This window comes from Pseudochaenichthys georgianus, chromosome 5 (assembly GCF_902827115.2).
Source record: "Pseudochaenichthys georgianus chromosome 5, fPseGeo1.2, whole genome shotgun sequence".
NCBI classification, from domain to species: Eukaryota; Metazoa; Chordata; class Actinopteri; order Perciformes; family Channichthyidae; genus Pseudochaenichthys; species Pseudochaenichthys georgianus.
The window spans coordinates 19,753,241-19,891,213 of record NC_047507.1 but is presented as its reverse complement, the minus strand read 5'-3'; the positions used below and the strand labels follow the sequence as shown (position 1 = coordinate 19,891,213).

At 40.1% G+C, this 137,973-nt stretch overlaps 17 protein-coding genes across 29 annotated transcripts in view; 8 read left to right on the top strand and 9 right to left on the bottom strand.

Annotated features, from left to right (window-relative positions):
* Nucleotides 1-11,063, top strand: part of LOC117446308 (msx2-interacting protein) — an 18,413-nt gene extending 7,350 nt beyond the window's left edge. For all 4 annotated transcript variants that reach the window (XM_034082459.2, XM_034082460.2, XM_034082458.2 and 1 more), the window contains exons 10-15: nt 28-128; nt 389-7,712; nt 8,042-8,110; nt 8,211-8,405; nt 8,937-9,095; nt 10,045-11,063. In XM_034082459.2, the coding sequence (XP_033938350.1) occupies nt 28-128; nt 389-7,712; nt 8,042-8,110; nt 8,211-8,405; nt 8,937-9,095; nt 10,045-10,176 (7,980 nt within the window). In that variant the 3' untranslated portion in view covers nt 10,177-11,063. The remainder of the gene's footprint in view (nt 1-27; nt 129-388; nt 7,713-8,041; nt 8,111-8,210; nt 8,406-8,936; nt 9,096-10,044) is intronic.
* Nucleotides 11,064-11,145: 82 nt separating this feature from the next.
* prkar2ab (protein kinase, cAMP-dependent, regulatory, type II, alpha, B) lies at nt 11,146-15,858 on the bottom strand. Its single transcript, XM_034082502.1, has 10 exons — nt 15,622-15,858; nt 14,680-14,713; nt 14,449-14,588; nt 13,992-14,098; nt 13,738-13,891; nt 13,544-13,645; nt 13,358-13,432; nt 12,886-12,951; nt 12,601-12,739; nt 11,146-11,633 (listed from the first exon to the last, which is right to left on the bottom strand). Exons 1-10 carry the CDS (start codon nt 15,856-15,858, stop codon nt 11,509-11,511), a joined length of 1,179 nt encoding a protein of 392 aa, XP_033938393.1. The 3' UTR covers nt 11,146-11,508.
* Nucleotides 15,859-17,476: 1,618 nt separating this feature from the next.
* On the bottom strand, nt 17,477-30,653 carry slc25a20 (solute carrier family 25 member 20). Its single transcript, XM_034082463.2, has 10 exons — nt 30,546-30,653; nt 30,339-30,451; nt 27,821-27,913; nt 27,595-27,722; nt 27,409-27,499; nt 26,942-27,059; nt 26,268-26,340; nt 26,075-26,184; nt 25,175-25,299; nt 17,477-18,300 (listed from the first exon to the last, which is right to left on the bottom strand). Exons 2-10 carry the CDS (start codon nt 30,444-30,446, stop codon nt 18,238-18,240), a joined length of 909 nt encoding a protein of 302 aa, XP_033938354.1. The 5' UTR covers nt 30,447-30,451; nt 30,546-30,653; the 3' UTR covers nt 17,477-18,237.
* Nucleotides 30,654-31,715: 1,062 nt separating this feature from the next.
* nckipsd (NCK interacting protein with SH3 domain) lies at nt 31,716-40,828 on the bottom strand. 2 transcript variants are annotated; one of them, XM_034082605.1, is made up of 13 exons: nt 40,461-40,828; nt 39,501-39,613; nt 39,142-39,349; nt 38,137-38,212; nt 37,413-37,960; nt 36,577-36,747; nt 35,959-36,045; nt 35,235-35,373; nt 35,053-35,133; nt 34,721-34,849; nt 34,194-34,283; nt 33,926-34,098; nt 31,716-33,429 (listed from the first exon to the last, which is right to left on the bottom strand). In XM_034082605.1, the coding sequence occupies exons 1-13, from the start codon at nt 40,629-40,631 to the stop codon at nt 33,205-33,207; spliced, it is 2,211 nt and encodes a 736-aa protein (XP_033938496.1). In that variant the 5' UTR covers nt 40,632-40,828; the 3' UTR covers nt 31,716-33,204. The 2 variants fall into 2 exon arrangements, with proteins under 2 accessions (XP_033938496.1, XP_033938497.1); XM_034082606.1 differs by having other exon boundaries at nt 37,413-37,957.
* A 397-nt stretch (nt 40,829-41,225) lies between these two features.
* ndufaf3 (NADH:ubiquinone oxidoreductase complex assembly factor) lies at nt 41,226-44,358 on the top strand. Its single transcript, XM_034082607.2, has 5 exons — nt 41,226-41,367; nt 42,680-42,875; nt 42,969-43,035; nt 43,292-43,392; nt 43,510-44,358. The coding sequence occupies exons 1-5, from the start codon at nt 41,279-41,281 to the stop codon at nt 43,615-43,617; spliced, it is 561 nt and encodes a 186-aa protein (XP_033938498.1). The 5' UTR covers nt 41,226-41,278; the 3' UTR covers nt 43,618-44,358.
* Nucleotides 44,359-45,110: 752 nt separating this feature from the next.
* Nucleotides 45,111-47,742, bottom strand: LOC117446338 (rab GDP dissociation inhibitor beta). Its single transcript, XM_071203298.1, is given in 9 exon segments — nt 45,111-45,244; nt 45,247-45,256; nt 45,361-45,415; nt 45,817-45,934; nt 45,937-45,960; nt 46,074-46,245; nt 46,353-46,452; nt 47,097-47,224; nt 47,665-47,742. Coding segments are annotated over 9 exon segments (819 nt in total).
* A 6,468-nt stretch (nt 47,743-54,210) lies between these two features.
* On the top strand, nt 54,211-59,668 carry LOC117446602 (transmembrane protein 43). Its single transcript, XM_034082887.2, has 12 exons — nt 54,211-54,367; nt 55,078-55,218; nt 55,347-55,481; nt 56,124-56,218; nt 56,335-56,384; nt 56,637-56,706; nt 56,786-56,856; nt 56,980-57,107; nt 57,207-57,281; nt 58,014-58,115; nt 58,372-58,489; nt 58,572-59,668. Exons 1-12 carry the CDS (start codon nt 54,350-54,352, stop codon nt 58,775-58,777), a joined length of 1,209 nt encoding a protein of 402 aa, XP_033938778.1. The 5' UTR covers nt 54,211-54,349; the 3' UTR covers nt 58,778-59,668.
* Nucleotides 59,669-60,349: 681 nt separating this feature from the next.
* Nucleotides 60,350-66,356, bottom strand: LOC117446482 (rho-related GTP-binding protein RhoA-B). The gene is made up of 5 exons (XM_034082673.1): nt 66,248-66,356; nt 65,141-65,298; nt 64,646-64,766; nt 61,174-61,304; nt 60,350-61,094 (listed from the first exon to the last, which is right to left on the bottom strand). The coding sequence occupies exons 2-5, from the start codon at nt 65,294-65,296 to the stop codon at nt 60,921-60,923; spliced, it is 582 nt and encodes a 193-aa protein (XP_033938564.1). The 5' UTR covers nt 65,297-65,298; nt 66,248-66,356; the 3' UTR covers nt 60,350-60,920.
* A 2,728-nt stretch (nt 66,357-69,084) lies between these two features.
* LOC117446481 (cytokine-inducible SH2-containing protein-like) lies at nt 69,085-71,474 on the bottom strand. Its single transcript, XM_034082672.2, has 3 exons — nt 71,185-71,474; nt 70,202-70,358; nt 69,085-69,921 (listed from the first exon to the last, which is right to left on the bottom strand). The coding sequence occupies exons 2-3, from the start codon at nt 70,338-70,340 to the stop codon at nt 69,416-69,418; spliced, it is 645 nt and encodes a 214-aa protein (XP_033938563.1). The 5' UTR covers nt 70,341-70,358; nt 71,185-71,474; the 3' UTR covers nt 69,085-69,415.
* A 2,578-nt stretch (nt 71,475-74,052) lies between these two features.
* On the bottom strand, nt 74,053-85,023 carry LOC117446479 (WD repeat-containing protein 82-like). 4 transcript variants are annotated; one of them, XM_034082668.1, is made up of 16 exons: nt 84,962-85,023; nt 84,151-84,319; nt 83,703-83,803; nt 83,515-83,581; nt 83,161-83,260; nt 82,421-82,537; nt 82,136-82,291; nt 81,964-82,033; nt 81,149-81,291; nt 77,524-77,697; nt 76,589-76,684; nt 76,389-76,504; nt 75,600-75,663; nt 75,335-75,485; nt 74,379-74,500; nt 74,053-74,220 (listed from the first exon to the last, which is right to left on the bottom strand). In XM_034082668.1, exons 1-16 carry the CDS (start codon nt 84,981-84,983, stop codon nt 74,053-74,055), a joined length of 1,836 nt encoding a protein of 611 aa, XP_033938559.1. In that variant the 5' UTR covers nt 84,984-85,023. The 4 variants fall into 4 exon arrangements, with proteins under 4 accessions (XP_033938559.1, XP_033938561.1, XP_071059239.1 ...); XM_071203138.1 differs by lacking the exons at nt 74,053-74,220; nt 74,379-74,500; nt 75,335-75,485; ... (3 more) ...; nt 77,524-77,697; nt 84,962-85,023 and adding exons at nt 80,734-81,057; nt 84,575-84,653 and having other exon boundaries at nt 81,144-81,291; nt 83,158-83,260; XM_034082669.2 differs by lacking the exons at nt 74,053-74,220; nt 74,379-74,500; nt 75,335-75,485; ... (3 more) ...; nt 77,524-77,697; nt 84,962-85,023 and adding exons at nt 80,734-81,057; nt 84,575-84,652 and having other exon boundaries at nt 83,158-83,260.
* Nucleotides 84,896-88,889, top strand: LOC117446480 (pseudouridylate synthase RPUSD4, mitochondrial-like). The gene is made up of 6 exons (XM_034082671.1): nt 84,896-85,412; nt 86,198-86,405; nt 86,946-87,039; nt 87,321-87,471; nt 87,581-87,678; nt 88,468-88,889. Exons 1-6 carry the CDS (start codon nt 84,989-84,991, stop codon nt 88,666-88,668), a joined length of 1,176 nt encoding a protein of 391 aa, XP_033938562.1. The 5' UTR covers nt 84,896-84,988; the 3' UTR covers nt 88,669-88,889.
* A 592-nt stretch (nt 88,890-89,481) lies between these two features.
* On the bottom strand, nt 89,482-95,616 carry LOC117446478 (transcriptional regulator QRICH1-like). Of its 2 annotated transcripts, none has more exons than XM_034082667.2 (11): nt 95,105-95,616; nt 94,178-94,435; nt 93,512-93,646; nt 92,226-93,428; nt 91,713-91,872; nt 91,305-91,459; nt 91,101-91,215; nt 90,914-91,022; nt 90,664-90,815; nt 90,472-90,562; nt 89,482-90,060 (listed from the first exon to the last, which is right to left on the bottom strand). In XM_034082667.2, the coding sequence occupies exons 2-11, from the start codon at nt 94,424-94,426 to the stop codon at nt 89,871-89,873; spliced, it is 2,559 nt and encodes an 852-aa protein (XP_033938558.1). In that variant the 5' UTR covers nt 94,427-94,435; nt 95,105-95,616; the 3' UTR covers nt 89,482-89,870. The 2 variants fall into 2 exon arrangements, with proteins under 2 accessions (XP_033938558.1, XP_033938557.1); XM_034082666.2 differs by having other exon boundaries at nt 90,652-90,815; nt 95,105-95,614.
* Nucleotides 95,617-101,715: 6,099 nt separating this feature from the next.
* Nucleotides 101,716-102,894, top strand: LOC117447305 (protein enabled homolog). Its single transcript, XM_034084004.2, has 2 exons — nt 101,716-102,339; nt 102,558-102,894. Exons 1-2 carry the CDS (start codon nt 101,820-101,822, stop codon nt 102,770-102,772), a joined length of 735 nt encoding a protein of 244 aa, XP_033939895.1. The 5' UTR covers nt 101,716-101,819; the 3' UTR covers nt 102,773-102,894.
* A 3,511-nt stretch (nt 102,895-106,405) lies between these two features.
* tmcc1b (transmembrane and coiled-coil domain family 1b) lies at nt 106,406-121,058 on the top strand. 4 transcript variants are annotated; one of them, XR_004552177.2, is made up of 9 exons: nt 106,410-106,523; nt 110,738-110,897; nt 112,723-112,766; nt 113,553-114,329; nt 116,838-117,257; nt 118,037-118,521; nt 118,615-118,750; nt 118,832-119,305; nt 121,020-121,058. XR_004552177.2 is itself a non-coding variant. In XM_034083414.2 (8 exons), the coding sequence occupies exons 4-8, from the start codon at nt 113,727-113,729 to the stop codon at nt 119,144-119,146; spliced, it is 1,878 nt and encodes a 625-aa protein (XP_033939305.1). In that variant the 5' UTR covers nt 106,406-106,523; nt 110,738-110,897; nt 112,723-112,766; nt 113,553-113,726; the 3' UTR covers nt 119,147-120,170. The 4 variants fall into 4 exon arrangements, 3 of the variants coding, with proteins under 3 accessions (XP_033939305.1, XP_033939306.1, XP_033939304.1); XM_034083414.2 differs by lacking the exon at nt 121,020-121,058 and having other exon boundaries at nt 106,406-106,523; nt 116,838-117,176; nt 118,832-120,170; XM_034083415.2 differs by lacking the exon at nt 121,020-121,058 and having other exon boundaries at nt 114,064-114,329; nt 118,832-120,170.
* Nucleotides 121,059-121,829: 771 nt separating this feature from the next.
* LOC117446908 (transmembrane and coiled-coil domains protein 1-like) lies at nt 121,830-123,258 on the top strand. The gene is made up of 3 exons (XM_034083416.2): nt 121,830-122,116; nt 122,195-122,330; nt 122,922-123,258. The coding sequence occupies exons 1-3, from the start codon at nt 121,842-121,844 to the stop codon at nt 123,225-123,227; spliced, it is 717 nt and encodes a 238-aa protein (XP_033939307.1). The 5' UTR covers nt 121,830-121,841; the 3' UTR covers nt 123,228-123,258.
* Nucleotides 123,259-123,595: 337 nt separating this feature from the next.
* Nucleotides 123,596-125,536, bottom strand: h1m (linker histone H1M). Its single transcript, XM_034083958.1, has 5 exons — nt 125,369-125,536; nt 125,016-125,272; nt 124,834-124,942; nt 124,700-124,755; nt 123,596-123,981 (listed from the first exon to the last, which is right to left on the bottom strand). The coding sequence occupies exons 1-5, from the start codon at nt 125,448-125,450 to the stop codon at nt 123,655-123,657; spliced, it is 831 nt and encodes a 276-aa protein (XP_033939849.1). The 5' UTR covers nt 125,451-125,536; the 3' UTR covers nt 123,596-123,654.
* An 11,025-nt stretch (nt 125,537-136,561) lies between these two features.
* Nucleotides 136,562-137,973, top strand: part of LOC139433862 (uncharacterized) — a 3,591-nt gene continuing 2,179 nt past the window's right edge. The window contains exons 1-5 of one of the 2 annotated variants that reach the window (XM_071203293.1): nt 136,562-136,612; nt 136,700-136,771; nt 136,889-136,957; nt 137,431-137,523; nt 137,893-137,911. In XM_071203293.1, the coding sequence (XP_071059394.1) occupies nt 136,591-136,612; nt 136,700-136,771; nt 136,889-136,957; nt 137,431-137,523; nt 137,893-137,911 (275 nt within the window). In that variant the 5' untranslated portion in view covers nt 136,562-136,590. The remainder of the gene's footprint in view (nt 136,613-136,699; nt 136,772-136,888; nt 136,958-137,430; nt 137,524-137,892; nt 137,912-137,973) is intronic. The other variant, XM_071203294.1, reaches the window with a different exon arrangement.

Here is a 137,973-nt window from a genome sequence, read left to right as displayed (position 1 = left end):
CTAACAACTTTTGTGTATCTATTAAAGGTGGATTTTGCAAGTCAAGAGAGTCAGATGGCCTTCTACCGAACTATGCAGACATCTGGTCAAGACATTAGAGACTTCTACGAAATTCCTACTGAACGACGGTAAATAGCTTGTATTTTTTTATTGCATGCACAATTTAAGTTTTTTCTTTAAATTCAGCAAATGGAATTGCTTTTCTTTCAAATTATGTTAACCCTGATTTAAATATGTCTGATGTTGGGTGTACTCATAATCACAGTTCTATTGCAAAATATTTAAGCACTTTTAAGTCTTAAAAGTGAACATGTTTGAGATGATACATTATTTAGGACCATGGCATTAATAATTTTTCTCTTGCTATTGTTTATTTTTTCTTCCACAGAGAGGAACGGAGACCTCCATACCATGAATTTACAGCAGAAAGGGCTTACTTTGAGAATATACGGACACCTGGCATCTATCCTGAAGAAGCTCGAAGAGACTACGCTGCTCGCAGCAGGGAACGTTTTCCTGAACTGGAACACTTTCAGGGGGAACACTTTGACCCACGTTTTCATGAAGACCCAAGAGACTTCCGGGACTTCAGAGACCCCTTTGAGCAAGACATTCGAAAATACACATATATTCAAAGAGAGCGAGAAAGAGAGCGAGAGCGGTTTGAGGCTGATCGTAGCAGGTGGAGCCCTTCCCATCCAAGGCGACCTATTACTCCTACAGTATCACCATCACCCTCTGAGCGAGCTCCCAGAGACTCAGAAAGACGCGTTTACAGTCAATCTTCAGAGAGAAGTGGTAGTGTGAGCTCAATGTCACCACCACACTTTGATAAATCTGAAAAGGCCCTGCTTGAACATGCCTCCAAGAGTGACAAGAGTGACAAAAGCAGCCAACCAGAGCTTGTGGCAAGTGCAGAGAAAACTAAACGTACAAAACGAAAAGAGAAAGGAGACAAAGCTGAGAAAGTTAAATCCAGGAAAACAAAGGGGCAATCCCCATCCAACCTACTACCGGAAACAGAGCTTGAGACTGGTTTTGATGGAGCGTCTGGAAGAGGAAGGGGATCAGACCAGGATGCTCATGAGAGGAATAAATGCAAGGGGGAAGCTGAACCCTTACCTGGCAATCAGTTGTCAACTGCTCTTGACTCTGTAAAAAGTGAAAGATCTGAAAATAGTAAAGTTGAGAACTCAGACTTGGATGGAAAAAATCGACTCAAGAAACATCTAAAGCCTGATATTGGAAATGATGGGAAAGATGTATCCGTTGACTCGGATCGCCTTGAGGCAAGAAAAAGGCGCTTTGCTGATTCAGGTGGCAGGACCATTCGTCAGAAAAGAAGCAGGCATGAAGAGGACGACGCCATTCCATCTTCAGATTTTGGTGGTGCTGGTGCTCTTATGAAAGAGATTGACACTGACAAAAACAAAGATTCACAACGGAGAGATTCAAGACTCAAAAGTGATAAAAGTAGCACTCAGAAAGATGGTCAAGAGGACCTTAGAGGACAAAGGGAGAAGTCTGAGTCTCTGGACCCACGACATCCAGGGCACATTTCATCTAGAAGGTTTTCACACGAGGGGATTACAGATCAAAGCAGTATAAGAGAACACGAACACCATGCTGCTTTCACATGTGTTGCTCAGAATGCTGACGCTGAGAAAAGTGTTAAGAACAAGGAAGACCATGTTGACATTGACCTCTCTCAGAGTTATCGCAAGCAAATGGAGCAAAACAGGCGACTGCACCAGCAGCAACAGCAGCGTGAATCTGACAAGTCTGACAAACCAGGAAGTCCTCAAGAAGCAGAGGACTTGGAACATCGCAGTCTTGTGCATGAAGTTGGCAAACCACCTGAGGATGTAACGGATACTTTTCCATCTCACAAATTAAAGAAAATAGACCTTTTAGAGACTGACTCCGGAATTAAGAGGGAGCGTGTCTACAGGAGAATTAGACAAAAAAGTGAAGATCGTGACTGGAACAACATCTCTCCTCCAGGACATCAGCACTTCTCTCACCATGCAGATGAACAGTTTTCGGACCCTTCTCAGAAAGAGTTGAGTAGAAATGAGGAAAAACTTCACCCAGATCTGGAGCTGTTGGTCAAAAGGACACATAGCACACAGGTAAACAAGCCAAACACTCCTTTACTTAGTGTGGAAGAAGAGCAACAGAAGAGATGGGAGAGCAGAGTTAAACAAGACTTGTTACCTGACCTAAACTTTTCTAGAGGTCTTGGTAAGAATATTCACAATCGCAAGCGTTTGGAATATGGTATGTGGCATGACCTTGAGCCTGGGGAAGTTCGATCTGACTCTGAAGAGGACAGAGAAGCCAAACCCCACTCTCCAGTGCCCTCCACATCAGTGCCTTTTTCTGAAAGGCCAAGGGTTGATCGATTTTCAGACCCCAAGCTAGCAAGTCTTGAAAGGAACAAATTCTACTCCTTTGCACTTGATCAAACCATCACACCAGATACAAAGGCTCTGCTCGAACGTGCAAAATCTCTCTCCTCTTCAAGAGAAGATAACTGGTCCTTTTTGGATTATGATTCTCACTTTGCAGGTTTACGCAACAGAAAGGATACTGAGAAGGTGGAATCAGCACCACGTCCTACACCCTCCTGGTACATGAAAAAGAAAAAGATTCGCAGTGGATCTGAAGACAAACTTGATGAGCGCAAGGAGGAGCCCAAGCCGGAAGAACAGGAACGTAGGGAGCTTTTTGCCTCCCGCTTTCTTCACAGCCCCGTGTTTGAGCTGGACACTCGGCGACTTCAACACTTGGAACGCAAACATGAAGAACCTGAGCATGTAAACCTGCAACCTGGACAGCAAGGTGATGGTGAACTTGAAACTGGGCCAGTTGTCCTTTTCCGTAGTCGTTTTTTGGAACTTACACGACTTCAACAACAGAAGAATAAACCCCATCCGTTACCAGAGGCAAAAGAAGTCTCAATAATCACTAGTGAGAAAGTGGAAAAAACACCTGTTCAAGAGCAACAAGCAGTGCCGTCTCCTGAAACAACAGAATCCATCATGGAGCCAGAAATCAAACCAATCAGTCCTGCTGAAGAGACCATTCCTGAACCCCGACTCACACTTACTTCTGTCACCCAATCTGTGGTCAAGGACCTTCCTCCACCGGAAGAGACATTTGTTGCATTAAATCCAACCCCCGATCCATATACCCCCGTGTCTGTCATAAAGGAAGAGATGAAAGTAGAGATCAAAGAGATTGTACCTATGCACCATCAATTAACTGAGGGCTTATCTGATGCTGAACCTGCACCAGTTGGAGCACCTGAACCCATTTACTCAATGGATAAATGTAAAGCTTCTCAATCTGTAGAGAAATGTGATAATATCAGTGATTTAAAACCTCTCTGTATAGAAAAACCAAGCCGTCAGGATTCTAATGATGAGCTTGTTAGCATTTCAGAAGCAGAGCTAGATCCTCAGACAACACAACCAGAAGCAACTAGTCCCATTCCACATAGTCTTGTAGAGGAAGAGAAGGAGACCAATGCTATTTGGAAAACAGAAGCAGAGCCTGAGGGAGAGGAGGAAAATCCTCAAGTTATTAAACTGCAGATGCCCATTGATGAGACAAACGACGAGCCCGTTTCACCTCAGAAGGAGCATAAAACAAAAGAAATGAAAAATAAAAAGCTCAAACACTCCCCTGCTCAAGTGGCTCCAGTTCCTGTGGTATCTAACTCTGGTCTGGAGAAACCATTAACACGCAAGAGTGAGCGCATTGACAAAGAGAAGCTAAAACGAGGATCATCCCCAAGGGCTGAATCAAAGTCAACAGGCAAGTCTCCGATTCACGGATCAGAATCCGATATGTCCGAGCCTGGCATATCAGCAGGCAGAGCAAGACGAAGAAATGTTAAATCTGTGTATGCCACTCCAGTTGAAGATGATGGGCCAGTTCGTCCTGGAAAGGAAATTCCAGACTCGCCACGCTCTGCCAGAAAGCGAGGTTCAGACAAAGATGCAACACAACAACAAAATATGGAACAGGATCCACCTGCTCCAGCCCCTACGAAACGGGGCCGTCCGCCCAAGAATCGCAAGCAAGTGGACGAGAGTTCAGCATGTAAAGTAGAAAAATCTAAATTGGACAATAAAGACACGGATTCAAATGAATCAGAAGGTGGGGAACGAATACCAAGAGTGTCAAAAGGTAAAACCTCTCCTCATGGCACCAAGGATTCATGGAATCCAATGTCGACAGTTCAAGGATCTGGATTACCACGGAAAGTGAAGAAAAGTGACGCGACTGAAGATGATCAGGAAATGGATTTCACAGATGAAGATTCCTTGGCTTTGCAAGATTCATCAAGTTCATTTAAAGAAGATCCACCCATTCAAGTTGAAAAGAAAGAGGAGAAAGACAAACAAGGGAGAGAATTAGGCAGAGATAAAGATGATTTTCTTGATGAGGCTTCTGAAGGTAAATCAAATGGGAAAGAGTCAGATTCCCCCGTTTTAGAAGAGAAATCTGCTTCAGAGAAGATTGTTAGAGGAAAAACCAAGTTGATGAGAACTCCCAAGTCTCCTGTTCTCAAGAACCTCAAAATCAGACTAAATGTCACGGAGGTCAAGGATCTTCTTCAGTTAGGGGATGATGAACTTGGGAGTCAAGAGGATTCTTCAAAAAAGCTCAGACCAGGTGACCACAGTGATCCTGTTTCAAAATGTACTAGTGCCGACCAAGAGGGCCCTAACGATGAGGAAAAGGACATTTCCGCTGAGGAAAGACAAGAGCTCCTTGAATCACCAAAACATGTCATTTCACAGGAGCTGGAATTGGAGCAAGCTGTTGAGAACATTGCTAAACTTACAGATCCAACTTTTCCAACAGAACCACCAACAACACCTATTCCACCGACAGAAGTCAAAAGTGAGCCAGAGGAACAAAAACCTTATCCTGCTAGTGAGACAGAACTTATGGCTGCTATTGATTCGATAACTGCAGAGGATGGAAGTGTTATCTCATCCCAAGCGCCTCCTCCTAGTGCTGATGTCGTTTCAGAACCTGAGATACAAAACGTGATGCCCTCTGCCAAGGACGATGAACCTGCAACAACAAATACACCTGCCATTAAGGAGGAGCCTGTCTTTCCTACAACACCGAAAAAGGGTCCCAAGGGAAGACCTAAAACACCTAAACGTTATAAAGGACAAAAGCAAGTAAGAAGAGATTTTAAGGAAGGCCCTTCAATAAGTGAGGAGTTGACAACTCCTTTAGCAGAAAGCCCACCATCCAGTGTAAAGACTGTTCTTACATCAACTCCATCAGCAGCAACCACAACGGTTATCACTCCTACTACTTGGAAGCCAGAACCTGAGCCAGAGCCAGAGCCTTTGGCAGTCAAAGCCACAGATGTAAACAAAGATATAGAGGCACCTTCTGAAGAACAGATTCAACATCTCAAATCTGTTAACCCCCAATCGAAGAGTCCAATACTTCCAAAGCCCCAACAGGTGCCAGCCGAGTGCACCACCCCTTCCCTGTCTCCACTAGCTAACAGGCCACATATACGACCCATTCAAACAAATAGAATTCCTGTTTCTCCACCAGATTGGCGCCACCAGTCTAAAGATACAGTCTCCGTCTCACCCTTCATGCCGTTATCATCGAAGGAAAACCAGTCTTTACCCTCAGACTCTGACAACATGATTACTGATCATGGCACAAGTGATTTGAGACAGATTCTTATGAAACACAAAAATCTTTCATTGCCAGGCAGTAGTTCTATTCCTTGTAATCTACCCACCCTGCGAGACCAGAATCCTTCTGAGAGTAATACTCCATCGGCTGTTGTGCCAAATAAGTCACCACTACCTAGCAGTTTAATGGTAGCTCATCCCGCGCCCCCTATAGTTCGACCTCCAGCCTTACTACCATCTCCTGAGTCGAAGTCTGTGATCTCTGTTATTGCATCCACTGCAACCTCTGTTATCAGTCGCGTCTGCAACCCTCCTGAGTCCGATGACAAAGTTAACATAAACATTGGAAATCCCTGTGTGGATATGACTTTACCCAAGCCAACTTATAGGCCTAACAAGGACGATTCTGGATCATACCACGGGCCTGTGGCGGATGAGGTGGGAAGTGCCACACGATTCATTGTCGAGAGCCCCACTCTTGGTGCAGGATCTTGCCCAGGTCTAAGAGTTAATACATCTGAAGGAGTGGTAGTTTTGAGCCACTCGGGCCAAAAAATAGAGGGACCACAGAGGATAAGTGCAAAAATAAGTCAGATCCCACAAGCAACAGCAGGTGACATGGAATCTCAGCAGTTGGTATCCATGCCCCAGATAAAACAAGAAATGTATGGTCATTCTCATCTAGGACTTCAAAAGGGGCCTTCATCGCAGACAGATCATGGGCATCCTGGTAAAATGCAGTCGACTTCTATTAAACAAGAAAGCACGGGTTTGGAAAAGATGGAATCTTCTTACCAACCTGGACCTCAAGGAGTAGTGAAGCGTCTCCCACAAGGTAACCAACAAGTAATGAGTTACCATCAAGAATACATGCCAATAAAACATCAGAAGAAAATGGACAGTGCTGATCCTCACAGTACGGATGGAGCCAAACCATCTTGGACCTCTGCTATAAGTCCTGCAATAAGCCCTCATTTGCCCTCTCCGCCTGGTAACCATGTAGGCTTTGTTCCTGCAACTGGTGAAAGAGCTCCCTCTCATATCAGTGGAGTCAAACAAGAACCACGATCCCCTCGAAAGTCAGGTCATCCCCACTCTCCGTTTACTAAAGTGTCCTCACCCATTGGCTCCTCCTCACCCAAGGGCATACCAGGGATGTTATCCACTGGCCTTCCTGCCATGCAACAGTTTATCTCGGGTGTACATCATCAAGAGCAGTCGGTTATCATGCAACCTCACAGTGTGCAAGGAGGCTTGGGACGGATGTCTCCTCACCGTGTTGCCCAGTCAATTCCAGTGGGGCATCTTGTCCAAGGAGATGTTCGGGTTAATACTCCACCTCTCTCTGTGATGAGCTATGGGATGCATAGTGAGCCGCTTGCCTCTCCTTGGTCTGGATCCATGCAGCCACGGCCAACGTCACCACAGACTGTTGGCAGAGACAAGGTTCTCAAGGTAAATCCAGCTTCGTTGAGGGGTCATGAGGGGGAACAAGAAGAAGCCAGGCGCTTCCACCAGGCTCAAGCAAGACAGTCTGCTGCACAATTAAAACCAGAGACTATGCAGTCAGATCCTCGTGGGCGTAGTGTCCAGTTAGAAACATACATGGCACAACGAGATATGCGAGTGCTCTTGCACCAACAGGGAGAGCGTTTGGCCACAGATCCTCATTCTGGACACATTCAAGAGATTCTTCCCCCCTCCTCGGCGCCCTCCAATCTGTCCTTATCCTTGTCTCCAAGAGCACATGTTTTGTCTAAAGGTGTGTCTGAGAAGGATATAACAAAGCAATTAGAGGCAAAGAGGCCACACTCTCCTCTTCCTAAAGATGGATTGATGGGGATCAGACAATCTGGGCAAGCAATGGCATCTCCCCAGAGAGCTCAGCTAATGCCACCAGGACCTAGTGGCTCATTCCCCGAGTACTCAGGGATGTACTCAAACCGAGGAGGCACCCACTCTCAAATACCAGAGACGTCACCTGTTGGACTTAACCAGCCACCTCTGAATGTCACACCAACCATGGTGAGTTCACTGCAATAAACTATCCAGTAGGTTAACCTAGTTAAATATCATTGCAAATGTCCCCTCTGTGGGACTAATAAAAGTATTCCGATGGAGTCCACATTCCTGCAATAAATCATACGATCTTGAAATGTTCCGTTTTTTTAAAACAATTTTTTTTTTAAAAAGCTGTTGATTTAACTTTATGGTCATTTTGAAAGCTGTTGTATGTGGCGGTAAGCGGGACTGGCAATATAACACTGGTCAACTGAGTGAATATGCAAGATCGTGTCTTCATGTTTCAGAAACTACTTTTCATGACACATAACACTATTGTCTGTAATCCATAGGGTGCAGACCTCCAGACGAAACCAGATGGCAAGATGACGCAGCCTGTTAATATGTTGCAGTTGCTCACGGTAAGACAAAACGATCAGTTTGAATTGTGTTCATGGTTGTTAGGCTGAACAAGAAGCGGCTTTGTCTGACATGTCTCTGTTTTGTCTCACATTTAAACAGAAATACCCTATTGTTTGGCAAGGCCTGCTGGCACTGAAAAACGACACAGCTGCAGTCCAGTTGCATTTTGTCTGTGGCAACAAAGCTTTGGCTCATCGATCACTGCCCCTACAAGAAGGAGGCGCATTGCTTAGGATTGTCCAGAGAATGAGACTCGAGGCTTCACAATTGGAGAGTGTAGCCCGAAGAATGACGGTACGTGTCTTTTTGTTTTAGTCATACTATGGGTGTGCGGATTAATGCTTGAATGACTTTCACATTCTGCCAATACATGTGATAAACAAGCATACAGAGACCCTAACCCTTAAACAATAAAAAAAAAAGTGTTTACGGTTAACAGCTTACTCAGTTGCCTGTTCTCACTGACGACTCAAAGTTAGTTACTACTAACGCTGAGATTGAATCCCATAAAATTGACTAATTTACTGTCATGACACCGAATACTACTTCCTTAACAGATGTTGACATGTTATTTTCCTTTTGAATCCAATAAATGCATCTATTTAAATAAATCCTTCTTAACATATGTTACTTCACATGGCCTTTGAAAAGAGATGGAATCATGTTTAAGGTCAATTACCCATCTACATTTTGTTATAACTGATAAAACAGCTAAAACCTAAAACACACTGTGACATACATGTCAGTTCATATCCGAAACCCTAACTCCCTACGAGAAAGTTCTGTTTCCTTTGCTGAACAACATTTACATGTGTATTTGTACAGGGGGACAGCGACTTCTGTCTGCTCCTTGCACTGCCATGCGGGCGAGACCAAGACGACGTCCTGAACCAAACTCAAGCTCTTAAGGCTGCGTTCATCAACTACCTGCAGGCAAAGTTGGCTGCTGGTATCATCAATATCCCCAACCCAGGCTCCAATCAGGTGAGACATGAAGGATTGTTTCACGCCGTCTTGTGTTTTAACATGTTTTTTTTATGGAAGGTTAATCATTATTTGATAAAAGGATTTAGTCCTAGTACTTGTGGAAAAAATAAGTTATTAGTTTAGTCACATTGGAGTCATTTATATCTTTTATAGTTTTAGTCGGTATGATTTGTCAGCTGTATATTTTATTGAGCCTTACTCATGTATCAAATGTATTTATATTAGCATTTCAATCTATTCTAGGGAAACCAAATATTTTAGTTCTAAGGATCAGGATCTGGGACAAAGTCAGAGAGCAAACTGAACTGTGTGTTTGAAAGTTAAAGAGAAAATGACTGGGATTACGTTTTATTTGTTTTAACTATCTTTTTTTTCTTTACTTAAATGAACTCTGGTGTGACCTCTTGTGGCGAAGGTGGCTTCGTCACTATGGACTGACGGCTTCAGGCCGGGTGATATGGCACTTTGTTAGCGTGATTGCACAGTATAGGTTGTCTGTGGCTGATGATTGTGTGCACCTGGTGTCCTGTGGTGTCTCCTCCCCCCTCACCTGTGTCTTGTTGTGATGATTGGAGGGTGGGTATTTAGGCTCTGTTGCCCTGTCTGTTGAGAGGGGTGTGTGTGTGAGATCCTTGTGGCTGCAGGATGGGTGAAAGGAGAACCGCAGATTGAGGCGGTGAACTTTGTGCCCATGTTTTTAATAAATGCCCACGCCGGGTTATATTTTTGGACGTTCTGTCTCCGCCTCCTTGCTTGGTCGGGCCGCTCAATTGTCAGCTTCACACCTCTAAAGTCTCCTTTCAAGATATTGTCTGTGTTCTGTGCGGAGTGTATTTTATTATTTCTCTGTCATTGCACAAACACTGAGCATGTTCAGAAGTATAACCCTGCTTTATGAAACACCTTTCCGTAAATACCTATTTGTAATAGACGTTTCTTTTTTCAGCCTGCCTATGTGCTGCAGATTTTCCCACCATGTGAATTCTCCGAGAGCCACCTGTCGCAGCTCGCCCCCGACCTTCTCAACAGGATCTCCAGCATCTCACCACACCTCATGATTGTCATCACCTCTGTGTAACCTTCACTGCTGGGAGCCGTACCATCAACGGATGTTCTTGCTGATGAGCCTCAGGAAACCAGAGGAATATGAGACTTTGTTTTTGCCCGGACACAATGGGAATGTATAGGATACACCCTATCAACGCTTTTTTTTTCGCTGTCTTTTTTCCTTTTGTCACTCCTGTCTGGTATTTTTTTGTCCTTCTCAAAAGAACTCAGGGATGGACCGAACCAGAATCAGTCTTATTTGACCATTTCTCTGCTGTATTTCTATTTATTGGAGTTTTATTTTAATGTTCGGAGATGCTCTGAAAAAGAATCAGGATGTTTGATGAACATTGAGTGACTATCTGGGTGGCCTTTTTTTCTTTACTCTGTCTTTTATTGATTGTCATTAATTTCTTCACAAGTGTGGATCATAGAGGCTGTTGCTCCGCGATGGCAAAAGAGACATTTCAAAAATGTAATTTTAAATAATTGTGTACAGACTTCCTCGCCCGGCTTTCTTTGAGAGGAACTATTGACTTATGGAGACCCTGTAGGACCACGTTCGTTTAACAGCTCCTCTAATTCAACCAGCTCATTTCTCACCATCGTCGCAGTTTCACTTCTGGCGCCGGCCTTTGCATCGAACAAGCTACCTTATCATTTGGGAGTTTTTGAATACAGGACTTTGTAAATATTTTAAATATTTAAACTTTGACAATGGAACTTGGACAACTTAACAGAGACTTGAAACTCTGGGACAAACCTGAAAGCAAAGTGTGGAAATGTAGATGGATATCCTTGATTTTTGGGTGTAAATACTTGTAACACAAGAAGGTTGGCAAACTCTCCTGTAGAGTCTGCTGATGGCACTTCATATTTTGTAACTCAAATAAAACAAACTCCAAAAAACTTGAAAAATTAAGATGTAATCCTTTATTTTTTTACATCATGTTTGTCATTTTGCAATTTCACTCCTTACTCAAATTAGGTTACAAATGTCATCCAACACAACAAAGGTTTGAGTAGGGGTTGTGAATAGTTTGCTAATTCCTATTGTAAAATGCACTTTTTATTGTCTTTAAATGAATTGGGGATCGACGAGCACTAACACTAGGTGAACAATTCTCACATTTTTGATACTAAAGTGGTAATAAAAGTGTGCCTCAATTTCATATATGAAAAATGTATTTATATTGCTTAGTTAAAATGTATTTAATGTTATGGATCTGTAGCTTATCTTATAAAACCTTGACCTTTTAGATGGATTTTCACATTTAAGTGTGTCGGACAATGTTAAAGGAGTACTGTACATTTACCCCAAGCAGGAGTTCACTAAGTTCTTATACACTACTTTATGATTGTCTTAGTGTTTCAAATCTACACGTGACCCCAAAAGTGCCACACGCTGTTCTTCATACTGGGAAATGTTCCTCTTCATGATGTCCATGCAGGGTCCCAGCAAACGCTCAAAAGCCTGGATGTCAATTACTGAAAGAAATGGAAAGTCAATTAAATGAATGTCATCATATTGCAGGCTCCTTGTCTGACACATGGAGTTTAAAAAAAGGAGTGAACCTGTCTAAGAGGAGTTGGATTAAACACATTTCTTCATGGATAACTTTCGCTTTAAAGAAGTGTTTGTTTGCAGTCGAGTGCCATTATTGGAGTCCATTACAAGCTCAGCAGATGGAGTGAGTTTCAATTAAATAAATATCAATATGATGTCAAACTAGAGGTTAAAAAGAAAACTAATTGTATAATTAGACATTTAAATCAAGAGGCTCAGTGGATATAATAGATGTAATAACAGTAGGGATGCAGATACGATATGTTCAGTGTCTTCCACAGCAAACTACAGCTTTAGTCTTTGCCTACTGCTTAATGGAAAGGGACTCAGCTGAACTCCAGTGGGGTGAGATATAGATGCCAGGTCTGTTGGCCCAAAATAACTCTGGTTTATAAATGAGTGACTGCGTTCACTTTTGTCTCTACACAGTTCTCCCACCTTCTCAAACATCACATTGAAAGACTGCAGGCCTTATTCCCTCAAAGTCATGCACATATCGTGGCATAGTTTGAGACATTTTTCAATGTTAACACATAGTAACAAAAAACAGCAGGCTTTAAAGAAGCTCATATTGAACAATTCGGAGAGAAAGACTTAAATGTGAGAGCACTCCACAACTATGCTGCTGTGTTACAGTAAAAGCAGAGCATATAAACAGACATATTTACAAGTTGAAAAGCGAAGTAAGAAAACTTACATTTCTTTGATGATGCCTATTCATGACCATTTCTAAACTTCATTTTGTTCATCAAATTCACAAACTTTCAAGGACTTGTGGAAACAATCCCTCCTACACTTTCCAGCCACTCTCTTTTACTAAAAATAAATGTGCAGAGGCCTAAAATGAATTTCTCCCTACACAAAGAGGGATAAACACTCGGGTCTTACCTAAACATTTGGTTTCTCCCACAGCGTAAACTGACGCTGCGCGGGGTTTGTTGGTGACCAGTGCCAACTCCCCAAAGTACTGTCCTTTAGAGCAGCGCGCCACCTCCACCTCTGTGTTATCCGGCTGGCCCGCCTTTGTCTGTAACACAAACAGCAGCCTGTGAGTCAATCAGTACATTAACATCACAGAAAAAAAGATTCCATATATAATAGTTAATGGCAAAAACCAGCAATCAAATTCATAGATAAAAGAGGTAGATTAACTCATTTATTGTTCAGACTCACTTTGCTTTTTATCATTATCTTCACCTCTCCTGATTCCACAATGTAGAAACAGTCGGCCTCGTCCCCCTGCAGGAAGAAAACGGCACATTTATAGAATAGAATTGGAGGGATGAACCCCTCTTTAATGGTCACACATGCACAGCACACACAGTGAAATGTGTTCTCTGCTTTTAACCCATCCTAGTACCAGGAGTCTAGTACTAGGAGCAGTGGGCAGCGCCCGGGGAGCAATGGGAGTGGGGGGGGGGTTGTCCGGTGCCTTGCTCAAGGGCACCACGGCAGGGCAGGAGGTGAACTGGGACCTCTCCAAGTAGAAGTCCACACTCCATATTTAGGTCTGGTCGGGGACTTGAACCGGCGACCCTACGGCTCACAGTTCAAGCCCCTACTGACTGAGCCACTGCCGGAATTTAGTATTCAGTCCAACACAAAGACCGACAAAGATAGAGTGACAAATGTCCTAACACTTTACCTGCATTAATACGCACTCTCCATCTTTGAACACTCGCACCCCCAAAACATCCACAATCTGCATCCTCTCAGAGAGCTTGTGGAGGTAAAATAAATCATGATGTCACAACAAATGAATCGCTGACCAACCTGAATCACAAGATGATGATGATTTTGCTTGTAAAGAGTTTGTGTTTTTTTTACAAACCTCAAGAGACTTGAGAAGAGGAACGCACTCGATGAAGGCCTCGTACACCCTCCTCTTCTTCGCATTATTTCTGAGAATCAGCCTATGGAATGTGGCTCGATCCTGAAATTGCACACAAAAAGATAAAACGTTGTGTGTTTCATTTTAGCGTTTGCTTTGATTGTAGGCTACATTTGAATTGTTTCTGGACTCACCAGGCCCCACAGGGCTCCTTCCTGAGTTGCAGTGATGGTGGCAGCTCGCGGCGTGTTGTACATGAGAGCCAGCTCACCGAAACTGCCCTTATTGTCATACTTTCCAACACAAATGCTCACTCCGGCCTTCTGCACGAAAATATCATACACACCCCTGGAGAGGATAAGACACACAGAAGTCAGTAGTCATTATAAAGCTGACCAAATGCCACCTAGTTTAACATTGGAAAGACACTTTGAGATCTGTCGCTCACTTCTCTATGACATAGAAGTTGTCTCCATCGTCTCCCTGGTCTATGATGTGATCCTGAGGTTTGACCAACACCTCGAACATGCCGTCCAAAACCTCAGAGAACTGCTCCTGCAGGACATCAACCAGGAATGTGTATGTATTGAGGAGGAGGAGGAGGAGGAGGAGGAGGAGGAGGAGGAGGAGGAGGAGGAGGAGGAGGAGGAGATGCAGGAGATGCACATACTCAGGTGATAAAACATGGATAAAGTTGAAGCTTCAAAAATGAAATGGGGTCTCACGTTTTGTGCTCTTACAGTAACATCATGTGTGCGCGCGTGTGTGTGTGTGTGTGTGTGTGTGTGTGTGTGTGTGTGTGTGTGTGTGTGTGTGTGTGTGTGTGTGTGTGTGTGTGTGTGTGTATAAAACCTGAATTTAATTAAAAAACTAAACACAAACCAGCCATCATCACAGTGTTGTACCTGCTCCAGGGTTTTGAACAGTAAGATGTCTCTGCAGGCGTCCTGGAGTCTGTGCCGCTGCTCGTCTGTTTTGGGATGCACGACCCGTGGCTCAGCATCATCGTCCTCATCGTCGTCAGGGTTGTACGCTTCTGCACAGACTGCAGCAGGACCAACAAACAAAAACACTGTCAATCGTAACCCTGGCAACCTGATTTAATATTCGTCACAAGTATTGTAACAGTTACTGACCTGAAACTCTGCGGTTGTATTTAGCGGTGGTGGACTCTGCCGAGAGGAAGACAGAGGCGGATGAATCACACTAGATTTGAGTGACCAAAATGTTACAAAATGTCATAGAATATTGAATACAAATGTCATTGTTTAGCATGTGATACAAATGTCATGAAAAAGGCACAGAAAGTAATTTAAAATATAGTATAGTATGTCATTACATCATTACAAGCTTGTAAAAAAACAAAAAACATAGTCTTGTATGTTACAACATTTGAAAAGCTTTGAAAAGTCATGGGACATCTATACAAAAGTCATTAAAAAGTTTCAATAGAGTAACGTCATAGTTGAAGTGACCCGAGTGTTCGGATCGATACCACGAGTGAAAATGCCCTGAGCAGTCTGCTTTGATTCATGGCCCGCTGACCGTGTCACTCCACTATCACTGTGTGTTCTCTATAGTCGGCACGTTTTAATTGTGTTGTACTACATAGTGCATGTGTAGTAGGCTATTATCCTTCATGAACATATCTTTGTAATTGAAATGTGTTTATGGCAATCTTCTTTGTTTTATCTCGTATAATTTTTAATTGCTTTGGCATTTTTTAGCCGCTGTGACAATATCGATGTACGGGATATTAGAGCTCATTTTTGGATTACTTGAGGTAATGATTGTTATTTTTGCATAATCATATCTGCTCGGTGTAGGGGGAGCAAACCTTTTTTAGCCAGTTTTTTTTAACACATATGTGTAAGCCTTACTGTGAACTTGTAGGTCAAAACTTTGCATCAATGAAACTTTAAAAAAAAATTGCACATTTCCGACACTGGACCATTTCTCCATGTCCTTTGTGTCATTTTGACAATATGAAGATTTTGAGGTTAAAGACATCAACAAAAATGTTTAGAGTTACATTTTCCATTTGAAAAACATGAAGTAGAAATGAAATACTTACTGACAGGCTCTTTCTCCTCCTCCTTTTTGGGCTTATTGGACTTTGTTTCAAAGGTCACTCCTTTCAGTGAAGATCTGTTGCTACGTTTCTTGTTTTTTAGGTCGTTTTTCTGACCCTCTAGAATTTGTGTAAAATGCTGCACGGCAAATTCCACCAAGTTTGCCGGCCTGCGTCGAAGCACCTCCACGGTGTAGCCCTGCAGCAGCTTCTTCAGGCCAGACGGTATCTCTGTGTTACTCATCGCACAGGGTCAAAGGTCACCCGCTGGACTCTGATAGTTCACAATCAACCCCAAAATATCAAATTCTCGGATTAGAAAAATGTAATCTAAGCATCAATTTGTCCCAGAGATTTGAGAGACATATTGGAGCATCATGCAGGGGCAGACTGACCCTCCTCCTCCTCCTCTCGGCCCACTCTCTAACATTTCAGCAGTTTATCGATTTCTTTATTTAGCACGGCCTGTCGGAAAGTATTGACCAGGACATGAGATGTAATTAAAGGCTGTCCGATGGATTAGCACCCACAACGTGATGATTTGGCAAAGAAACAACAGAGAGGGAGAGAGGCCATTGTAACCGTTTACACTGGAAGCCAGGCTGGAACAGACAACATGGCATAGATGGGTCATTCTACAGAAAAGGTGGAATCTGGGTGATACAAATCTGCTGAAATATATTCCTTCTAAAAACATCTAAAACCTGTTAAATATCAATAACTAACTCTTAACTTGATGAATCCACAACAAGTAGAGCTTAAGGTATTTTTATTTTTTTAATTATTTTTATACTTTATACAAAGCTTATTTGTATAGGAATGTCACTGGTGTTACGTGTTACCAGGAAGAAGAGTAACACCAGTGACAATTTGGAGAAAACACTACCATTTTAACAAAATGGCTGCAATGTGTCAGACACATACAATACATTGTCCCATTCAAATGTTCACCCCTAGGGCTATGCAATGAGTAACACTAATGACAGACTTGAAAGACGCATGTACAATTTGAAGATAAAATGACACCTTTAACAAACAAAGTAAGAAGTATCTGACTTTCCTTATGTCTTTGTCCACTGCACTGCCTCAAATGATCTCTTGTTACAGGAGGCACTTCAGAGACAGTACATTATTTCAAAATAAAAGCATTTTGTGTAGCAATAACACCAATGATGTAATTTTGGGTGACTGACATTTATTTGATATTATTAATAATAATTAGCGTTTTTTTTACCATTTCAGTGTTATATTTAATGCTTGTAATGTTATGTAAATATAAATTAGATTTATTTATTGAAAAAAATATCTTTTAAATTAAAACTATAGGCTCCACTTCCATGTATGATCAAAGTGACAAGGCAGTTCCTTGAACTTGGCATTTTAAATAAATTGCAATTTACGTATCAAACCATTTTGTATTTATTTTTTATTTAGTACCATTGCAAAGACAATCTCTATTTATTCAACATACATAATGAATGTGAGTATTAGGTCAACGTCATGTATTTTGGTGTCTGCAAAAGTAAGTGACAGCACTTCCACCTTTTCTGTAGAATGACCCAGATACGTTTATATAAAGTTCAAGTGGTTTCAAAAAATCACAATTGGAACATTAATTTCTGCATATAGAAAAAGCAAATACTTGTAATTATCATATTTTATTAGATCTTGCTATACTTATACTGTATATTTTAATAATTGAATATACCTTTTTTTAAACTTATTTAATGTCTTTTATTTAGGCTATCATCACTCAATTCATTATTATTGTTTTAATAAGCCCGGACAGTCAAGGCTTTCACATTTTAACACAATAAATCCAATTTAAAAAGAGAATTCAGAAAAAATGCAAAAACAGTCTGTTTTCTAAATATGGATTCTGCTTTAATATTTTTTACATGACATTCATAAACTGCAATCAATCTCAGTATGATTACTCTGATATTTCACATTAAAACAAACAGAAAGTGTAACTAGCGTCGGTGTCGCTGAGTGGAGGCGGAGCTCACAGGAAGTGTTGTATTGCTGAGAGACTGAACACACACAGAACAACGCAGAGCACCTTTTCCCTGATATTCACACCTGCTCACAGATAACGGAAAGGTAAGGCACGACATGTTCACTTCACTCCTTTTCTGATATAAAAAATAACACCACTTAAAGAAAACAAGTAAAGCAAAAAGGAGTGAGAACAATCGGCTGTCTGTCTCTGTGTGTGTGTGTGTGTGTGTGTGTGTGTGTGTGTGTGTGTGTGTGTGTGTGTGTGTGTGTGTGTGTGTGTGTGTGTGTGTGTGTGTGTGTGTGTGTGTGTGTGTGTGTGTGTGTGTGTGTGCGTATTGGTACCGAGCCAACATCTCTGCTCTGAATCCACCGCAGGTCTGAATGATCCAAGTGCCCTGCATAGCTTGAGGTTTCAAAGATAAAAAGCACATTATAGGAAAAATCTCTCTGTGATTCATTGAGTGTGTGTGTGTGTGTGTGTGTGTGTGTGTGTGTGTGTGTGTGTGTGTGTGTGTGTGTGTGTGTGTGTGTGTGTGTGTGTGTGTGTTTGTATGTGTGTGTGCTGCTAATAACTACGTTGTGTTTCTTCGGTTTCACAAACGAAGGCGATGCAGAGTCTTCATCACAGATCCGGTGCTAACCAGTTAAAGAACTTCATCGCCATCTCAAACCCTAAGAAACAAGCCTGAAAAAAATACACAAAGACACACATTTTAGTTTGTTTATCATAGTGATGTAATACACAACAGATGTTTAACATAGCCCTTAGTTATCCATCTTCTCCCGCTTATCCGTGGTCGGGTCGCGGGGGTAGCAGTTCCAGCAGAGAGCCCCAAACTTTCTTTTCCCTGGCTACATCAACCAGCTCTGACTGGGGGATCCCAAGGCGCTCCCAGGCCAGCGAAGAGATATAATCCCTCCACCTGGTCCTAGGTCTACCCCTTGGTCTCTTCCCAGCTGGACGTGCCTGGAACACCTCCGAGGCGCCCAGGTGGCATCCTAACTAGGTGCCCGAACCACCTCAACTGGCTCCTTTCGACGCGAAGGAGGAGCGGTTCAACTCCGAGTCCCTCCCTGATGACCGAACTTCTCACCTTATCCCTAAGGGAGACACCAGCCACCCTGCGGAGAAAACCCATCTCGGCCGCTTGTATCCGCGATCTCGTTCTTTCGGTCATGACCCATCCTTCATGACCATAGGTGAGGGTAGGAACGAAAATGGCCCGGTAGACAGAGAGCTTTGCCTTCTGGCTCAGCTCTCTTTTCGTCACAACGGTGCGGTAAAGCGACTGCAGTACCGCTCCCGCTGCTCCGATTCTCCGGCCCATCTCACGCTCCATTGTTCCCTCACTTGAGAACAAGACCCAGAGATCATAGGCGGTGCGTGAGGCTCAGGTTTGGGAAGGCTAAATAACTTTTTTTACCTGACGCTGCCCGCCTCCGGCTTCAGAAAAGAGATCGACTCAGTGAAAGCACCGCCTGCTGACCAATCAGAGCTCAGTGTGCGAAGTTTAAATCTATCAAGTCATATTACAGGATAAAGGAAATACAGTTTAAACTGCAGTATGCAGGGAAGACGCCGACGTGTCGCACTTCATATCACATCATCAATCAGATCATCGATCATATAATATATCATATATATTTCCTTATCTTAGTCAGCTTCTCGTGCCGTATCTGGCCATGCAACACTTATATTGTCACATACTGTATGCAGAAGTATTATTTTAAGTAACACATTAGGTTGACGAAACCCTCAACTCAAATGTCAGATCCACTCGTGTCTAGATGGGGCAGTGATATCATAAAACTGTTGTACGCTTTCAAACACTTTAGAGTAGTTTATTTATTTTTTAACCAGTTGTTCTGTATTCACCTTGCAGGTGCAACTATGTGGCTTGTATCCTGGATTATATGTTTAAATCATGGATGTTTAAAGTTCATATTTGTCTAATATTAGTTTACTTTTCATTAATTGTAGTATATAGTGCCGCGCACATATACCATCAGGACGTTACTGATGGGGTGCGGCTGCGGAGTGATACTGTGTGTATGCAAGCCCGCATCTAGGACGCATGTATGTATCATGGCTGAGTGGCGAAGTCACGCCCATATACTTCCGGTCCATGGGACCTTATTTCGGAAAAATTATGTATTGAAGTCAATGGAGAGAGAAAAGGTATCTTTCGATCCCGTTTGAATTGTGCCAGAAATTACACATATGATGTTTGTCAATCTTAAAAAATCATTTCCATGTCAAAAAAGTCACAGTTTGTCGTAAAACTGTTGAAATATAAGACTATGAAAAATACGCAACTAGAAAGACTACAAATCCCAGAGTAAGTGATGTCATAACTGATGTCACAATTGCTTTCCTCCGCTAAATATAAGAGATAGCTAAGATAAGATAACTTTAACAAGATGCCTGTGTGCTTAGTACCAGGCTGTAATCATACCAGCAATGGGTCTTGCTCGTTCTTTCGCTTCCCGTCTGATGAAAGGACCAGGAGTGGCTGGCTGGATCAAATTAGCTACCTAGCTAGTAGCAAGCGCGTTAGTTAGCATTACAGTCTTAGCCTTGTCATGTGTATTAGCTTTAACATCAAGTAACATCAAGTAACCCACAATGTTAAACAATAAGAGTAGTCGTCATATTTCGTGAACCCTTTGAAGAGTACTGTCACACCGGGGTGATCATTCTATCTCTTCTACCATTTAAGCCCGAGGGAGATATGCTAACGCTAATGCTACATTAGCACCGGCGATCTGTTCTACTTCATGCTGTCTGCACAAATTGTTGACATTAAACATTAAAAAGATCAGGCAGTTCAGAGAGAATCGAAGGCAGGCAGGCAGGCAGGCAGGCAGACCGATCTGATCGGAGCAACTGTGAAAAATAATCCAACTGAAGCCGGCATGGACAATGACTATATTTTAAAAATGCGCTTATCCAGACAAGCCCGGTTTGGACATTTAACGCACAGAAGAAACATTTATATTAAAGAAAAAATTATACATTTCTGTCTTTTTATGCTTATAATATACTAACTTGAATTTGTATTCAAATTAATTAATCAATTATTTGTTATTGTAATGTATAGACAAGGCTTTTAGTGACAATCATGGATTGTGTTACAATTATATGTAAAAAATAAAATCTAAATATTATATTTCATCTGAGGCCTGGCGCCCCCCCTGCGAACTTTGGCGCGCCCCCCAGGTTGGGAACCACTGGCATAAAGGACTATTACAAATGAAGTATGACGCTGCACTGTCAGTACACTTGTCCCAGATACGGCTCTGACTTGTCCCCGTTTGTGATTGGTCAAATGTTGCTAACCCCACCCCTTTCACGTGAACGCGCTCTCAGCTGGAGAGAGAAACCCTGGCTTGATTTACCGAGTTGATAACCAGCGTCGTAGGACCGCTTAGCGATATCTCGTTTGTTGGGGTTAGTTAAGATAACTCAAACATATCCAGGGTATGTTGAACTGGCTTCGTAGAACAGGGCACAGGTGGCTGCATGGCAGCGCTAATGTCAAAGACACAAACATTATAGGCTACATTATATTTTGATTTTACCAGGATGCAGTGACAAAATCCGATCCATGTCTATTACACACAGGATTGGTGACAAAGCGCAGCCCTGGCGGAGGCCAACCCTCACCGGAAATAGGTCCGACTTACTGCCGAGGACCCGGACACAGCTCTCGCTTTGGGAGTACAGAGGTTGGATGGCCCTGAGTAGAGACCCCCTCACCCCATACTCCCGCAGCACCTCCCACAGTAACTCTGGGAACTCGGTCATACGCCTTCTCCAAGTCTACAAAACACATGTAGACCGGATAAGCATACTCCCAGGCCCCCTCCAGGATCCTTGCGAGAGTAAAAAGCTGATCCGTCGTTCCACGACCAGGACGGAATCCGCATTGTTCCTCCTCAATCTGAGGTTCGACAATCGGCCTGACCCTCCTTTCGAGTACCTTAGAGTAAACTTTCCCGGGGAGGCTGAGTAGTGTGATGCCTCTGTAATTGGCACACACCCTCTGATCCCCCTTTTTAAAAAGGGGAACCACAACCCCGGTCTGCCACTCCTTCGGTACTGTTTCCGACTTCCACGCAACGTTGATGAGACATGTCAACCATGACAGTCCCTCAACACCCAGAGCCTTCAGCATTTCTCAGCGGATCTCATCCACCCCCGGGGCTTTGCCACTGTGGAGTTGTTTGACGACCTCAGTGACCTCCCCCCGGGAGATTGGTGTTGATCCCCCGTCATACTCCAGCTCTGCCTCTAACATAGAGGGCGGAGTTGTCGGGTTCAGGAGTTCCTCAAAGTGTTCCTTCCAACGCCCTAACACTCCATCAGTTGAGGTCAACAACGTCCCATCCTTACTGTTCACAGCTTGGATGGTTCCCTGCTTCCCACTCCTGAGGTGTCGGACAGTTTCGGCAATAGAGGCTTTGAACACCGCCCACTCTGGTTCAATGTCCCCAACCTCCCCAGGAATGCCCGAAAAGCTCAGCCGGAGGTGTGAGTTGAAGGCCTCCTGAACTTGGGCCTCCTCTAGACGTTCCCAGTTCACCCGAACTACACGTTTGGGCTTACCAGGTCTGTCCAGAGGCTTCCCCCGCCACTCGACCCAACTCACCACCAGATGGTGATCAGTTGACAACTCCGCCCCTCTCTTTACCCGAGTGTCCAAAACATACGGCCTCAGGTCCGATAACGAAATCGATCATGGACCTTCTGCCTAGGGTGCTCTGGTACCACGTACACTTATGAGCATCCTTATGTTCGATGTGTTTGTTATGACCAATCCATGACTAGTACAGAAGTCCAGTAACAAACCACCACTCCGGTTCAGATCAGGGGGGCCGTTCCTCCCAATCATGCCCCTCCAAGTGTCTCCATCATTGCCCACATGTGCGTTGAAGTCTCCCAGCAAGATTAAAGAGTCCCCTTCAGGAGCCCCATACAGGACTCTTTCCAGGGTCTCCAAGAAGGCTGTATACTCTGAACTGCTGTTGGGTGCATAAGCACACACACACAACAGTCAGAGTTTTCCCCCCATAACCCGCAGGCGTAGGGAGGCGACCCTCTCGTCCACTGGGGTAAACTCCAACAACGAAGCACCCAACCCGGCGCCTCACACCTTGAGCAACTCCGGAGAAGAATAGAGTCCAACCCCTATCCAGAAGTAAGGTTCCAGAGCCAACGCTGTGCGTAGAGGTGAGCCCAACCAGATCCAACTGGTAACGCTCCACCTCCCGCACAAGCTCCGGCTCCTTCCCCCCCAGAGAGGTGACGTTCCACGTCCCCAAAGCCAGCTTCTGTCGCCCGGGTCTGGTCTGTCGAGACCCTCTGCTTTCACTGCCACCCTTCTGGCAGCGCACCCGACCCCATCGCTGTTTCCCGTAGGTGGTGGGCCCGCGGGACGGAGAAGCGGAGGTGTTGCCCACGTTGCCTTTTTGGGCTGTGCCTGGCCGGGCTCCGTGGGAAGCCCGGCCACCAGACGCTTGACGACGAGTCCTCCATCTGGGCCTGGCTCCAGAAGGGGACCCCGGGCTTCCTCCGGGCCGGGTATCCTCACTTCCTGTGTCGTCTTTCATGAGGTCTTTTGAACCAATCTTAGTCTGGCCCCTTGCCTGAGACCAATTTGCCATGGGAGACCCTACCAGGAACACAAGGTTCCAGACAACACAGCCCCCAGGTTCTTCAGGGCACACAAACCTCTCTACCACGGTAAGGTGCTGGTTCTTCAGAGAGGAAGGACCTTAGTTATATGTGACTAAATATGCAATAATTGTATTATTTTTCTCACTGCAAAGTTACAGTAAATCTAGAACATTGTGCCCTTAATTTCAGCTCACATCCTTAATAGTTTTTGTTGAGGAATCCATATCATGTAGAAACTTTACGTCTTAACTTGACCTGTAACTTTTAGCTTTATGAGGCGGTTCAAATGACAGCTTTTCCTTATTGATTCATCTTCTAGTTATTTGAGTCATGCTTTCCTTTTTCTTGTTTTTGGTCTTAATCTTAAATTGTTGTCTTTGATTTGAGTGATAGGAGTCCATCTGATCTATTTCCTTTTCTTTTACTATACATTAGATCAGGGGTAGCCAACACGGTGCCCGCGGGCACTTAAAGTCGCCCGCGGGGCATGTTCTAAAAATAGCTCGCCAAGCAAATCCAAAATGTATAAAATACACAAAACAAAAAAGGAAATGTAATCAAAAGAATCAACCCTATGCATAAACGAAACCTAAATCATAGCGAACTCTATCTACTTACTACAACTCTATATATATATATATATATATATATATCTAACACCCCTCCTCCCCCCACCCCCACAATGAATATCGACCAATCACGTTCTTGCTTGATTTGCGGGACCAGCGTTGCAGTAGGGAAGAAAAGCAATGTGGCACCTCCCTGCTGATTTTCCTTCTGGCAGAATCTACACAACACATCAGCCCCATTGAACAGTCTATCATGCCAGCCTATACAACACATGAGGGGCAGAGTTTTACTCTGTGTGTTGCAACTTGCATATATATTTATTGCACTTGACGCACACACACGCATGGCGTAATTTCCACCTGGGACAGGGTGGACATGTACCCCGCTCTTTTCGAAATCCCGTTTGTGTCCCCCCACTTTACAAATATGTTTATTATTATTTTTTAACGCAAGCCGTCATCGCCACGGAGGAGCACACAGCCTCTGTGAGCGAGCGAGACAGAGGGAGGGAGAGAGCGAGCGAGCAAGAGCTAGGCACACCTTTTTCTATTTAAGATAAAGTAAGAAATCATTCCAATGTGTATAGGACAATAAAAAAAACTAAAAACATTTTAAAAAGGGGAGTGATTAGTAAAATATGCATAAATAAAAAGAAAGAATGCTAACTAGGTAACATAAGATAAGAATACACCAGTTTAAATGATTTGTTATTGGTTGTGATCATATTCTAAAGATGTTTGGATTATTGAAAAGTATACAGCTCCCTTTCATAGAGTGTTGAGAGCTGTATCCATTAATTCATTTTGTGCTCAAAGTGCAACAGATTGATGCATTTCACTTCAACATTTAAAAAAACATCTTCCCGGGGGAGCATGCCCCCGGACCCCCCTAGAGGAGGAGAGGCCTGTCCACCCCCAAATAAAGCAGGTTAAAAATAATTATATTGCATACATGTTCTTTTAGTAAACACTGAAAACGGGTGCCACAGACCCAAACAGCACACAAAGGTTAAAGGTAAGCATATAATAATGTTAAAATGTGCTAAATATATACACTGCAAAAAACAAAACAAAAGAGGAGTAAAAGTAGCCCCCCCGACTTGTTTTTTGAAAGGAGCCCTCACCCTAAAAAAGGTTGGTGACCCCTGCATTAGATCCTGCTGCCAATACAAGATTTATTCTTAATGGACGACTATTATTTTTTCTTTTACTCCTCAAACTGAACCCTGCTTTGTGTCATAATGTACTGTATAGCTCCTCTGAGACCTTCCCAATGTTACGGAAACCAAGGATAATTGAAGGGCACTCACAGCGTTTGCAGGGAAAGCTCTAAGCATTACTGCGTTGAAGCCTTTATACAGAGAGCCCACACCCTCCTCTCTGATCAGCTCCCGCAGAACGTCCCGGAACCCATTGGGATATTTTCCATCAGGAGCTAAAGGAGAGACACATGTTTTAAACTTCGTAGAAGAAAAATGTATCTTCAGCAATACGAAAAAAGTGAAGACAGAAACACAGCTAGTACACATGTAAAAGCAGCCCTCGTTTGACTGCACTTATCGACACACTTTACTTTAACCTCAACAAATTATGGAATCTAAAAATAAACGGCCCTTAAATAATAAAGGCATTTAATAATAATAAAGCTTTATTTATATAGCACTTTTCATTCAACACATGCAGCTCAAAGTGCTTTACAAAATGACACATCACAAGTTAAAAACAAACAAGAAATTCCCATCAGATTCTTTGTTAAGAACTTACATGCAGCTAAATGTAACATTTTATCAGATAGACACAAGGAGGTCAAATGTATGATAATAAAAATAAAATAAATAATGGTTTCTCTCTGACAGATAAGACACAAGACAACGGAGTCGATGCAACAATATCAAATATAATATAAAACCCCATAAAACAAAGTGAACATATAGGTACAACAGAAATAAAAAGATTAAAGACATATACAATAAATAAAACAATATAAAAGGTAGGTAAATAATAAAGACTAAAAGAACATTTAAAGTGGGGGGTTACTAATAAAAAGCTAATCTAAAAAGATGTGTCTTTAGCTGTCGTTTAAACGTTTAACTACATCCTTGCCCCAGAGACTTCCCTTTTTCTAAAGTGAACCTATTTGACTTGGAGCATAGTGCGTTACATAAAGTTGACTGAATCACAACTGAGAGCAGCGGCTATTTTCTCCTCACCTGTTTGGTAACGTGACTTCAGAACGTCAGCTGGGATGGCGACGGCCCAGTTGAAGATGCCGGCCATGCCCCCGGCGAACAGCACACTGGGAATGCTGAGCTCATTGTGGCTGCAGGGAGAACACACAGGGTTGCATACTCAGAGATCTGTTAAACCATGTTGTTAATGCTGCATTTTAGAACAAATATTTACCTTTTTCCCTCTGGTGTGAGGACATTCTTCAACCACTCGTAGGACGTGAAGTACATCCCACTGGCTGGAACATCTACAAAACAGATAAAAGAGTGACTTTAGCGGGAATATTATGGACATAAGAAATCAAAGTGAATTGTTATTAATAAAAAAAAAACATTATCATTAACATACACACCCGACAGGAGGGTAGACAAGACGCCATGAAAATGACCCTGAACTCTGACGTTGATTAATCACTGTTATGAAAGAGGGTAATTGGGTTTCACGACAAAAAGCTGATGCTACGAGCCAGGTGCTACGTCTTCAAAAGCACCTGAGAAAAATAGCAACGCTCTTTAAGTCCAGATCACAACGACAAAAGCTGTACGTCTAATTCAAAATGTCTCAAGAAAGAGTAACAGCGGCCACAAGTGAACGTTGGATGACAATGAGAAGTGAAACAATTAAACTCAATTGTCAAGCAAGTTAACATTGCACTGTTATAAAAATGTTTGACTCGTGTGTTAGACTAATTCAACACCAGCAAATGCATTGGATTTAAAATATCCAAACAGTATCTCAGTATGTTTACACAAAAAACTCCACAGGGCATTTTTAAGTGACGTGTTCTCGTTGTTTGTCCAACTGACAGCAAACTATGACTCCTAGGAAGTATCAGAGGAAAGCTTCACCTCTCATGAGAGTCAGAGCGGTGCCTCTGTAGATCCCTCTGATCCCAGACTGTTTGTAGAGCTGTTTCACACAGTCCATGGGTCCCGAATACTTCACCTCTCCTGTCGCTGCCTGGATCTGCACACCAGGGAGAAACATGTTTTTAAACTTGCTGCCATTTCATTTTTTTATAAAAAAAATCTACTATTAAGTTAAGTGATTAGATCCTTGGTGTTTTTCATTATGCTAACATATTCTTCCTCTCATCCTGTCTGAAATGGAAATGGAGGATTCAAATCAAATCCTCAGTCACAGACATTTACATCCTTGTACTGCAGAGGGCAGTATCTTTACTGACGCTATTTCATCACGTCTCATTCTCACGTTTCTCTCACACACCTTCGCTGAGAGGAACTAAGACACGAGGCAAGGAAGCGAGGAGACACGTTAGCAAAATGAAAAGCACCGCCCTGTATTTCTGTCTGACCTGTAGGAGGCATTTGATTCGCTCTCCAGGAGCCATGATGGCCGTGGTGAACACACCAGACAACATCCCTGCGGCAAACAGCTGAGGATACCTTCAGAAGACAGGAAGCGTACATATTAACACTCTTAGAGAGTTTGAAACAGTGGAATGAAGAGTACCACAGTCTAAATCCGAGCCATCACCTACGTAAGGATATCATCGGGGGTTTTCTGTTGGAATTTCTTGCCCATTCCAAATCCAAAGAAACAGACAGCAAACATGGGTGTGACCCCGATGATCGGGGCTGCCATGCCTTTATAGAGTCCTTTGAAACCCTGGGATGGAAGAAGATGACAAGGTTACAGCATGACAGGGGAAATACATTTAGCATGATATTCTTTATTTGATTAGTGAAGGCAGCAAGCATCCTCACCTCTTTGGCTAAGGTCTTTTTAAAGCAGTCGATGGTTCCAGCATAGATGAGCTTCTCTCCAGGTTTGGGTTTGGCTTGTGTCTGTAAACGCACCTGAAGGAGGAAGAGGATGCACTCCGTTTGTACGACTTCATACACAGAGACTTATCACAGTGGCAGCAGTTTGAACCTCACATTGTGTGTATCTTTGTGTGGTGACCGCAACTATAGATCTTTAGGCTGAGTTTGAACTCCAACCACAAGCCTGTTTTAGATTTAGAGGAAAATGTTTGAGTTAATTCGCCTGGTGGCAAGAAAATGACTCCTACTGTTGCTCGGTGTTTGCTTTATGTGTTAATAAGCAACTGTAACTACAAACCTGTTAAATATTTTGCCTATCAGTTTTAAAAAAAAAGTGGTAATACACTCTACAAGAAACATCTTTTTAAATGCTTGTTAAGGCCAATACCTAATAGCAGCATCTCAATGCATATAGACACGGTAAACACAATAAGTGTTATAAAGTCTGCATTACAGTAAAGAGATGTCGTTTTCTGTATTTAACGGACTGTTCTAGCCGGTAAATAATTTGCCTTTAACAACTTAGTTATTATGTCAACATTACTGATGATTATTTGACAACATTTTCAATGTGTAAATAATCTGTGAAAGCATCAATGGCAGACCGGGCGCCAGAACAAATCTACAGAGAGGGCATATGATTTTCATGGGAGGGCAAAACCGTCATGTGCCGCGGCCAGAGATTTTCTTCGCATGCTCCCCAGGGAAGCATCAAGCATCAATCTGGTGCACTTTGAGAGCAACTTTAAGAGATCTATGGATACATGTCTCAACACCCATATGAAACAGAACTGTAAGCAGATTTTCTTTTTATTTATGGATATTTTACAAATCACTCCCTTTTAAACTTTATTCTTGTTTTACTGTCATTTTAATGTAATCGTTTATTTGAATAGGGACAATGCACATTAATGAACACTTTAGACAAATAATTCTTCAAGTGTAAAAATGCCGGATTTTAGCTTTGAGCTCATTTCCATCCGTAGTCCCTGACATACAACATATAAGAACATGACATTTGTAAACATAGCAAAAAAGAAATACATGATATGCAAAAGAGCAAGAGCAGCACACACAAGTATTTACCACATGGCAGTACACTATAACAGCAACGACATGTAAAGTGCAAGAGAAGATACAAGAGCTACCTGAAGTGCAAAAGGAGATACCCCTGTGTTAAAGTGCATTTAGCGGTGATTGCACGTCTGGTTGTTTCTCAACCATTCTTTGAGTTGACCTTTGAAACTATTGATAGTGGGACAATCCGTATCTCAGTTGGGAGGCTATTCCACAAAGAGCTGCCTTTAATGGAGAAGACATTTTGTCCAAAAGTGGTCCGTCTGCGGTGGACTTCAGTCTCCTCTGGTTTCTGACCTAGTGCAGCGTCCAGTGTGTTTTTTGTGGATGAATTTCCCTAAGGGAGGGGGGGCCAGTCCATGTAAACATTTATTAAAAAAAACACATTTAAAAAACTTAAAATTGTTAAAACTCAAGAAATTGTGTTTATCAAGGATGGTACAGTGGTGGTGTGAATATGGCTTTCTGTCAAACACCTTGATAGCTCTCTTGTACAGCTGTTCTATGGGTTTCAGGTTTGTGGCACAAGCAAACGACCAGTTTGTAAAACAGTATTCAATGTGGGATAGAATCATACAGTGGTGGTATGACTTTGCAGCATTGACAGTTAAGAAGGGTCTAATTTGTTTAAAATGTTGCAAGTTGAATTTAATAGTATTGGATACTTTCTTAATATGTTTCTTAAAAGTCAAGTTCGAGTCCAGTATGACTCCAAGATACTTGAAGTGGGGGACTAGTTCTATTTCTGCTCCGTTTAAAAACGGATCCTTCGATGTTTTTCATTCATTACTCTTATATTACTATTTGACATCACATACATCGTAGCATTAAAGTTCACAGTTTATTTATAATTTAAAAAATAATGATATAAAAACGTGTTTATTGCGGGAGGGCAGGAATGTCAAATGGGAGGGCCTAGTTTGATATATGATTCTTTTTCATATTGCCCAACCCTTAGCCCTTGGTTTCCTGCACCTTGTTGAGCAAATGAAGAGGATTGATCCAGGTCTAAAGGTCAAAGGTCCTACCAGGTACCAGCAAGCTGTACCTGAGGAAGTGGCCGGTGTCATTTAGGTAATATTGGCCAACTGGCTGTTGGGAATGGACCTATTAAGAGTATTGAACTAATTACTTTAAATCGAATTGAATGACAACAGACTTCAACATACTTGACTCATAGACTGAATAATAACGTCCTGCATTCAGGTGAGGTACTTAAGCCGAGTCATGTTACAGTGAATGTGGGTCAAAGGTGCTCAGCCAGCAACATATAATAATAATAATAATAATACTATCTGCATGAGTGCGATACATCCACCTGGTGCCCTCTGGAGGTTTATCCTAATGTAAAGCCAGTGTATTAGTGAGAGGCTTTAATCACCTTAATGGTGTCGAGAGGGTGTCCGGCTGCGACAAGGCAGATTCCTCCAAAGCCTCCAGCGAAGAAGTTCTTCAGAGGACTGATCGCCTGCTGCTTCTGTTTGGACATTTTGACTGAAAAACACAACAACATGAGTGGAAGCGACACCGGAAATAGATGCAAACTCGCCGAGAAATTAGTTTTAAAATAGTAGGAATGATATCTTACCTGTGTGTTTGTGTCTCGGTGAGGTGTGTTGGTGAGCTGCTGTCACTCCTGCCTCTGGACCTTTCACCCACTTTCTCACCCGGACCGCTCTGAGTGCGACACCGCTGCACTCTGGTACGTCCCTGCGAAGCATCCGGGTGGAAACTTTCTTCTGAGGTTTAAAAAGTTTAAAGAAATAAGTGACAAGTAAAAGACGAGCAACAAAATCAATTAAAGAAAAAAACAATATAAAAAAAAAATATTTAATATGTATACGTGTATTGGTAACTTTGGACAACATTGAATTGATATTCTCACAAAATTAAAATGATCACACTTTTTATTTTATTTATTATATCATCATAACAATTTACCCGTGACCCCCCTCTGAGCAAGTGAATATTTGAAATATATGAATATATGAAAGGAGGTTTAAATGCTTGACTAAAAACTTGTCAAAAACGTAATTACTTAAAAAGAATCCATATAATAACTATGGCAATATTACTGTATTACTTAATCCATTGTACAACCATTGGTATATATATATATATAAAAGAAAAAGAGGAAAAAGAAGGTATGCGATTGTTTCATAATATACACCCACAATACTATTAATAATATATCACGTAGTTTAAAATAAAATATACTGTATGACTCAATTAACTATTTATCCAACACTATACTGTATATCCAAACAACAAAATGTAACTTTTGTTATTTATGAAGCTGTCATGCAGTGTCATGTAGTTTAATGTATCTTGAATTTGTTTTTCTTTCTTTTTGTGATGTATAATCTTCAGTATTACCATATCTTCCTTAAAAGTGTATGTATATCCAATATTTCATTAATAAAACAAATTAATGTATATACTGTACATAAGTCTGGTTTGCACGAACAACATGCAAACATATCCACAGGAAAGGAAAAAAAAAAGAGAAGGTCTAAACTGGGTAAACTGGGGTTAACAAACATGATCATGAGCAAAATGTAACCGTTTCTTTTAACCTGTTAACATCAAACTCTAGACTTGCTGGAAGCTGCAACTGTAAAACATCTGTTTATCTCTTATGCTGGTTACATGTGAGACAGTGTGACCAACAGCATGTTTACAAAACTCTGAAGTAATATTTAATTATGTTTTATAATTGTACTGTCTTCAAATCAACAACAACCAATCCGACCATGTGCACTGTTAAAATATAGCTTTATTAGTTTTATTATAACACAGTCGTAACTGTTTTGCAGACAATGTTAATCATAAAAAGAATAGACGCTCACCTTTCTCACACACACTGTAAACAGACTCACATCTAATTAATGAACAAATACTGTGTCATTAACTAAAAACTGATATCACTTCTGGATTTCATCTACCATCTCCAGACAGGTCGCCATGCCAGGGATCAAAACAGAGATGAGTAGGATTGGAAAACATCGATCACTACATCATGAGGGAGAAACAAGGAAAGGTACATGTTGCTGTTAAAGTATTACAACTAAAATTAAATTAAATACTTTATTTTTTCTCTCCATTGTCTTGATTTTCAGTAAGAGAGTATTAGATAATTAACTGGAAATCAACAACGCTGACGAATGTATTATCTTGAGTAATGAATGCAGAACACATTTCCCCTCCAGAAAGACTCAGCATATTACAGCAATATTGAAAGTGGCTATATAGAGACTTATTGCAGCACAGTTAGTTTTAGTTTTAGTGTGAATGCAGCATACAGACACTAATCTGTAAACAGCCAAGACTTCTGATGCTAGAGGAGCTTTGCATAATAAGTACAGAGCGGTTATCTTAAAGTGTTTGAGAAGCAGTAAAGAGATGAAAGTACCGGCCAGAGAGATCTGCAGGAGCCACAGGAGGGACTTGATATGTAGCAGCGAGTGACTCAGCTAATGATAACAGAGGAGTCAGTGTGCTCTCCCGCACTAGAACAGAAAACATGATCAACTCGTTCTACTTGAATTTAATTCCTATTATACTGAGTGAAGAGGAAGTCAGTTTTAAGAGTTGAATACTCTTTTAAGAAAACAATGATGTAACACACAGTAGTTTGGTCCCGCTACAACGGAAGCACATTAAGTATTTTCACAATAGATTGAATAATGGCACATTGTTCTGTAACATAACCTCAAATCTGCCTTTTTCAGTCAAAATCTTTGAATTTGGCCTAATTTGGTAAAATATATTTTGGTTATATAATGTTAAGTTGTGGTTGCAGCACATTTTCATTATACATACTCTGAGTACATACAGAGAATTGTTGTGTGATTTTAAAGGTCATTATTGCAATGAATTCACTGAGAAACAGCTCCAATGTTTGGCCTACGTTTTAGATATGAATCCTCAAGTATGACTAAACCTCACAGGTTTTTGTGTCATATTTTTCCTTCTTGTTCAAGAACACCAGAGGAAGAAACCTCACACTCCGACACAAATATAATTCATCTGAGAATGGAAGAAGCTGTGAAAAAAAAAATCACATGCATGCTGCAGCCGTGGACCACAAGTCCAAGAAAACATTGGCAAAACCGATTGGTTTCTCCTATCACAGGCTGGCACAGAAAGCAGGGCGTCGCATTGAATGTCAAGTGTTCTTCCTCCATGTGTTCCTCCCTGCAGTAGACGGGAGCAGACTACAGTGTGTGAGCATGATACTGATACGGTTAGTCCTGGTTCTCACTGATCTGAGGGAACTCTTTGTAGATCTGCTGTACAATTAGCTTATCCATCTGTTTCGCAGTAGCGCTCCCTTCATCCTCTCCTGGATCTTCCTCCTCCCTGAGAATCCTCTGCAGCACCCCCTGCAGGTCAGGCAGGCGGTGCTGGTGCTCCAGGTAGTCCGTCGAGCGTATGATGGAGTGCATGAGGGAGAGATACTCCATCCTCAGCTTCATGGGAGAGCGAAAGAGGAGGTAATAATCAGACATCGTTACAAACAATTAACATTTGCTTTTTTAGGAAAAACAATTATTTGCTTTCTTGTCCAAAGTTAGATGATAAGATTGGTATGAGGCCTGTCATATCTAGCAAATAAATAAGAAGCTGCAATCTCGGGGAGGTTTCTGCTACTGGCGTCAAAATAGTATGGCAAAAAACACAATTTCTGGATTTAACACTTTATTTAATACTGATAAAAAAAAACAAGTTACAACTGGTCTGCTAGTAAGCTTTAGACATTTGAAAGGCAGATTTTGTTATCTTTTGAAAAACAAGGTTAGCCGTTTCCTCGTCTTTATGCTAAGCTAACCAGCTGTATTTACGGTACTACGAATTGTATCAATCTTCTCATCTACTTTTCAACAAGAAAACAAAAAGGAGTTCTTTCCAAATGTGAAACTACTAATTTAAAGCAGAAGATCAATCAGTAGCCTGTCCAGGTCTTACCTTGTCTCCAGGCGAAAGGTCCGATATCTGTCTGACAGCAATATCAATCATCACCATCATGTCAGTGCGGTAGAAAATGTCAGCGGTCTCTCGGTTGGAGAAAGCGTCCTGCAAGAACTTGAGCACTGAGTGCGGTGCAGGCGGGGTGTGTTTGAACATACACACAGGGTCGTCTGGAGGGGAGGTGTCAAAGAGTCAGTCACGATGACGTCAGTACACAAAAGCATTGATGCAGAATGAGAAATATCACAACAGTGTATTATCTTACCGCCTCTGTTCAGAAGCAGCAGCACTTTCTCTGACAGGATCTTGACGTTTTTCTTCTTCAGCTCCTGCATGATCACATTGCTGTCGGGTTCTGGGTGACACAGACAACACAGAGAGAATAGTCAAACAATAAAAGCTCTGTACGTCAGCTTAGAAATACAAACGTAGAACTTGTTCGTGTAGGGAAGAGTATTAGGTCCAGGCATAAGGAGAAACAAATAAGAGTAGGATACATTTGTAATTTTGCATTGCAGGATTTATTTGAAATGTTGGGAATAATAGTTGCTGGATCTATTCTTGCCAATGACAAAACATCTTCCTTCCTTCTGCTTTCATATGCCTGGCCCTAATACACTTCCACAATTGTGCATTGCAGCAATTCTTTTGGCAGGCATTTAGATGTATTGTGGCAGGAAAAGCATAGGTATTACACATCACATTAATGATGGCTCTGCTTTTCCGTCCAGGACCAGAGTCCTAATAATGTAATCATTTATATTTTTGCTATGTATTTGCTGCCGTTCTCACCCGTGTGGTGCAGGTTGAAGGAGAGCACGAGGTTCAGGAAGATGTCCGGCAGCTGCTCTGTGGCATCAGAGGGAAGCCCGTCCTCCACCACACCCAGCAGAAACTGAACAAAGTCTGCATTCAAGTGTTCTGAAAGCAGGGAGGGTCAGGATTACGTCTTAAGAATAAAATAAAAACACATTATCACATTTAACACATTATCCCTGTAATACACCTTATACTGCATGCATGTACAACTTAAAGACCAGGAAAATCAGCATATATATATGTATATAGTGTTATGTCTGCGTATAAGCTAATATGCAGAGGAGAACTGTGAGTAAACAACATACCGTAGTGAAGATATGGCACCTGCTCGCCCATTGAGAAGATCATAGTGAGTACCAAAGCTGTGTAACAGATCTTCTGGTGCTCTGAGGACAGAAACACAGACCAGGAAAGAGAGATTGTGGTCAATATGAAGAAGGGTAATACTACAGATGAACAGAAGACAGGGGAGAGTTAATGTGTTCACCTTGTGTGTCAGTCTGTAGGTCCCTGGCCAGCTCCATGGGGAGGATGGAGTTGAGGAGGGTGGAGATGAGCGAAGCATCGAGGCTGCACATCGCCCCGAACACTTTGAGCAGCAGCAGCCGCAGAGACACTCGATTCTCCTGCACATGACGGCAAAAATGGAAGGACAACATTTCATTCTTTACCTATCAGCACCAAGCCTAGTTCAGATCAACGAGGGAAAACATCTAGTTTGCTCTTGGAACAGAACATTTGTATATAGCGTGTAATCAACAATAAATATCTTCGTGGCCATCTTTGGGTAAGAAGTAACACTTTGATATATTCTTATAAGAACTGAATATATATGATAATAATAATAATAATAATAATAATAATAATAATAATAATAATAATAATAATAATAATAATAATAATAAAGAAGAACCATAAAAGAAAAGGACTTTCTTTTTTATTTTGACAGGAATATATTCCCTAATCCTTATTAACTAATTTGTCCCTAATACAGATTAATTAATGTTGCTTCATTATAATAAAGTCTTAAAAAAGAAGACTCAAATAGCAGTCCAGTTTGACATTTGAAAATCGTCAGACAGATGTTTCGGCAGGACATCCTTCACATAATTTATTCTGGCAATATTTAAAAGGTCTAACTGGAGAGGTCTCCTACATAATAATTAAGAGATGTGTGAATTGTTTCCTTTTTCTTTTATTATATGCCTTACCATCTGATAATAAGAAACCAGGGACAGCTGATTCTCGTAGTGGTTGGCCTTGCACATCCTCTTACACACCTCTGGATCTGCATCAGTCTGAAATGAAACAGATTTGAGTTGTAACGGCAATGATATAATAATCTCTTAATCTGTTTGACAGTTGTGGATTATGGAGCCCTTTTACAACTCATCCAGAAATCCCTGAGGTTGGGGCCAATAGAGAATATTTGGCATAGAGGAGTTTACAGACTCAGTCTTTCACTGCTGGATTTGTAAAGTCTGAGCCGGTTTGATCCCATCAAACATGTCTGGTATTTACAGCATGACAGCTGGGGAGTCCTGTGCTCCCATGGGAGATCCACACTTAATACTGGACCAATTTAAAGAAATCATCAGTAAGTTAGACACATACATGTGGAGAAATAAGGTGAAAGCAGGTCATGTTAAATGACTTGTCTTCTACGTGTTCTTGTGTTACTGTACTACATGATATTTAAAGCTTTGACTGTGCACCTTTCATTTTGAAAAGTGCTTTTATAATTAAACACTGACAGATATATACTTCTGTCATCCCATCTCCCTGCACTTCAGAAGCAGAGCCCTGCAGACGTAGCAGTAACAGTTTACCAGGATCTTGAGCAGCTCCTCCAGGTAGCAGGCGATGAGAGCGTGGTCCTCGTGGAGCGCCCAGCTGCGCTGCTGAGAGTCGCCCTGGTGACGGGCGAGGTCGCTGAAGATCACCTCCAGCCTCTGCTCGTCGTGACACACCTGACCCTGCGGCAGCGCTGCACTCGAAACCTGCAGCCACAGAAAACACCATGACACACCTGTTAGTGCTCCAACTTGAAATACCAGTACACAGTGTCCTTTTCTCTCTGATATAGAAAACGGTATGGCTGGCGGATCATTTTCTGTAGGTTGAAAAGCACATTACAGATACCGACTTTAAAGGGTAACACTGGTGTTTCTACAAGTGTAAGTTAATGACATTGTGTGCTTCTCTGCTCTATTTGGTATTGTTTCAATTTGATCTGTATTATAAGTGTTTTGTGAAGCCCTAATTGAGTGTTCCTTAATTAAAAACCGCTGCAGAGACCTCAGAGTGTTTAAGACTTTATAATTGGATGAGCGGGGTCAAGTGTACTCACGTGTGGCCATGTAAATAAAGGATGCAGCCAAAAGCTTCATCATAGCTATTCTAGGTTACATGACCCACTGCCCACTACTAACCACCTTTCACCCACAGGAAGAAACAGAAATGTGTGCCAGGAAAGAATCAGCAGTTCATTTAAAGCTTGCGTTTAGAAACAGGAAATGAGAGAGTGATTCTGTGTGTGCTGTCCCCCGCGTCTCTAAACAACTCTGAGGTGTCAGCTAAATGCAGACTGAGCTGTAACTCTATAAGACATTGGTATTCTCCTGGGAGCGCTGAATCCACACGATGAAATGAAAACAAATCTGACCTTGCTGTCCACCAGCGAGAGCAGAACCTGCTCCAGGTCGGCGGCGGCCTGGGGTAAGGTGGTCTGCAGGTGGCCCACCACCACGCCCACCGCCACCCGCGACAGCTCGTAACTCAGGCCCGTGTTCTTCCGCACCAGCTCGATCAGCTCGGCCCCGATGGTCCTGGGAACCGGCTCAGAGGGAGAGGGGCTGCCGGCAGGGCTCTCAGCGATGGACGGGGGGGCCACAGGCCATTCGCTCTCACGCTGCTCCTCTACAGCAGGCTGCGAGGGAGGGGGGGTGAGCTGGGGAGGCTGTGGAGCCGGGCTCTTCTTCTGTGGAGCCGGCTGAGGGGGGGAGTCGGAGGAAGGCTCGTCTGCGGGAGGAGCAACGGGCTTCACGCGGGACGGCACCGGAGGAGGGGGGGTGCTGGACACACTTGGCAAGCTGACATCAGAGGAGACCATTGAGTGGGAGGAGCCTGACTCTAAAGAGGTCATGCTGATCGTGAGGGAGGGAGCAGGGGACGGAGGGAGAGACGACCCTCTGGAGGGGACCTCTGGATCTGCTGAGGGAGGGAGAGCTCCAGTTACAGAGAGGAGGGTGATCAGGAGTGACGTGACTAAGAATAGAGTGTTTGTGAAGTAATGGAGCTGCAGCAGGTAGCATCAGCTGAAAACAACAAGGCTGCGCTGGGATCTGTGAGACAGTCATAAGCTTTAAAGTGAGGCTGAGAGATCTCACCTGGACGCCGGCTGTTCCTCTGTTTTTCCGGGGGAGGAGGGGTGGTTGGTGCCGCACGCCGAGCTTGAGGAGGCACCTGCAGGAGGAGAATACAAACCAGCTCATCTGAGGGCAAATGTTGTGTGCGTGATGTTCTACACTCCACAACATGATCTTATTCACTCGTCTCTGCTGTCAGAGATGCATACCCCGGTAATGTCAACAAGGCTGCAAATAACCGTTGTTCTCATTTTCAATGAATGTGCCTCTTCATTCATTGTTTGATCTATAAATATTCAGTATGTTTGATATTTGTGATACGATAAAAAAAAGGATGAAATCTCCACATTAGAGAGGCTGAAAACAGCATTTTCTGACCTTATAGCATTGAAAGAAAGATACTTTCTGTTCAAAAATAATTTTTTAATTGATCAATTAATTCGTCACATAATTGTTGGAGCTGAACTACTGATATTTCTTTTATCAAAGAAGAAAAAACTGAAGTTATAATCGGAAAGATGGGATGTGTTTTTGATCTGCACATTGAGAACAGATGTAGTTTCTGATCAACTTATCAAGCACAAATCCTAATATCTATCGAAAGAGATGTACCATGCGTTACAGAATGGCTATTGCAGGAATCCAAAACGTTGAAGCATGAATGGACATGACTATGATTTTACAAAATGAAGAAGCTCACAGCAAATGTTCATTAGAAATTGGATCTGTTTGTGTCACACAATTTGGTTCGCTATGTTACAGGCTATAGTTTGTGATGTTGGGAATAAATGGACAATGTATGCATACAACATTTGTAACTCATCCTATACAATTGTGTTAGATGCCGAACATAAGTCAAATATATAATTACATACATTACAAAAAAGTGCTTTACAGGTAGACAGAAAAGTAAAAACAAAAGACAGAATATTCAACAATATCTAAATGTGTTATACTGTGTATATTTGACCATGGCAGGTGGTTTCAAATAAAACATTTAAATGTGTACTTTGTATAATTTCTCACCTGATAAAAACCCTGTTCTGACTGTATATTGTCTACGCTTCCTGACATCGGCATGCTGCTCTGCCGTCCGTCTCGGTTAAGGCCGTTGGGAGGAGGAGGAGTTTTACTGAGAGATATTTCACTGCTGGAAGATGGGAGGCCTTGTTTGTGAACGGAGGACGAAGAACTCCGTCGTGCAAGCGTCTCCTTTCTGTGATGGATCAACTTTCTGCAACAGAAATGTATATATATATGATTTATATATGGAATATAGAAAGGGCCAGAAACTATAAGAGGAATAAGAACAAGAAGAAGAAGAAGAAGAAGAAGAAGAAGAAGAAGAAGAAGAACATAATTATAAACTATAATGTTATTCTTACTGAAGAACATCTCTCTGCTCCAGGTTGTATTTGCCTCCATTCTTTAAGGCCACATTGTGGATTCCTTCGATCGCTCTGTCAATAGACTGCAACACTTCATCCTGCTCTGGGGCCTCCAGAAAGAAAAGAGAGAAATAGGGATAATTAACATAATTATTCAACTTTAAACAAAACAGAACAGACTTGTGGCCCGGGGACTTGTGTGTGACTCCAGGCAGAAACAAACTAGGGTGGTTATCTAACGAATAAAAAAGAGCCTATTTAACCAGATGCCCATTGAGGCATCACATTCAGCTCATTAAACCTCAACAGCCAATGACAGGGACGAGAGAGCATTCCTATCCTGCCACTGTGGCAGCCTGTGATCTCACAAAGTACATGCTCTGACTAGTTATCCTTGGAGAAAAGAGTCCTCTGACTGCATAGTGCATGAGGGTGTGTCCAACAGAAAAGCTGTGGGGAGAGTAGTTACTTGTTAAACAATAAAAAGAAGAGTGAGAATGATCCTTGATAATAAAATAGAGACAAAGTCACAGGAGTTTGAGCACAAACAGAGGGTTTCTGTATGCTGCTGTATGGTCCTTGACTATTTCCTGTCTCATAGGATATTCTAAATCATCCTATCCTGACATAATCCATCCTTCCTTCCTCCCTATCACTCCTCTCCTATCTCCCCTCTGTCGCAGTGAGCAGCTGCAGTGCAGAAGGGCAATGTCCCTACATAATGCAACCTTTCCAATAATTTATGGATCCTACAGCAAGCGTGCATTTCCGTCCTCACTATAATCTGCAGTCAGCTTCAGTGTGGCCTGCACTTTAGGACATATAGTACAGTTACGAGTGATCTGTCTCTCTCTCGATCCCATCAATTCAACCCTGAACGTTACTACGCATTCACCAGATTTCACTTTCACCCCAGGATGCGACATGGTCCTCGCACAGGATATTGGTGTTGTTTACCTGTATTTTTTCGATGTATGACGAGGGGATGTAGCCGGTTTCCCCCGAGCTGCAGCGGGACCCCAGCCACCAGTGTTTGTTGCTCCTCTCCAGGATTAGGAAGCTTTCTCCGGCCGCGAAGTGCAGCGAGTTGGGCTCCGCGGATCGGAAGGCGTACAGAGACCGGTACATACTTTAATAAAAACACTTTAACAAGCCGAAATTACCAGATATATCGAAAGAACCGGTGTCGGAAGATAAGTAGTCTCCAAGAGGAAAAATCTGCTCTGTTGGAGGAGATTTAAAGAGACTATGAAGGCATGGCCCCGGTGGATCGCCGCTGTCTATTTACAATGTAGCAGCCCGGATCATCTGACCTGAGTGCAGTGATCGATGATCACCGCAGGGGGCGCTGCTGCTCCACACAGGCATCTTAATCGAAGGCAGAGCAGGATCCTCGAACAGCCGCATCACCATTACATTTCATAAAATAGTTCCTTATACAGGCAGTGATAACACTTTCTAAATGTTTAAATAATAATTCAAAAATAACAGTAGACTACTATACAATTTGCTGTGCCTGACTTAATACATATTAAAGGTAGGGCAGGTAATTCACTTCAGAAACACTTTTTGTTATATTCCATGGAATGCTCTTAACATCCCGATAGCAATGAATACATCTTTAACTTTAACTTCCCAGTTTTTAAGTGTTCTTAAACTGAAAGCACATTAATACAAGTAAAATAAAAATGGTTCGATTGAGCTTGACACAACACCGGAAACAGACGGCTGGTGTTACACAGAACTCCGTCCCCCTTCTGTGTCGCCGGTTGAACATGGCCACTGCTGTGTGTGCTAGATTGCTCCTTCAGAGATCAACACACGGGTTTCTCTTTTCCTCCAGGGCAGGACCCGCTCTCTCAAGGTACGGTAGTTTTTCTTCTAAAGTTTGTGTTGTTTTTAAGATGAAGATTGTATTGGTGTCGCTTCAGCAACTGTCCCTAATATTTCCTCCCTTCTGGGTAGAGGAGAGGAGTCCTGTTTTGTTATGAAATGCTTCAACTATCACCATTCTTTATACAAGTTAGATCTATTTAACAGAGGAAGAAATAGTTGTATGCCCTATTTTGTATAGCATAGTGTTATTCCCATTAAAATGAATACACAATTAAAATAACCATTACTATCCCAGTCATGCTCTTTACACTGAAGGTCACATTATATCATGGGATGTCACATCCATCCATTGTATCTTTTTTAATAATCAACAATGTATTTTGTAAAATATGACAGAAAATAGAGATGGACCATTGACCATATGATTCCAAGACGAGCATACTGTATGTGTCATGTAAAATCTAATTATTAACACTTGTGATTTAAAACGTCATAGTTTTGAGAAGACACATGTGTAGCTTTTCAGCTTGGGTACCTGTTGTAGATTATATGTACTCTATAAATCATTTAGAGGTCATGTAAGGTAATGTTTGTATGTGCTGTATTGTCGCTGACCAATTGATTGAATGATTGCTTAGAAAATAGGAATACATTAACATTGTGAGAGCAAAGTGAACTGATTTCACTTTTTGACATCTTCTGTGTAAAGGTTTTTGATGTAACTCCATTAAAACTCAAAAATTCCTATTAGAAACAAACGTTAACCTTCTTCTGGCTCCATCTGGTGGAGTCTTTGGTTACTTTCAGTCTGACTCGCCTCATAAGTCCTCCACTGATGAGACACTAGTGGATTAACAAGAGCAGTGTGTCCCATCTCAACAAGGGCTTGCCCAATGTGTTTGTAAAGTCAGGAAGAAAATGGGTAAGAAGACGCTGAAATGTGCGGCAGCTCTTTGGACAAGCAGAACGTTTTCTTGGCTTTTTTTCTGAAGAAACAGGCCTGAAGCTTTTGGCTGTCAGCCCTGTCAGTAGGTTGGCTTTAGATATGTTGGCTTTCAAACTGGGCCAAAAGGAAACAGTTCCTCAGTGCAGCCTGTTGAAGTGAGAAAACAGAGAAAATAGGGCTAATAATTTTGATTATAATTCCCTTTCATACTCGATTATCACAACTGGTCACAATTAAATTCATCCAGCCCAGGATAAGACCTGTGCAATAAAAACATAATTTCAGAGACTCTCGTTACAAGCACTCTTAATACTTGCTATTGTTAGTATAAGTGACAAGTCCTGTGTAAATAAAATGACATTGATTCTAGTTAATTCTACTGTGTTTGTTGCAGCCCCTTTCTGTCTCGTGCACACAGATTGGATCCCGGCGATGATGAGATGTACCAGCGTACCTCGGTGTCCATCATGCAGAAGGAGCCGGGCAGCGGGGCCATGATCTACAGCTACAGCCCCAGAGGATTCAACATCGACGGAAACAAAGTGTTGGGGCCCTGTGCTTTGCTGCCTCCTGCGATCCTGCAGTGGAATGTGAGATCAATATCCAAACTAGTACTGATTTATGATGAAGTCAAACAACTGGGTTTATTGTTATTTATTAAATATCTCTCTCTCTCTCTGAAGGTTGGCACTCATAAAGACATCACAGAAGAAAGCGTCTCACTTTTCCACATGCTTGAACCAAGAATAGGTAAATATATGTGTAGCTGAGTGATGGAATAAAAAGAAAACCAAAATATAGTGTGAAGTGAAACATCAGAAAAAGATAGTGGTGTTTAGCGCTGTTTAACATGTCTGTCCCAAATCCCCCATGGTAAATAGTGTTTACATCTGCAGCCTGTGAAACAAATACATTTTATTTGCATTCATTACGTTTTCGAAGCAGTTATTCAGGTTATTCCGCATTTATTCACTTATCTGGACATATTTTCTTGTTGTTTATCCAGAGATTCTTGTGCTGGGCACAGGTTCACGGACTGAACGAATTGACCCCTCAGTCCTCGCTCTACTCAAGCGTAAAGGCATCGCTGTGGAGGTGCAAGACACGGTAAAGTATTCTCAGGGTCTCTCTGACTTTATGACTCACACACACAACGCTCTTACACTAATTGAGGCGCCCTAATTCAACTTTCTGTTTTTCTTTTTCATCTCCTCTGTTTTGCAGGCAAATGCATGTGCAACCTTCAACTTCCTGATCAGTGAGCGCAGAGTGGTCGCTGCAGGTCTGATCCCGCCTCCTGTCAGCACGGCGCTGTCACTCAAACAGGAATAAGAGTTGCTGCTGTGTCAACAGAAACAAGGACTGATTTGTGCAGATGGAGTTTAGAGGTGTCTGATTGACCCAAGGTCTACGGGAGGGTTATTCTTCTTCTGCACAATGCTTCCAAAGGAACAAACTCAGTGACGTCCAGCTCTAAAGAAACACTTTATTTAGTAACAACTATTCTTTATTAGATAAAAGCGATACATTCAGCCTCGTCACCCAGTGATCTGAGCAGTGAGCTGTCTCAGAAAGACTGTAAAAAAGTATAAACAGAAACAAACAATAACCTGTTATGATTTGCATGTGTTTTTTGTGGGATATGGAATATTTATTTTTGTAAAGACACCTGGAAGAGTAGCTATTTTCTGGGGTTGCAACCAACAACTATTTTCATTATTGATTAATTTGCTGGTTATGCTCTCAATTTATTGTTTGGTTTATAAAATGACGAAAAAAAATTCCATCTCAGTTTCTCACTGGTGATGTTTCTAAATGTCTGGTTTTTTTCAGTCTAAACACCGAGGATATTCAGATGACTATGATACCAAACAGAGAAATGCAGGTTATCCAATTCTGCCTGAAACTTTTAATTGTATTTATCAATGATCAAAATAGTTTTCTGTTGATCGAGTAATTGATTAGTCGGTTATTCGTTGCAACTCTTCAATGGTCTATGCAGCAGATAAAAGGGTTCTTTGTGTACAAATGTATAAATAAGAACAATAAACAATGTGTATGTATTCAACCCGAGGTGTTGGTGGTGACTGTCTTTCATTTGGCTAATCCTCCTTACGCTGTGTGTCCTCTGCCTCAGGCAGGCTCCACCCTACAAGCTGCCTGTGTACCGCACATGACATGCATTGGCTTTGTCCTTCTCACACATAAGCTGCAAAAGATAAGACGATCCACAGATCCTCCTCACATCCCCCGGATTCGTCATTTACATCAGTCAAAAGCATCACCTTGTCCCATACAAAAACATTATATATATATATATATATATATACTTTATTTATCCCAAATTGGGAAACATGTTTCCATCATCAGTGTAAAGCGTTATACTAGTTTAAATGTTTAAAAGATGCAATATGATACAAATATAATAAACATTAGCGGCAAGTAAGAATTTAAACTTGAAATTAGAAATTAAAATGTTCATTAGTGGCAAGTATTATACAAATTCAAAATAGAAAATACTAATATTCCCAGAGTATCTAAATAATACAGAATGTAACAAAATATTGAGTATTCTTCAATTAAGATTAAAGAAGATTACAACTTCAAATCATAAATGTTTTTTTCCAAATTGTTATGAATTTTTCTTTTTTTCCAAATTTCACAGACAGTATAAATAGCAAACTAACTACAGGAAAAAAACCTCCAATATTTCCTTAGTTACTCCCTCTCCATCGCCCCGCCTCTGCTTCACAGCCGTGAGTATAACCTTCAATATTGTTATTACGGCCTCCCAGCGGTTGCATTACTTGTCCCTGAAGTCTTTTTCAGTCTTCATCCGAGGTGTGAGAGTTATGTCTCTGAGATCCTCCGAGGCAGAGCTCTGTTCCTGTGATCCGGCGGTACATGTCTCTAATGTCCTCGTATTCAGTCTCAAAGTGGTTTAATGCATCATATGAGGGGACACAAATATCTAGTGAACAGAGAGGAGAGAGGAAATCTGTCACCAGCTCTAGACCAACCAAACTTCATCCCATTTCATTTTATGTTTTATTTCACAGAAAGTCTTCTCATTACCTGACTCTGTTTTCCATCATCATTGGGAACCAGCAAGTTGCTGACTGAAACAAATCTAGGTTCAAGGTGATGAAATAAAATAACATCATTTTTTTTCGAAATAGTGTAATTCTACTGTTGCTTTTATCATTAAATGTTAAACATTTCATTTATATTAGTGTTGCATCAGAATGAAACAAACAGACAAGACATGCCTGGAAAACTTTAACAACAAAAATAAGAACTGATAATAAAATAATAATAATAAGTAAATACATAGATAGTAATACAATAAAGACCCTGACACCAATATATCTGCATACTGACAATAGAACTAGAATGAAGACATTAGGGGTTATTCATATTTTACCACTGTCATTGCCTATCCAAAAGAAAACATGTAAAATCAATTACATTTAGCTTAAAAAAGTTATTTGTTTAACACAACCATGATAAATAAATAAATGAAATCATTACTTTTGCATGATGGGCTCGAGGAGCTCCAGCGCCGGCTGAACCTCTGTCTCTGGGTTTCTGGTTTCCACAGCGGTGCTCACTGTGGCGATGGACATCCCGGCTGAGGCCACCTTATGGCATAAGACACCACAGATATGTAAATATCTGCATGGATGAAACAAAAGGGTTTTCTTATGAACCAAAATCTACTACAATCATTTATTCTCAAATAATAATTAGTAATTGTTGATGCTTCGTAAAAAAAGGGATTAAAATACCAGATGTTCTGTTGAGTTGCGTTTGAGGCATGATGATTTGACAGGAGTTGACCTCGTGGGTGTTTTTAACCGGATGATTTAATAAACAGATGAGTCTTATCACACGCTCCACTTTCCTCACTCGATGAGGAACATAGCTGGGGTCGCAGATGAGCTGTTTACAGTGGAACAGCTGTCGACGAAAACAGAAAGACAATCTTTGAGTGAAGAATTGTGCTGCTGGACATTTTCTACAAACATCCCAACACTTCTACTCTTCCTCCATGTAAACACAATTGCCTTCCCCTCACATTTCACAGCTTTCACTTTTCCGTCATCCATGACGATCTCATCCACTGCTGTGCTCAAGAGGAAAGCTCCTCCGTAGTCTGCACTCAGTCTGAAACACAGAACCAGGTAGGATACAAGGACCTGAACAATATGCACAGTGACTCTTATGTCGATGGTGCAAGATTAAAAAAAAAAATATTATTACAAACATCCAGGCTATCTTCTCATTTCATTTAATTTCAAACCTTTATTTATCCAGATTGGTCCCATTGAGATCATAGATCTCTTTTTCAAGGGAGACCTATCATTGTCATTGTCATTGTCATATCTATATCATGAAATCTAGTAGCCAACGCAAAGTTCTACACAGGGGTATCACAATATACCAGTATTGACAATAACTTAAAAGATTAAATATTGATATTCGTGTCAATAATCCAGTCCCTCTCAATTTCTATCTGTTCATCATCTTTTGTTGCTCTTTTGTACAGTTACACTTACAGTAAACAAAGTTAAGGATGAATGTGACATTATTCATACATTATTATTGTTATTTCAATATTTCTATAGATATCGCAATATTGTTGTCATTGTTAGTTATTTTGGCTACAAACATTGTGTAGTGAAAGTCTGATCTTTTTACAGCCTGTATGCCACAATTTGTTTCCTATGTTGATTACCTCTCTTAAAGAAAAACTAAAATGTATCAAAAATAATTCAGGGGACAATCTGATTAATTATATTATTACCTACCTGGAAAATCCCTGCGGTAGTTCTCCCAGGCCGTACACGGGGTAGATGTATGGGCTGGGGTTGTGGTGGGACAGAGACTCAGTGTACCGCCGGATCCGTCTGAGGGTTTCCCCACACGGCTGGTCCAGCTGCAGGGTGCAGGAGACAGCACCAGGCCGGTGAAACCAAAATGATCACCTGACACTCTTTGTTGACTGGTGTCTTGTGGAGGCCAACTCATGTCGATCCACGTCACTTCAAGCCCTCGCGTGTAGCACTCTGCCCCTTTCCCCCTCACAATTCACATCTAACCCCGTTGTAATTGGCACTTTAAAGATCTGGGCACAAGTTAGACGTCACTTTGGTTGGCTTACTCTTCCTCAAGCAACTCCTGTCTGTAACAACCATCTATTTTTACCAGCCACAATTGACCCCCGATTTTCTCACTTGGAGAGGGAAGGCCTCCGCTGCATAGGGGAGTTATACATTGATAGCCTGTTTGCCAGTTTTGACCAACTACGGGTTGCCTTTAATCTAAGAGGGTCTGATTTCTAGATACTTTCAACTAAGGTATTTTGCTAAGACCCACTCTCCACAATTCCCTCAATCCCTGCCTCCCAGTGGAGTGGATCTTGTACTTAGAGCAAGAACTTTGTCTAGGCGCCATGTCTCTTACTTTTATGATCTTTTTTCTCCGGTTGATGAATCTGCCATTAACAAGATTAGAACTAACTGGGAAAAGGAACTACAGTTCACCTTCTCTGATGACTTTTGGAAGAAGGCCCTGAGAGCCGTTAACTCATCCTCCAGTTGCGCTAGACTCAGCCTAATACAGTTTAAAGTTCTCCATAGACTACATTATAGCAAGGCTAAGCTCTCCAGGATTTATTCAGATAGATTGGATGACCGGTGTGATAGATCAACACATCCTCACTCCCAGGTCGGCCTATGTTGACGTTATGTCAAGTCCCCTGCCGGCTTTTTCCAACGCAAGGGGGGGGGCCTTAGCGTCCATTTTCAACGCAAGGGGGGGGGGGGGGCCTTAGCGTCCATTTTCAACGCAAGGGGGGGGCCCTTAGTGTCCATTTTCAGCTTTCCGGGATGTCCATGTGCTTCTATGGACGCTCATGGAAGCACGGCATTCGTTTGTGTCAACTGCCCTTAAAGGCAATGAAGACACTACACTACCCAGAATCCCCAGCTATCGTTTGGACACCATGTGCTCTGTTTGACAAACCCCGTGATAGTCCTCAAGCTCTGTGATTGGAGAGTGTGCTCCGAGGGTTACCGAGCCTCGAACAGCACTTGAAATGGCATGGAACCACGGCAGACTGTTCAAAACTGGATTTGAACGGGTCCACCGCGTCCCCCCCCTCCCCCACCCCGTCCCCAGAACTACACATGCTGGCTATTCTGTTTCGCAACATGTTCTCTATGACACGTCTCTACTGGGAGTTGTAGTTTTAAAAGACGTTTTCGTATTTCCCATAATAAGAAGTTGCCAGTATTAAACTGTGTACATCCCTGGAGGTTTAGGGGACAGGAAACACTCACATTTAAAACATATAATTAATAAATGGGTGAAAATTGCTGGTGCCCATAATGGGCAGTATTAATATATATACCCACACGCCAGCTAAGGTCAGAAGAGCTTTATTTAACAGCTGGACTTATGTTTGTGACCCCTCCTGTTGTTAATTGATAACATTACATTACATTACATTAATTGATAAGCCTGAAACATGCACTTGTCAAGGTTCAGAGGCACATTTTGCAAATATGGCAGTAGCCATCGATCAGCTTAAGATAAGATATACTTTATTGATCCCAAGTTGGAACATTTGCGTTACATCAGCATGTGTAACAGTTAAATATGCAGTGGTGTTTATTTGAAAATCATTTAGTATAATCACACAAATTCTGTGTTTTATATTTAACAATTCTGTGTTCTTTATTTATTGATTGTTCAATACCTGACAAGGCCGGAGATGAAATATCTGCATACATCATAAGAGTATAATACATTATGTATAATATCAATTAAAATAAGTGCTTCAACATAGTTAACATTGCTGGAGGTATGCACACATATTGATAGATGTCTTGTAATGCACTGTTGAGGAACCTGCGACCCAAGTTTTTCATTCAATGCAGAACTACACCATAGTTGTGTTAGGCCTATATGATATGTCAATAAACCTTAGAACATCTTGAAATCTTGAACGGGATGTGCAAAATAGTCATTATATACAGTCTTTAATTAACTATTAGTAGAGAATAACGAGTAATGAATATACTTTATAGGGATCCTATTAATATCTAATAATAAAAATAATGAAATTCAATAACATGCTTTAACCACCAGGTGTCTCTTTATATCATCTGTGCACCTTTATGGTGTAAATACAGCCTATCTACCAATTGGATCAAATATAAAAGTGAGCCGAATTAGTGTTGATACGGCAAGGAGACGTATTGTGTGAAAAGAAATGTAAGATGTTGTTTAATGGCTGATATATTTATGATCCACGTCACGTTTTCAGTTCCTCATGTTTGTCTTCTCATCAGGGCTATAAATACAGAACTACGGCAGATATGTAATATTTAATGCAGCCGAACCGTGTACTACAATGCCGTTATGTGATGACTTTCAAAGAGAAAAGCAAGCACACTCGGAATAAGGTATTATTTTTTTTTAATGTTTTCGGTCTGTTTCCGGTATTTGTTAATGACGATGTGCTGTGAGATGTGAGACTGGAATTGCACAAGGGGAAATAACGTATCTTTAGATGCGGATTTTGTTAAACTAATATGTTTGCGCTGTGGACCAACACTATACATTGACGGGGAAGGGGGTAGCAATAAAGATAACACCATTAAACAGTTACACAACATAACATAAATAATATCGATAGCAGCGTCCCTAGCAACCACCTTGGTAACAATGAAAACGTTGGACGCAATTTCCTGAAGTAATCTTCGTAATAACTAGCAAACTAAAGATCATGTACATCCACTGCACACATAATCTGAAATAACAACTCATATTTCTCGCATCAAATGACATCAAAACGCATTTTAATGGCCAAACTAACTTTAAAATAGGCATTTTACACCCAGAATAAAACGAAGTTCGGCCATGTTTTCTTTTTCTGCAGGGAGAAATGATAGCTGGGGATTCTGGGTAGTGTAGTGTCTTCTGCCATCCTTTACTCCGAAAAAAGATTTGTTTCTCCGAATCGAAGGGGAAAAATACAAAAGCATTGCACACAATTTAAACCAATCAATGTTGTGTAAGATATCACTGTAAAATCAATCGTCAGTAAGGGGAATATTTACTTCCGGGTGTACAATTCTCCGCTATCCAATGAGAATGGACGCTCACATTGCCTTTAAGGGCAGTCGACACAAACGAATGCCGTGCTTCCATGAGCGTCCATCGAAGCACATGGACATCCCGGAAAGCTGAAAATGGACGCTAAGGCCCCCCCCCCCTTGCGTTGAAAATGGACGCTAAGGCCCCCCCTCTTGCGTTGAAAATGGACGCTAAGGCCCCCCCCCTTGCGTTGGAAAAAGCCGGCAGGGGACTTGACATAACGTCAATATAGGCCGACCTGGGAGTGAGGATGTGTTGGATAGATGCTCCCAGGCCCCCTGCGACCTGACTCACATGTTCTGGTCGTGCCCTAAATGATCTAGCTTCTGGCAATCTTTCTTTTTTTATTTTTTTTATTTTTATTTATCCTTTATTTATCCAGGAATGTCCCATTGAGATACAAGATCTCTTCTTCCAGGGAGTCCTGACCAACACAAATGTATTTCTGAAATTGTAGGTCTAAAAATCTCTCCATCCCCTCATGTAGCTATTTTCGGTAGGCCCCCAGATGAAATCAACATTACAAACATTCAAACCAATGTCATTGCCTTTACCTCCTTGATTGCTCGTAGGAAAATCCTTCTTTTGTGGAAATCTCCTTTACCTCCCTCTTTTAAAATGTGGCTGAGTGATACTATGTCTCTTCTAAAGTTGGAAAAAATTAAGTTTACGCTCCGGGGTTCCTCAGATAAGTTTTACGCTCATTAGAGGCCACTGATTAGCTATGTAGACCGTCTTCCCCCTGATATGGTGTCGCTGTATGGATTCTCCCTTTATTTATCCGTCTATAATTCTGATATGATCCCCTGTCCGCCACACATGCAGCCCATGTGACATCCCTGGATATGTGTTAGTATGTGTACATGTATGTATGTGCATGTATATTATTGTATCTATCATTTTGTATTGTATTGATGTACTGTTGCCTCAGTGCTCCGGGAGAGGGGTGGTTGGTATGGGGTGGGGTGGGGTTAAGGGAAAGTGAGTAATGGTTCTTTTGGGAGGGAAAACATTTAAATGCCTTAATTGCTGTAATGGTTTACACAATTTTTTTACATGTGAATACAAAAATATTGTTCTTCAGGTTCAAGTTAATCACCTGAAGCACGCATGGCTTCTTCTTCTGTGCCGGGGACTTTGTGCACTTTGCCTGCTTTGTAAACATAACTGCCTTCAACCACTTTGAAGTCCAAATATCGGGTAACTTCAGTGTGCACCAGGAGTTTCACCAGGTCACCCGATGCAAAGACAAGGCAGAGGGAACAGAAAACGACTCATTTACAATACTGCACCTATCACAAGTTCAACTGCGCTAGGCTCTCACCGTTGACAAGAAAGAATTTGGGGATGATGTTCCACTCTTTTCCACGGCCCATTGACTGATCAGGACCAGGAACCTTAAACTTCCTGTGAAGCTGTAATTGTAGACAACATATCAAACATTAAACACCACAAATGGGCATCAACTTCTTCAAATTAAGGATATGCAATTTTCATGTGAACAAACCTCTTGAAGGGGAGAAAGTGATGCACTCTCTCCTCCATAGTAAGGATTCCTGTCAATGTGAAGAACCTTTTTCCCACTTTGAGACAATAAACCAGAAAGGATACATTTCTGAAAGAGATAGGGGAGGTCAGCCCTCAGTTCATAATAAAAGCCTATAAGCTCTTAGAAACTTAGAAATGTTGAATCTCACATCAGTAACATCACACTAACTGCCTTTTATCTAGAAATCTGTTTATCTCCGACGCAAATACTGAGTCTCATGCATGCTCAATTCAATATTAGCAGGCTCGACTGCTGCAATGCTCTCTTTTCTGTTCTACATGAGAAAGATGTTGAATTTTCATTGCATTTTTAAGTAATTGTGCATCTTACATGAAAGGTGCTATACAAATAAATAAAGTTTACATTTCACTTAACTACTTTCATGTAAAGTGTTAACAAGTAAAATAGTCTAGTGTACATATATACTAAAAGATCATGTAGTAGCCTGTATCTTACCGTAATACAAAAATGTTAATGGTATTGATGATTGTATTTCTTCACACACAAGGTGAGGTATTTTTGCATTAAATATGTGTTTAATTACCTTAAGTCCAGTTCCAAGCACAATTATATCATACTGCTCCATCCTAACAGTCTTTTCAGCCGTTCTGCTACTGCCACCCTCAGTCGTAGTGCTTTTCCCGAGTGTAACCTATTCAGTTATGTGAAGGTGTCTGTGTTCAGTCAGTTGTTTTCACAAATATGGTGATGATGACGAGGATGATGATGATGACAGGTGACAGACAGTAATTGCTTTGTGTGCCTTTGCAATAATCCTCTTAAGATTGGCACATCTTTGTTTGCTTGTGTGTTATTGAGTGTGTGTGTGTGTGTGTGTGTGTGTGTGTGTGTGTGTGTGTGTGTGTGTGTGTGTGTGTGTGTGTGTGTGTGTGTGTGGCCTAGCATTACTATACTTGTGGGGACCTAAATCTGTTTACACAGTCAGGTGTGGGGACTCGCCTCCCTTATGGGGACAAATTGGAGGTTTCCATAAGGGGAATCATTAATTTTAGGGTGAAGACTTATAGGTTTAGGATTAGGGTTAATGTAAGGGTAAGGGTTAGGGTTAGGCATGTGTTGGTTATGGTTAAGGTTAGGATAAGTCTCCAGGAAATGCATGTAAGTCAATGTAATATCCCCTGAAGTGATGTATACATGATGTGTGTGTGTGTGTGTGCCTGGCTCTTTAAGGCAGACTGGGGAAGTTATATTTTGTTAAAGGTACATGCATTCAAATGTTTACTATACATCACCAGAACAATCCTGGAAAGTATTTATAAATGGTGTCAGCTCATAAGTCCATGAGTAAATTTTGAATGACAATAAACCAAATTCCTGTAGTACACAGTAAAAAATATAGTGATTGTACGAGATCAATTTACCATATTCTTTCCAGAATTTCAGGCCACATGTCTCTTTATTATTGCTATGGACCCTGTTGTTGGTCTGAAATCAAGTTTGACAAGGAGATAATTGTGAGGCAAATTAACAACTGAAGTTTTTATATTTTTACTATTTATTCAAGAGAACAGTAATAAGGTCTTTAATTTGGATTTAGTATTTATCTATCTATCTATCTGACTGCATATATTTACAAGTGTATATACACTGTGTGTGTGTGTGTGTGTGTGTGTGTGTGTGTGTGTGTGTGTGTGTGTGTGTGTGTGTGTGTGTGTGTGTGTGTGTGTGTGTGTGTGTGTGTGTGTGTGTGTGTGTGTGTGTGTGTGTGTGTGTGTGTGTGTGTGTGTGTGTGTGTGTGTGTGTGTGTGTGTGTGTGTGTGTGTGTGTGTAAAGTTTTCAGATCCATGATTCAAAGTTCTATTCAGGTAATGTAGACTTACGTCAATTGTACTTATGTACTTTACTAATTATTGTACAAATTCTGAATAAAAAATGCCTTAACACGCAACAACAACAACAACAATGGCTTGAACTGGCATAATTCCAAGTTTCCAACATTACGTAAACTTTAACTAGAGGATGAAATGTCTTAAGAGATTGCAGTAGGATTGCTTGCTGCTGACGCTGAGCTGCTTCAGAACTCGACTACCCATAATGCTTTGCGAAGTAGACGTGTGGGTCGGAAAAAGCCTCCTTGAGATGCGCTTGTTTAACTCACCGTGACAACCATGCGGCATAGTGGAACATACCTCTATAGGTTTACCGACTCCGCCTACCCGTGAGAATTCCGTTCTACCCCGGGTATCAATTAAAGCGCTCTCTGTGTCATTTCACTGGTGTCCTCGCTGTCCTTACTCCTGTACCGTGTTTAACTTCCAGTCTCCTGGCATCTTCAACCCTCGCTAACAAACGTTTCTGTTTGACTGCATAGTTCAACAAGTCAGAGACATGTCTTCAGCACAGACAGTAAGTGATTCATTTTAAGAAGGTTTGTTTTTACCTGAGAAACAGTTTCTGGAATTAGCTTTGCTGCAACGCTAGCGACGTAACTATTTTTCAGTTTCAGTTAACGTAACATCTAAACTAATAAACGTTTACGTTAACTCACGTTAATATAATGTATAATAATAACGTCAGCACCTATATAGTAACATGACACGAGTACTGCTAATATCATGCAACAACTATCAGTCAAAGTTTGACTTAATTAGCACTGAACAAAAGAGGTGTGTCCGTCACGCCTAGCTCTAGTCTAGAGACAGATTTTGACTTTGTCTGTAATGTTCAACATCACTTAGAGAGCATTCTCATGGAGTTTAAAGTAAAAGCAGCTTTTACAATGTTATACAATAGCAACACACTCATTGAGTTATTCATTATGTCAGGGGAGACAAGCCAAACTCTCCACAGTTTTATGTTAATAAACTATTCTTGTGACTGCTAGGCAAGTCTTTTATATTACTATCCAATGTCCTGGTGAATCATGCTACATTAAACATAATACAAATAGTTATTTAAAGTAAACATGATATACATTTGTGTCCTGTTGTGGAGGAGAATATAAAGCCAAAATGTATTAACTTGAGTGATTTATCAAAACTTCCTCTTCAAGTCAATAATGTCACCCATATTTCTAGTACATTCAACTCTTGTTCTTGTTGCTTTTTTTGTCTCAGATTACGGACCCAAACCAACACAAGCGTGTGTCTATTAAATCCAACCCTGGATTCCTGGAGCGATTAAGTGAGACTGCAGGAGGAACAGTTGTTGGTGTCGGACTGTTTTTCCTCTCCATCTATATTCTCTTCACCAATGAGGTAAGGAATGCAGTTGCATTCATGTATGTCACGTCAAAGCCACAATGCACACTATTCAAGTCAGAGTTACATTTTTGTTCATCCAGACCAACACAGTTCATGCTCTCTGTCACGGTTCCTGTTCTCAGGGGCGGGCTCTGCGAACAGCATATTCCCTGGATGAGGGTCTTTCTCAGGTTGTGTCATTGGAGCCTTTCTCCCACCTCGACCCGCAGAACAACGACCGTTTAGTGCACCTGTCTGCAAAGCTGCACACCTCACAGGTAAAATGATGTGTCAGAGCACTCTCTCTAATCACATACTGATAAAGACTCCATCGTTTTTTGTAATTTCTGAAGCAAACAACTGGGATCAACTTGTTGAGTATTTATGGTCATCAGATTCCTCCACAATGTCTCGATGACTCCTTGCATGTTGTTTTATCTTCCACACTTCCGCTAAAATCTTGAACTTATTTACCTTGAAAACCACTTGAAAGATTTGTGTCATTGTTATAAAGACATACTTTTGATTTTGGAAATACTACTATATGTACAATTCTGTAACAACCAAATAAGATCCTTATCAACAAAAAGTTTATATTTTAGTAAAAAACTATCACTTCATTTTCAGTTTGTTTAAATCTCACAAATCCTTTATAAGTCAGGCGGTATTTCATATTTACCGACTCATGTCAGAAAAGGCTGATATAGATATATAAGTACAGTATATTAATTTTACAAGTTCAGTAGCGATTAGGGGAAACATCTTGATATAATTTTCTTCGTTTTATTTCATTCTCTATCTAGTTTGACACTTTAATGAAATGGCATGCTACCAGAAAACATTCTAAGTTGCTCAGTTAAAGTCATATTCTGAAGTAAACCTTATTTCAGGGGATTAATCATATGCCACTCTGTTCACAGCCCCTCCACGATCCAAACTACAGAGTGTTGGTGCAGGCAGTGAAGCTGAAGAGGCAGGTGGAGATGTATCAGTGGGTGGAGTACCAGGAGAGCAAGTAAGTCTGTTCTCTACTTATGTCAATATTCAGGGTGCGGTCGGGTGGAAAAATGTTGGCTGAATTACAGAGCATCATTGGCTTGAAGTGAGTTTGTTACTCTGTTCTGATTTTAGGGATTACCAAGAGGATGGTCAGACCAAATCTGAGACGACATACAACTACAGTGAGTTGGTGATTTTTTCCAGTATTTGACAACAACATGCTGTAAAGTATAAAATGTCAGAAAATAGTGAAACATTTCTATCTCAAATCTTGTTTTGTCCACAACTTAAATACTGTATATTCTGGAACATATATCTGGATTTTAAGGATGTTGATTATTTTTATTCGTAGAAAAATTATAAAAATATTGAACAACTAATGGATTAATCTGGAGTGCTGTTTGAATTAAAGAGTTGTGATTCATTTTCTTTAGACACCGAGTGGAAATCCGAGTTGGTTAACAGTCGCCATTTTGATAAGGAAATTGGTCACCAGAACCCGAGGTACACAAATATGGATCAATAAATAACATTTTTGTGTGTTTGTGTGGAGTTTATCTCTAATTTCATCTCTTGATTTTAGTGCCATGGCAGTTGAGAGTGTGACAGTCGTGGCTCCTGATGTTGGAGTTGGACCTTTTAGTCTGTCCAAAGGTATCTTTAAAGAATTATACACACAAATACATTAAGTAAATAACAGCGATACACTATTGTGTGTATGTAACATTGTTTTAATTTGAATCCTAAATATTTAACTAATTGTTTTGTTGTCCTCAGGCCTGGTGGAGCAGATAAATAACTTCCAGACGCTGAGCCTGAGGGATTTATCCCTCTTTAACATCGACCCTTTCCTCAGCATTGATGACGATTATTTCTATCACACCCAAAACCCACGCAGGCCTGAGGTGAGCCTCATGAAGTGCACTTTCACTACAAACATAAACTGCTGAAGGGTTATGCTCGTACATTGGTGCAGTTATTGAGTTTATTGTTTTGCTCACAAGGTCGGGGATGTGCGCGTGAGATTCTCCTTCGCTGGTTTGAGTGGCGAGACGTCTCCCTTCGGACCGGCTCAAACTGTAAGCGGACCAGAAGACAAGTCAGAATATACATTTCCTTCATGATGACAGAGCAGTAGATCATTGTCTTTAAGTAGTTTCCACTGTATCCTTGTGTCATATTTTGGTATCAACACTAGAACCGCCACAGGGTCATTTTTATCTCCCTGCACATTCAAATAAATGTCACCCTGTAAACATAGAACCCACTCATCTCAAACTTTGTGACTTTTCCTAAAATGTGTATATTTATCATCTTGTGAATTTTGGGGGGTGTGGAAAAAATATGAACATTTTGACCCCTCATAAACAAATGCATAGTGCTGCGCTATACTTGGTGCAACATTAACATCAAAGTCTTGAAAATAGATTTCTCTTTGGTCTCTCACACATAACTAAACATGACTAAATGCTTAATCAAAAAATAACCCAAAACATTGAACCAATAATACAAATAGTTATTCGTTGTAACCATTATTTCATTCAGCCGAATGAGAAGTATTGAAATCATTGTTTGCTCAACCAGCAATCTAAAACCCTAAGACGTCCGTTCTTCTGTTAATTAAAATAAAGAAAAAAAAACAAATTCTGTAAAATGACTTCTACTTAACCAAAATAGTAGCCAATTAATTGTCTTAAGATCTTATTCCGGCCAAAGAGTTTTAGCCCTAACTGAAACGATATCTTTCTTCAGATCACACACCTTTAATTCTAATGAAATCTTGTTCGTTGATAAACCATGACTGTTTTCAGGTCAGTGTTGTGGCCATGCAGAGAGGGGAGCAGCTGAGGTCGTATAGAACCAAGTCAGGAGACACTCTGGAGATCCTGTACCTGGAGGAGCTCTCTGCAGAGGTCAGCGGGGATTTCATTTTATTCCTTGGACAGCTTTGGGGAAGTTGTTGAATTGTCAAAGTCTTACTTACATACCGTTGAATTGAAATGTTCCAGAAATGTTTGTGTATGCCGTCAATTATAGTTATTAGGAAGAAAAAACATCTGAAAATGATGGTTAGAAGGAATCGGCATAGGAAAATGCATATATAGGATGTTTTGATATTTTCCACGTAGTCTTTGGTTCTGGAAGTTGATCGTTCTGTTGTTTCTGTAGGAGGTTTTTGAGAAGGAGCAGCAGTCCAACAGTATGAAGACGTGGGGACTCAGGGCTGCAGGCTGGGCCCTCATGTTCCTCAGCATCCAGATGACCATGCGCATCATCTACACGCTGGGTAAACACACACTCACTGCTCCACATCACGGATTGATTTCTTGCATCTCCTGTCCCTAATGTTTTCTGTTGTCTGCGTACAGTGGACTGGGTTCCTGTCCTCAGAGAGCTTGTCTCCGTGGGGCTGAAGATCTTCGCCCTGTGTGTCTCCTGCTCTCTGTCCCTCCTCACCATCGGAGTAGGATGGATGTTCTACCGACCGTTAGTGGCTGCAGCTCTGGGAGCTCTAGCTCTGCTTCCCATGTTTCTCGCCCGCTCAGGACTTGTAACAGCCAAGAAGAACGAATGACTATCAAACTGAGGATTTTCACAGCAGTGTCCGATGCCTGGCTGTATATTTATTTATCTGAGGAATGAGTGTGCAGCCTTTTTTTTTTTTGCCCAGCAGGAAAAACAACAGACATTCTATGGTGACACATGTTTTTATCATCAAGTGTCCAAGGAGCTCTGGTGACATTGGGTATCCCTTTTTCACCTTGGAGCTATGTTTATGGATACAAAGAAATCACACATTAACCACTGCTCTTGCCTTCAGACCGCACATCTTATGTTGCCTTTAAAAAAATGTTATTCACATCCTCTTGATATTGTGTTGCTTACAATGAGCATCATATCAGTCTTATTTTGACTGTCAATCATTTGTCTTGACTTATTGCTCTCTACACAAATCATACTCAATCATGCAGTACATTCTAATTTCATGGAGGTTTAAATCATCATTTTTAGTTTTGTTTACGCAGGTGTTAATCAAATGTAACTTTATTATGTTTAGTGTATACTCACCGATGTAAATGGGGTAGGACAATATATATATTTTTCCATAAAGCTGAACACAATTACCATCATGTCGGTTTATGTAAGCTTAGTGTGCCTAATAAACTGGCAAGTGGACTGAATATTTGTCACTAATATAAATCACAGGTTATCCAAGATTTCCATCACCTTAAACTATTTTCAAAATACAACAGTGCTGATAGCAGTGATTTCTTTACAAATTAAAACTGATTCCATTGACGTGTAAACATTTTTGAATAATATTCAGTTTGCATTTGTAAAATGATCAATGTCAGTGTTTGGTTTACACAGAAAGGCCAATCTTGGTAACATGCCAAAGAACAGAATCTGCAAATGTGTTCTAATGTTGGTTTTCATACATGTCAAATAAAGCACTTGTTTCCTATTGTAGTGCGAGTCAAGATGGCCTGGAAGGTAGGAGGCCAAAAAGTGAGGCAATTAAGTAAAAAAGTGTTTCTCACATTATACCTTAATTTTTTTATTAAAACACTTAAAAGTGGGGTAGGTAATTTGAGTAACCAGTTTGAGTGCGCTAGAATTTGAAAATACACATCCGGAAAAAATCTGCCACTTCCTTACAGAGCCCCTCCTCCAACACACACGAACCCGCACATGACCAATGAGGGCACGAGATAAGTTTGTGCACAGATGGAAGGCTGACAGGCAGTTAGGCCATCCAGTTATTTTAGCCGGGCCGGCTCAGATGATTGGTCGTGCTTTTTACAGCGCCACGGCTTCCACAGAGGACATTTTTATGGATTTTTTGTCAAAGCACTTCAGATATTCATTGCTATCGGGATGTTAAGAGCATTCCATGGAATATAACAAAGTGTATCTCGAGCCGGTTTCTCAAACTTACATACCCCACCTTTAAGGGATGGTTTCGTTAAAGTAGAATAAATATTTTTGAATTAAAATAGCGACATTCCCCTCAAACACCCTGCATCTGTCCGCTGTTTTAATGAGATAACCAAAGATTGGCTTGTATCTTCACTAACAGGCTCCAACTCTGAAACACGCCCTCACTGGGTTTACTGCAGCGTCATCAAGCACGTGATGCAAATAATCAAGATTCTTACAAAGTAATTTATTACACAAAACACTACGTTTCCATTTGCGTTTAACAACATGAGTTTCCAGTCTCATATTGTGCAAGTGATCATAATGCACATTAGGATTTGTATATGAAGCACACAAACACATTTTGACTTCAATGTGCGCATCTGTTTGTTGAAATAATTAAAAGGATTAAGGGTCACAGTGTACAGGTACTTCACCCTATTGGCTGTGGAAACATTCCTCAGATCAGCAGACAGGGCTTAAGCACTTCTGTAGTTGGCAGGTATGACACAGCAGGGCCCCTGGCTGACCTCTTTGATTACATAGTACATGTTGATAAAGGAGGTTTCATTATGGCAAATTTACTCATGTTAAAGTACAAAAAAGTAGTTTCCATAACCTCAAAAATGAATACTGACAGAACCTGACTACTTTTGCTTAAGACAAAGAAAGTAAAAGCATTACACCTTTAGGAAAAACTGGGGAGAACAGTCTTTTGTGTGGGTGTGTTTGGGGGTAGGTTTGACCTAATGCTCCTTCTTTCCCCCTGGGGGAGGCAGTCCTCGTGCCCCCCCTGTTTACAGTAGGACACATTTATTGCTCTTCTTTCCCCGCCTGGCCTGTAGTGCAGCCCTGGTGGCCATTTCGAACACTTCCCTCACACCATCCTTTGTTTTTGCAGAGCACTCCATGTATCCAAAGGCACTGATCCTGTTAGCCATGTCCCGTCCATCCTCCGGTTTCACAGGTTCCTGAAGAGAAGGTCAGGACACGTTTTAGGAAGCAGGCTTTCAACACGAGAAGACTGTGTGTCAGTTTGACATTATTTACCTGCTTCATTTTGGCAAGCTCTCTCCGGGTGTGCTCATCGTTACGCAGGTCCTTTTTATTTCCCACCAGAATAATGGGCACATTAGGGCAGAAGTGTTTCACCTCAGGAGTCCACTTCTCAGGGATGTTCTCTGAAGGAGGGGACAAAAGACACCATCTGTCAGAACCATAGACTCTATATAAGAAGTGGACGTAGTCACTGTGACATCCCTTTTTTGTTAAGTGTCGTCTCAAATCCTTGAGTTTAGCATTTTGACTGGCGCCATCTTGTTTTTTTGGAACCAAAAGTGACAAATGAGGGAGTGCTGAACAAGACACTTTAGGCAGCAAAGCATTACAATTAACTTATAGGAATGGAAAACAATGTTAGATTCAAAGTTGTAACACTCAAACTGTACCACACTGTTGTAGCAAAGTGCCAATCACAAGGAAGCCCCGCCCTAAAGCATATGCTGCTTTATCTTCTGTTTTTCTCTTAATGAACATGAACAAAAAACATGACAATTTTAACTAGCAATCAAGTCCATAAACTAATCAGGAAACGGTATGACAATAATAAACAAAGTCTTCTATTTCATGTGAAAACCTCCTGTACACTGTCCCCTTACTGCTGATTTATTAATTACACAATGTTTGTCCATCTGACCATTTATCAGGAACACATGATATAATATATATATATATATATGGGCCATTCTACCGAATTGGACCAAAGTCAGGTTGGAAATGTTTTTAAATGTTGTATGTTTTTTTCCCAAAACGTTGTCCATATATATTTTGTACCATATCTAAATTACACATATCGAGTAAAAGAACCGTACATTTTGATATCGTATTTTCAGACTGTATTGGAATGTTCTTCCTCTACCAAAAATGGTCACTACCGAAACATAGTACATACACTGTAGTAAAACAGTGTTATATTAACCTGTTAAGATTGTTTTACCTTCCCTTCTCTAAATAGTATTTTAACAAATATTTCTTGAGGGTTTTCACAATTAAATTAATATAAGTGAATTTGTCATCGAATTTCAAAGTTCAATTTATACAATCCATAAAAGTCATAATGCAAACTTTCTTTGTAAAATGCATAATACTGATCATATTGATTCCAGAGTTGATGATTGTTGAAATTGAACATACATTAAACCAATCAGTATCATATTATTTTAGTTGATAAATCAATATACTTAATTTTTTACAGAACATCGTACAGTAAACACGGTAGTGACTGCAGTATTTTGTTCTCAAGGTTGTATCATATTCCCTCAACCTTATTGCTTAATCTGAACTCATAACATGCCTTATGTTGAAGTGTGAATGTTTGACGCTACTGACCCAGAATCAGCACTTTAGTAACAGGCTGAAATAGAGGGGGATGAGGCTAGAATGGGTGATCCGTTTGGTATTTTGAGCAAAACATTTCATAGACATGTTTTTTATATATCTGAGACCTATAATATATGCCTACAAATAGTACAATAGGATACCTTTAAATTAACACACAGATTTTCAGACTTTAAAACATGTATTTCAAAACTATGGGATTTACCTGCTTACCATTCCATTTTGTCACGACCGAAACGATCATGTAAATTACCGAAACGTAACCATATGTTTCAGTAGTGACGATTCTAGCGAAAATTGAGCATAACAAAAGAATGCTAGCAAGTACTTGGCAAGCATACACGTTTTTGAAGAGGTTAACACACATAAAAACATAATACTTTGCATAAAACTCCGAAAAGGTTTACTTAATTGAAGATAATATGTGTTCGATAGTGACAATTCTTAAGGTTACACGCCGATTTTCAGATTTTGGAACAGATTTATATCAAAAGTATGGGATATAGCTACTTGCCATTCAGCCATGAGGGACAGGGATGCAGTGCCACTGCCTAGTCAAAAATGCAGGGGTGTGTGGCTAAAAACCAGGCCCATGGTACGTCCACACAGCAGCTTCAGAAGAAACTTCCACCGCTTCTCTGCCCATTGACTTTGAATGGGGATGACGTCACTTTGCCTCGCTTTTCGCCGAACTGCATTGTGGGGGAGCGAAGCGAAGATTTCCAGGATCTCCAGGATTCAAAAGTTGAGCAATGTTCAACTTTTGAAGCTGAGCTGGAAGCGCCAGCCAATCAAACACGTTTATGCAAATCTGACAGTAGAAGCGCTAGCCAATCAAACCGCGTGTAAGCAGGGAGAACCAGACCGCAGTTCATTTCCTCATATTCCAAACGAGAAACTACGGTAGCAAATCACCCGGTTCTTTACGACCAGAACTATTAACGGGATACAAACCGGAGGAACCAGACATGGAGGGAGGTGGCAGAGACAGTGGGTGAAACTGGTAGGTTTTCGCCTGTTTGGGGAGTTTATATATATATATATTGCTCGCATAAAATCCCCGGTTTTATTTGCTTTGTATGTCGGGGGCGGGAGATTCATGTGATTGGTTGTTGGTCGCATTGCTCGCAAAAAATCCCCAAGCTGTCAGACACGCCCAGCTCCAAGATTTTTGAAAAGCTGCTGTGTGGACGTACCGTCAGCCATTGGACTAAAACCAGGCTCAGCCATTGGACTAAAACCAGGCCCAGCCATTGGACTAAAACCCCTTGTGTTTCGGTAGTGACATGAAAACTGGCGACATGATTTTTTATAAAAAAATTATACCCACAATAAATCTAAATATTCCAACTTCTGTTTGAATGTAATAATAAAGATCTTCTAAATACAACATTGAAAAAAATGTTTTAAGTGTTATTTACAGAAATTGAAATTTAGATGTCAGGGTTGGGGACAGCTACTTCCCAATAGAAAGTACCCTATACATGATGTTTTTGTATATATTAAGCTTATCACTATCTAAATAAATGCCTTGTGTTTAAATAGACCATAACATATTCTTAGTAAATATCTATGTCTGAATACTTAATTGTTTTGTTAAATAGTTTTTCTTGTTGTGGGACCGCAGTTTGTACTAATTCGGTAGAATGCCCCATATATATTATATATATATATATATACATATATATAAAATTGATATATAATTTTGAAACCAGAGTCGCCCCCTGCTGGCCACTAGAAAAAAAAATGCAGTTTAAGGCACTTCTCCATTGGCCCACATCAGGTGCTTCTTGGTCAGAACAGAAAATGTGATCAGTGTGTTTGTATGTGTGACTGTGATGTACAGGGTTGAGGAAAAAAATGATACATGGTGTGTTACAATCAACAGAGGAGGAGTATAATAACATGCCTTCCTGTGTCCAGCAAAAGTGCAAGGTAAACTTTCTGAGAGCTATTTTTTTAAATCTCAAACTGGTGTGTCTATTTCCCTCCTGGGAAAAAAAAAGTTATACAGTAAATTGAAACTAAATCTTTAATGTGTTCACCGTCTCACAACTGTTTAGGCAGTTAGATTAATTAAAAGAGAAAAATGTACCACAACTAATAGCGCTCTGTTTCAACTTACCAAGACTGTCAGGACTGTCGATGGAGAAGCACATGAGAATGACATCAGTGTCGGGATAGGAGAGGGGGCGCAGTCTGTCGTAGTCTTCCTGACCTGCTGTATCCCAAAGAGCTAACTCCACCTGCAATAAGAGGTCACAAGAAATCAATAAGAGGAAGGAAAAGCATGTTCAGGGTGCTTCAGGTCCACATGTTTAATTTAACAAAGACTTCATTTAAACGCATGTTGTTGTCTTTGAAACGCACACCCAGAAACCATAATATTTAACATTTTATCCAAAATATGAATCGAACATGATTAAGAACTGACGTAAATACTAATTTATCAATCCAAAACTGCAAAATAAGTCAACTTTATTGGTATTAATCGACACATCTCATAACATACAACCTGTTCAAGTTGTACAGATTTTAGGGAGTAAAAAGGGACTTCAATTCAGCTGCAAGGGCCATCCTGCTGATTGTAGACTGAAATGTGAAAAGAGAACTACATTACCTGCTTGCTATCAACTTCAATGTCAGCAACGTAGTTCTCAAACACTGTGGGCACATAGACCTCTGGAAACTGGTCCTTGCTGAACACAATGAGCAGACAGGTCTTCCCACAGGCTCCATCTCCCACTATGACCAGCTTTTTCCTGATTGCTGCCATAGCTGCAGACAGGGGACAGAAAACATCAAAGGTTACAACATGAAAACACTTGATCACAGGGAGGTAATTAATATTGCATTCAGGCATTATGCAACGTCCACCTCTACGCATGTGAGAAACGATGAGCAGTCACCCGTCTTCAGCTGTGTTGACACAACTCGTCTGAAACCAACACCCGGGGCTAACTATTTAGCTTTCAACATCACGGCCTTTTATTGTCCGTCAGCCAGCTATACTGCAGTTGTATACATTGAAGGACACGAGGACAGCATGTCAAGATGTGAGACCGTGCACCTTATGTTGAATTAGGATAACAATTTAAGTCAGACTAGCAACAAACATGACGATACACTTCCGCTTGAATGTTTCTGACCCACCCCAGGATCAACATTGACAAATTACTCACTAACGTTCACATGTCCCATATAACATGGAGAACAGTGACTAGATTTACCGAAAAATGAACACGTTACTCACTGGTATCAACATATAATTGTGATTCACTGCCGTGTATGTTGACCTAGTTTTCAGTTAGCTAGGGGGTTCTGTTTACAAAAGACTTAGCTACCCGAGCTAACCAGCTAGCGTTAGCCGGGCAGTGCGCAGAGTTTACATATTTATGGTGTTATTCAAAGGTTGTGTTGGATACATGTGCGTTATTTATGTTATAATATATATAATCCCACGGCCGTGTTCGTGGTTTTCAACTAACTTCCCACAAAAACCTCGTTTTTTCCTTTAAAGTCACTAACCGGTACGACTGGCTAGCTTGGGTGTTAGCTAGCAAAACGGAAGTCACAGCGACTCCATCGATCCGTTAGCTAGCTGGCTAGCGTCAGCAGAATATAGGATCAAAATATAGGTTAACAAAATACATATAACAATATTGTTGCCAACAAAGCACACTGACAATGTACTGTAACTTAACATTGCTTTTAATTATGTGCTTACCTAATGATTGCTTTAAAATATATCCAAATTATCTCCAAGTAGTGCTTTGTTGGCCTCCGTCGCTGCTGCTGCTGACTGCGCTGCTGCTGGAGGATTAACAGGAGGGAAGTGAGGGGGTGGGGGAGGATAACAATTCACTGTTGTACAAACATTAAATATTACACCATATAAATGGAATACATGGTTAAAGCTACGATGGTTATTATTTGCAATTTGTTTTGTTATTATTATACTACCCATAGCTCTTATTCAAATAACTGTTAGAAGCATCTCACATTAATATAGGTCATTCAGACATTATGGTTAAAAGTACTACTTTTGTAAGGTGTGACTTTTTCACATAATATGTTTTTTTGTTTATTTTTATACCCATGGCGAGGATATTTCAGAAATAATTTATTTACAATAATTGTGTGTATATCTTAAAATGTATGGTTAACATGAATGTCCTATCATTATTATTTCTATACATTTGTATACATTTGAATAATATATAATACAAAACAGCAACATAATTGCTTGTCTCTAGGACGAAATATCTAAATAACTGACATACTATGGGCTGGGGTCCTTTATACCGCACATTTTCTTCCAGTGGTCCAATGTAACTTTAAATGTACTCAGGTACTAGTGTTTTACTTGAGTATTTTCTTTTCATGCTACTTCATACTTCTACTCCACCAAATTTGGTTGGCAGTGTTGGCATTTGTTGTCCTCCTCTATCATAATCTATTATGCAGAAAATTAACTTGTTTGGGTCTCCAGGGCAAACATAGCTGCTGTTGGCCCTATTAGCAACCCACTGCTTATCTGTGAACTGTGAACATTTTTCCTGCAATAATAATGTAAATGTCCCCAGGCCTGTTGTTTTGTTTTATTTGTTGGTAACACGATAGACGAAATGTCTCTATAAAATACAAACTACATTTTTAATATGCACTTTTTGACGGCAGACATTTGGACTTTACAATTGTACATTTTAAATGTCTCAGTAAGTCCTGACATAATGACAGGCAGCAGCCAGGACCCAGACACTGAGGTAGCCACCTTTCACTGTATTATTTACACCTGTGCCTCTTTTACTCTGACATGTCAAAGTAATTTATGTAAAAACCTTTTTTGATCATTCAGAAAAAACAATTGACACAGGATCAAGATAATTTAAAAACAGGAATCAAGCTGTTATCATGTTAGTGAATATTGTGCTTTAGTAGGGCATGTTTTCACCCACCTTGGTTGATATTGATCTGTAGTGATGCAAATTATGTACAGGTTACATGTCTGCAGCTCATAAAAAAAAATATATATAGCAAATTCAGATTTTCTGAAACAGATCTGATTGTTTTAGGTGCACACTAGTAAAAATTGCAACATAGGCACATCCAAATCCGGTTTACACATTTACAATCTAACATATATATAAAATAAGACACCAAAAGGTGCTTTTGATTTATTTATTTTTTGAATGTGTTGTGTTGAGTACACTTTGTTTATATTGTGGCATTTCTACATTATATCAAGTAAAGGATCTGAGTACTTCCTCTGTGGGTTTAATCCCTACAGTTCACGTCAGCTACACATACTCATCTTTGTCAGTTGTGCATTTAACAGCAAAACTACTGCATGTCAGAAACGTCCATGCTTTCCTGGTAGAGAATGTTATTAGAAAAGTGATTAAAAGATGCTGATCATTTAAGTAAAGACAGAAAAATTATTTAAATGTTTGACAGTGACAGGTTGACACAGGCAGAGAGAGAGATGATCTGCTCTCAGTTGGTGCAGCGGTGTATTAATAACTGCAGCTCTTACTTACTCTAATCCTGATAAGAGGCTTTCTCAGCATTGCTCAGTTCCTCCTCGTGGAAACCAACTTAAGCATGATTCCATGAAAACAGTAATACCGCACATTCATCTGTATGTTCAAGTGGCCAGCCTTTCAACCGTGAAAAAAACATGTTTTATTTCTCTGAAATCCACAGGCATGATCCTTTTCTGAGAATGAAACCAGTGTGTAAACATATTTCCCACAATACCATTTTCTTCAACGAACACCCGTTGCTGTTCAGTCTGGTAATGATTTGTAAGAAGAGTTATGATTTATGATGATTTTGTACATAATCGGAAGCTATTGGTACCTGTTTATGTGGATAATTTTGTAAATGATGCTGTATGATGTCCTTTTGTTGTTCTATTTATGTTTTTATGTTTCACGTGGAACTACTTGAGCAGGTCTCCCTTGGAAAAGAGATCAATGATCTCAATGGGATTTTATCTGTATAAATAAAGGTTTGAAATGAAATGAAATAACAAAATACCATAGTCACATTTACCCTGTCTCTTATTATATATTATATAATCGCTTTAATTAAAAGGCCCTCCAGTCTGCATGTCATGTTAGTGTCAGGCTGACCTCACACTATTGGTAACACTATCTTAGAAGTGTACCCTCTACCCTGGACTATTTAAATTCTTGATTATACTGTGATAAGATTTGACCATGTCCAATGAAACTATGTAGCACTGGAAAAAAGCCATATTTAAGATATTTTGTGATAATAATAGTGCCGAAAAATTGTTACATGAGACGACTGGTGGCTTATGGTTCATCCGGTTCATTACGTTCATGAAGAGTGAATAAACATTGCTCCATTAAACACACTTTGCAAACGTCAAGTGCCGTAAAATGAGCTCCTAAGATGAAAAACAAAAATAAATCCAAAACATTTGTAATGTAAATCCTACTGGAACAACAAAATTACCAGAAGTCATATCTTAACAGATTTGAGTTTTTCTTTAATTATTATTGCTAAAATCATGTAAAAAATTGGAGCCACTCGTCCAAAACATGCAAAGACATTATGTGAATCTCTTCTTACTGATAGGAAATGGCACAAATAAATAGAAAAAGCTCACACATTGGCATTTAGATAAAATCAGTTCACAGTTGCTGACACAGACTTATGAAAATAGTAAAAAAAAATCTTATCCTAGAGAACAACAGTAGTACAAAGACTTAGCTCGTCATTCATTTCAATTACCTCCACCTGGGTCAATCGCTGTCCCTTTGGGTGTCAAACTGTTCCAAGATTCACAGTGTGTGGTCAACAAGGAGGGTGACCCTGACCCACGTCCCAGTCTCTGTGTCCTGCACCAGAGAGACAGAGACCCTCATATGTGGAAAGGATAGTCCTGCACGTAGTGCAGCAGAGGCTTCGGGAGTGGCAGATGGTCAGGGCACTTTGTGTGTCTGTTGATTGCGAGGCGCGTCAGGTGCTGTAAAGAAGAGAAGGCCTCTGGTTTGTGCAGGGGGCGCACCAGCTCCAGAGGCACTCCGCTGTCACTGTCCGTGTGCTTGGTGGGGTCAGGCTTTGTTTGCGGATGGATGTCATTAGACCTCTGGCGCTGTTTTGTGTGTCCGGAGGCTGTGTAGTTCTGTATGAGGCTGAGCACATCTGGGAAGGACTGCAGGTGAGGCAGGTCGGGGGAAATGGAGTCCAGCCAGAAAGAGCCCCTGCAATATTTGATGCGAATGCTGGTAGGTCCACAGCGGGTCTTCACTGACAGGGCCAGCATGAACTGAGGGTGACTGCTGTCCCGCATTAGAAATGTGCCTTCAGACCTTTTTTGGAGAGCTTCCCGAGCTTCATTCGCAGAGATAGAGCCCCAGTACCAGCCTGAATTCAAACAAATAGTTTTAATATCAGCTTTTTTATTTTTCTTTAACATGAAAGTAGTTTTGGTGAATATATCCATACAAATGGTATTACTAGAGGTGAGGTTTGATTCCTAGATTATTATATTATACCGCAAAGCCATGGAAATATCTCCCCTCACCTAATGTAATGCATATCAAATAAATAAAACGTATATGGGATAGACATATTTTTTAAAACAGTCACATTTTTTTCAATGAAGTACAATCTGAGTTCAGAGTCGGAGAGGCTGCCGGTGTACCTGAGGTCTGTAGGTACTGGAAGGTGGTGGTGATGCAGCGTAGATCATCTGCTGGGTCACAGGGCGGAGGAAAGGGCTGCGGGCGGCAGGAAGCTTGTCGCTCCTCATGATGAAAAATTGTCACTGCACGGGCAACCATTTCTGATTAATAGCAGCCCTGTTAATACACAGAACACTGTTAGGTATTTAACAGAGATTTCTGTTAAAGCTCTGAACTACTTTAATAGGTCACTGTCCCAAGTAAATCAAGTAAATAATATATTTATATAATTTTTAATTCACAGATGTAAAATATAGGTTTGGTTGCTCTTGTCCAAATTGAGCTGACAAGCACAAAAACAACCAACCCCAATTGGTGAAAGATTCTTGTTAGGTATTTTTAGCAAGTAAAATATCACAGTTTGAAATGACTCTGTATTAAAATGTATAGAAGTTGAAGTTGAATTATAATGCATATTAATGTACGCATAAGTAAGCATTATATAAGTATTATATGAGTCAGCTGGTCAATTTGGCTTGATTCTTTTCACTAAATATTTAGCTGGGTTGCTTGTACATTTAACCAAGTGATACATTTATATTAAAAAACCTTATCTTTATGCAAATAAATACAACACTTTATGTATTTATTTGTATAATTTATTTTAATTATATTATTCATTAGAATCTGAAAAGTAATTAATGACTGAAGCTTTCAGATAAATGAAGTGGTTCCCTCCCAATTGTAGTGGAGTAAAAGTAGCAGAAAATTAAAATATTAAATATAATAGTAATGTATTGATCTGAGATCATGTAGGCTAGACTACATTAAGTAGACTAGTGAAATAAACAAAAAACACACGACACAGAAAGCCAAAAACAAATTAAAGGGTTAATAAAGTGTCACAATCATTCAGACATCAGGCAATATCATTGTATAACTAATGCAATTCTAGATCAAACAGACTTTGGAAATCATGAAATCATTTCTGTATCACTCTTACCTTAAATCAAAGATTATCATAGAGATCACGACGATTTGAATAAAACTGCCTTGTGGATAAGACAGCAGTTTCTCAATTTAAATAATGAACAAATGCCGAATAATCTCTGCTGGGGTCGAAAAGATAATATATTCCGTGTTAAAAACCTGCAACAGTCGTAAAAACCGAGAGGATATATCCGTGTGTGAGCTGTGGTGTGCTGAGAATGTGTGTGTTGTGAGGACAGAAAACAGCTCGCTTCACTTTGGGACTGACTGGTTCCAGGAATCTGATTCCAAGAAAGGTTTTGTGTTTCAGCGCCCACAGTGACAGACAAGCTGCAGCCAGCAGCTCTTCTGATCTCTGTCAATACACACACTGTCAACACACTGCACATCCGGTACGGCTTTCAAAATAAGAAACTGGTGACTTTGTTTAGAAAAGCTCTCTTTCTGGTGTTATAGACAAACCCATCCTAAACTTTAGGATAGGACCTAAAGCCTCTTTGAGAAATGAGAGAGCACCTTGGAAATTTGAGTGTGTCATTACGATGTTTATTTTGTCATGCGATTTATCATGAAGAATTTTGAAATATACTCACCTATTTAAAAAAAGAAATGACTTGCAATGACTTTTAAGGCATTGTCTCATTATACAATGTCACGGTTATACACGATAAGACTCAATTTATTAGATAAAGATGTAACTAATGCTGTGGGACATTTGTGTCAGACTGCATACGTTTGAGCTTGTTGTGCCATACAATATTTATTATTATGATAATCTGTTTCATTATGTATTATTTATTTTGTAATATTGAACACATTAGGTCTCCTCCATACAATTCTGAATTTATTATCACAGTTCATTAATACACTTTATTTTGTGCAGAATTAAATGTGACTGAGTTTTACATATTGTTGTTGTTTTCCCTATCACCTGTTAGTTAACATTTTATTCTGAAGGCCAATAGCCTTACTTCCGGTAATGTTATAGTTACCTCAGTCTGTTTTGATGCAGTTGCAGGCGTTAAGGTTTTTAACGCCACATTTCATCCAATGGAAATGCCGCTTTTCATATTTGCATATCTGTGTACATGTTTAATAATTAGTAATAATGAGTTAATATTTAGCTGTTTTTATCATTAACCAAGTGTATTGTGTTTATTATTGTAGAGTAAACCAAACATTGATAAGCACCCAAACACTACTTATTATTTCTCTCTTCTAATAATGTTTTGAGCGTTAACCTTTCAGCCCATTTTTTTTCTTGTTGTGGGCTATTAGTGTAAAGACAATTACCTGCTAATGGTTATATACTGGAGGATTATTTTTCCTGGAAATGATTGGAACTGTGTCATGTCAGAAGTCATGTTATAAACAGGTTCATCATCACCCAGCCCACAGTTCCCGTGTTCAAAGATAACGAGCACTTGAAAACTACCATTCAACTCTGAACCTTGTTTCCAGGGAAATGTTTCACATATAGCGTCTTTCCCCAGAGGAATGACAGCAGAAGAAGTGCACAGCTGAAGGCTTCGGAGTACAGCGACTTCCTGGAAAACACACACAACCCATTGACCTTGCACGTCTACAGGACACACACAAACACTCAGAGAAATAGAGAAATTAGGACACAAACACTAAAAAATACAGAAAATATTTTTATTGTAGGGCCATGTAAAACAACAGCCTTCAGCTGAGTGTAGTCAAACCTCACCCAAGTGACTGAAGAAGGCAACTGTGAATGTGATGTGGAGAGATTTGCAATGAACAATGGGTAAAGCATAGGCTGACTAGAGAAAATATAAAGGATAATCCACCATAAAACAAACATTTGAAAGCCATTTCACGATGATTTTGATTACCTGAATCAATATTAGTGACTGGTGATGTTAATTATTTCCTGAAGAGGAGCACAGAAACAGGAGAAGACAGATCTGATTGAGCATTTGCATTCAACTTGGGTTGGCAAATGAAAAATGTATTAATAAAATAGTATCCTATTAACATCCAGTTGTTTTAAGAGGTTTTAAGACAGATTAAACTAACAAGATATCATCTTTAAATGAGTGAGCTTTGAGGGGGGGCTAGAACTCCCCATTTACAGTCTGTAATGTTTAACTTTGCTAACTGCGGCTGGCTGTAGTTAATAAAGTAAAATCAGCAACGTCTTATCAATCTTCCTTTCCACCAATAAATCGTGTGATTGTATTTCCCCCATATGTCATATTATTTGCATAGTGTATTGTCTTGTTGAAGTCGATATCAAAGATGTATATTCACAGTGAGCTTTTAGAATCTGATACTCCATGTTTTAAATCGCTTTCCACATTACATGAAATGGAAATAATATATCTGCTGAGCATATTATTGTACACATTTCCCTATAAGGTCTATAAGTATTTAGTATTTCTGCAACGTTTTGGATCTCTACAAGTGATAATAAAGTACTGTGGGTTTGAAAAAGGTTTTGCTGCACAATAAGTTGTTATGACTGACACCCGGATAAGTGGATAAGAACGGTTAAATGATCAACTCTGTGGATGCATTTACATATAAACCTCAAAACCGCCGCTTGATTCACTACTTTAACACGTTGTATGTCAAATTCAATTTCATTTAATCTTAATAGGCCAACATATGTGTCAGCTTGCTACACTTACACTAACAGTGTTAACTTTAGAAGCTCTCTCTTACCACAAGAAAAGATATAGGCTATATATTTTCCACACTCTCCTTTTTTGCATGGTGGATCTACTTTCTCCGTTTGAAATGTCTGAAGGTAAAAAGGAGAAATGATTAGAAGCTAAACAGTCAAATAACAAGTACATTCATAGATATAGTGTGGTGTGTTTGTGTACTCATGTATAATATATTGTGTGTGCATCTAACTTTCTTCCCCGTTTTCCCCAGCGCCCTTGATGAGGCGTTTGTTGCCCCTCTTCCCCCCCGGTCCGCGGGGCTTGGCAAAGGCCTGCTTCAAGGCGTGCTCCATCGGGTGCACCTCCTCGTACAGGTAGTCTTCTGTCAGGCCATCGCCATTGTCTATCTCCATCTACACACACAGAATAAAATACAGATTCATTTTGACTATGATAACCAGTTTGTAGATCAAATTTGGTGACGTGGTTTACTGTTTATCTCCACAGAGATATATTACAGATCATGCATCAGTTTGTTATTTTAATTGTGGGTGATTTTGGTGATGTGAACCTTTTTGGTGACCTCCAGCTGATAGTCTTTCTCCACCTCGTCCAGTAGTCGGTTCTTACAGCTTGAATACAACATCCGCTCCTTGATGCTACAGGTGTAACCAGGCATCGAATATATGAACACTGGAAGAGATATAAAGTTGTTGTTTCCAACTTCACTGTATTATATTTGGTTATCATATCTGTTATGAAACAAAACCCCTGTCTCAAACGATACAAAAACACCCATAATCATTCTTCTCTAAACAACACATACGCAGGGGGGTTGAACAAAGTACATCAGTACTTACAAGAGGTGCTATCACTTGACCTTAATCAAACAGTAGTTTAAGCACTTGTGTAAAAACTACTCAACATGAGCGACTTAACCAATATTTGAGCAACATTTTGATAACCATTGTGGTCACTGGGAGAAAAAAATGTAAACCTTTTTTTATTCAACCAGTGGATAAATATTGCATACCAAAAACAGACATAGAGAAAAAACATGGAAAATAGAGTAATAGAATATAATGCCTGAAAGCAGTTAAAAAAACAGTACTGTCCTCTTATAAAGTCCATATGGTTAAATGTTAGTATAACATTATCTATTACCACACTGCATAATGGGCCAACATTATCATTGATTTGGAGTGATTGTTGTGTCAAGCCTGACAAATGAAAGTCCAATAATCACTCTCCTCTTTGTGTTGTTAAAATATGTCTCTTTATCTGCTAAATGTTACATCATGTTAAACAATCAGATTAAAGACATTGAGGGCATCTGCAGAATCAATCATTATTTCCGGTGGGGTCATTTCATGTTGCACACGACCCATTGTTATAGGTCAAATTGCAGATTAGTGCATATTAAGTTTGGGGTCGGCAACCAGATGGTGTAACTTGAATATGTGACGTTCTGTGAGATTCTACGACGAGCACACTGAAGATAAAAATGCAATTGACAGAGAGACTCACCCAGCGCCTCCTGCCGCTGGCCCTGGTGGGAATGTTTGAAGATGAAGAAGTGGTATCTGGGAGAATCTGAGGGAATCCTGTAGGGAAGCTCGTGGGTCTCTGTAGGTTTGGTGTGAACCAACTCAATGGTCTCTTTCTCTACATCCAGCCTCTGCAACACACACAAACAAGCTTTGTTCAGGGGTCAAGTCACGCACAGCCAATTTCACCAATAAATAAGTTACACGCTGAGTAATTAGTAAAAAGGGGTTTTGTTGGGGCTCACCAGCTGTATGTAGTTGATGCGTCTCTGCTTGAGTTGCTGCAGAGCTCGCTTGGCCTCTTCTTGTAAGGGGAAGGCAAGACCTTGAAGAGTCTGCGCTCTTTTGTCTAAGCCAAACTCCATTGTGACCTGCAGGATCAAATAAACACAGAAACCTTGTAAATGAAATCCTAGTGATATTAGTAGATTTCTTCTTACAACTATTTAGTGTGAAAAATAACAACATGACGCCTTCTCTCTGTTTATTTATTTATATTTATTGTCTCCCACTTGATTTTTCTTTTTACCTTCTCTTTATTCTAAATTAAGTTTGACCTTTTATCTATTCCTTCTTTAATTTGTTTATTTATGTTTATATGCTGTGTTACTTATGAGTGTCCTAAAGGGGAAAATACATTCAATACTGTTTTCTTTTCAATTTAATGGAGTAGTAAAACATCGAAAAGGCTTACAGTGGAAAGTAGAGCACCGATATCTGAAATTTGTGGCAATTTGGCATCCAACTGGTGAAATGATTTGTTGTTGTTTAATTTCAACTTTGAATTTGGACTCAAAAAGATTCCAACAAACCCTCGCTCGCGCTGTTGGAGTCCCAATTCGTCTACGCTCATCCTGTGGATATAAGAGGCAGTTTTGTAATCTCCTCTTGATACAGAAACGGTTAGGATTGTACTAGGAAGAAAGTGTACTTACCCAGACAACTTTATCCTGCAGAAAGAAAGTAAAAGCATACAAAATAAGTACACTTAATGTACGTTTGTGTTTGATATCATATTCAGACAGTTTGTATTGTTGATCTTGACCTCTGTGACTCTGATTCGTTGTAACTCCTGCTCGGCTGCTGTGAGCGGGGCGGGGGAGCAGCAGGAGGACATGTGGCGCAGGTATCCCTGGAAACACAGATCGTCCTGCAAACACAAACAGAATGGTACTGAACCACCAACAGTTAAAGATGTAATGATCAGTTGTCATGTTGGTGGGATCTTCCTCACCTCCACGGTGCCAAATATTTCATCTTTAATGTGACCTCCTCCAAACTCTTTCTTCAGGGTGGCGCGAGTCGCTGCATACACCATCTTCTGCCTCACCTAACGGGTGCCAAGACAGACAGGAGGATACAAGAAACTTCCATTACTATTTTGACTATTGATTACTTTTGAATGGATTTCTAGTCATTTTTCATGTGTTTTGTTGAGTGTTGTGTTAATAGTTTTTAATTTAAAGATTATCTTTGATGCTTTTCCCCCTTTATTATTCACGACAGCTGAAGATAGACAGGATAGAAGGAGAGAGGGGAGGGGAAACATGCATCTAAAGGCTTTGTGTTGAACACGAACCCTTCCGTACCCAAACTCAAACAGTGACACATTTTTTTTACAGACGTTTTTTACGCTCCTTGAACACCCAGGATGTTTGCAAAATGATGGCTGTGCAGTTTGACTGATTTTGTGATGGTTGTTGAGTGACCTTTTATCCTTTTCTGTTGCTTATTGTCTTTTCTATTTACATTGAGGTTATGTGTCACGTTAATGCCACACATTTAGAAAAATTGTTATTAAGAAAAGGAAGAAGTTTATTAATCTGTTGAAGAACATTTTATTCTAGAGTCCATGCTTTGTTTTCTGTTCAGTTCTTAATCAGTTTCTGAAATGTTATAGTATATTTTAAAAGGAAGTGTCATTTTGGGATTATGTGACTACATCAGACATGTTGATGTGTCCAAGGCAGTTCTTCTGTAATACCATAAACAATAAATCATAAAGCCTTTTCTATTGAAATACTTTTCAATTGTGGTTATCAAAGTTTCGGTTTTATGGTAGTTCCAGGAAGAGTTTCATTTAGTTAAAAGTAATGCAGTTTAAGTTTTGACATAGACTTTGAATGAGTACATTTGATCAGTGACAGCAGGCAGCCTCTCCTGACATACTGGTGATTGGTCAGGTGACCAGGCGATGAAGATCCACTCGTGCCCTTGTGCATTCTGGGAGTCCAGACGGTAGAGGATGTAGCAGGGTTCCTGAGGCGTGAGCAGAGGGAGCAGGAACTGGTCGTAATCCTTGTCCCAGCTGTACGCTGGCTCTCTGTATGAATCTAACACCAACTCCTCTGCAGACAAGACAAACGTATCAGCATCTTCCGATTTTCAACAAGTCACCTGGAAGCTTACTAGTGTAAAACTTTCTTAACACTTAAGACATTTCATGTTTACCGTTTCTGATGACAATCTTCATTATTCGGATGGCACCTCCCCTCGCTCGGGCCAGAAATTCTTTCAGCTCCGATGTTGCTAAAGTAACCAGATATAAGGCAGACAAGACAAAACTGAGGATGGGGGGTTGAAAGCAAATGAGATAGAGTTAGGTAGGTAAGAACCTGAGACTCTACTTCAGGGAGAACATTTGATCCACTGCCAGATGGTCACGCCATCCCCTATAGTGACTCACACAGGGACGTACTGCAGGTACCAAAGAGCTGATGAGAGATTTCAGTCTGAATAATAAACAGCCTCATTTCCCCCACAATTATCAAAACAAGGAATGGCAGTTTTAATACAGGAAACCAGATGTTGTTATTTATTGCCCTCCCTGCTTTTTTCTCACCATGGTTACCAAAGACAGCGGTCTCATAAATGATGTAAGGTCAGATGAGAAAGGTGAGAGAGGTACGCTCCTGCCAATCCATCCCCCGATGCTCCAATTACAAAATGCCATAACACACATATATACGTAGCTCTTAAACTAACCATTAAAGCCTTTTGGTGCTAAATGATTATAAATAACACAAAATAGAAAGACATTGGAACTGTTCATCGCTCATATACTGTACTTTTCTAAATGTGTATCCTTTAAAGCCCACAATCATAATGTAGATCCACAGGTTTATAATGTCAGTGAAGTTTATGGACCATCTGTAAATGCACTTGTACAGGACATTAGAGAATTGTATCCCCTGTGTGGATGTATTACATGCTGTGGCACAGCTCAAAAGTAAAAAAGCGAATGTAAAACAACTTCGACTTTAATTTGAAGCATCCAAAGTTAAACACAAAAACTTGAGAAATTGTACAGAGTGAATGTACAGAAAATAACTAACCATTGATTCCGGTTTGGTGTGACATCTTTTGGCCGTCAGCTTCACAATCCTCTCACGCAGGAAGGACCAGGTCCAGGTGTGTGTCCTCGCTCCTCTCGCTCAGCAGGTAGCTGCCTCTCCACTGACAGCAGACAGATGGACCCATGCGCATCAGTGACAAACTCCCTGAGGGTGACTCGGGAGAATCCTCACACTTGAAATACAATCTGCGGAACTGTGGCTGATGAGTAATAACGAAGCTGTCAGTGGATATGCCAGCCTCACCAATGATCTAAAACTCTTTGCGTATCAATGACCACAACTTTAACAGTCTCTATGGGGGAGCATCTCTCAAGTCACACACTGTCCTGCACTGTACTGTGTGTGAGGCCATGTAGAAATCCACCACTCATGACATCAGTGGTCAGTGCAGGGTTTTCAGATGCTGTCAAAGCGCCACATGCAATGACATTTTATCACTAATTGACATAGAGTTTCTGATCAGCTCAGACCGACTGCATCATCTCAAATTAAAATGTGAAACTGAGCAACAATCTGTCTGAAACATTTCATGGAGCAATAATGGTTGGTTTTGTGTGTTTCTGTTCATGATAGTGGATATTTTTTGTTAATTTTGATGGCATACCTTTGTTAAATAGTTCATAAAAGGAAGATGGATGGGTACCTGGAGCGACAACAGCACTATGTGAGCTATAAAGAGCTCCAGATGATTTGTGTGAAGACTATAGAGTTGGCTACAGACAGAACTAATGGATTCATTACAGGCCGCTTACATAAACACAAACAAACGCATCGAGGTAACACACACAAGGTAGATCAGTGTGTATGTTAAGGGGGAGTGAGAAAGTTTTACAGTTGTAAAAATGTGAGCGCCAAATGCTCTAACTGTCTCACCTTTATCCCTTTACACATCTTTCATGCACACATGCACATATGAGGGAGGTGAGAGAAAGATAAGTGTGTACCTGTGAGGTCACCTGTGAGGGGATAATCTATTATTCACTCAGTGGTGAGTACACAACCCAAGCATCTATACATTATTTAACGGAGCCCCCCCCTTCCTCTACTTCTGGAAGGCACTTACAGAGCACAAAAAAAAAGAAAAACACCCATTCATTAAATTGATTAAAACTGCCTGCGTTTCTCACACGCCTGCAGGTGTGTTCACAGATTGGTTTACTGATAGAGAAACTCGTGTTTGCTTTTGTAAAGTGAGATCATGTCAGTAGAGTGTTACTTGTTCTTAGAATAATCAATATACTAATCCTGTAATTGTGTGTATTCATTGTGTTTAAGGTTGTTTTTACCATACATTGAGAATCCTATTAATACCAGCTTGTTTTTAAATAGCACTGTGTAAATTGTTCTAAGTAATAATTTTTTCAAGCACAAATGACCTAAATGTACCTACTTTCAGCTTCTGACTTGTAAGGGTTTGGTGTTTTTGGTCTATAATGAAAGTAAACTAAATAACATTGGCAAAGTAAGGGACGGGAAGACATTACTTTGTGATTCATAGTTTGACCCATCTTCTGAAATGTTATATTTTTTGTCAAAACAAGCTCTTAAAGGTGGGGTAGGTAAGTTTGAGAAACCGGCTCGAGATACACTTTTTGTTATATTCCATGGAATGCTCTTAACATCCCGATAGCAATGAATATCTGAAGTGCTTTGACAAAAAATCCATACAAAAAAGTCATCTGTGGAAGCCGTGGTACTGTAAAAAGCACGACCAATCATTTTAGCCGGCTCAAGTAACTGGATGGCCTACCTGCCTGTCAGCCTTCCATCCGTGCACAAACTTATCTCGTGCCCTCATTGGTCATGTGCGCGTTCGTGTGTGTTGGAGGAGGGGCTCTGTAAGGAAGTGGCAGATTTTTTCCGGCTGGGTATTTTCAAATTCTAGCGCACTCAAACTGGTTTCTCCAAAATTACCTACCCCACCTTTAAATCAATTAGATTACATTAATAAATGTTGTATAATACATAAAGATATATTTGATGTATGATACAAGTCAGAATAAAGGAGAAAGAAAAAAGGATATTCATCTAAGACATTTTATTATAAAATGTTCAGACAATAACAAAAGTTAAAATTAACATGACATATAAAAACAGGCCTAGAATGCCTGATGCGTGTAGATGTACCTCAACCAACATTAAAAACCTAAAGTTTGTGGGATATTATTCAGTCACAGCAGGATCCACACGGTTAAAATACTGAAGGTAAAAAGTTTTAAATGTTTTAAAAACCACGAGGAAAAAGAAGGCGGTCCAAAACGTAATCCTTCATCTCTGCATGATTCCACGAGGACTCACTCTGATGAACGTCCCTCTATGAGTCATCAATACACGGAAGCCAAAAAGTCTGTTAAAAGAAGAGAAAGAGTTATGAAGTGGCCCTTTATTCGCAGTTTGTCCAACAGCAGCTACATGAGGCTTAATAAGTCAGACCTCACCATGTTAGTGCAGGCGCTGGCAAACGTCATGTATCTGGGGTTGAACTGTAGCGTGTTGATCGGTCCTGAGTGTTTCCCGTCCAGCACAGCCACCTTCATCCCACTCTCAGTGCTCCAGACATGGACTCTCCCATCCTCTGAGCCTGCACAACAAGACATAACTTAAATAGAGATGCAGGGTATACATCTGGCCTATAAATGGGAACAATTATATTATTCAGAAACTAATATTATTTCCAAAAATATATCAGGCATTAGCACGAAACCCCATTGCTTTCCTTGAATCAACAAGCACAGCCTCTACACATTCGGATATAGTAGGTACACATCTTTAAAGTTAAATGTGTCATCCATTCATAAACATGTATTGTATAGACATTGACATGACTAATTAAAAAAAAAAATGGTCATACATTTAATTGGAATTGCAAAATGCTGTGAAAAAGCTAATGTATGATTATGACGTTTTTGTATGTAGTTTAATAGAAACATTTATGAAATCTTAATAGTCTAAACTGTTTATTCTGTTGTCAATATGGCTGGGTTATGGAATAATTATTCACCCGTCTTTACTCACTACAAGCCTTTCTTGAACTTGGGTATGCATCAACTAAAGGTTATGAGCTTCTTTAAAAAAAAAAACTAAAATTGGAAATGATTTGCTATTCAATCAGAATTGGCCATGAGTGATTAATGATTGTTGGTATCAGCTGAGAAAAAAAATCCATATTGTGTATCCCCAATTTACCACACAGGTACAACAGAGATCTTACAGGTAGAGACTAAAACATTTAACATGATGTAGTTCGTCTTACCGATCATGACAAACTGAGAGTCAGGAGTGAAGCAAGCCTCCAGGGAGATGCCTTTACTGTTGTTGTAGCCCTTAAAATAAACAGTAAAATTAATAGATACAAATCACATTTATACAGAGGTGTAATTCAGTTGGTTAACAGCAATGTGATGTGATAGCTTTACGTCTCTTACAGAAAAAGTATGCAGCACAGATCCATTGAAAGCATTTAGGACACGAATTATCCCTCCGTTTGTTGAGATGAGAATTTGTTTCCCATCGTTACTGAATTTGACTCCAGTCAAGTCACAGGCGCGATTGAACTTTGTCTCAAAAGAGGCAAAGGGACCCTTTTAACAGAGAGATTAGATGTATTATAATACAGTATAACAGGGGAAAAAATATATCAGGGATATGAATATCCTGTGTACATGCAGGGATGCACAAGCAAACCACAGACACATCGATTTGCCTTTTACCTTGTCAAAAGCACGCAGGTCGTATAGTTTGATGGCCTGTGATTCCACTCCTGCAGCAAATATCAGCCCATCAGGGTCGAAGGAACAAACAGGTTTCCCCAGTGGATTAGTCAAACCCTGAAACACACATTGGAATTTGGTTATATGGTTTAAAAAGCTTGGGATTGAATCATTCCTATACAAATGCTGTTTTATAATACAGATATAGGCCACGGATAGCCGACAGCTTATTCTAGACCACTGACAAATTTGAAAATTCACCGAAAACCACTGCTATGCTGTGTCTCCGTACCGTTCTTACACTACCTACATTACACTATCTGTAAACAGCATAAAACTGATTTATTATAACTTGAAAATACAGTAAACTGTTTCCTTCCATTAAGTTTGTTTGTTTGTAGCCTTTATTTAACCAGGTAAAATCCCATTGAGATCAACGATCTCTTTTTCAAACCTGCTAGTCTCTGTTTAAAGTTAATGTCTTACAGAATTGTGGGAAGATCCAAGTGTTCCATGGTTGCTAAATCAGGTCTGGGGACACCCAGTGGTCACAGGACTAATGTTTCTCAAAAGGTGTACAGTGACTATCTTACAGTGATCTAAGTACCTTAATGCTTATTAAACAGCTGTACCACTGTCTAAAAGCTGTACAAGTTTACTAAGCAGTAGCTGTTATTATACACTTCAGTGACTGCCTACTGAGAGAAGAGGAAGTGTCATTTTCCAGCCTGACGTACCACTTGACAGTTTGGAGCGCGCAGATCCCAGATCCGGATCGTTTTGTCCAAAGATCCCGAGATAAATGTATCGTCCACTGGTGACATGGAGAGAGCTATAACCCTAAAGTTGAGATTTTTGTTGAGACAAAACAAGACATTTGATTACAGGGAATAGTGATGGATATTGTTTACAATTTTCATATATTTTATGGATATTGAACATAATTGATGGTTGCAGCTTGTGTAGATAGTTTAATGGCAATGTTTCCCTGGTGTGCACAAGTATTTAGAATGAGTTTGTTAATGGAAACATACACAGTATCTTTATCCATCTATAGCAAACAGTCCCACATGTTATCCTTCTTTTTTACTCACCTTGCAGTGTGACCAGGGAAATACCTGATGTACTGGTTGTCAGTAAGTGAAAGGTATCGGATGGTATCTAGAACAAAATCATATTTAATTGGCAAATCATCAAGAGAACATATATGTGCACTTTATTTTTAGTTCATAATGTTTGGTTGCTTTGTGTCAGCAGCTGACTGTCAGTACTCAGTAATTACCGTCTAGTTTGTTGGAGCTGTAGACCACTGTCTGTGTATCTCCATGTGTGTAGCGGATCAGATCTACTCCATACTTCTTGCTGTAGAGGGTCCCTTTAGGTCTGAGAAAGGAAATAATTTTTAAACACGTTAATAACTTGATCAGCTGGTGAACCGCAGTGAATACGCTGCACTGCCATGGTACACACACACACACACACACACACACACACACACACACACACACACACACACACACACACACACACACACACACACACACACACACACACACACACACACACACACACACACACACACACACACACACACACACACACACACACACTATATGGACATTCATATTCACAATCTGTATATGAGAATATGGGTAATTCCCATATATTTGGGGCGCAAATGCATAAAACGGTTATAACCTGTTTTTTATGTAATATTATTGGCCACTTACTTTCCCTCTCGGATGTCATACAACACAATGCAGTCGTCGTCGCTGCTTGATATTGCATGTTCACCATCTGGGCTGAAGTCCACACAGTTGACTTTTTGGGAATTTTGTCGAAATGTTCTGGCAACCCTGAAACTCCGAAAAACGCTGTCTGTGATCTTCATGTCTGCAGCTTTTCATTCAAAAAGAATACAGTGTGTAAAACATACAAGTGGACATTTGTATCTGCTCAGTTTTAAAGAAAACTGCTTGTCAACACTAGTCGAGCGAAACATGAGTAAAAGCGCCTAAGATCCTTCATTCAAATTACATACATACATGTTCAGATAAAAACAAGCGGATAAGGGCTGCAACCAGTCTATGGCTGCAACACGATAAAGCAACACGAGCTGAAAAGGAAGCGTTGGGTTTGAAAATCTTCATATACCAGAGGGGCGGAGCCATCCAATCGCCATTACATTTAGATGTTTCAACAAACCGGGTAGTGGCGGGAGGAGAAACGAGCATAAATGTTGGAAAAAACGGAAGCACTGCATACACCACAGGAAATGGTGTCTTGCTGCATCGTTACAACGTTTTTTTTTAATACTGGTTTAAAAAATAATTATGCTTTAACGTGTCTATGCTTGAACATGATCACGGTTATACATATTCAAACATTGGACTGTTGTGTTGTATTGCTTGTTTATAGTTAAAATACATATCCTACGCTTTTATTCTGAAGTGTGCTTCTCGGGCCATCCGGAAGTCACCGGAAACGGCAAACATGTGTCCTCTGAAGCGTATGTTTGTAAATTGTGTGTAGCCGACTGACCTAAGCGACCGTGTAGCTCCATCCACAATGAACAGCTGTAGGAGAATAGCCTGTCGTGGCTGGAGGGCCGGCCTGAACACCGTCTTCTCCCGGATCACAGCCCCTTCCCTCAGCCGGAGCCAGGCCACCTCCGCTGCCCCAGACCCCGACACGGGAGAGAAACCCCGGCTTAGAGCTATCGACCTGGCGAAGCAGGTCCAGCAGGAGAAGACGAAGCCCCCGGTGGTGGGACAGAGGAAGAAGCCCCATGCGGAGGCGTCGGGAGCAGCGGAGGCAGAGACTCCTCCGCCGCCGTCCGGGCAGCAGAAGAGGGTGATGGAGTTGAAACGGTTCAGTCTGCAACTGCAACAAGTTCATCCCAACGTGCTGGCCAAACACCTGCTCAGAGGTGTGCTGTACCAGGACAAAGATGTGGTGATCACCAACAAACCTTATGGAGTTCCTGTCAAAGGTAAACTATCAATAGTTGAAGACAATCAAACATATTTCAAATCTAAGTTCAGTCAAAGAGAGTTTTTGGTAAGGAAAATTCATGAATGGATGGTTATTTCCTTAGAGCTAATACGATTAGTTGATTAATAGATTGGTGTGTTATTGCAAGAAGATATATATATATATATATATATATATAAGTGTATATAATGTATAATTGTATAATGTTAAATTAAAATGCTTGATTTCTCAGTTTTTAACCAGCTTGGCTGTTTTAGAGATTTCCCATTTTTTTTTAAACTTTAACTGATTTTTTTTAAATAATTTAATTTAATGTAAATGGTCAATACATGTTTTTGAAACCCAGCATATTGTATTACAATGTATTGTTTTGTACTACCACAACTCAAACATTTCATTTAAAATAAGATGCAACAACTGAAACAACTACATATTTTATATTTTTGTTTAATAATGAACTGAAAATATGAATTAATTGTGTTTTGTACAGTCTATTGGGTGGACAGAACCATCAACTATTAATTTGCTTAATTGGCTGTCTGGAATTCCATGCAAATCTGCCATTATACTCTATGCACAATGTGCAAAAATATAATAAGCCAATATACGCCCATTACATAATTATGTGTCTGCTGATATTCACCATAATGGTAACTACTGACAGTGTAGTATAGCAGTATTTGAATAGTTTTGATCATTACAATATTTTCATAAATGTAAAATCCTACTGACATTGGACTGCCTGGACCTGAATACATGTGTATTTACTGTTGCTGTTCTCAGATGATTGCGGGGGAACATCCATCTCCTCTGTGCTGCCTGTTCTCTCCAAAATGATGGATGGGATGAAGATGAAGTCTGATTCTCAGCTGATCCCATGTCTGCGGCTGGAGAAGGAGACAACAGGAGTGTTCCTGCTGGCCAGGAGTGAAGAAGTAGTGCAGCACATACACAGCCTTGTCACAAATAACCAAGTGCAGAGAAAATACTGGTAAGAGAAGAAGTAGAACATAACACTGCAGTGCATACCCATTTATCTGATGTCACAGAAATACATGTCTGTGTGAAACTTTAACTCGGGTAAACAATTTAACAAACTTCATAGGCAGTACCAAATAATCAATGTGTATACACAATTTTTAACATAAATGGATTTTGATGCTTAATCCCAGGATGAATTTAGATTTGTTGTAATTGTCTGGGATATGTCAATGATAGGAAAGGAGCAGGAAGTTAGCATTAGATGCCTCATAAAGAAACCATGAGAAACTGGTTCAATCTGGTGGAAAACTGTAAAAATTACAACATTGAAACTAGGGTTCCGGATGTAAAGACGTATATGCAAATGATGACGTTTTGCTGTAATTGCTGTGGGATCAGAAATTGTGTCTTTTAATGAGGACATTTTTGTCCATAAGGGTCTCTGAGTGTCTGTCTTTTTGCTGCACAGTTTATTATAAACTTATTATATTATCCCTAGTGATGCACAGTGGTTAAAGATATTTGAGTCTTAACATTTCCACCTCCTCAGGGTGGTCATAGTGGGTGTACCTGTTCCATCTGAAGGAGTGATCGACATCCCCATTATAGAGAGAGAGGTCCCAGGCCCTCGCCCGCACTACAAGGTGACTCTTCAGTCAAAATGTGTCAATTCGTTTTTTCAGCTGACAGAAAATGAAATCTAAATTTGATAATGAATTGTCGTTAAAGTTGTGAGTACGCATACCAGTTGCAGCTTTACAATTACAGAGAGCTGCTACAGTATAGTATGTTTGCTATTGGTCACATTGTGTTAACTTAGTAGACTTTTGCCATTTACAGTTGCTTTTAGTAAAAAAAAAAGTCAAATTTTAAATAATTATCATTCTTGGTATCACTATTCTATAAACCTTTTATTTTATTTCAGATGGCACTAAGTCCTCTTTTCAGAGTGAGTGATACAGGCGAAGGTGTGACCAAAGTCCGCGCCAATCGGCAATCCCAGCCTGCAGTGACCAAGTACAAAGTGTTGGACAGCGCCAGTGGCTGTAGCCTCGTGGAGCTCCAGCCTTTAACTGGTAAGATGGGTGTTCATTCTTTTACCAGACTGCCATTTCAGCTTGTCAAATTTCCTTTCAAGAAGACTGGATACATTTTTTCAACACAATGTCCTTCTTTCATCCACAGAAGTGAAGCACCAGATGAGAGTTCACATGGCACTTGGTCTGACATGCCCCATTCTTGGAGACCACAAATATTCCCACTCAAGCAAACTGGCTCCTCAGGTAAGATGTTTACATTGTAACACAGAGACAAGACAACATTTGCTCCCAATAAGTTGACAAATAGAAAATGACCCTTAAGGAAGAGTGTAATATCATCAGCTGCATTTTGACAAGGGGACAAACAGAGGCAACCCCGTTGTTAAAGCTGTACTTTGATAGGTCCATGCGCTTCATGAACCCATTATATAATAATTGCCTAATAGAAGTTTTATTAAATATACCATTACTGTATCTCAAATAGTTTAAAAAAAAATCCTAAACATGTTGTAGATGTTTTTCTTTGGAATCAACTTTCCCAGATTATGCAAATCACACATGAATGTTTTAATCGCCTCTAGTTGTAAACAGCTACTGGTTCTACAGTAGAGGTAGAGAAGCCAAAATAATCAGAAATAATTTAAATAGCTGCTGACAGCCAACTGATCGTACGCCTTATATGATCTATCTATGAATTCTTTATAAATGTATTTAAACAGTAAGTATTTGTGCTGGGGAAGAGCAGCATCTTTTAATTGCATCTCCCTCCCAGTTAACAAACCAGCTACTCTTAATATGACTGATCCTCAAAACCACCCTATTGGCATTAAAGAGTGCCTTTATAAATCTGATGGATGATTATTCTTTCATTCAAAATGTCATGTTGACTTTTGGTTTGCTTTCACTTGGGTATATCACTAAAAATGTATTAACAGGTTATGAGGACCAACATTTCTGCAAGAGTCCAGTTTCTCTCACTCAGTATGTGCACCTTTGATAATAAGTAACACATTTGTTCATTTTGGTGCGCAGAAATTACCGGAGCGTGTGCTGGGAAAGCTTGGACTGGAGCAGAGCAAGATCCGCCATCTTCCTCTTCACGTGCTCGCTCGACAGCTGACGCTGGCAGGAAACACACAAGACATCAACGTGACCTGTCCCATGCCTAAATACTTCAAACAGACGTTGAATCAACTGCGTTTAACGTTTTCGGATGAAAAGGACCAGCAATAACCACCTTTTTGGTTTTTTGTTAGCAATCCAAAGGATGTATAAATGCAGTGAGCAACTGCTGTAAAGAATTTCAGCTGCAACATGGGACAGGAGTGCACCATTTAGGTTAAATGGTCAATTAAATAATATCAAGCTTTGTAAATGTGAGATGCAAAATTATCAAACGCAAAATGTACAGTGCTATACAACTCGTTTTTTAGTAATAAACAAATGAAGCAGAACTGTATTACAACTCTTTTTTTCAATGTAGTAAATCCAAATGTACACGTCATATCAAGGGAGGCATAGCCAGGCTGCTGTTGGTGTGACAAGTCATCTTTAAAAAAGGCCCACAAATAATCCATACTTCAAAAGTCAAAGTTGCATTTCCACTAACACAGCGCTAAATTACTTTCACTTTTGAATTGCTTGTCAGGAGTTTGGATATAAGGATTATATTAAGCTAAAGAAATGTTTTTTCATCTGCATGTCCTGTTTAATAACCCACTATTCATACAGGAATAAGTTGGCAAATATCCTTGATGGTTGTTTAAATCACTAGCTATGAACTGAGAAAAAAAAGTTTCTAATCTCCTGAACGACCACAATATAACACTTTGACCTTGTATCTGAGGTTTGACTCTGACAAGCATAAGCTATGAAGTCTTTTTTGAAAACAGGCACACGTTTTTAAGCTCTGAACGTAACAATACAGGATTCAAAATGCAGTCAATATACAAAAACAGTTGTAAGAAGTGGTCCTGTATTCGTCCATTAATATGTATCATAGTGGGACTTTGAAGAAAACGCAAACGTGGTAAATAGTCGGCAAGGTTAAGTAGTAAAGGGTTTAATATCCTCATTGTTTTGATACTTTTACAGAAAAATGTACCCCCTCTGATGAGCTCAGAGGGCAGGAGGTCAAATAGGTCCAGCAGTGGTGAGACTAAATCCTCCCTTACTTGCCAGTTTAAAGGTTACAGAGGCAATGGCTTACAAAAGGTGGTCAAAGAATACAGTCCAACCCAGCAGTTGAAAACAGAAAATGTAAGAAAAAAAAGATTCATTCAAGATGAACTCCTTAGAGAGATAAAACAATTGTTGTACGATGTTTCAGAAGTTGTCTCATTTGATTTGAGTTGACGGGGCTTGAGGTTTATAGAGTCAGGATGGATACTGCATAGTCAACAATCAGTGACTGGAGTCCAGGGAGCCTTCTCAGCCTAGCTCATGATGCCCTCTACAACACCGAAGATCTCCTGGATCTCTCGGACCACGATGATGCGGGCCAGCACCTGCTCCACTTGCTGACTCGTGAGGGGCTGAGACGAGTACCACATCGGGCTGTTGGGTGCAACGACAGGCTCTGGAGTCATGTAGTACGCATCGTTTCTCCCTTTAGCGCTTTGAGGACTGGAAAAAGAAAAAGGTAAGTTTTTAGGAAAGCTATACACGAAAAGTTGTAATCGCTCCTCTCAAGATATCTGAAAAAGCTCAGAAGTCTCCCCATTACAAAAATGCCAACCAAATGTCCCTATGGTGTTCTTCAAGGTCTTAATTATTGGGCACAGATCTGGGTAATACAAATGATATCCACCCAAAAATAGCTGCAACATTTAGGAGACATAATAGATCATGGGAATGGTCAATAAGCTATTAAGCCTTTACACAGTGCTGTTATTTCTCTCAAAAACATGTTTAGGTACCCATCTTTACTTCTATGTGGCATTTAATCAGCCCCAGTCCCCAATAGTAAGAGGTTGACGATGAGGCACACTGATAAATGATCCAGTTACACAGGATGTATGTGATCGAGTCACTCACCATTTGAAGAGATAAAAGTCATAAAGTTTAATGGGGCAGCGAAGAGGATTCTCTGGATCCTCAATCTGCTCGTCATACATGTCGTCAGTTCCTGAAAAAGAAGACAACACATCAGCACAAGAAACTTCTGCTGTCCAAGTCTGTGACTCATAGCATGGCTTCCTCCCACATTAGGCTTACTGTATTGAGCACCTTTCTGTCCTGCACTCTGCGGACCTTGGCCTTTGAGAAGGCGGATACTGGTGGCTTTGTCCTTGGCATTAGCGGGGTTCTTCCTCGTGTGTCTTAGGACCTTGGAGAAAGCAACGTTCATGTGTTGTTCAGCTGTCATCAGTTGGAAATGCCTGTGAAAAACACACGTTTAGCACATCAGAGACATCTCAAGTGCACGTCTGTCATTAAAGAGAACATATTCAGGTCAGTCTGAGACAGGGTTACTCACTTAGTGTTGAAATACATTAGGGTTGTGAGCAGTGTGGATGGTGAATGTGCACCGAGCTGTTTGCACTCCCACAGCATTTCCTCTGTCACATGACTTGGAATGACATAACCTAAGATGAAAACACACAATGAGCAAGTCTTTCTATAAACACAATGAAATACAAGCATTAGTGTTGATTGTCTCTAACCTAAGGGATGGACACTGGGTCTCCAACCATCCAGAATTTTGTGTAAACACCCACAAAATCGTGTGTAATATGGATCAGAGAAAATGTCATCCACACGTCCATTTTCAGAGAGATACTGATCAAAGAAAACAAAAATGAGCAGGTTAAAACTTTAAGCAGACAGAGTGTTGGCATGATGCACAAGTTAAGCATGGGAAAACTAACCTTTTGTATGCACAAGAAAACATAATATAGAACATCGGATGTGAATTGCTCTTCCTCTGATCCTCGTGCCTCTTGCGTCATGAGGGAAAGACCCAGGTTCAGCTCGGCTACTGCACTTGACACCAAGTCTTCTTGAAAACGCAGCGGCTGACGACCTGTAAGACGCCACGGACAGAAGAGCACAGGAAACGTTTTTATCAGTGCTATTATAACTAAATCAACATGCTTATTTCTCAGTTTAAAGCAGAATGAAAGTTATTAAGAAGTAAAACATGAACATTGATGCATCAGGAATGAAAAAGAAACTGAAACTATTCTTGTTTGAGTAAGTATACATTTATAGACATCAGGGCTGTTTGATTAATATCAAATAGGACTGTGTGTGCCAATAGTGATTAGTTGACTTACGTCCTATGGGTGCAAGCTTTGTCTTTTCCTGCTTATTAAGCTCTGCATTTTTTCTCTTAACCCAAAGACGCCAGACCTCCAGGCCCTCCTCTGGCTTCAGGGAGATAGGAACCATGATCTCTGTAGGCTGCTCCACATGAGCCTCCGTCTCTATGTGACCCTGCACAAAACCAAAATGAAATAATCACAGTTAATACTTTCTGCGATACAGTGCAGCAAGAATGAAAAGCATCTTTGTAATCCCATGACGATAACTCAGCTAGATAACTGTGTAATTACTTAAGTACCAACATCTAGTCATGTCATTTTTCGTATTCATTTGTTTAGTCTATCAAATTCCGAATTCCAAATTCTATCAAATTTGAATATTCTTAGGAATAAAAGGTTCATTATTCTTTGAAATGGGTATATTAACATTATTATGCTATTATTTGATCATTACATCAGTGCCATGGAAGAGTGACCGAATGTTGTTAATAATAAAAACAGATTACAAAGAAAGTCTGTTCGAACCTGCAGATGGAGCTGCTGGTCTTGTCCATCGTCTCCTTGGCCATGCTGCTGATTTGGATCCCAGATATGGACCGACTGCGTGGTGTTGTAAGACCCTCCTACAGTCTGCACTGCCACAGGGATATGAATGTTCCCGTTCATGAACTGCGCTGGGAACAGGGTCTGCACTATTTCTTCCTGCGCCCCAGTTGAGGGCGACTGCACATCTGCAGACCTTGATGAACTGGGGGACATTTTGTCCTTACCATTGGTGGTGGACACTTGCATTGAGTTGTATGTGTCCTGTGGTATGGTGATGTGAGTAACCCCCTGCTGCTGGGGAGTGGAGTACACAGGGATGGTCCAGGTCTCGCCTGTGGGACCAGTGATGGTTCCTGTAGTGCTGTACAGTTGAGCGCTGTCAACAGTGAGCAAATCTGGTCGTAGGGACACATAGCTCTGCTGCTGCCCTTGAGGGATGGCTAGAACTGTGGCTACCTGCTGGCCCTGTGGGACTGCATAGGACACCGACACAGGGACATCCACCTTACGCTTCTTGGCAGGTTGAAGGACAGTTGACACAGTGGAGGACCTCCTCTCGGCAGAGTCCTGTTGCTGTGATGGAGACGAGGTTTCTATGGTCCGAATCTGGATCTGTTGGCCATCTTGTAGTTGAATTTGCTGGCCACCCTGTAGCTGAATCTGTTGGCCACCCTGTAGCTGAATCTGTTGGCCACTGTGTAGCTGAATTTGCTGGCCACCTGGTAGCTGAATTTGTTGGCCTCCCTGTAGCTGAATTTGTTGGCCACCAGGTAACTGAATTTGTTGGCCCCCCTGTAGCTGAATTTGCTGGCCACCCGGTAACTGAATTTGCTGGCCTCCCTGTAGCTGAATTTGTTGGCCACCGGGTAACTGAATTTGCTGGCCACTCTGTAGCTGAATTTGCTGGCCACCAGGTAACTGAATTTGCTGGCCACTCTGTAGCTGAATTTGCTGGCCATCGTGTAGTTGAATTTGTTGGCCACCCTGGAGCTGAATTTGTTGGCCACCCGGTAACTGAATTTGCTGGCCACTCTGTAGCTGAATATGTTGACCATCATGTAGTTGAATATGTTGACCAGCTTGAAGTTGAATTTGCTGGCCGCCTGGCAACTGAATATGCTGCATTCCTTGCAACTGGATTTGTTGTCCTCCAGCTACAGCAGCCACCAGCTGCGCCTGAATCTGTGGAACACAGTCGAAATAATGAACAACCAGAATCACATTAAAGCACTTGATATGGGTAACTGTTTAACTACATCCAGTACCTGCTGCTGCTGCTCCTCTGTGAGCTCTCCCTGCTGGATAAAATGTGTTGAGATTCCCTGCAGGTCCTGCTGAGAGGGGGCAGCCACTTGAAGAACCTGGCCAACGGTTTGGTCCTGCTGTTCCTGGATCTGAACCTGGCACAGTGCAAGAGTTTGAAAAATAAACAGGCCTGTCAGAACACACATCAACAAAAGAATGACCCTACTTACACCGTGAAGTACTTTTTTCCAGATCTATGAATACTGAGTTGATCAAACTTCTTCTAATCAAACAGAGGAAGTTACTAAACTCTGTGTTTTTGTTCTTCACAGTGAGTGGTATTAGAGCAGCAAGGGCAAAGCTAGTTCACCCCAGCTCCACTTTAACCCAAAGATTCAAACACCAGGCTGCCTTATCTTTTGTTTTCCTCTTGGCAATGAGTAGTGAGCGTGTTTCTGTACCTTTCAGGCCCCATCTGTCTTGTGCAATTTAAGCATAGCGAGAAACTGACAGTGCCATATAAACTAACCTGCCCCTGAAGCTGCTGTTCAGACTCTTGATGCACAGACAAATGAGGTGACATCTCTGCCGATGTCACCTGTACCGGTCGTAAAGCATGTACATGTATGAAGTGAATAATATAATTCAACATCTACAACCATAACAAAAAAAGGACCTGCTCTTACCGGACAAGCCAGCTCTAAGAGAGAGCCAGCCACCTCAGTGCTGTCTGCGTACACACAGTTGGTGTCTTGCTGTTGGTACACCATGGCTGTGGTGGTGGCTGCCCCTCCCTGCTGGCTGAACTCCTGCAGCACCTCTGGGCCCTTGGAGAGAGACTCCAGGAACTCCTTCATCCTGTGCTGAGGCACAGTACGGGCCTTCTGCCGCACATACTCATCAAAGGAGACCACCCCACTCTCCTGCTCATTCATCCTCAAGACCTAGAAAGAAAATAAAACATAAAAAAAAAATGCTCTAGTCTAAAACAGCTCACTTTTACAATGTATAAGCACAGATATCGATAATGAATATTATTCCAATAAAGCATGGGCAGTGCAATAATACAAGCACAAAATAGTTAGCTTAATAATGTTATTTTAACCTCTACTTCTAAAAAAGGGGGCGTTGAATTAAAATAGGAAGCACACGGTCCAAAGTGCATTTTCAATACAATGACTGCTAGTGCACTTTTTCTAGTAACTTAAATAGTACATTCACAGATATAGCTCACAGCTAGGTCTAAACTGTTATAATATGAAAAACTATTTCAGATACATTTTAGAGCACCAACAGTACATATGCCTGCATTTTCGTCCTAACTGACTGATAATAGTGTCTACGTTACAGCTAGTGGCTAACAAGTTAGCTTTACGATGTTAGCAAGCCACTGTTTTGTAGCATATGGATAGTTAGCTTGCAACCGCTATTTGTATACAACATAATCGAATACCAATGTGAAATATACTGTAAATTGTGCGAACAGGTGACACATTTTGCTCGTAGCACAAGTTAACAAACATTAAAGCAACAGTACATTCATAGCAACGCTAGCTAACCATTGTGCTAAGGTTAGCTAGCTAGCTCGATGGCTCTGAATCCTGTCATGCTACCTTAAATAAAACGAAATCCTCTCCTTTCCGCCAAGGCACGGTGTTTAAAACTAAAAATGCCGATAACGTCTAACAGCTACCACCAGCACACCATTCACTTCGCAGCATAGTGTGTGTAGCGACGTTGTAATCCTGCAAACAATGCTGTGATTATAGATTGCGATACAAATTTAAGAGCAGCGGCAGCGAGGAGGCGAGGTCTGACGTCTGATGAGGTCCAGGCACGCCTCGGTGTAAAACTACTTTCACAGCTCCAGGAAACCACACGATGTATGGATCCAACTTAATTCCAATTGGTGTTGGTACAACATTCACAACACAGCGACACATGCAAAAAGTTCCACTGTTTATCCAGTAAGATACAAAATGACGGAAGTATAGGCCCCGAAAACAACGCGACTCCTCTCTAGATTGCTCTGCAAGGCGACGGCCTGCCGCGGTGTCCTGTGAACAAGAAGAGTTTCCATCCTGAGAAAACACCATGCAGGCATGCACTGTATGGCTAGGTCACAAGCTGCAAGGATGCTTGATCAGATTTCATAACTTGCCTGTTTAATTAAAAATCTAGTTTTGATTAGGAGCCATACGATGCTACCTTGCCAAACACCACTATTAATAATCACCCACCATTTAATATATAATTGATATGATTACCTGTATTACATGACTATATTATTATCTGGCACTGAAAAGCAGAGAGGGTAAATAACTGAACTGAGAATATATAAAGTGAACACGAACACACACACACACACACACACACACACACACACACACACACACACACACACACACACACACACACACACACACACACACACACACACACACACACACACACACACACACACACACACACACACACACACACACACACAGTGTATATACACTTGTAAATATATGCAGTCAGATAGATAGATAGATAAATACTAAATCCAAATTAAAGACCTTATTACTGTTCTCTTGAATAAATAGTAAAAATATAAAAACTTCAGTTGTTAATTTGCCTCACAATTATCTCCTTGTCAAACTTGATTTCAGACCAACAACAGGGTCCATAGCAATAATAAAGAGACATGTGGCCTGAAATTCTGGAAAGAATATGGTAAATTGATCTCGTACAATCACTATATTTTTTACTGTGTACTACAGGAATTTGGTTTATTGTCATTCAAAATTTACTCATGGACTTATGAGCTGACACCATTTATAAATACTTTCCAGGATTGTTCTGGTGATGTATAGTAAACATTTGAATGCATGTACCTTTAACAAAATATAACTTCCCCAGTCTGCCTTAAAGAGCCAGGCATGTGCCGCTGAGGGCCTCCCCCAGTACTCTCCACAACAAACTGCCTCTCGCCCGTCTTAAGGTGGACCAGCAAAGATGCACTGTGAGCATAGGCTATGTCCTCTACACACTGGATAGGAAAGAGTTAATTCCCACACTCACTGCAGACTGCAGGGGCTCTGTAGTGGAAGTAGTGGTAAGGGTAATATACGTATGTAAATATTTGTTATATTAATTAAATAAAAAAGCTTTAGAGTAATGCAAAAACACAATAAGATTAATCTAACTGGTGGTCATAAATAACAGTCTCTTATACATTTTACAATACAGTATGCATCTAGTCTCTAAATGTCATGATATGGGTTTTCATATCTTTCAAACTAATTTGCTAGTGAGTTTGCATGAAAGAAATCTAGAGTGCACATGTCTTGTTGGCCTCACATTATCACTTCATTCGACTTTGTGCTTCTTAATGTAATCCCTTAGGGAAGGGATTTGCCTTTATTTAACTCTATGCAAAATAGACAATTGAGCCTTGTTTGTTTCTAATAGTCAATTACCTATAAAAAGGTTCCTTTTTGTATATCTACTGAGAGGAATAATCTCCTGGAAGATTATTTCTTTTTAATTGGCCCCTGATATTTTTTGTTTTGCAGGTGACATCAGCATGGGAGGCTGCAGAGTAGCCAGCCGTGCTGGAATAGGAATAAGACGTCATCTTGATGGCTGTGTGCATGTCTGTAAATCCAATGTGAACGGGATGCTATTTATGTACCTCAATACTAAAATCAGATGCTATGCTTGTAATGCAGCTATAAGTGGAGTGCTACCCTTGACGCACCACAGGGAAGAAGAGCAAAATGAATCACAGGTCAGTTATCTGGTTTTATTGAGTTTTAGCAAATTGTCTTGGGTTTAGTTTATAGTAGCGATTGTTTTTGGTAAGAGATTGTTTTGGTAATTATGTGTTATGACCGGAGAATTGGTCAATCCTTCGCTTGCTTTAGAGAATCCACAAGAGCATTTTATGTCAAGCTTAGTTAATGCTTTTGTATTTGTTCTTGACAAAGTGCACTTTGACATTCTTAACACAAAGTCAGTAGAAAGGGCATTTCCTATGGTTAATAGTTTGAGCATTTTTAAATAGACAAACATAAATCAAGTTTGTTTATCATCTAATGTTCCCTGAGCTTGCATTTTTAAATAAGGTAATCTTTAAGAATTGTTTATAGCATTCTGAAAATGCCAACTAGAGAGGTCACAGACTGGCTCATCCTGTTTGTGCCAAGCTGTGTTTTATTTTTGCTATAAAGAACACAATAACTGGGCTGGCAATGAAAAACTATCTGGGTCTGGAACCACACTAACTACATCACCAGCACTTACTCTTCACCACTCAGAGGCTCATGAGAGCTGACAAAGCTAATACTTAAATTACAGGAAACACTCCCTCCACTGCACACACACTTCAGAGAAAGCTCCCTGGGAAGGCAGCAACATTACAACTGAGGAAAAGTTAAAAGATTATTCGTACATCAATAGTGAGTTAATCAATGGAAGTGAACATAGTTAATTGAAGTAAAAACACATGTCATCCATTCCTAAATTACTTTCTTTAGGTTGATATGATGATAAGAGATCACAATATACTGTCAGTTCTTAAATATAGATCAAATGCAATATCTTTTAGCCGCATAATAAAATGCGCAATTAATTAAAACATATATTTTTACAAATTGAATCCTCCTCAAAATAAGACTCTCCTTTGCCTCTCATTTTAAGGTTTGGACAGCCCTGATCTCATCAAACAATGCATCATCTTCCACAATGAACCAGAACCTGTCGGGACCTGCAGGTCCATGTGCGCTTGGTTTGAGTCCTTGTGTAGTTCTTGCAAACTCAAATGGTACCAATCTGCTCTGGGATGACATGGGCTGCACACTGGCATTAGCCTGGGAATTTCATGTTTTTGGATCAGCCACCCTTTTCATATTTATGGCAGGCCTGGCAGTTGTGGGAGTGGCTGGTGCATGCACTCGTCCTCGTCCCCTCTGTGAAGCCCTGATTTTGGCCAATAGTCTCCTGATGCTAGGTGGTACTCTGCGTGGTGCCGTTTTACTCCTCGATCCTTATGGCACTCGTGGTATCCTGCCCCGTGCAACTCTGACTGCACTTCATAATGTTCCTCTGCTGATCCTCCTGTGGGCGCAGGTGTTCATTGCTCTGGTCACTTTTAAAGGATTGAAATGGGTTTTTTTCCCGCTTAAGCTGCAGCACCCATGGGTAGTTGGATTACTGGCGTTATCACACTGTACCCCATTAATTGCAGCAGACCTTTTTTGTTACACACTATGCCCCACTCTCCCTCTGTTGCTGCAGACTATTTCCCTCTGCTTGGGCCTGTTGTTCTGCATGGGAATCCTCATCATGTCTTTCTATAGTCTGCACCCCAGTCTCAGGTCGCCTGTACCCCAGTGCGTTTCCTCACAGAGGATTGAGAAACGTGCAAAGCGAGTTACGGCAGTATGCGCCTTCTTCGGGTTTCTCTGCTGCAGCCTTCACATGTATGGTCTCCTTTGGCTTTATGGACTCCTGGGGAACTGGAGATACTTTGGCTGGGGCTGGTGGCTCAGTCAGTTTTGGGCAAGAATACTTGAGTTAGCTTGGGGATTTTTTTTGCTTGTCCTGGGATCTTGGATCTTTTGGACATCTTCTAGGGGTCATTCGGAGCAGGGCAGGAGTGAAGTGGCTAAAGCGTTCGAGAAGACCAGCTGGTGCGGTAGGGTCTTGGCCAGAATATGGAGAGGACCACTTAAAAAATCTGAAAAAAAATGGGAAGATCTGAAGCCAAGTAACTGGGCAAAATATGATGTGTCTAGAGCATGTTTCATCAACAACTTAACATGTCCGTATGACGATCAACCGTCTAACATTATACCAGAATACAACCCTGAACCTGTAAGCAAAAGCAGCTCTGACTCTCAAGCTGCATTACTTTGGCAAAAAGTTGGGGAGTGTGAATGTATTATTTCACTGGTAGAATTAGACATTTGGCCTCCATCTCCCATTAACCTCAGGTGCAGCATTGACAATGCCCTTTACCATAGGCAGCTTGTACCAGGTCTGTTTACACCTCCAACTCCCCCTTGGACACAAACTATGTGCAAGGACACCACTGAGGAAACTTATGGTACAGCAATATTCCCTCCATCTTATTCTGGCCATGGCTGGACGTTGGATACAGCATCTCTATCTGCATCTGTGGAAGGTATTGTCGCTAAAGAACCGTTACAGTCAGTCAGTGTTACCACAGATTATAATCGTAGTGTTAGGTCTCCAGCTGCTGCAGTGATGCATCTGCATGACTGGTCTGAAGAAGATGTCACAGACCTCTAAACTCTTTCTAAGTTCAAGAGACCCACTCATACTATCTATCATCTAGCCTTCATGAAAAGGTACAATCACATGTGGAGAGAGCTTCCGCAGGACATGCCCTCATCCAAGCAAGAACTGATTTCCTTATGTGTTATATTCATTTTCATTTGACTCCCATTGACTCTTCTAAATACATATATACTTGTCTTGTTGTAGCAGAATTGTATTCACATGTGAAGAGCATGGACATTTCCCCCAGGGTATATAGTTAGCATTTCAGGATTTATAGATGTTTATATTCTTTGTCTCTGTATGCCAGTGCTATTTTTGTATGAAGAATAGACCATCTTTAAATTAAAGTGCGAAATTCCTACCATCTGAGTTGACTCTCTTGTTGTTGTAACCTCACTGGTTAAAAGCCATGTTGTTTAGGCTGATCTTTGATAATATGTAAAAGCTGCATTATTTTCAACTTCAAAAATGAATATGATTGCATTTTTTGGTGTTAAAATGTTTTCAATGAATGACTTTGATAAAGTCCATGTGCACAAATTGCATTAAACCGAGAATTGTCGTTTGAAATTGTTTAAGTGTAGCAAAGTTTGTAAACCACATATGCAATTATATTGTTCCAATGTTTGTTCTGCACAGTATACTAATAGTAGTTTACTCATTCATCAATTTGATTGAATTGTGGCTTTTAAAAAATCTATTTGACTTCCTTTTTAGTTGAATCTGTTGTTGCGATCATCAATGCACTTCTTAAATTCTTCTTAAATCTACCCAGTTTAACTATTTAAACAGGTTCAGGCAGATTATGTCCAACCACTGCATTTTCATGGAGCCCCAACAACAACAACGGCCTAACCCTGCTGTGATACCAGCACCATCTGTTGTACCCCCTGTGATGATGGTGAATATGTGTGGTGCAGTATTACAGCTTTTAGTAAAAGTTAAGCTTAAAAACGGTTTTTTTCTAATCTGTTATTAAAGCTGTTGCAGTGTCTGACCTTTGGAAGTCCCTCATCAAACTGTAGCTGTTATACGTTTAGTTTGAAGGGCTTTCTGGAGGACTGACCTCACTGCTGTACAACAAAGGCTTGTGCACTGAGCTCAAAGTATAGTGAGCCCTCTTGTGGTTAAAAACTGAAGCTGAAGTGTACACATGCCCTTGATCAGAGGTCGGAAGTAACTAAGTACATTTACTCAAGTACTGTACTTAAGTAACATGTTGAGACACTTGTACTTACTTGAGTATTTCCATATTATGCTACTTTCTACTTCTTATCCACTAATTCAGAGGTAAATGGTGTACTTTTACTCGACGACATTTATTTTATACCTTTAGTTACTTTGCAGATTTGGATTAATGATGAGAAACATAATCAACACCTAAATAAGACTTTAGTTGCACCTTGAATAAATCCACAAGCTACCCTGCCTGCAGTATACAAAGCCATTACAACTAGCTGCACCTTTACCAGCTTTGATAACACTTGCATCAATAATTATAATCACAATTTATGATATTTATTATTCTGAAATGGACCAATTTGCGTAATAAGTACTTTTACGTATTATCTTACTTTGTGCTTTAACTTGAGTGACTTTTACTTGGAACTAGTACACTAGTATTCCTGCACTCTGGTACTGTTACTTAAGTACAACATCTGAGTACTTCTCACACCTCTGCTCAAAGGGACATTTAGCAACTAGGAGAAGGGTAACAATTAGTAAACTTATAAAACAAATCCAAATGAACTCAAAACATCTTCAGAAAGGGACCTAACATCAATACATATACATAGAATAACACATAAGCTGAAGTACATACAGTAGTTCAACAATATTACCTTATATGGCACCTTTGGAATTCTAGAGAAAGTATTCTGCTCCGGAACTCCAGAATGTTCCCGACACATGAACATGGAACTCTGCTGGATCTCCATACCAACGGAGGCCTCTCTGCTGTTCATTTCACACAAACCTACTGGAGAGAGAGCATTAGAAAACATACAGAGAGAAAAAGTTCAAATTGTGAACGCTAACATGTCTTCGAGACAACACCTCATTGCTGAGATGGAGCTTGTCCATACTTTATCTAAACTGACCCCAAAGGAGAGAAAGGTGGAGGTCAGAAGACAAATGTATGTGGAGCTCAAAGCAGTGGAGATGGAGCGCAGACAAAGAGCTGCTCTGGAGACCCTGGCAAAGAGCGAGAGGGACGGAGAAGAGAGTCTCCAGAAAGTAAACATGGAGACAGACAGGAGGAGGCAGGAGGCCCCAAAGGAAAGACGGCAGAACCACTTGAAGCAAGAGAGGCTTCAGTGGCAACAGGTGATGCTGAAGGAAGTCAAAATCCCATCTCACAACTTCCTCGCTCTGAATGAAGAGCAGGAGAAGAGACGAGAGGAGGCTGACATCCTGACCCCTGACCTGAAGTCACCTGAGAGAAAGAAGAAAACTCTCCACAACAATTGGGTTGCAGAGAAAGAAATGCACAGTAGGCTTGTCGTTGATGATGCCACCTATCTCCTCTTTGCTGCCAAACCAAACACAAAGTCTTACGGTATGTTGGGGGGTTATTTTTTTTAAATGTAATCCGTTACACTGACAAATATTTAATTAAATGTATTCGGTCAACAGATTTCACACAACTGTATTAAGTTTACGTTATGTCTTTACATGTAATCCAATACTCCACATGCCTGTGTGATATTCCTCTACTGTGGCCTTGTATTACATTTTGTATTAACATGCAAGTAAACTATTTTATTTTATCTGAAGGAAAAACAGCTGAGGCCAGAGAGACCCTGCAGTCCATGCAGAAGGACAGACTCTCAGTTGGACACTGGGTTGGAAAGTACCAGCAGAACCACGAGAAGAAGCGGGAGAAACGCCGGCTGAAAGCAGAGGCTCAACACGAAGAATACATCGCCTCCAAGAGCCATGGCCCCCAGCAATCCCTGCTCGATGAACTGTTGGACTGGTCCGTCTGCTAAAAACAGCAGCTTTAAATCCAGATCTCACAGATTTCATTTTACTGTTATTTACCTTGTTTCTTTATTGTTTTTATTGTATTTTCTTAAGTATAAAATTGTTACATTCAGTGTGACATAAAACATCAAGTTGTTACGTCTACTCTCTTGCATAAATGTTGGTTAAGATGTGTGGAAATATATACTGATGTACTGTGGTGGTAGGAACAAAGAACATTTGTTGTAGTACTTTGAGGTACTTTACTTGAGTATTTAAATGTTATGCTACTTACTGTACTTCAACTCCACTACAATTCAAAGGTCAATATTGTACTTTTACTCTGCTACATTTATGTAGTACCTTACTTTGCAGGTAGAGCTTAATGATAAACAATAAGATCAACACATAAAGAAACTTTAGATACACCTGGATTGATTTCACACTCTACACACCAGTAAATAAAGTAATTTAAATTAGTTATAGTTTTACCAGCTTGATAAACACAACAATACATCAATAATTATAACCAAAACAAATAATGATTCTGAAATGGGGCCATCTGCATAATGAGTACTTTTACTTTTGTACTTTTACTTGAGTAACATTTTAACTGCAGAACTTTTACTTTAAATAGAATATTCCTACACTCTGGCACTTCTACTTTTACTTATAGATCTGAGTACTTCTTCTCACTCGGCTCTTGATGTAGTCAGATGGTTTGCTGGTTTTCTTGCAGAATGAGAAGTATTTCATTTCTTTTCTGTTGGCGGATGTTGGGCTCTGAGTCACATGCCCACCAAAAAGGACATCAAGCATACTACAGCAACAATAGGCCTCCTAGTGATAGTGGCTAGGTCCTGCAGTTTCCTCAGTTTCCTCAGTACCCCCAGTTCCAATGTTTTCTCCATTATAGATATATATATATTTTTTTTTTATTTGAGCCCACAATTATGCCACATAGTCCCGACTCTTCCACAGGTAGAGTGGCAGCATCGCCACAACATCCAAAGCTTCCCTCAGGTACTCCACAGTGGTTATTTCCTTTCCCCCCCGACAATTCCCAATGGTACCTGGAATTTTTCACCCAACAACCCCTCCTCCTCCTCCTCCTCCTCCTCCTCCTCCTGCTAGCAAAGAGGCTTTTGTAACCACATCTGCCTAACAATTCAACTTGAGGGGAGCTCTTGTGTTCCCCTAGTTTCCAACAGCAGTGTACTGCCATTACTAAAACCTGTGCTGCCCTTCAAGGTCAAACTCAAACTCTTCACCACCTGTAATCTAGCTATCCAATCCATATTGTGCTTTTCAGACCTACCAGATTTTTAAATTCTATCCTCATCCTAAGTATCTTTTTCAAAGACAACATTACTCAAACCGCCGCTCCTGTTACAACTATAGTGAAGATGCCAGTCCAAAACCTGCAGCTAAAAAGCCATTATAGCCCACGCCCTTATTTGGCAACATATACGTTTCTCAACAGGTTCCTATTCCAGTATTTCCTGATCCTCCTGCAAACCAAACTCCATCTGATCAGCATGAATGAATGTCAGCCGTATATAACGTGCCATGCCTTTATTATATCCAATCCCTTCGCATCAAAGTAAACAATCAGCTGCAAGAATCTGAAATGTTCTGCTGGCAGTGAGACAGGATCTTCACTGACTCTCTTTCATGTAATTTGGTCAATTGAACAGGTTTGGCGAGCCAAAATCAGACAGTCTAAGGCGCTATGTTTCTTGCTTTGTATTTCGCAAGAGATTCAAAATGTCAATTTTTTGAAGAAAAATAAAAAGCAAGGTTTGCTGCAGATATGTTTTTTTGATGTTGTTATGGGTAGAGACCTTCAAGGCCAAAGATTCTAGTAAAGTTCATCATTATAATTTCTGTTTCTGTCCTTTCATTTCTGAGCATGCAGGTTGTTATTAGGTCTGAAATTAATGCTTGTTTTAATTTCTGCAAATTATTTTCTTTATTAGTTGTCACAAAATGTCAGACAAAAGGAAATAATTATGAATACCAATCACCATCCATTTCATGAGGAAAAAAAAACTTTATTAGATTTATTTTTCAAACAGACATCTCAGAGTAAATATTAACTATTCACATGCAATGTTTTTGAAGATACATATGTAACCTAACCACATTCAACTCAACTTAAGAAAATCACTTCAAAGATGGGGTTGAATAAGGAAATGTAGCTTTATGAACAAACTATCCTTCATAGGATACATACAAGGTTACCATTGTACAGGAACGTTTATGAACACATTAGATATTACTGATAATATCTTCACACCTACTACAATTCTCAGTCAAAATGTTACACAATAAGTCCAACAATTGAACAGATGAATGATACTTTTCTTGTTTAGTCTTGCAGAAAGTACATTTGTATGGAAGCCCATTTCCGCCACTTGAAAAAAATAAAATCCCCATGAAAAGTCATAATTATGAGATAAAAAAGTCGAAATAATGAGATAAAAAGTCATAATTATGAGATAAGAAAGTCGAAATAATGAGATAAAAAGTCATAATAATGAGATAAAAAGTCATAATAATGAGATAAAAAGTCATAATTATGAGATAAGAAAGTCGAAATAATGAGATAGAAAGTCATAATAATGAGATAAGAAAGTCGAAATAATGAGATAAAAAGTCCTAATTATGAGATAAGAAGTGCGCATGCGCTGCAGTGGCGCTGTCTTTAAAGGTCCCTTCATCACCCTGCTGCTCTCCACCATGCAAACAGCATCTATCTAGTCCTAAATAAGGTAACTATTACAGGTGACTTTTGTAAATGTTAGATGTTACATATAGCCTATATTGCAGCTAAACTACAACAATGCAGTTCATAGCTTTGACATTACCTGTTATGAACTATAATATATATGCCTATAGTTTTGTGGTAACGCGCCACTAATGACAATAGTGTAGGCATACTGCTGCTGTGAGTTGCTCTAACTCTAACCCGTGAACGTTACTACACAACTATAGGCATATATATTATATATATATTATATTCATAACAGGTAATGTCAAAGCTATAAACTGCATTGTTGTAGTTTAGCTGCAATATAGGCTATATGTAACATCTAACATTTACAAAAGTCACCTGTAATAGTTACCTTATTTAGGACTAGATGCCGTTTGCATGGTGGAGAGCAGCAAGGTGATGAAGGGACCTTTAAAGACAGCGCCACTGCAGCGCATGCACACTTCTTATCTCATAATTATGACTTTTTATCTCATAATTATGACTTTTTAGCTCATTATTTCGACTTTCTTATCTCATTATTATGACTTTTTATCTCATAATAATGACTTTTTATCTCATTATTTCGACTTTCTTATCTCATAATTATGACTTTTTATCTCATTATTATGACTTTTTATCTCATTATTTCGACTTTTTTATCTCATAATTATGACTTTTTATCTCATTATTATGACTTTTTATCTCATAATTTCGACTTTCTTATCTCATAATTATGAGTTTTTATCTCATTATTTCGACTTTTTTATCTCATAATTATGACTTTTCATGGGGATTTTATTTTTTTCAAGTGGCGGAAATGGGCTTCCATACATTTGTTATCAACAACTGAAAAAGGAGAACTACATGCATATTTGTTTTTCTCTGTGTATGTTTATCACGGTGTGGCTGTCTGTCTGCTCAGCTGTTCTGACGTCGTGCACGCTATTTGACGTCACCGTGGGAGTGTTTCACTATCGGGAGAAATGAACGGTCATCAACACAATCCTCTCAGCGCCCATGTAAGTTGAAGCCAGCAAAACACACATTTTTCAAACCGATCTATGAATGAAATGTGTTTCCATATGATGTTATCCGTTCTGCACAGGGGTTACGGTTTGTTGAGGTTGTTTGTCCAATGGTCGCTGCCCGCCTAGCGAGGTGCCCTGTTGGCTGAAGCTGAGGCGATGTTTTTTAGCTACAGTCTAGCCAGCCTGCTAACTGACAGGCGGCGAGGAGACGCCTGTTTTGACTACCGGGACAGTCTAGACGGGCGATGTTAGGTGTAGTTACAAGTTAGTGATTACATTATATTGCTTATGCCTTAAAGGTTTGCTCTTAAGGGGCAAAACCCAGGCCGGAATAATTGATATGTTCACAGCGGTCAGACCTGGATATGTTGAGTTGTATTGGCTGCCTTTGTACAATTGTAATGTTGTCCTCAGGTAAACACTGTCTTATATCAGCAATTCAAAGAGGATACAAGCTAATGCAAACCTATACTGTGTGAACTGTACAACTTAAATACGCCACCATGAAATGCAACACTCAAAGGTGTGATTAAGAAACCCTGGTGGGAGTTTTGCGACACATGGCTACCCAATACCTCCAATGTAAATTATCCTGGTGTGTTAGAGCTTCTGACTGCTGCCAGGCCCGTTGTATGAGGGTGTTGTCAAGTTGGACATTATTCTTTGGCATTTCTTAAAGGTGGAGTTCCTTTTTATCAAATATGTACATTTGGAGAATAGATGACAATGGCATAAACGGATGCCTTGATGACTAAATCCTTATCTAGATTGCGACGTTTTAGGTGTGCATCATTAGAATCTGATACAACTTTAGATAGTTGTGTTTTATTGACCAACACGTCGGGCATTATTGGTCAAATTGTATTACTTAACGGTAATTACATCTGTGGCTATAAAATGCATGAATGAAGATGTAGGAGTATGTAATTTGAACAGGTTATCTGCTGGATTGTACTTGAAAGCTTGAGCATCACAAGACACAACCATCTGATGTATGCTTTTAAATCATTAATGCTGGGCTTTGCCATTGATGTAGAATATTAATGCGGCTATCACCTTCTTTTACCAAAAACAACACAAACTGCTGATATAATGTATGTATTAAATCCTCATTCCTCAGGTAATGAAGATTTCAGCTGTCAGACATGGGCACAACAAATGATCATAATTTAAATGTAAAGCTAATTATTTGTTTCATATTGAAAAGTATCATATAGAAATCAAACATCAGTAACAAACATCCCAGAAGACGAAAACCAAACCAAAAGCAGTCAATATCGAACTGTATGTTGTTGATGTTAATTATAATTATTTGCAAATAATTTATATATTATTACATTTGTTCTCCGGCTATTTGAGAAGTCTTATAGACCCAGTGGTGGAATGTAACTAAGTAGGCTACATTTACTCAATGTACTGAAGTACAATTTTGAGGTACTCTTACTTTACACGTTATGCTACTTTGTACTTAACTACATTTTTTTTTACTTTTTACTCCACTTCATTTATTTAAAAAAAAAGTTACTAGCTACTTTGCAGGCATGGATTTATAATACAGAATACAAATCAACCAATACATCCTCATGCTTTATTATAAGTAAAGTGACCCAGCAGTAACGCTAGTAATTTAAATAATCCCCACCTTTACAAAGTGAGCATTGACATTAATAATGATACTAATAATACACAAAAATAACTTGTGTCTGGTACGGGCCTTACTAGAAAATGTGTACTTTTTGTACTTGGACTTCTACTTGTAACAGAGCATGTTTACAATGCAGTATTGCAACTTTTACTAGTACTCTTGAGTACTTCTTACACCTTACACCTCTTGTTAGACCCCGATGTAGGTTATCTAGACGCACACATAACACCACCCCGCCCCGCCCAGCAGCACCAGTGTGCACCGTACAACAAAACGAACACCCCCCGGTGCACTACGTTAGCATACAGCTAGCTACAAGAGGGACAGACAAGCCATCAAAACGGGGTCAACGATGTATCCTGCATTCATCTAACACAACGGTTAGCACCACTTTACAATAGGACGACAAACTGCATTGATGTTTTTAGTAAATACATCCTAGAGTTGAGTGTTTTAAAGTTCAGGCCTACTGACTGGGCTAACGAGATGCTAACTCTATCCTCCTCTCTTCTAACGTTAAACCGATGGGCTCAGATTATATGTCGTGATTTACTCTCTAATAAAACAGACTGTTTGGGTACATGATTTACTTTATCACCCCATCTTTACTTGACCTTTTAATCATAGGCATTTAACGTTACTACTTTTGCCCTCCATGTAATGGCACCCAATGCACCTGTAACCTTTGAGTAATTTAATTAACAGCCTAAGACGAATAGTGATGGTAAGCTATCTTTGTTTTAAGTAAGAGTCGAATAGATTTGGGAAAGCTGAACTTCATTGTTATGCGAGTTGATGCCATTGTTACTGAAGGGGTGGTGATGATCTCATCACATTGCACGTATGACTGCATTCATGCAGAGAGCGATTTTGGTTTTATAACCAGTGTTGGAAGAAGTGCTCAGATCCTTTACTTCAGATAAAGTACAAATACTATGTTCTTAGAATACTCCAATAAAAGTAAAGCAATGATTTCAAAGTTTTACTTATAAAAGTCCTCATTCTGCACAATGACCCATTTCAGAATAGTAAGTAAAGAAGTATTATCAGACTTGAAATACTTCAAGTATCAAAACTAAAAGTACTCTAAAAGCAGAATGGACCTTTTCACAGTATCATACTGTTTCTATACATGTAAGAGCATTTTTAGTGTTGTAGTTATCAATATGAACCAGATTTAAATACTTGAAATACTGTGTAGATTAGTAGCACAGTACTACATTATAGCATATCATGTGTTTTTATATATAACTAGTAACTGTGGGTTTGAAATACCTTTTAGCTGAGTACAAAGAACAATATGTGCCTCTGAAATGTAGTGGAGTAGAAGTATAAAGTAGTATTAAATGGAAATACTTTAGAAAAGTACCAATATGTCAAACAACTACTTGAGTAAATGTACTAAGTTACTTCCACCACTGGCTATAACAGATTTCTGTGTTTACCATTTGTTGATTTTAAACCCTCTTGTTGATTTATTTATCTATTGTGGTTTTACGAGAAAGGCAAAGCGTTCATTCATGTCCTGCAGTTATCCCTGAGGGGGGATTGAGCACCATTAATTAACATTACACACTTAATTAAGCTAAAATGCCTTGGGGGGCCTCTGCTGTACAAAATTAAAACACGTGTTTTTATTTTTTCCATTTAGGTTTTGAAGCCACATACTTGTCTGACTCTATTTAATTACTTCAATGGTTATTAGTCTCAAATATCAGACTTTGTATTAGACTGCATTACAGCTACAGCCAGTTTCATTCATCTTAAAGTAGAGACATTTAACACAATTACATCACGCTCGATCTCACAGCGTGACTTAACCCTTGCCCAGATCAGGGATATAATTTTGGTTCTGTATCTAGCAAAAATGTTGTCCTGTGGGATTTTCACTCCTTACCTTAATCAATCCTCCCCTTTTTTTGTTTCTTTCAATAACTTAACAACTACATTATTGTTCTCAAAACTGTTATATTAGTGTAAAATGTTAGGGTTAACACTTTCCTAATTACATGCAGTAGACACAAATAAGCATGGTTTATTAGGGATCGGTGCGTCGGAGCACTAATACATGTAAATCCAATATTCACTTAGTTATTATCTGAGCTAATAATAATATCTGGCTTCAGCCTCCAAAATGTTTTAACATATTTACTATGTTCCCCAGCTAATGGCTAACTTCTGTCTGCTGCTGATGAAATGGGCTGATGATGCATGCTGGTTAGATTTCTGACTTTATCTGGATTTGCGGTTACTTCTTAGTTTAGGTGCTGATTGGTTTAGATTATGGATCAACACAATTCAGTTTTATAGAAACAGTATATTAGTCTCTTAAAAATAAAAACATGATGATATATTTATTATTTGATCCCTAAGGAACCATGAAGTGATACAAATCCATTGGTTGATCGATTGAAACGACAATTATTAGAGCAATCAGTACCAGATTAATCCCTCGTTCTGAAAACATTTTAATGAACATTACTTCTGTCACCTGAGGCACAGATTTATAAAAAAACGTTTCTCACACTGTCTTGCCTTTGCTTTTTGTTTTTCTTTGCAGCATGTGATTTTTCTAAATGTCCACGGAAACAGCTGACTAAAGATTTACAGCTATCCCACCAGTTTTCCATTTGTACAAACTACCCAGAGGAAGCCGTGCTGGAAACTCTCTTCCTGTGTTAATAGATCCACACATTCTCTGCTGATGACCACATCTGAAGGTATGTTTATCTGCACTTGGACTCATGTTAGTTTTGTGTATTTCTATTAAGCAATCTTATTGTTTTTTTACAGATTTTTGCTGACCAATACTGTCATCACCATTACTAAATCAATATAAACTCATCTCCCACTTGTTTTTATGCAATAAAAGTGTAGCGATACCTGCTGAAGGACGACATTATTTACTAAATAGATTTCAGTGTACATGGTCCTCTGAGAATATGTCACCAGTGATATAAAGCAAAAAGGAAATTGAAGTCCAATGCACAGGAGTTTCACATCTTTATGTTCAATATAAAAACGAATACATTGGTTTTATTTTGTGAGCACAATCTGAAACCAATAAGGGGAGCCAACAAGGTGATATGCAGGAATAATGTAAAGCATGTAGGCCTATGCTGCTTCGAGGTCATACCTGCACTTACTGTCATTCTGAAAAGATAATTCTATACCGCCACTAAAAGCTTAGATGCTGCTAGACATGCACTACACTCTTCAAATGATGTGACCTTGGAGCCCTGCATGTAGAGAGAGTGATAGACCAATGTTGGCTGACCCACTTTGAAGAGAACACTTTGCCCTTAGCCTCGAGGAGTAGGACGTCAATGTATTTTTACTGTAGATGAGGGATATATTTCCTGTCTGTGTGGAATGTCTGCTCCTATGTCTTGTAATTAGTCTCTACTGCAATCAATTGCACTGGATCCCTGAATGGATTTGTCCATGATCATTGATTAAGGAGCAGCAGCCATACAACCTGCTCTCAGGAATGAAGACAATTTGATTGAATACATAATGTGTAACATCAATCCCTTGTGGTTTGTTAATGTTAACTTATGTTTAAATGCAGTGACCAGAAGTGTGGTTTTACTTAAAGTATTGCCCTTACCGAGCTGCCGAGATGGAAACATGATGCAAACGACATGTTGTCGCTTTCATTTATATTGGGTAATGAGTGCAAACATTCACATTCATTTCAAGCCAAAGCCTGTTCATTATTATATATCCCTACCACCTACCTTTTTAACAGGGTGCTTTCTTATCCCACACTGCAGATATAACAGCAGGACCAGCAGTAATGAGTCACTGTGTATCACTAATGGAGCGTTTCATAGGGTTTTTGTGTTAGATTTTGCTGCTGGCTTGCGAGGTGATACTTTGGATCTCATGCAGATGCTGCTCCGAATGCTCCGAATGGACCAAACTAATAGAAAGTCTGGTTTTATGTTACAATTAACATTTTCAAGATTGTCCCTGATCCTAAGTAATGGATTTAGTTTTATTATTCATTTTTGATCGATAATTGTATTTAAAGATAGTGTGCACATTTGTTGGCCTTCAACAAAGTAGGACAGAAGCTTTCTCTCAGGCTAAAGTCCCCCCCCCCCCACTGTACATGCTACAGATGAGTCGTGCACTGGCAGCTCCTGAGTCGTGTTCATACCATGGTTCGATGTTGTTTGTATGTAGACATATTACTTTACCTTGAACAGTTTTTAGAGTTGCTGTCATGTTAATGTTGTCTTGTGCTTACAATAGATGCCATTAAAACATAACAAGGTTCACCCAGCATCAATTTACTGCTGACTCTTAAGAATTAAACAAAGGTCCATTAGGTCGTTGACAATTCACATGTCAGCATGTTAGAAGCTTTTAAGTCTCATCTGGTGCAGGAACCCTTTCCGGCCCATTATTACTTCTGAGTTGAATGTTTGTATGCAGGCCTGATTAAAATGCTGTGATGTTACAGTAGACCTATTTTTTAAACTGTCTGTATGGAGCATATTTTTCAGTTTTCTTTTGCTTCTGTTTCTGTTCGTTTAGCCAATCCTGCGCTGTGAGTCAGTAGAGGAGAAGCTGGGCTCATGGTAAGCTTTCTGTTACACTATATTTCACCCCCTCTCATTTCATGTTAGTAAATCAAAAGCTGTTATATAATCTGTCATCTGAGGACCAAAGTCTTGGAATGGTCCTTTTACATTACAGGATTTAGCATTGTTGAGAAATGAGAGTCAAAGAGGAGACCTCCGTGAATCACACGAGTCAGTTGAGAATTTAATCATAATCACTGTTTGTTTAGAATTTCATTTACGTTTTCACACTCCGTAGTCTCTTTTTTAGCATCATCTAAGCACTTTCAATTATGTTGATTATCAATTTCTACAATGAATTCTTTCTGAAATGTAATTTTAATAAACTACCATTAGGGCTTTTGTGCCTTCAGGCTTGAATTCCCAGAAATAAACAATTGAAAGGGATTTCAGCAACAGCCTCAGGCGTCGACCTTCAGCATGTGCAGTTAAACTTACTTTGACATTTCAGAAACTGTTCTTAAAGCTTATTTATTTTGTAGACTTTGTGTTTTTGCATTGCTGGGTTGGCACTGTCAGACATGCCACATACTGTTAGACTGAAATGGATACCTTCTGTTTTCATTCTGCAGAGCAAAAAAATAAAGCTTTTTCAATCATGAATTGTTTGCATAAAGATCGTTTTGGACTAAATGAACAAAGACCTTCTTATATTTGCAAAAATAAGTGAACCTGTCTGTGTCAACCCAGTTTATGCTGCTTGTTGTTTTATATTCTTCTGCTTATTATGTTCATCATTCACTGCTGCATGTCATAATTCATTTTATTTTCCTTTTGTGGTAGACAAGCATGACATTGAGCCAAGCCACAGATGCATGTCCACTCAAAAGGCCCAACTGAACACCATCCTCTCTGCTCCCCGGGTTTCTACCAGCCGCTCAGAGGGGGGTGCCCGCGGGGCGCAGCTAGTCCCCTGCACCCCCAGGTAGCACCTCGCTGTGAAGCTGGAGGTCTCTGATGGATCAGGGTAGTAGTGAGCAGAGTCCAGAGGAGCCGGACACTGGAGGCCGAGCGGAGCTGGAGGGCGGCAGGAGGGCGTCGGAGTCAGAGCATGGTTTGTCCAAAATCACCCATAATGCCCGGGAGAACATGGGAGCGTTGGGCCATGGCCTGAAGCAGTTATTCCAGCCACAGCGCCGACGCTCCTCCGTTTCCCCACATGACTCCGTCTCGTCCTGCACAGGCGCCCCTCCCTCCGATCCCACCGATGTAGGGTCCGAGGGAGGGGACGCTTTGGCCTCCTCGCCCCTCCTTTTGGATTCTGACAACCCTGCTGCTTCCGCCCCTCCCGCAGCTCTGAGCCGCGTTCTGCAGCAGATCCGAGGTGCTCCCCCAATAATGAAGCGAGGCACCAGCCTGCAGAGCCGCCGCAGCAAGGTGGGGGGCCCTGGGGATCCTCCCCAGAAAGGGAGCCCACAGATCCACCGGCGCAGCACCCATGAAGCACTGCTGCAGGCTGGACGCCCGCGCTCCTCCTCCACCACAGACACACCCACCAGCCCAGCTCTGGCTGACATGCTGCTCACCTCCGGGTACCACTCAACTGAGGAGCCTGACAAGGTGAGTGTCTCAGTCCCGTCAAGACGTCCAGGGGAGAAATAAAACCGTGGTCCTGAGAGTACATTATTTTCAGAGTAGGAAGATATTTCTGTCATATACAAGTTATGCACTGGGAGGTTTGTGATAAAGCTTATACCTGCATTTGAGTAAAATAAAATAAACAAAAAATGGCTTGCCTCTTCATCTGTGGGTATAAGTTAGTCAAATATGATGCACACTCCTCATATCAAAGTTACTTAAACTTTAAAGAGTTTTCTCCATTATCTGTCACAGAAGAACGGCAACAAGTTGACTTAGAAATCATATAAAAAAGATGCTTCTTACTAATTTAAAACTTGCTTCCTATTCATCATGTTTATACGCTTTCTAAAGCATCAGATTCCATGATAATAAACTGTTGTATATCCAGCTGAAACCCACAAAGCTAGATTTAAAAATTCAGAACCTGTTTCAGAAAAATCTTGACAATAACAAAAACGATGCAGTTCTTCAAATGCATGCATTCTACAGTGTCATATAACAGTATTTTATACCTTAAACACTGACAATATCAATCAATCAATCAATCAATCAATCAATCAATCAATCAGTATACACACATTGTCAGTGTGTTGGAACAATATAACATATCAAATAATACATCTTTTATTTTCTCGTAAAATCTGTCCAAGAAATGAATTAAATCTTAAAAATGCTATATTCATATAGAAGATAGTTTTAGGACATGAATAATTCAGATGCGTATCGTAATACAAAGTGACTCTCACAGGTCACGAGGAAATTAATGAAATGCATTGTTTGCAGCCTAGCTGTAGAATAAAAGGCGAGTCGTGAGTCGTGCACTGAAACCTGTGCAAAATGTCAAATCTAAGTGAACTGTGCAAACTGTTTGTTAATGGTGTAGATGTGCCTGGATGAACTGGTGGATGGGGAGATGAGTTGTCAGCGGTGAAAGGTCAGAGATTGCCTTTGAGTTGTTTGTGACTATGTGCTCTAAGCCTTTCTAAATTTAGTCTTTTGCTGTCTCTTGAGTGTACTTCAGGTCAGAGAAGGCTTGTAGGGGACGTTTGCAAACTCGACAAACTCAAATGTGTTGGATGATTGTTTTTATTGTATTTTACATTGAATGTTGATAGAAATCTGGGAATACTTATTCAGTGTGTTTTTCCCACTATAAAAGAAACAAGGGGTATCCTGCCTTTTACATAATCGATTAAGAAAAAAAGAAAGAATGTACACACCATTTTCTTTTAAACCTGATCAGACGATCAGAAGTCTTCACACACTTTAAGCTCAAGATGGCAGCTGACTGACAGGAGTATCTCTGGAATGACAAATCAGTATAGAGTAGACGTCGTAAAAGAGATCATGGCACTGTTTTGCAGCTCAGGCATCTCACTGGAGGCAGGATTAAGTTCATCAACAGATGTCTTAAGCACGATGGAATCACTTTACTCCCTGTGTTTCTGTTCATCTTAAATAGCGAATGCCAATTGTTTTTTATTTGACAATCCTCTGCCCAGTTAGAACACAAGTTGTGTCCTTTTGTTTCTGTTCGGTAGCCCTTTCAACAAACACAAATTAAACATCAATCACTCAAGAAGCTAGGAATCTAGCAAATAACTGATAGGTAAATGTTGGCACATAACCAATTTAAAGTTAAGACACTGGAAATTTATTTATTTGTAGCATTTTCTAACCGTGTCTGTCAATGTAAAACTTAACGGCCGCTTCCTGTACTGTACAATGTCTGGCTTTATGGTTAACACTCAATCTGTTTCACACATTCTCATGCTGTTCAGAGTACAAGGAGCTGAGCAGCTGGCACATGTCCAATACGTGGTGAAAGCTCTTATGATGGGTACAAATCAGTTTGTGTTGATGACAAAGATTCATATATACCTCTCCTCTTGTTGAACCAGTTCTAGCCTGGAGTCTCTCATTACTATGTTAGGCTTTGCATAATCTGAACGTGCCTTTTTTACTAAACTACCAATTTAATAAATTCCTATGGGGTAAAATTAATGTCATAATTTCTTCTCAATCCTCAGTTAACTTGGCCTATTTTCAACAGTGCCTCCTTGACTTGGAGTTGTGAAGTGACAAAAAGAAACGTTTGGCGCCATCTACTGTTGTGAATGTGTAGTTACAGATATAAGTGTAAATTGACTGCAGGGTTTTCAAAGATTGGTTTTCAAAAACAACCACTGCCCTAGTTTAAAGCCAATACTACTGTGTATTTTCAACTGGATTTAAACAGTATTCCCATTAGATACTGGTAGAGTTTACAATAGAAAAGTTTGTATTACTAGAGACACAATATCCTAAACACCAAATCAAGTATTGTAACCAAGTACTGTCAGCATTATAACGCCCACTGCTCGCACGATAATCTATGATAAACAAACACCAAGAGAAACAATGATTTAAATGTTTTTGTCTCAATAAACTTGATCAAAAGCATTTTTCTTCATATTTGTACCTTCTTTTGTTCGTTTTTCTTTACAGCTGGATCGTTATGATGGATCAGGCCCCGCTGTGTCACCCAATGCCCTGCCCTACGGAGCAGACGGGTATGATGTAGTGGACTGCACCCCAGACCCCCAGCGGACTAAGCAGGCCATTGCCCAACTACAACAGAAGATCCTCAAACTCACAGAACAAATCAAAATTGAACAAACTGCACGTGATGACAACGTGGCAGAATACCTGAAACTTGCCAATAATGCAGACAAACAACAGAGTGCACGCATCAAACAGGTGTTTGAGAAGAAGAACCAAAAGTCTGCTCAGACGATCCAGCAGCTGCAGAGGAAGCTGGAGCATTACCACCGCAAGCTCCGAGAGGTAGAGCACAACGGAATCCCTCGCCAGCCCAAAGATGTTTTCCGAGACATGCACCAGGGGCTGAAAGATGTTGGAGCCAAGGTGTGTGCTTTCCTGGTGCCTTCACTGCTCTTTTGGTTTTATATCCCCGTTTCGGGAATATTTAAGGTTTTATTGTCATTGTACTGACAAAAAAAATGTAATCCTCAACTTTTTTTCTATTTCTAAAAAACTATAAAATCTTTCATCTAAATTTGGATTAACTAAACGTAAAGGGGCCAAGAAAGCAGACAACTTGCTATAGAGAATAGATGTAGTTGTAGAATAGAGAATTTATAATGGATGAATTCTATTTGAATAGGTGTGCCACTATGGTGCATGGTTTTACTGGCACACAAAGTCAAATGTCTGCAAGAACAATCTCTAATAGCAGTTAGGTAGTCATGTATAAGGTGGATACCTTGCTCGGAGCAGCAATCTGAATTGGTTCCTCAGTTGTTTTAGTTAAGGATAGGTTTGCCCAGGTATGAAATAAATAGCAATTAGTTTATGGCACTCAAAACATAAATAAGACCTTATAACAAGATCATCATTTGGAGTTGTTTTTGCTACTTAATCTACACAAACACAAAAGTAATGGTTGTAAATGTTAAAAATATCCCAAGAAGGAAACTCAGTAGTTTGTAATTACCTGTTCCTCTACAGATGTAGGTAGAGCCCTTAATTAAAAGCTATAGAAGATTTGGCACTATCTCTGCAGGATGCAGACAAATCTCTTTCAAGCTCTATGATGATTATTTTGTTCACATAATTTTCACCGTGACAATATTGTTGTGGCACCTCCACACAGACCAGTACTGACCTGAGCTTGCTCATTACAGGTGACAGGGGGCCTCTCCAGTTTCTCTCAAGCCACTCATTCTGCAGCTGGAGCTGTGGTGTCTAAGCCGAGAGAAATCGCCTCCCTCATCCGCAACAAGTTTGGTAGTGCTGATAACATTGCAGGCCTGAAAGACTCCTTGGATGAAACCCAGGGAGAAGATGGTGTTGGCCCTGGGGGAACAAGGGTCCTTGGGACAGGACATTTGCAGAACAGCCCAAAGTATGGCAGTGACGATGACTGTTCTAGTGCTACTTCTGGCTCTGCAGGAGCCAACAGTGCGACTGGAGCCCCCGGAGGCCCCCCTAGCTCCAAGGGCAACACCCTTGATCATGTTCAGGCCTCAGGCTTCGATGCTATACTCCATGAGATCCAAGAGCTCCGAGAAAACCAAGGTCGACTGGAGGAGTCATTTGAAAACTTAAAAGCCCATTATCAGCGTGACTACACTATGATCATGGAGGCACTGCAAGAGGAACGATACAGGTATCATAGCATATGCGATACACTCTAGCATAGTCTGTGTGTAGAAAGAAAAATAACTGTTTCTGATGTGCTGTTGTTGTCACTCATTTGCAGGTGTGAACGTTTAGAAGAACAGCTCAATGACTTAACAGAACTCCACCAGAATGAAATTCTGAACTTAAAACAGGAACTAGCAAGTATGGAGGAGAAGATTGCTTACCAGTCTTACGAAAGAGCGAGGGACATTCAGGTAAGCTTCACTAAAATATTCTTGATGATTCTGCTCTGTCATCAGAGCAACTTCACTCACTGTTCTGTATCTGACCTGTAGGAGGCGCTGGAGGCCTGTCAGACGCGTATCTCCAAGATGGAGCTGCAGCAGCAGCAACAGCAGGTGGTGCAGCTTGAGGGTTTGGAGAACGCCACAGCACGGACTCTTCTTGGAAAACTAATCAATGTACTGCTGGCTGTAATGGCAGTCCTTTTGGTGTTTGTGTCCACAGTGGCTAACTGTGTCGTCCCATTAATGAAAACACGCAGCCGCACGCTTTCTACGCTGCTCCTCGTTATCCTCCTTGCATTCCTCTGGAGGCACTGGGATGCCATTTCAGAGTATCTGAATCACTTTCTTCTTCACCCCAGATGACCTGCTTGAAGAGGCTTATTTGATGATGAAGGACAGAGGTTTTGAGGCTGTTGTGTAAAGGGAGGACAATGGACCCATACAGGAAGGTTAATCTCTATAGTCCTTCCTTTTCTTCCTCTTCAGCAGCTTCTCAAAATGCTCAGGAGGGTTGAATCCGAGGTTTGTCACTTTATTGTTTTCTGAAATGTGTTTAAAGAAGAATGAAACAGAGAAAAGGATGGATGTTTGATATTGAATTGCTATCTTTAGTGCAATTGTGGCACAAGCACATAGTGTAAGGGTGAATATAGTTGAAGGAGGGTCTGGGAAAACTGCACACTTTTTTTTCTCATCTGAGTGAATTTGTTTACATGTGGAAAACGTTGCATTGTTTCCCCACAGAAGAAATTGTAATTCAGAGTTTTATTACTTTTGAGCTGATTCAAGTGGTATTGTTTGAAGTCACCGCAATTTTTAATACAGCTGATTGATGGCTTTTTATTTGATTTTGACTGTAATGAGCTGACTGTTGCTGATTTAGTTGTCCATACTCTCAAGTGTCTCACTTCTAAACAGTCGACTCCTCCTTCCCCCTTTACTCAAGCATTTGAAATTTCAGCTTGTGTGACCAAATCTTCCTTTTCCTGCTCGCTACACTGAAGAATGGAGTTTGTTTTTCATCAGCTACGTTGCTCTGGAATCAAGACTTGTCACTGGATCACATAGTAGTGGATTCTCAACTTGTTTTTTATGGATTTGTGAAGTCAACAACACTGGTATGCCACAACCAGGATGTTAATATTAAAGACATTAAGTTTGGAGTCGCGACCTTGCTGGAGCATACTAGCCTGGTGGCTTTTCCAATGCAGAAGAATAATCTATGAACTGAATCAACATACTTGAAGAGCAGTTAAAGTGCTCAAAGACTCAGTGCTTCCGTACTGTTTATATTAGTGACAATGAAATAGTAATACTTTTTAGTTGATTTTTTTATTTTTTAAAGACAAATAAATTTGCTGTTTTAAAGGTGAAATTGAAAATTCAACTTGTAAATGTCCTCAATGTCATGACCGTTCTAGATTGAACATCACACATTACACCTCAAAAATCCTCTTGTTGGAGTCCTTGGTTTACTTGGTTGCAATGTGTGTGGAATATACTGTACTATAATCATGTTTATACAGGTTTTATAATCTGGGTCTCATCATGGGTCATTGTGAATTCCTAGCACACTAATTGTCTCCCCTGAAATCTAGCAAAGAGGTGTGATTTGACTTCTTTCACCCTTTATTTCACACATTATCCTCAATTTATTGCTGTCTTACTTGTTGAAAAGGGTTAAAAACCAAGTTCAAAATATATGACATACAAGGAAACCAGTGAAAGCTAAGTTGTATTACATTTTATTTATATAACTGTTGTCTGCACTATATTTATAAGGGGTCAGAGTATTGTGTTGGAAGACTGCAAGTGAACTAGTCTACTGGGCCACTTAAAGAACTTAAGCCATCAAGGTTTTTAATATCACTTGTGCTCTTTCGACATTGAAGATTTTAGCTGCTAACTCTCCATTTGGCCCTTTTTCATCAGGCTAGATTAGCAAGTATTTTGCTGGCAGGTGCTACAAAGCTTACAGTGAAAAAACTAAAAAGGTATGTTTTGCAATAGTAGGGTCAGGCGTATATGTCAGTACCACATTGATTTAAATGAGCATTTTGATAAGACGACGACTTTCTCCGAGTACCTTTCGTTGCTAAGCAACCTGCACATCTGTCAGCAGTGGACGGGACGTTAGCGTACGTTAGTTAAACTGCTAACAGAGTAGTTTATCTGTAAACATTCGTACTGTTTTTTAGTTGTTTCACTAACTTGTACATACATTATCATTTTGCAGGCAATGGTTAGTCTGAATGCCGAGCATGTTCAAACCAGCCAAGTCAAAACAGCTGATTGATCCCAATTGGCTAAGCTAGCTAAGCTAACGTTATTTGGCCAGACTGGTTGGAAGTCTTGACGTTTCAAGCAGGTAAGCAATTACCAATATAACTTAATTTAACCCAGCTGACCCACAAAACAAATAACGTATCCTCTGGCCCTATACGTATGTAACCATGCAGATGTTAGTCTAATTCTTTTTCGGTTGTCTTTTAATTATCTGTCTCCATCTCAATTTAGCTGATAGTAGGCTCATGGCATTTTACAGATGAAAAGGATTCCTTAGGCCAATACGTGCACTCTAGGGCCTGAAAGACCATTAATTGTGTGCGTTCCACTATTTGTGTTGCTACAGAGGCATTGTTGGAAAGGTTGTAATGTGTAAAAAAGTCCCATGTGAATATATTTTATTTAATAACAACAATCCAGTTATGATGGACTCACTGGATTAAGGGGTCCGGATCATACTCAAACTAGGGTCTCATCAAATTCTAGCTTTATAGAAAAAATCTGACTGCTATTGTAATATGAAAAGACAATATGGCTTTTTGCATGCTCAAACAAAGGAAAAGTGGTTAAGTGGCCTGAGGAGTTGCTTACTAATCTGATTTTGCCAATTACAGGTGACAAAAAGTCTCTCCAGTTTATAGCTACTTGCTCTTCAGTTGGAGCTGTGGCAAATCTCCTCCCATATCTGCAAAAGTTGGGCAGCACTGATAATATTGCAGCCCTGAAAAACTTGGATGAAACCCCAGGAGATGAGGGTGTTGGCCCTGGGGGAATGAGTATCCTTAAAACAGGACAGTCCAGCCTGAATCATGGCACTGATGATGACAGTTCTGCTATATCAGACTCAGGAGCCGATGATGTACCCTCTAGCTCCAGGGAAAATATTCCTGACCATGCCCAGGCCTCAGACTTTGATAATATACTCCAGGAGATCCAGGAGCTCCGGGAAAACAAAGGCCAACTTGAGGAAAGCTTTGAAATCTTAAAAAACTACCACCAAAAAGAATACACTGCAATTGGGGAGGCCCTACGAGAGGAGCGACACAGGTACATGTTTGATATAGTACTGTGAGCTAAACCTATCCCCTGTTTGTTTCATATATTGTTGCCATTACTTTTTTGCAGGAATGACCGTTTAGAAGAACGGCTCAATGACTTGATAGAACTGCACCAGAATGAAATTTTGAACTTCAAAGATGAACTAGCAAGCATGGGGGAGAGGTCTAACTTTCAGTCTAACAAAGAGGCAACAGATATTCATGTAAGCTTAACAAACAAAAGTGTTTTTCACAGCAGACATTTTTAATGTATAGCAAGAAAAGCACAGGTGTCATTAATATAATGTCTGTTGCATTGCGATAAGCCAGTATCAATAATGTATCATATTGCTTATAACACATACTGTGCTTGTCCTGCTGGGACCAAAGGTTTACAGTAAGAGGGGAACGTAGGCAAGCCAGGTAGTGTTGTTTAAAATGTGCTCAGGAAAATGTACCACTGACAGATTTTTGTGGGTTTGGCATAATTACAGAATCTTGAGGCTCTGTCTTGAGAGGGTAACTGTGTAAATACTTAGTACTAATATACATTTGTAATGTTCAATATTCCTAAATTAAAGTGTTTAGGCGTTTTACCACACAGCTAATCTTTTTCAGTGTTGAAAAACAAAAAAATGAGGTACAAATTAGCTACTGACCCTGAGGTTCTGTTGCAGGTTATTTTCATCCTTGCTATCACAAGTCAAATTAGAGTGAATGGAAAGGATCCATTGATAAAACAATCAGTGCTGTATGTCCAACTTCTTTGCTTAATCATTAGAGCTCCTTCACTCAGTTTGGTCTCTCCCCTGTAGGAATCTCTGGAGGCCTGCCTGACTCATCTGTTCAAGGTGGAGCAGCAGCAACTGCAGGCGGGGCAGCTTGATGGTTTGGAGAATGTCACAGCACGGACTGTCCTTGGAAAATTAATCAATGTGCTGCTGGCTGTTATGGCAGCCATTTTGGTCTTTGTGTCCACAGTGGCCAACTGTATTACCGCCTTGATGAGAACATGCAGCCAGACGCTTTTCATGTTGCTTTTTGTAGTATTTTTTGCCTTGCTGTTGAGGCACTGGAATGCCATTTTAGACTATCCAAAATACTTTTTCTGCACTCCCTGAAAAGAGAGTCAAATAAAACGTATCAACTTAAGCATTACCTTGGCATCTTTTCAGGAATATAATGAAAACTATAGGCTACTTGAGCATTATAAGGTCACATGTCTCTAGGTGCAACATGCAAAGTCTATTAAATATTTAGTGTACCTGGAGTAGATTTTGTTGCCAGTTTTAAAGCGCAATATTAATTCCTCTTTGTCACTATAGGATTCTGGATTGAAAAATAACTTTGCTGCTCAGCACCTGTATGTGCTGCTGTCATTGAAGGATACGCAAACACCAGTTCTACTTAAAGCTCCAGTATACCCTTACATAAGCAAAATGAGACAGCAGCATGCTTCAAATGTAGAGAATTTAGAAATTACAACAAATCAAAAAATAAGATTTTATTGCAAAAACAATCAGTATAACATATCAATTATTTAATTATTTACTCTGCAGTCTTCTTTCCTCGTTTCCCAGTTGCCCTAGCAGCAGGAGCGTCACTGCCTGCTTTAGCAGCCTCAGACACCTTCCCTGCCTTTTTTTCCTTGGCGGCCTTCGGTTCCTTGGCGGCCTTCGGTTCCTTGGCGGCCTTCGGTTCCTTGGCGGGCTTTTTAGTAGCCTTTGCCAAATCAGAAGCTTCCTCGTCATTCGCCTTCTCTGCAGCTTTTTTAGCTTTTGGCTTCTTTGCGGGAGCAGCCTTGGATGTAGTTTCAGCAGGTACCTCAATAGCAGCCTCTTTTTCCTTCTTGGACTTTTTGACAGGCTTGGACTCCTAAAAGTGGGAAATGAAAAATGTCAGACACAACTGAAGCATTAATTGTATAATCTTATATCCAAGAAATTGTGAATACATGGTGAAATTATTTAATTTGGATATGTTCAGTTAATTATACATTTCTACTGAACATGCATACTTAATGAACCCATGTCGGAAAAGGTTAAATGAGAATTTTTTTTTTCACCCTTTTAAAAAGGTGGGGTAGGTAAGTTTCAGAAACCGACTCGAGATACACTTTGTTATATTCCATGGAATGCTCTTAACATCCCGATAGCAATGAATATCTTAAGTGTTTTGACAAAAAAATCCATACAAAAATGTCATTTGTAGAAGCCGTAATACTGTAAAAAGTACAACCATGGCCTACCTGCCTGTCAGCCTTCCATCGGGGCACAAACTTACCTCGTGCCCTCATTGGTCATGTGCGCGTTCGTGTGTGTTGGAGGAGGGGCTCTATAAGGAAGTGGCAGATGTTCTCCGTTGTGTATTTTCAAATTCTAGCGATTTCGAGCCGGTTTCTCAAACTTACCTACCCCACCTTTAAAGTTTCTCTAAATGACTGCCTTACAGTTATATTCTCATCAATCAGGAATAAAGTCTCATAACAAGTGTTTACCTTTCTTGGAGAAAAAAAAAACAGCGAGCAAAGACGATATTTCCCAAAAATAGTTGAACTTTATATTCTATTTCAGAACAGAAAACATTGCCTCACCTCATCGTTTGACGTCGCTTCTTCATGGGCAGAGTCTCTCTTCTTATTCGTGGCACCTTTAACAAGTTAAACTATTAAGAGCTATACCAGTTTTTAAGAGGACAAATTGTGTCCTTTTCCAGTTGTAATCATACCTGCTTTTTTAGGCTTCTTGGCTCCATCCTTAGCTGCTTTGGGCGCTTTTGTCATATTAGGATCCACATTCTCAGCTTTTTGCTTTGCCCCTTTGGTTTTCGGTGCAATCTGCATACAAGACACAGTCCCGATTAATGACGTTATTTCACCCTCTTTGATGAAGCTGTACATTGGATCTTACCCTAAATTTTCCCGATAGGCCTGCAGCGACATTGGAGTTGGCAGGCCGCACCAACGTGCCATTCTCGAGTCCTTTTGTCAGGGCTCTGCGGACAAAGTGCTTCAACCTTACCATGTCCACTGACGGGTATTTTTCTTTAATATAACTTTGTATCGCCTGGGACGAAACCCCTTTGCGCGAGTCCAACTCTTTAAGTGCTTCGTTCACCATGATCGCTGTGGATGGATGAGCTGCAAGTTTGCGCAGCGTCGCAGCGACTAGAAAACAAACGTGCACATATACCATTTAGAATATAAACATATATGCAAACTTCTTAAGCTGTGTCACATAGTTTAAATGAAAAACGAGGAGACCTGAAACGTTCTTGTTGTCCGGTGCAACACTGGAGGAAGGCGCAGGATCAGCAGAGTCTGCTGCTGGCTTTTTAGGAGGCATAACTGAGAATTCAATAAAAAAGAAAATAAAGACAATAAAAATCAGCGCGTGACGTGAGTTCTAAAAGTATGCTACACCTGCCCGTCCAGCACGTCTCCGTCTTTATGCAGCTGAGCTACTTCCGGTGAAATTAGGCCAGGTGAGTCCCATCAGCAACAGGTGCGATTCATTAGGGTTTTTACGTTACGCCTGCAGGAACCGTGACGAAATGATTCCTCCACTTCAGTGAGGCATGCATTTGGATTGACTCGCGAAAGTCACTTTTAATATAGGCTACTTTAGAGAAATGCTGCTATCATACAAGGTCCAAATGTCTTCAAAAAAATACAAAATAACGTGAAGGGTTAAAAATATCCAGCCATTAGATGCACAAACCAAACCCTTCAGTATCTTGTTGTAGCCTATGCGGTTTTATTTTCTTGTTAAATAACAAAAGCAGCTGATACATGTGGTTTCTATATGGGTATTTGTGTAGCCTTTTGTAGTTGACTCGATCTTCTTGTGTGGCCAGTCTTATAAACCGAATGTAGATACAGTTCTCATAAAACCCGTGCAGCCTTGCAACAGCCTAACTGTCATATTAAAAACAGTATATAAAAAGTGATCGCAGGCCCTATGTATAGCAGCCTGATGCTGACGGGGGTGGTCATAGGTACTTTTAACTAAATGTAGAAATAGTTGACCTACATTCAGTTGCTTTGTCAAAGCATTGTTAAACAGTGTAGGCCTACATGTTGGATTATTTTGTACAACATCGCTCAAAACTCATTGACTGACAACTGACAGTTACATACTTAGACACCCTGTCACTTATAGTTTTATGGGTCATTTAATATTTGTTAAATCTTGTTCACATATACAATACTGCTCATTCAACAATCACATTATTTTCATCTTATTATATTATGTTTTATATCTTCTCTTCACAACAAGGAAATATACAATGTATACTGGCTTTCCAAAAACCTAATGGACCTATGACCTGTCTGTTTTATTGATCACATGTCTCTTTCTCACTTAGTCTTGTGGCCTCCTAGTCCTAATTCTTAATAAGGTCGTACTCGACTTGTACATACAAAAACCATAAAAGAGGTGATTTCTGTTTTCTCAGGAAGCCACCACTCTGCTGCTCTAAATATACAACATGTAGGCGATGTCAAGTATACCGTTAGTGTTTCTGTGGCTTGTCTTATATTCAAGTCTGAGGCTGGCTGTGGTTTTAAGCAGGTTTATCAAAACGAGACTGTCTCAATCAGACAGGTAATGCTGGAGGATATCGGAATACTCTTAGTATTCATCTTCATCATGGTTGGATATGTGCTGCTGGTCATCCTCATGTGTAAGTTTAACCTCTAATATATTTTTATACCAATACAGGTACTTTTTTACTTTACGCATCAAATGAAATCTGTTTTATTGTATAATTGTAGATTTTTTTTGTTAGTTTAGAGTTATGCTTTTTTGTGTTTTAAGTTTAAGTGTTGCAAACACATTTCTTTCATGAGATTAACAAGATCAGTGCCTAATATATTACATTTTTTCATGGCCAGCCTTACTATTATCACCTTATGAGAAATGTGTTTAATATGCTCACTCATTTTGCACATATTTTGGGTGCACAGTTTCCTTTTTGTATTATCATCATCTATATGCAAATAAAAACAAGTATCCAAAACAACATTTGTTTATAAAAGTTACAAACAGATATGTTCGTCAATTCTGTTTTTTGGGAAAGCACTCAGCTGATGCTCATGATTGTAACAGTTTTGATATCATATTTAAATAATTAAACTTTGTTTCATAGGAATGTGGTAATGGCTCTATTTTATTCTCTTTACCTAAATACAGCTTTATTGTTTATTTGTATGTTTTATGTTGCATCTATTTATTGAGCTGAAAGCATCCAATTGCAAACATTAATGTCATTGCCCTGACAGGCAGGTTTTACTTTGAACAACTACTTTAATTATAATTAATACGCAGGGTTTCGAGGAATTTTGAAACCTCTGGTGCTGGAAGCACTGACACTGACCCTGATGACCAGACACAATCCCTCACAGCAATTTATATATTTTTAAAGTTCACTTCATAGACTTTAAAAAGTATTACACTTTGGTGCTCCCAGGTGGTAGTATCAGAAAATACACTGTGGCAGAGGGGAATTTCCCCACAGCTCCAACCACATAGAAAAAGAAAGGCTGATGGAACTGGTGCAGGCCCGGGCATACATTTTTTTATGGGATTGTCTTATTTTTCTAAAAACAAAACGTTTTCCTGGAGAGTTATTTGAAGGATGTTATTATTACGTAGAATTCCACACTTAGTGGACTTAAATAAGATGAAAAAAAAACAGACATGCTATTCAAACATTGTGCTAGGACTCATTACTCACTATACCAAATAATAATAAATTGTTCTGCTTTTCAACACAGTTTTGTAAAAGTAAATATCGTTTTAGAATGCATGCATGCATTCATCCACCTTTCTGCAGATCTTTTTCAAAGCAAATCAAGCATGGCTGAAGGGGGAGGCAGAGCAGGTGTCACCATCACAAGTACAATGGAGACGACCACAGAGACTGCAGGTAGGCTGCGCTTTATGTCTACTGAGCATCTAAAGTCTTGTGACAAACAAATAAATACATACATTTTCCCTGGCTTGTTAGATCTCACTGGTGCTTACACTCGTTTACCTCCTGAAACTCCAGCTGACGTGTAAGTATCTCCATGACATGTGTTTTTTTGTTCTTTATTTATGTCATTATGAAACAGGTTGGAGTACTGTCTATCAACACCAAGAGCATTTAAACCGAGAATAGTGAGATTCTCATTACCTTTGCCAAGCACATGCATGATGTCCAGATGACGAAGCCTTCTCATTTTTAGCTTTGAGTTTTTCCTGTTTTACAGCGCTTGAGAAAAAAGACGCAGTGCTATGATTCTACTGATCTTTTTCATTCTTATAAGGGAAATATTTTAACTGTATCATAAGGAGCATGTGTTTCTTACATCCCCCCCCTACCAGTCTGACACTCGTTGATGGTCTGTTCTCTGTCTGTCTCTCAGACACACAGGTATATGGAATGTGGTAGTAGTTGTGACAGGTTGCGGAGTATCTGGTGTCATCTTACTGGGATCTGCAATTATATTTCTCACTAAAATGACCGGTAAGAATTTAATAACCTAAAGGAAGTTAATCTAATGACCTAAAAGCAATAATCATGGCTATGGTCAAACAAATGTTGGCAAAGTCTTGCATTCAAACTGTGAAAAAGACACGCACGCACGCACGCACGCACGCACACACGCACACACACACACACACACACAAACAACAGCCGCTCCTTTACCAGGGGGGTATACTGCGAAGCAGGATTTTCGCTTAGCCGGCTAAATTCAGGGAAAACTCCGGCTTTCCGGTCATCCGAAGCTGGTTCTCTTTTTAGCAGGCTAGATCTCCATGGTAATATATGCTAAGCAGCTAACCTGGTCGGGACCAGGTTAGGTTGCAGGCTAAGAGCTCAACTCAGTGAAAGCACCGCCTGCTGACCAATCAGAGCTCAGTGTGCGGAGTTTAAAGCGATCAAGTCATATTACAGGAGAAAGGAAATACAGAAAAACTGCCGTCGCAGGAAAGACGGCCGGCAAAAATCACCGACTGTGTGAACGTGAACATTAATAGAATATCACCTCCATCTTCAGAGCAATCTGACTATTATAACATTAGCGTTAAGAAAGCTTACTTAAATATCGGCCACAACATAAGTAACCGGATCAGAGTGCATTAAGTACAGTCCGCGGCATATCACTTCATAATGTATCACATATCTCCTTATCTGAGTCAGCTGAGCCGTATCTGGCCGTGCAACACTCACAGTGTCACATACTGTATGCAGAAGTATTATTTTAAGCAACACATAAGTTGACGAAACACTCGAGACAAATGTAATTAAAGTCAGATCGTGTTTTAGACGGGCAGTGATATCATAAACCTGTTAATGTACGCATTCAAACACTTTTTCTTTTACCAGCTGTATTCACCTTGCAGGTGCAGCTATGTGGCTTTGATCCTGGATAAAGTGTTTAAGTCATGGATGTTTAAAGTTTAACTTCTTCATTTTTGACTAGTATTAAAGTTCACTTTTCATTCAGGAAGTATGACGCTGCGCTGTCAGTGCGCTTCTCCATGTTTGTGATTGGTCGAATGCTCCAGATACCACCCCTTTCATGTGAACGCGCACCTAACTAGATAGGACACGGCTGGTTTGAGCGATCCACTTGATAACCAGCGTCGTAGGACAGTTTAGCGAGAGCGCGTATGTTTTGGATTAGGCCAACCGGCTAACTCAAACATATCCAGGTTAGGTTGAACCAGGTTCGCAGTATAGGCCCCAGGTGTGACCACTTTCACTGCATTGTATTCCCAAGATAAATTATTATGGACTATCATTTGCTTTTCTTTCTGCATTTTCCAGAAAAATGTGTTCACTTAAGGTAAGACATATTTGAATATTTGAGTGATATAATAAACTCGTCATTATCACACACATTATTTTCATAGTTTCAGACAGTCATTCGTTGCCCGACCACTTGCAGCCCTCTTCTGGCAAACAGCTGCAGATTAGAGATTACCGAGCTATTGGGATGTAAGAAAGGAAAAGATGTTGGACAATTTGAAGAACTATATATATTCTTATGAATATAACACTCTTTCTTCAAATGAACTATTCTGCTTTCCTTTGTAATGAAGAAATAATATTTGTTCCCCTATTCTTTACATTTTAGCTCCAAAACCAGCATTCCCGGAAAAACTCAATGTATGTAATACAAGCAGATAAACGTGTAATTTATTTTTCCATTTACTTTATATTGTGCTATAGTTTATTCAATTGCGCTTTTTGTTTTATAGATGCCAGTGGATATATGGGCTTCTTATGGGTCCAGGTGACAGGTGGACGGTCAGTTGTGTGTTTTAGTTTAATTCTCCCGAAGCTGAAGGATTAGAGGTGTCCATGGGGAATGTGGGGTCTTCACTTTAATAACAGCTACAAGAACAAAAAAGCCTTTGCAGCACAATTCTGGGAATATGAAGTGAAATGCAGATTTCAGTGTTAAAACAATACTTCATGTTCGATTCAAGCAGACCATGAACAAGCTAAATGTGAGCAGTTTGTGAACACATGATGAAAAGACTCTTTCATTTGCTTCTGAAACTATTAGCTGACACTTTGGTAGACTTGAAATAAATATATAACATGTTCTACGTTTTTAATAAATCGTGTGAAGCTTTAATATTAAAATGTATTGTTCAGTATGTATGAACGCAATGGGTGTAAAATAACATAGATAATTTACGTCGTTTCATTACATTATATTATATTTTGTCAATTAGGCAGGACATTGTATAATACAAGAAAATACTTCAATGTGCCAATGTGTGTGTCATGTCTTTTTTCCTTCCTACTAGAATGACAAATGCTAACCCCAGCGCCTCAAGAGGAACCAGAGCATCAGACCACAGAGAGAACGTGTGCAGCATTTGAAAAGCATTTTGAAGTTAAAGAATTGTGTTTCTCAGAAAGATTTGAGATGGGTAAAACCTAATTCGGATTTGTGCAGTTAACTGTTTTTATATGAATATACATACATATTAATGTACAGAACACTGATTATACAAACATGAAATAGAAACTGGAAGCACATCCATGTTAGCCTTCTGCTAATCAATATGTTAAACATTTTAGCTTTAATATCTATAAAATATTAAAAATTGATAAATCCTCTTTAGGGGTTGAGGTTACAGGGGGACAATGCGTTAATCAGTTGTTTGTTTTAGTTTTATTTCAACTGAGAGAGAATGTGTAGAGTAAGAAAGTCCATGGGAAACGTGGGTGCTTGTTAGGGCTGTACAAGGGCGTGGAATCAAATGCACGATGCAGAGACAAACAAAGTATCAAAATAAAGTGTTTTAATGTAGACAGGTCATAACACACTGAATACATAAAGCAACAAAACAAAAACTACTAATACACTAATCTAACTCTATGGACGATAACTCTATGGACAATGACAAAATGATCTTACGCTGGAAGGCTTGGAACACACAAGACAATCTGGCAACGAGACAGGGGAAGACGAGAACTATACTAGACAGACAACACCAGGTGAAGACAATTAGACAATCACAACAGCGGGAAAACAGACAAGGCAGGAAACGTACTTTAGACACATGAGGGTAGACAAGACTATCAAAATAAAACAGGAACCTATATAAACACATAACATGAAACCTAAACTAGGGAACAATCTTAGCAGAGCCGTCTACGCACAACAGGGCTTTGACTTTACTTCAACACCAACTAGAACAGAAAACACAGCCTGAGCAGCAAAACACTGGAAATATGAAGTGAAATACGGATTTCAGAGTTATATGCTCAGGACAAAAATAAAAAATAACTTTATGTTTGATTCAAACATACCATGAACAAGATAAATGTCTCTGTAAAGTTGTGAGCAGCTTGTGAACACATGATGAACAGACTCTTTCATTTTCTTCTGAAACTGTTGGCTGACACTTTGGTAGACTTTATATAAATATAAAACATATTCTACATATTTAATAAATCGTGTGAAGCAACTAGATGCACAGTGTGGGCGTTTCTGTGGCCTGTTTGTCTCATGTCTGATGCTGTGGTTTTCCTGAGAGCAAGTTTTGCAAATTGACACTGAAGTACATCAAAGCTCACATACTCAGAGACTGAAGCTTCTTCTATCTGAGAAGTCGTATTGAGCTTCATCATGGCTGGACGTCTGCTGTTCGTCATCCTCATCTGTAAGTTATACCTTCAGGAGAGTTCCTCATTATTAATGTAGACTTTTACACATTAGTTCCACACTTGATGTAGCGTGGTTTACCTTCTGTTCTTTTTATGGTTGTTTATTTCATGCCTCTGTTTTTAATTCTTGTTTCATCTGTAAACTCATCGTGAAACTGTGGTGCAGTCCTTAAAAATGAGATCCTCAAAAATATAGTCTATCTTTATCTTCATATTTTCTTATAGGCATTAATACGGTATTATTATTATGTATGTTTAAGTTGGTAAAACATTATATTTTCCAGCAGATTCCTTTCACAAGATTCAAACACAAGGTCAGTCTCTGATATATCATATTAATGTCCAATTGGGCTGTTTTTACTGTGTGGGAAGTTTATTGAAGTCTGTTAATATTTTTACAAACTTTGTTGTTGTATAGAATATTTCTTTCCTGTCGCAATGTGTCACAGTGACACAATATATGCCAATAACATCATTTGTTCCATGTTACGAGTAAAATAAGTGGTATCACAGTTAAATTGTGTGTCCTGCAATTGATATGAGAGGATAACCATTGCCCATTAAACATAATAGGTAACATCTTTGTCATCACAAACAGCAGTGGCTCTTAACATATGGGGTCAGGTATTGAGATACAGTAAGAGTTATAGGTTATCAATGATTCTGTCATCATAAATGATTTAAATAAATTCAATTTTCAGCTATTTATATCTGACATATAAATGTATATTTCCAGCTCTTCGTCCCCCGACACTGACAGTGAATCCTCCGGTGATCACAGAGACAGACTCAGTCACTCTGCACTGTCAGACTCCACCCTCTGTTTCTGTGTCTCAGTGTTATTTCTACACTTTAAGTGGAGGAACTAGAGTCTTCCCTTGTCTGAAGACTCTGACAGGAACTGAGCTGCTGCTGATGTCACAGCAGAGATCACCTGCTGAGGTTCAAGTGAAATGTCGAAAGAGATGAGTTTTCAGTCTGCGCCGGAAGGTGTGTAAGCTTTCTGCTGTCCTGATGTCAATGGGGAGCTCATTCCACCATTTTGGAGCCAGGATAGCAAACCCACGTGTTTTTGCTGATGGGAACTTGGGTCCCCTTCGCAGCGAGGGTGCAGCGAGCTGTTTGGCCGATGCAGAGCGGAGTGCACGTGCTGGGGTGTACAGTTTAGCCATGTCCTGGATGTAGGAAGGGCCAGATCCATTCGCAGCATGGTACGCAAGTACCAGTGTCTTGAAGTGGATTCTAGCAGTTACCGGAAGCCAGTGGAGGGAGCGGAGGAGCGGAGTGATGTGGGAGAATTTAGGAAGGTTGAAGACCAGACGAGCCGCTGCATTCTGGATGAGCTGCAGGTCGGATGGCACATGCAGGTAGACCAGCCAGGAGGGAGTTGCAGTAGTCTAGGCTTGAGATGACGAGAGCCTGGACCAGAACCTGCGTCACTTTCTGGGTCAGCTGGGGACGCATCCTCCTGATGTTGTAAAGCGTGTATCTGCAGCAGCGGGTTGTAGCAGCTATGTTTGCAGTGAAGGACAGGTTGTTATCTAGGATCATGCCCAGATTCCTTGCAGTCTGAGTCGGGGAAACAACAGAGGTGCCAATGTTGATTGTTAGGTCAAGAGTGGGACAATCTTTTCCCGGAAGGGAAAGCAGTTCAGTCTTGTCAAGGTTGAGCTTGAGGTGATGAGCAGACATCCACTGATACCTCATTCACACCAACGCAACTCCGGTTCTAGCTCCGTGCTAGAGATTTTCAGGTTCAGAACCGGCTCTTCGGTTTAGCTCCGGCTCTTTTCACACCGCCCAGAGTCCGACTGGTGCTGCGTCATTGCGTCATCGTTTGCGTCATGACGTACCGTTTGCGTGCATGCTTCATAAAGCTAAACCGCGCGGAAACCCCTCACAGCTCACACCAACAACAACAACAATGGCCGATTGTGCTCCAGCTTCCTCTGTACCTCTTCGGAAGACCAGATTCCCAGTAGGTAGCTGGTCTCTTCAGTGGACCACTGCTGCTTGTTAAGTTTCTCCATCGTTGTGTACAAACTGGATAAAATGTGGGCTTTTTGTTGTTGTTCAGGAGTTGATCCCGCCTCTGCCCCCGCCTCGACGTAAGCGTAACGTATGTGGTGCTTTTGCTCTGGCCGGACAATTTTTTGGTGCTTGAAACGAACCGGATTCCGGAGCTAAGAGGCTGCTCCGCTGCGGTGTGAATAGGAAAACCCAGTGCTTTTCAAGCTCCAGCTCCGAACCGGCCCTGAAACACCGTTGATGTGAATGAGGTAAGAGAGATGTCAGCTAGACAAGCAGAGATGCGTGCGACGACCTGGGTCTCTGAGCAGGGAAAGGACAGAATTAATTGGGTGTCGTCAGCGTAGCAGTGGTATGAAAAACCATGCGGGCTAATGACTAAATGCCACCTTTGGAATGAAACGTTACATTTAGGATGTTCACAGTGTGCCTGTAATGACTAATGATTTACTGCGTAACTAACACTTTACTCACATTATGACAAAGTAGAAAATAATTTTCAAAAAGTTTTAATGTAAAACTTAATAACAGGGTGTGACAGTATGAGATGAGGACATTGTGTTTAATAATATTCAATATGTTTCTTTAGGTCAAAAACCACAGATGAGTGTTCAACATGATCTTGGTGAACACATTCTCTTTGCCTGCATTCTGCCTGGATCTGCTGATCATGGTGCGAGATGTAACCTGTACTTTGGAGAAGATAATCATCCAGTCCGAACAACAACCAGCTGGAATAAAAGGGATTCAAAGAAGCGGCTGTTCTGTCGGTTTACTGTCACAATCGATGACTTTCTAAGAAGTTTACATCTTCTTAAAAGACATGATGCCAGCTGTGACTCTAGTTTGAGAAGTGAAGCCAACTCTTTGTCTCCTCGTAGCGATGGATACAGCTTGACTGGTGAGTCAGAGAAGACACTAAACATCTTAAAGTATTTCTTCATTTATGAGTGTACTGCATGTTGTTTCAATTGTTTAAATATCTGTGGTGGAAATGCTTGTAATGAACTGATCAAGGAGTTGTCCTCCTGAGTCTTTAATAATCTTTTGCAAAAGAGGCTCACAGCATACAGAAATAATCTAATAGATTTCAATAAAAGTCACTGTAACTTAACAATGTTAACCTAATGGTGGAACATTCTTTTGGTGGGATCATTAAGTCATTTGGATTTATCATCTGGGGACTATGATTGTCTACAAAATGTAATTGCAAAATATTTCAGTGTGGACAAAATCGGTAAATAATCCGACATCTCGCAGAGCACATACATTTTTCTCTGGTTTATTATTTTTGGAACAGCTCTGTGTTTAAGTCATTGCACAAATAAGAGTAATGCTGTTTTTGTATTGTACACACGAAAATGACAGGCCCAAATCCGTTTCCTGTCCTGCAGATATTGTGGAAAAGGAGCACTCCAAAATATCAGCTTTTACTACCCCCCCAGGTAAGAGTTCATATCTATCTGAATAACAATCCAGAACCTACTTACAAAAGACATTTGTGTATTAACATCTATTTAGTTGCCATATTTGACTGTTAACAAACTAAACCCATGTTTTTTCTTTTTCTCAAATGATTGCACAAATATAAGTTTTCTGCACATGAAGCGGACAGATCCAAATCCATCTTCTATTGTTTTAGATATCGTGGAAAAGGACACACGCTTGACAAAGACTATGTTATCTACTATGACCACAGGCAGGACATGCTTTACATTTTATTTGAATATCACACTGTAAAAACAGCGTTATCTCAAGGTGCTTCACAAGTTGGTGAGAATTTCTTTTTATCTAAGAAACTTATTTAATAAATCTTTTTTATAAAATACATAAAAAACTAGGGAGCTGAGTTTAAAAAAAGGTTAAGGGTATAAAAGGTGTTTTAAAAAAACAACTTATTTGACTTACTATATTTGTTGTTGTTTATAGCTGTTGTTTTTTCTCCAGGTATGACTATGAGCAGGCTTCATTCCTCCACTATGTGAGTATTTTTTACATAATTTAAAATAATGTTTCTTCATTCACTAGGTGTTACTGTTGGATCAAGATACACGGGTAGCTTTATCTCCAGAACACCAGTGAAACCAACACCAGGTAACACAAATCCTCTGTTTCCTAATTATTCAAACCGGCTTAGTTGTCATTTTTACATGCTATACATTTGAATAGAAATCCAGAAATGATCACGATTGACTTACTGTATTTGTTGTTTTGAATGTTTTAAAAGTTTTGAGTTTTTTTTCACCAGGAAGGACTGTTATCACTTCTTCCACTCCTATGACTACCAAACAAACACCAGGTAACACTATTACATATTTATTCAATGTGACTTTAATTGATCACAAATCATTTAAAAAGTATTTTATATTTACTTTTAATTCACTAGGTCTTACTGTTGGATCAAGAAACACTGGTAGTTTAATCTCTACTCCCATAAAACCAGTGAAACCAACACAAAGTAACACAAATACTCAGTTTCCTTATTATTCACACTTTTTTTAAGTCCATCAAAAAAGGCCAACATGCGTTTTCTGTAAATGTTTGAAGGTTTCTGACTTTTTCTTTATTACAATAGGTCAGACGACTCATACGTCTAGCACTCAAGCTATTCTCTCACCTGTGACCTCAGAGAACCCATCATCAGGTGATCAAAAGCATCTATTACTTACACATACTATTAACATTACAAATAAAATGATATTTATGTTAGTGATTAAGTCATTAATTTCTCTTCCCTATAGCAAATTGGCATGTTATTTAGCAAATTAGTTAAAGCTGTCCTTTTTGTGAATAATATATAAAACATGAATTATATTAACGTTAAAAAGGGTGCCTCCTAATATACAGTGTGTTCATATTACATGTTTCTTCTGGGTTTGAGCAGTGAGTATTGCTCTGCAGTGTCGCAGTAAAACAATTTTCTTCATTATTATCTGTAAATCAATAATGTATCATCTTCTCAACTGTAATCAAGTGTTTAATTTATATCAGTTTCAAAGCAATACCCTGTCCTTCGTGTTTTATATTCAGTGTGCCCTTTACTGGTACATAGGTACTCACAGTCTTCTTGCTTTTGTGTTGGAAGTGAAACTGACACTTGTTTCTGATCTCACACAGAAACATGGACATGGAAGTTGTTAATAGTTGCGGCTTCTTTTGGAGGTGTTATCGTACTGGGACTGGCTTTTCTATTTACCAAAAGAACACATGGTGAGAACTTGATGTTTGTGCCCACTAAAGCATTTGTCCTCCCTGCTCTTTGTGGAAGTAAAGAATCCAGGCGGAGGATCAGGGCGAGTTAGCAAATGCCCCTATTGAACACGTAAGATTATACTGTAAATCTCACTTTAATCAAAAATATGAAATACTTAGAAAGAAGGCAGTTTGGTTGAAGGGAGTTTGTTTATCATGTCTGCTCTGCACGCCTGCTTGAACATGATTGGAGGAAAGTAGTAACACAGCTGGGAATGAGCCAATACATGTGAAGCTTATCAGAAACAGCTGATGTCTAATAAGCCAATACAACTTCAGTGCTTTGCCCCAACAAACCTCATGCTTCTCTCTCTCTCTCTTTTTCAGAAAGATGTGCTGCCAAGAGGTAAGGATATGTATTATTTTTTTTACCTTTTCAGCAATAGGTGAGTTAGTAAAGAGGTAGTT

Bases quoted from the DNA above. Each gene is read 5' to 3' on its own strand.
- tmcc1b (XM_034083413.2), top strand. From the start codon at position 113,727: ATGGATCAGGGTAGTAGTGAGCAGAGTCCAGAGGAGCCGGACACTGGA. The intron at 114,330-116,837 runs GTGAGTGTCTCA...TTTTCTTTACAG, and splicing joins CAACTGAGGAGCCTGACAAG to CTGGATCGTTATGATGGATC. The intron at 118,751-118,831 runs GTAAGCTTCACT...TCTGACCTGTAG, and splicing joins AAAGAGCGAGGGACATTCAG to GAGGCGCTGGAGGCCTGTCA.
- LOC117446481 (XM_034082672.2), bottom strand. From the start codon at position 70,340: ATGGTTGCCCGTGCAGTGACAATTTTTCATCATGAGGAGCGACAAGCT. The intron at 69,922-70,201 runs GTACACCGGCAG...GTTTGAATTCAG, and splicing joins CCAGTACCTACAGACCTCAG to GCTGGTACTGGGGCTCTATC.
- LOC117446908 (XM_034083416.2), top strand. From the start codon at position 121,842: ATGAGTATCCTTAAAACAGGACAGTCCAGCCTGAATCATGGCACTGAT. The intron at 122,117-122,194 runs GTACATGTTTGA...ACTTTTTTGCAG, and splicing joins CTACGAGAGGAGCGACACAG to GAATGACCGTTTAGAAGAAC. The intron at 122,331-122,921 runs GTAAGCTTAACA...TCTCCCCTGTAG, and splicing joins AAGAGGCAACAGATATTCAT to GAATCTCTGGAGGCCTGCCT.
- slc25a20 (XM_034082463.2), bottom strand. From the start codon at position 30,446: ATGTCCAAACAGAAGCAGCAGGCGATCAGTCCTCTGAAGAACTTCTTC. The intron at 27,500-27,594 runs GTAGGTGATGGC...TGTCTTCTGAAG, and splicing joins ACCCCCGATGATATCCTTAC to GTATCCTCAGCTGTTTGCCG. The intron at 26,185-26,267 runs GTAAATATTTGT...TTCTCCCTGCAG, and splicing joins CTCACACCAGAGGGAAAAAG to CCACAATGAGCTCAGCATTC.
- prkar2ab (XM_034082502.1), bottom strand. From the start codon at position 15,858: ATGAGTAACACAGAGATACCGTCTGGCCTGAAGAAGCTGCTGCAGGGC. The intron at 14,589-14,679 runs GTCAGTAACTGT...GTCCTGCTGCAG, and splicing joins ATACAACCGCAGAGTTTCAG to TCTGTGCAGAAGCGTACAAC. The intron at 13,892-13,991 runs GTGAGCGACAGA...TATCCTCTCCAG, and splicing joins AACTTCTATGTCATAGAGAA to GGGTGTGTATGATATTTTCG.
- LOC117446482 (XM_034082673.1), bottom strand. From the start codon at position 65,296: ATGGCAGCAATCAGGAAAAAGCTGGTCATAGTGGGAGATGGAGCCTGT. The intron at 64,767-65,140 runs GTAATGTAGTTC...CTCTTATTGCAG, and splicing joins TTGAAGTTGATAGCAAGCAG to GTGGAGTTAGCTCTTTGGGA. The intron at 61,095-61,173 runs GTAAATAATGTC...CCTTCTCTTCAG, and splicing joins AGCTTGCCAAAATGAAGCAG to GAACCTGTGAAACCGGAGGA.
- LOC117447305 (XM_034084004.2), top strand. From the start codon at position 101,820: ATGTCTTCGAGACAACACCTCATTGCTGAGATGGAGCTTGTCCATACT. The intron at 102,340-102,557 runs GTATGTTGGGGG...TTTTATCTGAAG, and splicing joins ACCAAACACAAAGTCTTACG to GAAAAACAGCTGAGGCCAGA.
- h1m (XM_034083958.1), bottom strand. From the start codon at position 125,450: ATGCCTCCTAAAAAGCCAGCAGCAGACTCTGCTGATCCTGCGCCTTCC. The intron at 125,273-125,368 runs GTCTCCTCGTTT...TTTGTTTTCTAG, and splicing joins GGACAACAAGAACGTTTCAG to TCGCTGCGACGCTGCGCAAA. The intron at 124,756-124,833 runs GTATGATTACAA...AACTTGTTAAAG, and splicing joins CAAGAAGCCTAAAAAAGCAG to GTGCCACGAATAAGAAGAGA.
- LOC117446479 (XM_034082668.1), bottom strand. From the start codon at position 84,983: ATGGAGCTACACGGTCGCTTAG. The intron at 83,804-84,150 runs GTAAGTGGCCAA...TTCCTTTCTCAG, and splicing joins TATGACATCCGAGAGGGAAA to ACCTAAAGGGACCCTCTACA. The intron at 76,505-76,588 runs GTGAGGAAGATC...TTGTGTTTGCAG, and splicing joins AAATATTTGGCACCGTGGAG to GACGATCTGTGTTTCCAGGG.
- ndufaf3 (XM_034082607.2), top strand. From the start codon at position 41,279: ATGGCCACTGCTGTGTGTGCTAGATTGCTCCTTCAGAGATCAACACAC. The intron at 41,368-42,679 runs GTACGGTAGTTT...TGTTTGTTGCAG, and splicing joins GCAGGACCCGCTCTCTCAAG to CCCCTTTCTGTCTCGTGCAC. The intron at 42,876-42,968 runs GTGAGATCAATA...CTCTCTCTGAAG, and splicing joins CTGCGATCCTGCAGTGGAAT to GTTGGCACTCATAAAGACAT.
- nckipsd (XM_034082605.1), bottom strand. From the start codon at position 40,631: ATGTACCGGTCTCTGTACGCCTTCCGATCCGCGGAGCCCAACTCGCTG. The intron at 37,961-38,136 runs GTGAGATCTCTC...TCCCTCCCTCAG, and splicing joins GAGGAACAGCCGGCGTCCAG to CAGATCCAGAGGTCCCCTCC. The intron at 35,374-35,958 runs GTAAGGCATATA...CGTCATGTGCAG, and splicing joins TGGTTTCTTATTATCAGATG to GAGAATCGAGTGTCTCTGCG.
- LOC117446480 (XM_034082671.1), top strand. From the start codon at position 84,989: ATGAACAGCTGTAGGAGAATAGCCTGTCGTGGCTGGAGGGCCGGCCTG. The intron at 86,406-86,945 runs GTAAGAGAAGAA...CCACCTCCTCAG, and splicing joins CAAGTGCAGAGAAAATACTG to GGTGGTCATAGTGGGTGTAC. The intron at 87,679-88,467 runs GTAAGATGTTTA...TTTGGTGCGCAG, and splicing joins CAAGCAAACTGGCTCCTCAG to AAATTACCGGAGCGTGTGCT.
- LOC117446602 (XM_034082887.2), top strand. The intron at 55,219-55,346 runs GTAAGGAATGCA...TCCTGTTCTCAG, and splicing joins ATATTCTCTTCACCAATGAG to GGGCGGGCTCTGCGAACAGC. The intron at 57,282-58,013 runs GTAAGCGGACCA...GACTGTTTTCAG, and splicing joins CCTTCGGACCGGCTCAAACT to GTCAGTGTTGTGGCCATGCA.
- LOC117446478 (XM_034082666.2), bottom strand. From the start codon at position 94,426: ATGAATGAGCAGGAGAGTGGGGTGGTCTCCTTTGATGAGTATGTGCGG. The intron at 93,647-94,177 runs GTAAGAGCAGGT...GCACTGTGCCAG, and splicing joins TCTTAGAGCTGGCTTGTCCG to GTTCAGATCCAGGAACAGCA. The intron at 93,429-93,511 runs GTACTGGATGTA...TGTGTTCCACAG, and splicing joins CAGAGGAGCAGCAGCAGCAG to ATTCAGGCGCAGCTGGTGGC.